The sequence below is a fragment of the Sorex araneus genome, chromosome 5 (genome assembly GCF_027595985.1).
Source record: "Sorex araneus isolate mSorAra2 chromosome 5, mSorAra2.pri, whole genome shotgun sequence".
In the NCBI taxonomy this organism is placed as follows: domain Eukaryota; kingdom Metazoa; phylum Chordata; class Mammalia; order Eulipotyphla; family Soricidae; genus Sorex; species Sorex araneus.
The window spans coordinates 132,931,396-133,071,052 of record NC_073306.1 but is presented as its reverse complement, the minus strand read 5'-3'; the positions used below and the strand labels follow the sequence as shown (position 1 = coordinate 133,071,052).

Sequence of the window (139,657 nt, the reverse complement as noted above, 5' to 3'; positions counted from 1 at the left end):
TTCAGTCTTGCTTCAGCTGCTGGCGCTCCCATCCCCCACACAGAGAACTCTGCCCGCGTTATCTCCGCAACATGAGCTTTGCTTTGTCTAGTAAAAGTTTTTGCCTTCTCTTGATGCTAACGGTGATGTAAAGGTGGTTTCTGAACCACTGACCTTCGGTTCCCTTGGAACATTTAATATAGCATAAAACTCTCTGGGACTGGCTCACAATATAAACGAGTTCACTTTCAGATGCCTTAAAATACCAAATAGCAATATAAAAATTTAAAAATACAGAGGTTTTTTGGTGCCTAAAAATAGCTCAGTATACTAGAATACAAAAAAAAAAAATGTTTTCCCTGCGATCGTTAGCCCCGTTGCTAGGAAACCGCAGCACGAGCCCAGGGCTGGGAAGGGGCGGACAGGTGAGAGCGTTTCTCTGAGCAGGGGAGACGCGCGGAGAGCGTCAGCACCGGAGAGTCAGGGCTGCGGGGAGAGGCGCACTGTGTCCCTCGAGCAGTCGGTGACACCGAGGGTGAGAAACCGTCAGGCGGCTCGTCCTAAGGCCCCGCCTGCTCCCGGCAGCACGGTGACGGCCTTCTCCACAGGACCCTGCGGCTGGTCCCACCCGGTGAAAGCCCCGGTCCTGAGAGGGGCACCTGGAGCGCTGGGTGACAGCACACGTGCCCTCACCTCCACCGCACCCTCACCTCCACCGCACCCTCACCTCCAATGCACCCTCACCTCCACTGCACCCTCACCTCCACTGCACCCTCACCTCCACTGCACCCTCACCTCCAATGCACCCTCACCTCCACTGCACCCTCACCTCCACTGCACACTCACCTCCACTGCACACCCTCACCTCCACTGCACCCTCACCTCCACTGCACACTCACCTCCACTGCACACCCTCACCTCCACTGCACACTCACCTCCACTGCACCCTCACCTCCACTGCATGCTCACCTCCACCGCACTCTCACCTCCACCGCACTCTCACCTCCACTACACACCTCACCTCCACCGCACACTCACCTCCACTGCACACACTCACCTCCACTGCACCCTCACCTCCACTATACCCTCACCTCCACTGTACCCTCATCTAGCACTGCACCCTCACCTCCACTGCACCCTCACCTCCACTGCACCCTCACCTCCACTGCACACCCTCACCTCCACTGCACCCTCATCTAACACTACACCCTCACCTCCACTGCATGCCCTCACCTCCACTGCACCCTCACCTCCACTGCACACCCTCACCTCCACTGCACCCTCCCCTCCACTGCACCCTCATCTAACACTGCACACTCACCTCCACTGCACACACTCACCTCCACTGCACCCTTACCTCCACTATACCCTCACCTCCACTGTACACTCACCTCCACCGCACACTCACCTCCACCGCACACTCACCTCCACTGCGCCCTCACTTCCACTGCACACCCTCACCTCCTCTGCACACTCACCTCCGCTGCACACTCACCTCCACTGCACACTCACCTCCACCGCACGCCCTCACATCCAAAGTACAGCAGGGAAGCCAGGAAACAGGTTCCAGCGGTTCATACCTTTCCACCTAAAGCCACTGTGGGGCTTCACGGTGATACAGACACCAGGGACGACAACCGCAGAGGCCGGGACCCCAAGGCCCCTGAGCAGTGGGGTCTCGAGGGAACTCCTGGGGACAGAGGCAGAGGCAGAGCCCCCCGATTCCCTGAAGACGTTCTACCCAAATCTCCAGCTCCTGAACACAGGGGGAGACCCAAGAAGCCCCGTAAGGGCCCGAGGCGTCAGCTGACACGCAGAGACAGACGTACAGTTTGCATTGAGCCACACCAGCGCCAGAATGAGCGAACACGCGGCAGGCACGCGTCTGCAGCGCCTCCACGCACGGAGAAGGGGAAGCCGGGCCCAGGCTCAAGGCCCTCACCAGGAGTCAGAGCTGCTCAGGAAAACGTGCTCCCAGCAGGGAAAAAGACAGGGGCCTCGGAGGGCAAAGGAAACAGCGAGAGGGGAAGCAGAGTGGCAGGGCCCACAGTGTGTGGAGTTCAGAGGAAGCCCCCCGCAGAGTGGGAACAACAGCGGAAATGACTTATCACACCCTGGCGGCAAATTGCAGAAACCTCCGAGTCAGAAAAAAATGAGCAAAGATGCGCAGAGGCTCCCAAAGCCCAGAACGGTGAGAAGATGCACAGCCCAGCAAAACACCTGGGCACAGGAGGGCATGCTACCCGGCACAGGCAACTCACGCCCGGACATACTCACCAGGCACAGACTCACGCCCGGACACACTCACCAGGCACAGACTCACGCCCAGACACACCAGGGGCACACTCACGCCCGGACACACTCACCAGGGGCACACTCACACCAGGCACACTCACCAGGGGTACACTCACACCAGTACACACTCACCAGGGGCACACTCACGCCTGGACACACTACCAGGGGCACACTCATGTCTGGACATACTCACCAGGGGCACACTCACGCCCGGACACACTCACCAGGCACAGACGCCTGAACACACTCACCAGGGGCACACTCACACCAGGACACACTCACCAGGGGCACACTCACGTCCGGACACACTTACCAGGGGCACAGTCACACCCAGACACATTCACCAAGGGCACACTCACGCCCGGACACACTCACCAGGGGCACACTCACGCCCAGACACACTCACCAGGCACAGATGCCCAAACACATTCACCAGGGGCACACTCACACCCAGACACACTCACCAGAGGCACACTCACGCCCAGACACACCAGGGGCACATTCACACCCAGACACACTCACCAGGGGCACACTCACACCCAGACACTGAATAGAGGGATCTCGCTGGATCCAGCAGCCCCACTCCTGGAAGTCAACCCAGAGAACAGGTAACACCAGCCAGGAAAGCATGTCCCCCCAGCTTACTGCGGCACGAGCCACAACAGCCACTGCGTGGAGACCAACTGCCCGTCCCCAGGTGTCCGGGTGAAGAGGCCGAACACTCACACCAGGGAATGTTGCTAAACTATGAAAATAGATTAAAGTGTGTCGTTTGCAGCAAAATGAAAATCGCTCAGAAGTATTACACAAAATAAAATAAGTCAGAAGCAACAAGACAAGAATTGAATGATTTCACCAATATTTGCAGAATATGGATGTAAAATTGATGATCATGATAAAAAAATAAAAATTAAACCAGTGAATAAGAGATAAGAGTTGGGGCTGGGGTGATAGCACAGCGGGGAGGGCGTTTGCCTTGCACACGGCCGACCTGGGTTCAATTCCCAGCATCCCATATGGTCCCCTGAGCACCGCCAGGGATAATTCCTGAGTGCAGAGCCAGGAGTAACCCCTGTGCAGAGCCAGGTGTGACCCAAATAGCAAAAAAAAAAAAAAAAAAAGAGAGATAAGAGAATGAAGGCCACCTAAGGGAAAGACAGTGGAGGGCGGAAGCAAAATGAGGATGGGAGAAAGGAAATATATAAACTAAAAAGAACATGGGGTAAAGGGTATTCCGTTAAAAAATTAAATACAGAATTTCCATGTGACTGCAAATCCATTCCAAGCTGTTGAAAAGAATGGAAAATGTGTCCATATAAAAGTTGTGCCAATATGCAAATTCACAATACAAGTGAGAACTCATGAGACTGTACCTACACAGGCAAATCACAGTTATAAGTTTATTACAGGTAAATCAGTTATACGTAGACAGCATAGATATACAGATAGGGATATTAAGGATTCAGGAGAACTCGCAAATGCAGAAGAGGGAAAAAGACCCGAAACCTGTAAGAAATTTTAACAAATTAACAGAAAAGATATGTTACTTACAAAAGAAAAAAATACTCAATCTCATTCCTAATGAGAGGTGTCAAACTACACTGAGATGGGATTTCTCCCTCCCGCTGGCAAGGCCCTGGGGAAATCTGCACCTCACATCCAGGATGCAGTGCACAAGGCACAACCTCCCAGGAGGGACACTCGGCAATAGCCAACACAGTTAAATGGACATTTACCCTTTGACCTGTCCAAGCCACTTTTAAGGATTTATCCTGCAGGTAGGGCTGCATAAATGTGGGAAAAGTCAGGTGCACAAGATTTTGCACTGCAGTGAAGGAGGAAGGAGAAGGAGGAGAAGGAGGTGATGGAGGGGGAGGAAGAGGAGGAAGAGGAGGAGGAGGAGAAGGAGGAGGAGGAGGAGGAGGAGGAGGAGGAGGAGGAGGCTGGGGGAAGGTGCTAAGTTGGTATGAAGTAGGGAAAACAAGATGCAAAATAAGCATGTGTGTAGTGTGTGTGTGTGTGTGTTGTGTACAGGCACATGTATAGCTTTTAGAAAAAATTTCAACATGAGTACAGAATGAATAAGATGCACTGTCTGTCTGTACTGTTGTCTCATTGTTCATTGATTTGCTCAAGCAGGCACCAGTAACGTCTCCATTGTGAGACTTGTTACTGTTTTTGGCATACTGAATACGCTACAGGGAGCTTGCCAGGCTCTGCCATGCAGGCGGGATATTCTCGGGGCTCTCTGAGAGGGACAGAGGAATTGAACCCGGGTTCGCTGCGTGCAAGGCAAATGCCCTACCCACCGTGCTATTGCTCTAGGCCGAAAAAGAAGGAAAGAAAGAAAGAAGGAAAGAAAGAAAGAAAGAAAGAAAGAAAGAAAGAAAGAAAGAAAGAAAGAAAGAAAGAAAGAAAGGAAGGAAGGAAGGAAGGAAGGAAGGAAGGAAGGAAGGAAGGAAGGAAGGAAGGAAGGAAGAGTATTGCTTACAGTGCATGGGTAAACACAGGATCCAAGGCGAGAAGACAGGAGTTTCTCTGAATGGAACTTTTATATAGTTCTGTTTTTGAACTAAGCTCAAAGGGAGTGGGCAGAAGCAGAAACAAAAAACTCTCACTATCTAGCAAATAAATAACGCAGCCCATAGAGAAAATGATTCACGTAACTTGTACGCACGTGCTCTGAGTCCCTCGGTGGGTGACACAAAAGAAGCAAAGTAATCCTGCCCGAGGTTTAATAGATTTGTTCTTAGTAGTGATAATAAAAGCATTTTGTGTGTATGTCATGTTGGATGAGAGAACAAATGAATAACAATATTAATTTTAAATAATTATTCCCCCCCCCCGGGAAAGTGAAGATACAGATCTGGAAGGTACGAGATAGGACGAGTCATTGTAGATTAGAACTACTCACTTAACACAGAGGAAGAAGTAACTGAGACAGAGACAGAGAGCACTAGAGTCAGAGAGAGATGAAGGCGAAGACGGAGATGGAGAGAGAGACAGGGACAGAGAGACAGTCAGGGAGAGAGACAGGGAGAGAGGCAGGAATAGGGACAGAGATAGAGACAGAGACAGGGACAGAGAGACAGAGATGGAGATGGAGGTGGAGACGGAGACGGAGATAGAGATAGAGACAGAGACAGGGACAGAGAGACAGGGAGAGAGGCAGGAATAGGGACACAGAGACAGCGCTAGGGTCAGAGACAGAGACAGAGAGATGGAGACTGGAACAGGGACAGAGGCAGAGACAGAGCGGGTGGGGTCCATTCAGAAGATGCAGCAGGGGGGTCCGGGATGTGCCTCAGTGGCACTCCCTGGCCTGGCCTGCTGAGGTCCTTCCAGCCCAAAGACTCGGAAGCACTCCAGGCGTCCAGCCAGGCTTCTGGAATCCCAGGGGACCTGCAGGTCCCACATCAGGGACTCACCTGTGTCAGGACAGGACGTGGGGGTGGGGGGGCCCCAGATGAGGCATGACCCATGGCCCTCGGGGAGCCTGAGGGGGCCCCATGGCCAATCCTGGGAGCACTGGGAGGACTTTGGAGCGGGAGGGGAGCACTGAGGCACCTCCAGGCTCAGATGCCAGCTCCAGGGTCTGGACCAGAGACGGCAGGATCCCAAAACCCTGACTCCGCTCTCGGACCCGGACCATCACTGACGGCGGGTCACGTGGCGGGGGGTGTACGCAGGGCGTCTCAGGGCCTCACGGTTCATTCAGAAAAGGGAGGAGGCAAGACCGCAGACCTCGCCCTACACTGGGGCCGCAGGGCCCCCCTCGGGTGGAGCCAGAGGGAGGAAAGAGCCACCTGCCAGGAGATGCCCGCACGGCGCCGCCCACTGTGCATCCAAGCGGGCCTCTGGCTGGTTCCGCCCAGCGCCTGGGAGAGGGGCGGAGCTACAGCGGGGAGGGGCGCAGGGCACATTCTTGATCTGAGTATCTTGTTTGTTCATTGGGGTCACACCCGGCTGTGCTCGGGAGTTACTCCTGGCAGTGCTCGGGGGAACCTATGGGATGCCAGGGATGGAACTCAGGTCGGCTGTGTGCAAGGCAAACGCCCTCCCCGCTGTCCTATCGCTCCAGCCCTCATCTCAATTTCTTAAACTTCTTCCACTTCAAACCCCTTTTTTGCTGAGGCATTTGCATGTGACCCCAGGGGCTTTCGGGATATCAAATAGGTAGAAAGAGCAAATATCAGTGACAGGGAGAAGACCCAGTTATGCAGCGATCATAAGTCAAAAGGAATCTATTTTAAAACAAATTTTTCACAATCTCCCACAATCTGTTAGTCCAGATGGGCTTCCCGACCCACAATTTAAGAAGCTGAGTCTGAATTCAACACTCCCGAGAGAAAAGACAGCTAAAAGCAGAGAGTGGCCCTCGGCTGGGTCCTGGAGGGGCAGGGGGAGCAAATACAGTTTCAAAAATTGATAATGGACTGAGCTGGAGCGATAGCACAGCGGGGAGGGTGTTTGCCTTGCACATGCCCGACCCAGGTTCAATTCCCAGCATCCTATATGGTGTCCCCCAAGCACCACCAGGAGTAATTCCTGAGTGCATGAGCCAGGAATAACCCCTGTGCATTACCGGGTGCGACCCAAAAAGAAAAAAAAAATGATAATGGAATGATGAGACAATTTGAATATGGCTTCTTCCTTAGAGAAAATTATTTTCTCGTTTAGCAAGGTGATGGCCTTGTGGTAGCAGAATGTTCTTGTCTTTGGAGATGCAAGTGAAACTTTCAGAAGAGGCTCATGGACTATTCACCACATCCAGAATCTGGAAACAACCTGAGTGCCCGAGAACAGATGACCGGGTAAAGAAACGATGGCACGTGTGTGAGGACGAAACTGACGCCATGACAGGCTGCAGCGAACATTAAGTTTTGACTAGGCCTAAGTTTCTGTTTCCCAGAAACTGAACTTGCCATTTCTGGTGAACTCCCAGTTGAGTCACCTGCCCAAGAACTGCTGACTGGTCATCTACTGGTCATGAGGGGCCACTACGTCCCTTTTTTGGAACAGCCACAAACTGACTAACTGTTATCAAATGGTGACAAATCGCTGAGCACTGTTGCTTGATCACTGTTATCCTAGTGCCTGCTCAACCTTGGACCCTATATAAACTGCTTGTGACTTGGAGTCGGGGTCCTTGTCAAGACTCCCCTGCGTTGGATGAGACTTGGACCCTAGCTCGAGCAAGCGATAAAGTCCCTTTGCTTTTGCGTTATCGTGTGTGAAACTGGGTCTCTCCGCAACTGGGGATCTGAAATTCGGGCACCACACATCTACACAATGGAATACTATGCAGCTGTCAGGAAGAATGAAGTCCTGAAATTTGCCTCTACACGGATGAACGTGGAGAGTGTCATGCTGAGTGACGTGAGTCAAAAGGAGAGGGACAGATCGAGAATGACCGCATTCATTTGTGGGATATAAAAATATATATAGTAGAAGACTAATATCCATGGTCAGGGGAAACAGGGGTTAGGAGGACTGGTCAGTGGTTGGAACTAACAACAAGTGTGTGTAGGGCAGAGGGTAGGTGAGATAGAGAAGAGACCACTATGACAGTAATAGCTGGAAATGATCACGCTGGGCAAGATCCAAAGGTTAAAAACAGGTAAGGGATATTTTGGATAACCATTCAGTATCTATATTGCAAACCACAGTGCCCAAGAAGAGAGCGAGAGAGAGAGAGAGAGAGAGAGAGAGAGAGAGAGAGAGAGAGAGAGAGAGAGAGAAGTGCAGGCAGGGGGTAGGGGGTGAGGGGTGATGGGAGGGAACCTGGGGACGTTGGTGCTGGGAAACGTACAATGGTGGAGAAATGGGTGTTAGAATACTGCATGACTGAAATCCAATCATGAGCAGCTTTGTAAAAAAAAATATTTTTTTTAAAAAAAAGATGAGGCTTATGTGGAATATAATATAGCTGAGAAGTACAAGTTTGCAATGATGCAATTTCTGGCAGATATTTCTCTGGACTTAGTTACTAAAATACTAAAATACAGAAATCCAAAACCGTGCGGCCACTAGTGCGGCCACTCGACCTCATATCTCTTCATTCCCAGCAATGGAAAACAAATTATCAAATACTTCCTTTTCAGCAGGTCTGACTTTAAGGGGGAGAAACTCCAAACAATAATAGTGAGTTTTGTGTTGAAATATTGAATGTAATCAAAGTAAAGAGAAAGTAAAGTGAAATTTATCAGTTACACAGGCGGGATGGGGAGCTGGGGAGCTGGGGGGTGGGGGGTAGGTATACTGTGATTCTTGGTGGTGGAATATGGGCACTGGTGAAGGGATGGGTGTTCGAGCATTGTATAACTGAGACTTAAACCTGAAAGCTTTGTAACTTTCCACATGGTGATTCAATAAAAGAAAAAAATATGAGGCTTATAGTGTCTGAAATCCACTCTCCAGTTCTTTGGAAAGGAAAAGGAACAACGTGTCGAAAATGTCAAATGCCCACAGTTGGTGAGCACAAAGGAAGATGCTGATTACTCCGTTCTTACGCCTTGTATCTAGATTTGAAATGTTTCCAAGTGATGAATTGAGCATGAAACCTAATCAGGCATGTGGATACATGAACCTCCACCATCAGTGTGTGAACCGTGTTAGAATCAAAACCAGAAAGAAAGAAAAACGAGAGTAACAACAGGTGAGTCTCCCGTCTAGCTGGTGAAACACTGTTGTTTCCCACCAACTTCAATGGGAAATGTCCTATTTCTTTATTTATGGGTTAAAGAAAAAAAAAAGCAAGAAAGAAAACAGTTTCTAGCCAAGCCATGCAGATGAATGAAATGCCGGCTGCCCCTGCTCAGACAGAAAGTGAAAATTAGATCTTACTGATGTTTGATTTCTGTAATACCACTTGGCAGAACTTTTCAAAGCCTGTCTCTGGTAATCTGCACTTCCCTTGGCTCCCGACGCATACCTAGCATGCTCAGGGCTGTCAAATCCAGCATGCGGATGCTCTCTGTGTGTCTTTCAAGTATTTTTAAAGACCTAGGCACAAAATAATTTCCTGGCAATTCTTCATGCAGATATGGTGATACACGCACAAAATATTTCTGCAGGAATAAAAAGAAACTAGTGGGGCTGGAGCAATAGTACAGCGGGGAGGGCATTTGCCTTGCACGCGGCCGACCCGGGTTCGATTCCCAGCATCCCGTATGGTCCCCTAAGCACCACCAGGGATGGTTCCTGAGTGCAGAGCCAGGAGTGATCCCTGTGCATCGCTGGGTGTGATCCAAAAAAATAAATAAATAAAAGGAAACTAGTGGCTTTTTTTCTTAGGAAGGAAAAACAAATTCTTTATTTTATTTTATTTATTTGTTTTTGGTAGACCTTTCTTTTTATATCTATCTATATATATATATTTTATATATATATGCCCAAAACAGTACCAACAAGTCTCACAATGGAGACGTTCCTGGTGCCCGCTCAAGCAAATCAATAAACAACGGGATGACAGTGCTACAGTGTTATATATTTTTTAATGAATCACCGTGAGTTACAGACTTATAAACTTTTGCGATTCTGTTTCAGTCATACAATGATCAAGTACCCATCCCTCGACCAGTGCCCTTCTCCACCACCAATGTTCCCAGTATCCCTCCCAACATCCCCACCATCTTCCTAGCCCCCCCACCACCTCTGTGGCAGGCACATTCCCTTTAATCTCTCTCTCTCCTTTTGGGTGCTATGGTTCGCAATACAGTAAGAGGCCATCACGTTTGGCCCATAGAGGAAGACCAAATTCCCGAGTACAAACTCTAAGTTCTTGATCTTATTCCCTGTAAACTTTCAAACATTTTTAGTAATGCCAAGAAATGAATGACGGGGGCCAGACTGACAGCACAGCGGGGAGGGCGTTTGCCTTGCACGCGGCCGACCCGGGTTCGATTTCCAGCATCCCATAGGGTCCCCCGAGCACCGCCAGGAGTAATTCCTGAGTGCAGAGCCAGGAGTAACCCCTGAGCATCGCTGGGTGTGACCCAAAAAGAAAAAAAAAAAGAAATGAATGATGTAGATTAACGGGCTCCACAAGAGGTGATTCAAAGGGTTATCTCTGTTACCAGCCCCAAAGCAGGCCATCTCAGACCCACTGGGAGGACGCAGAGAGCGAGTCCTGACCAGGGCCAGCCGGTGCCCGGGGAAGCCTCGGCAGGAACAAGAGGCCGGGCCGGAGCCGGAAGGGACAGCCCCAGCCCCAAGTGCTCTCCGACAACAGCCCGGCACCGGACTCTTATTTTTTTTTCTAATTTTTTTTTATTTTATAAAGTAGTTCACAATATTTGATTACATTTAATATTCAAACATCAATCCCACCACCATATTTCAGGTGTTTCCATCCCAAACCCCAACCCCTGCCCCAAGGCAGAACTGAAATAATATACTATTTCCCTCTAAGGTCGGCTGCTTCCTATTTTGAGTCCCATCCAAGGTGGTGCCAAATTCTTGGAGTATGTATGGGTCGGGCGTGTCCTATGAAGTGTCACAGGGCCGCACGTGGTCCAGGGACAGGTTCACTCGTGGCTGAGGCTCAGCCGGGCATGTGCAGAGCGGCCGTGAGCATGGCGGTGGTTGAGTTTGAGAGTTTTTCGGGTGCTGGGGCTGGGTCCCTTGGGCCAGGGAGGGGGTCTCACCCACCCCCCTCTGGGGCGCCCCGAGTATAGCAGCCTGGCGCGGGTCCGGCGGCATGGTTATGGCGAGCGTCACTTATGCTCCCTTCCGGGAGAGAAGGACATGCCATCTGGGTGGTGGCCGATGACAAGATTCGGGCACCAGACTCTAATCTACACAGAAGGACCCGAGTGGGGGCCGCTGGGGCGGGGGGAGCTATGAAGCCGACTCTGAAAGGGCAGGTGACACACTTGCCCAAGCTGGGGCCACCCACAGGGCCAGGTGGGACGTCTGTCTCTCCTTCTGTGGCCTGATGGGACGCCCTTGGCTCTGCCCCCGCCACTCACGGTCTCTCTGCGGCTGACCCCAAGGGACACCCCACCAAATAGCCACAGGACACCCGGGATCTGCGTGGGTGGACAGGACCACCGTGCAGAAGGCACTGGACAGCCATCTGGCCATGGCGCGGGACCCCTGGCCGCCCAGCCCGGGCAGAGCTGTAGAGACTCACTGAGTCTATTTCCCTAGGAACAGGGGGCCCGTGTGCCAGGCGGGCCCTGTTCCTGCAAGGTCACCGTGGATGCCTCCCTCCTCGCCAGAGATAACGTGGACCTTTAATTAACAGTGTGGGGCGGGCGCCCAGCAAGCTACTTCCCTTCACTATTGTCTCGAGGAAATGAAAGGTCTCCGCTGGCTGGCCGCAGGCCGCCTTCCGGATTCTAGCAGGATCCCTGGGGACGGGGGCGGAGGGGACCTCACTGCTGGGAGAGAGGCTGCGTCCAGAGCCGCCGGTCCAGGCTGAGCTCACGCAAGGTGACCCCCGGGCCTCTGCCCCCCCTCCGCCTGGCGCCCCCCGTCTGGCCACGTGTGCACCCCTCTGGACGCTCAGGCTTCTTCAGAGAGCAGGTGGCTCCGAGCTCAGGCTGTACACACAGGAGACCCGGGTTCCATCCAGCCCTGCCAGGAGTGACCCCTGAGCACTGAGCCAGGAGCAGCCCCTGAGCACCACCAGGTGTGGCCCGCCTTCCTCCCTTCCCCTCCCCCTCCCCCACAAATAGTAAATAAATGAATAAAATGGGAAAAGAGGCCAACCAGAAAGCCACGATGGAAAAGAAAGCGGGACGGTGGGGCTGGAGCGATAGCACAGCGGGGAGGGCATTTGCCTTGCACGCAGCCAACCCGGGTTCAATTCCCAGCATCCCATAGGGTCCCCTGAGCACGGCCAGGAGTAATTCCTGAGTGCAGAGCCAGGAGTGACCCCTGTGCATTGCTGGGTGTGACCCAAAAAGGAAAAAAAAAAGAAAGCGGGACGGGTTTAGCTCAGTCTCCTGCACTCAACACAGCTCCTGAGCACCCCAAGACCGTCCCAGGATGACCCCGGGGCTGCCGGGCCTGTCCCCACCCCGCTGTGCCACCCCTGGCCAGTTCCAGACACGCAGCTCACGAAGACAGTTTCTCCTTCTCCCACACCATCACCCCAGACCTTCCCGGTTCCCCATCGCCCTCACGAAGGGGGTCCAGTTCCCCACATTGAGCGTGGGAGAGCCTGAGACTTGGGGGCTCAGAGGCAGGAGGCAAAGGGAGCAGCCCACCGGTCAGCCCACCGGTCTGGGCTCCTCGCTGTGTGACCCTGGACAAGTGTCTTTACCTCTCTGAGCCTCTTGCTGCATTGAGAAGCCCGGAGCACTGGTTTTGCATGCGGGAGGCCCGAGTTTGATCCCCAACAGTGCATGGTGCCCCGAACACCCCTGGGAGTGCCAGCAGTGAGGGTCCTTCAGGGTGTCCGAGAGGCATCTGGCTCCTGGTCCTCCAGTGGAACCACGGCTGCACAGAGGGGCCTGGAACGCACCTTCCCCGTGAGACCGCCTCTCCTGAGGGCTGCCTGGAAGAGGGGCCACTTTGGCTTCATCAGTCACTGAACCCTGTCACCACCACAGGCCCTGGGGCCAACCAGCTCCTTTGGGAAGGCTGCCGGGGATCACTTAGCCGGGAACACACGGGCAGACTCACAGCTGGGAGCATGAGGCACGCAGACGCACACAGCTGGGCACACGCAGACACACAAGCACACGCAACAGGGCACACGCAACAGTGCAGTGGATGAGCCTTGCACACAACTGACCTGGGCTTGATCCCCGCATCCCATGGAGCCCCCAAGCAAGTGAGTCCTGAGTGCAGAGCCAGGAGCCATCATGAACACCGCCGGGTGTTCCCCAAAACAAAACTAACAAACAAACAGAACCGTGATTTCTCAGACCAAAAAAAGAGCCGAAATTAGTCCCTGCAGAGCAAACAGCGACTGTCTAGAATTACCGGATTTCTACATTCCCAGGGAAATGTCTCAGGGCTTCTGATGGAGAAATGTTTCATGAGCTTAATAAGAGGGGAAACTCGGTTACCCAGAAAGCTACTCTATATTTCATAGTAATTTTCCTCTAAGTATGATGAATTACCGAGGAATAATTAGATACAATAATCATATTATTTATGTCAAGACACATGGCTCTGTGGATGTATCTCGGGCTATTTTTAAACTCAGATTCCTTTCTTATTAAATCTCATCATCCCTCTAGCAGTCTGCTAAGTACAGTGGGGCTGCACCTGGAATTTTAGGTGGACACAAGTAAGTATTCTACTTTAATTGAAAAAAATATTACTGTATGTATGCTTTAGGTACTTTTGTTTTTGCCTAGATACATTGGTTTTCCACTTAAAATGATACAAAAATTCTTTTCCAAATAAATGTACTTACTCAAAAGGAGTACATTGACATAAAGAAAAACTGTCAAAAGTCAATGATGTGACTTGAAGTTATATCAATCACTCGATAATGGTACGGGTACTGTCCAATGGCTTCGAGATCGTTGATGGATATGCTAAATGTAAAGAGGAATGTGGAAAACGAAAGGTTTCTGAATTCTTCAGTGGAGAGGATTTCTCAATGGAATCTTACATCTTGCTTTCCTCTAATTGAATTCTGTTACAATAATTTCAGGTCATTTCCAGTATCTTAGTCTGACATGTCTTAATATGTATTTATCAGATAACCTAACAATCAATCAGTAAGAAAAACTTCCTGTAAGTCCCACGACAGCATCTCTAATTCAGCCCAGGGGACAATGATAAATAAATACGTGACAAAGAAAAATGCAACAATGACAAAAATGCACTGAAATATATCACAGTTTAGGCACCTCATGGAGGTTTCATAAACAGTATCCGTCAAAGCGGCAATAATGCCCCACAATATTCTTCCCTTGCACATCTCAGAGAGGGAGAGAGAGAGAGAGAGAGAGAGAGAGAGAGAGAGAGAGAGGTTCAATCATCACCCGGGTGTCTCAACTTCGGTCTAAACTCTAAGGATATTTGTGACTTGTTTAATAAGAGGTCTGCGGGTGAACATTTCCCGGGTCATTCCGTGGCACATCAGAATCAAGCATCTGAGTCTCCCAACTTACCTCCTGGGCACAGAATGGCTGCCACAGCCCCACACGTCACAGTCTCACTCGAGCATTCCAGGCAGAGGGCCCCCGGACCGGTGAGGGCGGCCAGTTCTCTCCAGGCAGCCCTAGTCAAGTCCACTGTGGGACTCAGTACAGCCAGGGGCATCTTCATGTCCGTGTTTGGGTCACTCAGCTGCTCCCACGGTCTCCTTTGCAGCCTCAGGAGAGTGAGGGAGCTGGCAGGCTTTGTGGGGGTCCCCCGAAGGCAGGCAGGGTGCATCCCCTTCCCTGAGCCAGCGGGGACCCAGCCCGGCAGCCAGGGTCAGTCTCCAGGGGCCAGCCAAGGAGACGGGAGATTCTCAGAGGGGCTTCAGCCTGAGGTCCTGGTGGGCCTCCAATAAGGATTTGCACCGAGAGCAGCAAAGGAAACAGCTGGTCCTGCAGGGCGATCTGGAGGGTAGGGGGGGAGTCCCTGGGAGCCCAAAGGGGTTACCTGTAACACAGGTGAGCGCACAGGTGAGCAGCACGGGACATGCCTCTTTACTTGTTTGGGGGTTTCCTTTGGTTTGGTTTGGAGGCTACACTCAGGGCTTACTCCTGGCTCTGTGCTCAAAAATTACTCCTGGCAGGCTCGGGGCACCAGATGGGGCACCGGGGATCGAACCCACGTTGTCCACGTGCGTGGCAAGTGCCCTCCCTGCTGTGCTATGGCTCTGCCTGCCTCCTTTACGTCCGGTCTCCGCAGCCCTCCAGCCAGGGCCACTGCGCATGCGCCGTCTCCCTCCCGCCTCTCCTGCACCGGGAGACCCAGATGGGGTCACTGCCCAGGCTCCCGCGAGGGGCACCGGAGGGGTGTGAGAGCCCAGCAGCCCCGCGCCGCCCTGGACAGGCTGACGCTTCACAAACCACACCCACATCTGTTGGACCACCCTGGCGGTGCTCGGGGTGGACTTCCAGCTCAGTGCCCGGAGCCCACTGCAGGCGTTGTTTGGGGGCTGCACCTCCCGCCTGTGAGGCTGTGCCCAGTCCTCTGCGTACCGCTAACGGAAGGAGCCCACGCGAGGGCTTCCTGGAGGAGGCCTGAGCGTCCTCTTTCTCCTGGAAGCCAGAGACAGAATAGCTGGAGCACTGGCCTCAGAGCCTGGAGCAGAGCCAGGAGGCACCCCCAGGATTTCCCCGGCTTGGCCGGCTTATCTCAGCGGTGCACCTCTCAGCCCTTCTCCTTCCCGCTGTGTCCCGGGCGCAAAGGGCTGATCTGATCGTGAGAGCAGCGGCTCTGGGAGGGGCGGGCAGCGGGCACAGGAATCTCACTGCAGCCCGAGTGGGGGGGACATGTCACCCCAGTCCTGCCCACTGCCCACTGCCCAGCTCCAGACCCCACCACCTCCCAGGGACCTGTCCAGCTTCCCCCTCTCGGGGGGTGTCCTCCTCGGAAATTAAAGCAATTTGGTCTCAACATGGGAAGTACCAGGCTAAGTGAAATGGGTCAGAGAGAGGGGGATGGACAGGGAAGGACTGCACTCATCTGTGGGATTTAAAGTACCGGAATGGGAGACTAACGCCCAAGGAGAGTAGAGATAAGGGCCGGGAGAATGGCTCCACGGCGTGGAAGCCGCCTCACGTGCTGGGGGGAAAGGCAGCTGGGACAGAGAAGGGACCACCAAGCAAAGGATGCTTGGCGGGCTCAGGATGGGAGATGCGAGCTGAAAGCAGACTATGGACCGAACACGATGGCCTCTTGGTACCCGTATTGCAAACCATGACACCCAAAAGGAGGGGCGGGAGGTGGTGGCAGGAGGGGTACTGGGGACATTGGTGGTGGAGAATGGGCACGGGTGGGGGATGGGTACTCATCATTGTATGACTGAAACATAATCACGGAAGTTTGTAAGTCTGTAACTATCTCACAGTGATTCATTAAAAAAAAAAAATTTAAATAAATGACTAACGGGAAGGAGGCAGCTCAACCTAGATGCAGGTGCCTATTAGCAGACAAAGAGCTGCTCGCCCGCTCAGAACAAGAAAAATGCAAATGAAAGCCACAGCGCGGCCCCCGCGGCCCTACAGAGCGACTCCACCCAGTCCTTTGACAAATTCAGGACAACCTGCTCTGGCATACATTGTCAATGTTGCCAAGTTCTGAGCCCTCTGTGAGCGCCCTGGGGGTCTCTGCAGAGCACATGTGCAGGGGTCCTAGGTCCAGCCACGCCCCCCGCCCCCGCCCCCCGGAAATCTGTCCCCAAAAGGCACCGACAGGGGAGAAACACCTACAGCAGCCTCGGGGCAAAGCGAAGGACCAGAAATAAGGCTGGGGGGAGGAGAGGGAGCTGGTCATGTCGTCCTTGCAGGGGGGCGTGTGGGGGAGAAGCTGTCCTGGGGACACTCGAGGCCCCGGAATCTGTGGCTCACTGCAGAAGGCAAAGAGCACAGACAGCCAGAGTGATGGGACGGGGGCGAGGGCACTTGCCCAGGTCGATCCTCAGCACCCACAGGGTCCCCCAAGCCTGCCAGGAGTAATTCCTGAAGAAAGAGCCAGGAGTAACCCCGGGGCGCCTCTGGAGATGGCCCAAAAATGGAGGAGGAGGAAGAGGAAGAAGAGAAGAAGAAAGAGGAGGAGGAGAAAGAAGAGGAGAAGGAAGAGGAGGAGGAGAAAGAAGAGGAGGAGAAAGAGGAGAAGGAGGAGGAAGAGGACAAGGAGGAGGAAGAGGAGGAGGAGGAAGAGGAGGAGGAGGAAGAAGAAGAGAAGGAGGAAGAGGAGGAGGAGGAAGAGGAGAAGGAAGAGGAGGAGGAGAAAGAAGAGGAGGAGGACGAGAAGAGGAGGAGGAAGAAGAGGAGGAGGAAGAAGAAGAAAAGGAGGAGGAAGAAGAAGAGGAGGAGGAAAAGGAGAAGAAGAAAGAGAAGGCTATACATGCAGGGGTGCATGGTTAGAGCTGGCAGGGACGCGGCCGGCCCTGCTGCGCCTCAGCCCTCACCCCCTGCTCTCGTCAGCCTGATGAGACAGGCGGCCAGGGCTGGACCGAGTGGCGCCAGTCAAGCCCGGCTCACTTTCCCGTCACCTGATAAAGTGACAGCCCCCGCAGAGCCTGTCCCTGAGGCCTTGCTGTGCCGGGTTGCAGTCTCACGAGAGGGGCAGGCACAGAGCGGGGGCAGGAGTCCTGGGAGAGCGGGGGTGGCGGGACGCGCTACTCGGAGCGCTTCGAGGGGGACGGGGCTGCCGAGCTCGCCGGGTTCCTAGGACAGACATCGGCACGGTTACTGACAGCACAAATTCCTTTTCTTCCAGTTCTGGGAGCCACAGCCCTTAAAAGGCCCGACTGGGCTCCCCCAGGTGCTGGCAGACTCTGCTCCCGACAGGCCTGGGCTGGCCGGGTCCCAGCTGTCACGCGGCCTCTTCTCTTCTTCCTTCTGGAACATTCCCTCCAGCCCGGACAGGCCTGCCTCCCTCCTCTGGTGGCAGCCCAGACCGCTCCAGCCCGGGCTCACGAGGGTGGCTCAAAGGGCTGCACAGTGCCTGGCACACAGAGCCCCGGGTTCGATTCCTGGCATCTCGAAGTCCCCTGAGCAATGGGTGTGGCCCCACTGGCCCCCCGCACTGCTGGACCAAGTGGATTGTCCCCAGGAGTAATTCTCAGCCTTCCCAGTGTTGCTTGGGATACTGACACCCCCCCAGCCCCCCAAATTCCCTGAGTCTGTGTGCAGTGTCCCTTCTGCCACAGAGAGAAGCACATTCCCAGGTCCCGGGCGGGCCGCGGGCGTAGTGGGAGGGTGGCGGGCAGGGTCAAGGTGTTACCAACAAGCAAAACCTTTCGCCACGGACGAACAAGTCCCAGAAGAGCCGGGTCAGCAGGGGGAGGGGGTCTCGCACAGAGGAAGGACAGCGAGAGAGTGAGTGAGGGCACCCGCTCCTCTGACCCAGAGGACAAAGCCCATGTGTCCTTAGTGTATTCTAGTCCATTGCCGGCTGCAGTGCTATGGTTGCTATTTTGAGATGTGTGTGTGTGTGTGTGTTGGTGTCACTGGGTGTCTGTGTGGCTGAGTGTGCCTCTGCGTATCTATGTGTGTCATTGTGTGTCCGTCTGTGTCGATGTGTGTCACTGTGTGTCTCTGTGTGTGTCCATGCATGTCTAAGTGTGTTGCTGTATGTCTGTGTATGTCTCTGGATGTCTATTTGCATGTGTCTATGTGCATCTATGTGTGTCACGGGCTGTCTGTGTCTGTCGGTCTGTGTCTATGTGTGTCATTGGGTGTCTCTGTGTCTAAGTGTGTTGTGTGTCTGTGTGTTTCTATGTGTGTTGCTGTGTGTCTGTGTGTGTGACTGCATGTGTCTCTCTGTGTGTCTCTATGTATGTTTCTGTGTGTGTCTTGTGTGTGTGTGTTGGAGTGAAGACAAGAGTTTGTGTTCATGAGACTGAGGTGTTTGGCTCTGGGGAAATGGACACATTATAAAATTGACAAAGTTAAATAAAGACTAGCCCTGAATGTGACATGGAAAATCGGGTTTATTTCACTCTTTGAGAGCACTGCTCTCCTAGCTTGGTCCTCTGAGTGGACGGAGAAACACAGACCCGCCTAGAAGCAACGACACCCTCGTGCCGCGACCGTGACCCCTGTGGCCCCTTCCTAGGCCGGGGGCCAGAATCCCTCAGGAAAGGGCAGGACCCTGCAGTGAGTCTGGAGAGCCGGGCCTCATCCTGCTAACCTTCTGCGGGGGGAGACGCTGGTCAGCCCAAACCCCGGGACTGAAGAAGCAGCCACGGAAACATCTAGAGGAAACGGAGCTCCGGGGAGGAAGGAGGAGCCCAGGGGCTGTTGGGCGAGGAAGAGAGAGACGCTGAGCGTGTTTGTGGGTGGGATTCAGGCAGGTTTGATGGGTCAGTTTCTGCTGGAAGAATCAGACTCAAGGCAGAGAGAACATGCAGAGACCCATGACCACGGAGAACACGCAGAGAGACCCGTGACTGTGGAGGACAGGCAGAGAGACCCATGGCTAGGAAGAACACGTGGAGAGACCCGTGAGTGGGAAGAACACGCAGAGAGACCTGTGACCAGGGAGAACATGCGGAGAGACCCTTGACCACAGAGAACATGCAGAGAGACCCGTGACTGGGGAGAACACGCGGAGAGACCCATGACCAGGAGAACACGCGGAGAGACCTATAACCATGACACTTGGATTTCAGGTGAAATTCCCGACTTCTCTTCCATGTTTGCACCAGAATGGGTCCGGGTGCTCCCAGCTGACCCCAAAGGCAGCGGGACTCGGTGCCACCTCCCTGGGCCACCACAGTCACCAGACGTGGCTTCCATCAGAGCTCAGCTGTGCTGAACCCGACGCCCTCCTACGCCCTCGGGCGGGAGAGAGGCAGCGGGAAGGTGCTCGCCTTGCGTGCGGCTGCCCTGAGCTGCCCCGTCGGGTCCACATACGGTCTCCTGAGCCCCACAGGAGTGATGGCTAAGCACGGAGCCCAGAGTAGGCCCTGAGCACCATCAGATGTGACCCCCAAGCAAACCGAAACCAACCCCACCTCCCTGCCCATCGCCTTGGCTGGAAATGGGCACTTGCAGGGGTGGCAGTGATGTAATGAGTCGCGCTAGGATGAGTGGGCCCTAACTCTCGCGCCTTTGTGAGAGAAGGGGGAGGAGACTCAGACACCAGAGGGGAAGGAGCAGGGAAGGACAGAGGCAGGGGCTGGAGGGATGAGGCCACAAGCCAAGGGAAGCCGGGAGCCACGGGCCAGAGGAAGAAACCAGTGTCTCAGCTGGGGACCCTGGAGGCCAAGAGCCCTCTGAGACCGGGAATCTGAGCTTCTGGCCTCCAGAGAGTGAGCAACATTTCACGTCACTTGTTTGTGGTGCTTTGCTACCACAGACACGGAGACTAAGCCAGCCTCCAGTGAGATGGCTTGGCTCCCAGAAACTATCACGAAGCCTAAGAATTCCAGGTGTTTTTCCGGTCTAGCAGATATTCTGCAGCAGGGTGGGAGGGGCCTTCTGGCTACTCTCTAGAGGTGTTGCTTAAAACCTTGGGACTTAGGGGGCCACGTGGAGTGCCGGGGGGTCGAACCCAGACCCAGCACGTGCAAGCCTTCCCCGTTGTGCCATAGCTCTAGCCCTCTCTTGTTCCAGTTCCTGTCGCTAGCATCAATATGGCTCATCCTCAGAATCACTTCTCACTGGGGTGAGCCGGACGCTGATGTGATACATGTGCTATTATACAGACAGTTATCGTGTATGTATAGTATCTAATAATGGTGGGGCCGGAGCGATAGTACAGCGGGGAGGGCGCTTGCCTTGCACGTGGCCGACCCGAGTTTGATTCCCAGCATCCCATATGGTACCCCGAGCAATGCCAGGGGAAGTTCCTGAGTGTAGAGCCAGGAGCAATCACTGAGCATCGCTGAATGTGGCCCAAAAAGCAATATATATATATATATATATATATATATATATGTATATATATATATATATATAAATGGTGATGGCATCCTTGAGAGTCATCCCCAGGGAAAATGCTTCCTTCAAGTCCTTCCGAACGTGCAGTATCTCCAGCCTTCACCTCGGCAAGGCTGAGAATTAGTAGTTCTCAACCTGGCATGTTCCGCTCCCAAGGGGGTTTTTTTGAGGGGGGCATTTACTCAGGAGCAGTCTCCCAGGCCACCAGGCAGTGCTCAGGGGGCCCGAGGGTCCTTCCTGGCATGGCACACCAACCGGCCGGACCTTTCAGTGACCATTAAACCGTGCAGGTACCCGGGAAGAACCCTCCAGATGCCTGGTAGTCAGAGCTGTGGTCAAGGCCGCAACAGCCAAGGGCAAGGGCAGGTCCAGGGCACAGAGGCTGGAGGGGCCTGGTCATGGGCTAGGCTTGGGAGAGGGGTAGGGACCAGGTGCAGGTGACCACTGGGCCGCGCACTCAGAGAGCACCCAGGAGCACCCGACACCCCGACCGAGAGTCCTTGCCCACCGTCCCACCAACCAGCACGGGGCACATCTCCACTGCACTGATGCTCACCCACAGCATTCGCCATCACGGACGACCCCCCCATCACACGTGGGTTCCTCCATTCACATCCTCGCTCAACCACGAGGGGGCCAAGGCCACGCCCCAGGAGGCCAATGCCCCGCCCCCATGAGGCCAAAGCCACGCCCCCAGGATCCCGTTGAAGGCCTAGGGCACAGCAGGGGCTCAGAAGATGCTTAAAGATGCAGGAATGAGTAGGTCTAGGGATGCACGAGCTTCTCCTCTCCCCGCTGCCGTCACTACCGCTGCTCTGCTACTCCCACTTGTGCTACTGCTTTACTGCCACTGCTAAGGCTGTTTCTGCTGCCGTCCTACTGCTGCTGCTAATACTCCTGTTACTATCCCTGTTCCTGCTGCAACTACTACTGATACAGTTGCTACCGGGGCTGCTGATGCTGTGGATACTATTAATTCTGCTCCTGCGTCTGCTCCAACAGCGACTCTTAAATCTCCTGCTTTCACTATGTCGTCGCTGCTGCTACTACAGCCTCTACACTGCTACTCCAACTGAGGGCTAGTATTTCCTTTCCTCTGAAGCTATTTTCTGCCGCTTCCATGAAAGGAAATGCCAGAGTCACAGTTTGGCCATGGAAATAACACGTTGTGCGGCCAGAGCCATAGTACAGTGAGTAGGACATTTGCCTTGTGTGTGGCTGATTCGGGTTTGATCCCCGGCATCCCATAGGGTCCCCAGAGCACCACCAGGAGTGATTCCTGAGCACAGAGCCAGGAGTAGCCCCTGAGCATCGCCAGGTGTGGCCCCAAAAATAAGAAGGAAGGAAGGAAGGAAGGAAGGAAGGAAGGAAGGAAGGAAGGAAGGAAGGAAGGAAGGAAAGAAGGAAGGAAGGAAGGAAGGTTAGAAGGAAGGAGGGAGGGAGGGAGGGAGGGAGGGAGGAAGGAAGGAAGGAAGGAAGGAAGGAAGGAAGGAAGGAAGGAAGGAAGGAAGGAAGGAGGGAGGGAGGGAGGGAGGGAGGGAGGGAGGGAGGGAGGAAGGAAGGAAGGAAGGAAGGAAAGAAGGAAGGAAGGAAGGAAGGAAGGAAGGAAGGAAGGAAGGAAGGAAGGAAGGAAGGAAGGAAGGAAGGAAGGAAGGAAGGAGGGAGGGAGGGAGGGAGGGAGGGGGGAGGGAGGGAGGGAGGGAGGGAGGGAGGAAGGAAGGAAGGGAGGAAGGAAGGAAGGAAGGAAGGAAGGAAGGAAGGAAGGAAGGAAGGAAGGAAGGAAGGAAGGAAGGAAGGAAGGAAGGAAGAACACATTGCAATGAGCCCACCAAGCACCCCTCCACCCCTGGCATCCAGATGGTCTCCAGAACCCCACCAGGAGTAATTTCTGAGCACAGCGCCAGGAGTAACCCCTGAGCATCACAGAGTGGGTGACCCAAGCAACCTGCCCCTCTACTTATCCATCTGCACCATTCAAACCCACGTGCTGCTGTGTGCCCTCCTGCCATCCTGATTCTCCTTTAGTCACCAAAGGACCCAGAGCTGCCATGCAGGAAGACCAAGTGCCAATGGCAGGGAGAATGTGGGACTCTCACCATGAGACTGAGCTCCAGTGACAGGCAACGGACACTCGTACCTGAGGGCCACTCAGGAAGGGTCAAGAAGGATCTGGAATTTGACTCACAACTAGAAACACCCCAAAAGTCTGCTATCAATAGACACACAAAGAAGCAATTTAATCTCTACTTTCTGTTGGCATCCATCAAGAAACAAGAAAAATCAGGGGCTGGTAATACAGTGGGGAGGGCATTTGCCTTGCACACGGCTGACTGGTTTTGATCCCATACGGTCCCCTGAGCACCACCAGGAGTTATCTCTGAGTGCAGAGCCAAGAGTAAGCCCTGAGCACCACCGGGTATGGCTCAAAAACAAAAATAGAAACAAACAAATCCAAGAAAAAAAAAAATCACAGTTTAACCTTAGGGCTAGTGCACCTATAAAAATATCAACAAATAAATCCAATAGTTAATGGAAGAATGAAAATCAAAATCAGAGTGGAAATAAATAAAATGAAAACAAAAATTTATATGCACACCTTCAATGAAACTAAGTGCTATTATTTTTCAAAGATAAACCTTAAAGCTAAAGTTATCAAGGTGAGAAAAAATTCTAATAAACAGAATCAAAAGGAAAAATTACAACAGACACGAAAAAATGTAAAGAATTCTAAGACACTAACAGGAACAGCTATATATCAAAAGCATTAATGACTTGGAAGACATGTTTAGATAAACACAGCCTACTGAGGCTGAAGTAAGAAACAACACCCAAATTGACTGATCAAAGTATGAAAACAGAATAGTCATGAAACAAAGAAATTCAGTAGGCAAAAATCATGGATTGGGCCATTTTATTTATGAATTTTAGCATTCATCTATTTTCCTCAGTTTCTTCAAAAACACCAGAGAAAAGAAAACATACTTCCAAATCTATTTTAAGAGGTCTATATTACCCTGAGCCCAAAACCTGATAAAAGCATCACAAAAGAAAAAAAAAAGAAAAACACAGATCTGTGTCCCTGATAAACCTAGATGGAAAAATTCTCAACGAAGAACTAGAAAATCAAATTTGCCAATGTATCAAAAGTCTTGTAATATCATGTTCAAACAGGATTTATTATAGGAACACAGGCATGGATCAACATGCATAAATCAAACAATGTAATACAGCACGTCAATTAAAAAAGGACAAAATTTAATAGTAATATAACATATGTAAAGAAAGTATTTGACAAATTTCAGTATCCATTTATGATAATGATTCTCAATAAAACAAAGATTGGAGAAACATAGCTCAACATATACAGGCCATATACAAAAAAAAAAAAAAACAGCAAATGGAATACTCAATGGTCACTGTCACTGTCACTGTCATCCTGTTGCTCATCTATTTGCTCAAGCAGGCACCAGTAATGTTTCCATTGTGAAACTCGTTGTTACTGTTTTTTGGCATATCGAATATGCCACAGGTAGCTTGCCAGGCTCTGCTGTGCGGGCGAAATACTCTTGGTAGCTTGCTGGGCTCTCCGAGAGGGGCAGAGGAATCAAAACCGGGTTGGCCGCATGCAAGGCAAACGCCCTACCCGCTGTGCTATCACTCAAAACTGAAATCTTTTTCTTAAAAATTAGGAACAAGACAAAGCTGTCTACTATCGCCACTATTTAATTTAGTATTAAAGATCTTAGCCAGAGACAGACAACAAGAAATCAAAGGAATCTAGATCACAAAAGAAGTGAAACTATAGGGGCTAGAGTGATAGCACAGCAGGTAGGGCGTTTGCCTTGCACTCGGCCAATCCAGGTTCGATTCCCAGCATCCCATATGGTCCCCTGAGCACCGCCAGGAGTAATTCCTGAGTGCAAAGCCAGAAGTAACTCCTGAGCATCGCCGGGTGTGACCCAAAAAAGAAAAAGAAAAAAAAAGTGAAACTACAGTTATTTGCAGGTGATGTGATAGTAGATCTTGAAAGCAAGTTAGTGAGCATTGCAATGCAGGGTGCAAAATCAATAAACAAAAATAGTTGCATTCTTATACGCAAATAACAAATGAGAAGAATAAATTAAAAGAGCAATCCCATTATCAACTTCAACCAGAAGAAAAACGAACCTTGTTTGTACTTTATTATTTTTTTAAATTGTATTGAATCACTGTGAGATACTTACAAGCTTTCATGTTTGGGTTACAATCACACCATGATCAAATGCCCATCCCTCCACCTGTGCAGAAAGGAGCTGAAATATCTATATCATCAAAACTATGTAACCGTTTTAAAAAGCACAAAACAAGACATAGAGAGATGAAAGACATTCCCATGTACACTCTAGGAATATTCATATAGTGACATTCTACAAAAAGGAATTTACTAATTCAGTGCAATACAATCAAAATTCCAATGGCACTTTTAAGGAAATGTAATTAAAAAATAAGGTTTGGGACCCAGAGCAATAATACCGCAGATAGACACTTGCCTTACACACCACCAACCCAGGTTTGATTCCTGGCATCCCATATGGTCTCCATGGTCTCCTGTGTACTGCCAGTAGTGATCCCTGACAGCAGAGCCAGGAGTAACCCCTGAATACCTGCCGTGTGTGTGAGTTGAGGGGGCGGGAAGAAGGTATCATGTTACCTAAACTATACTACAAGGCGACAGTAATTAAAACTGCACGGTAGTAAAATAAAATTAGACACAGCATCAATGGCCTAGAATTGAAAGCTCAGGAATAAATTTGCATATGCCTCAATCTTTCATCTATAATAAAGGATCTTATACCGTACAACGGGGAAAGAACCATTGCTTCTGTTGTGTTCTGAAGACTGGACAGCCACATTCTAAAGAATAAAACAGGATTGGGTGCTAACCCCAATACAGAAAAGGAGTTAAAGATTTCAGTGTAAGGCCTTAACAACAAAGGACTAATGAAATGGTCCGTAACATCAGCGATCGAGGTATCTGGGGACACACGGCCCCAGCGGGGACACAAATAAGGATACATGGGCAGGGCTGAGATTTGGGAACCCTGTCCGGTGCAGGAGAGGGATAGAGACAAATAAAGTGAAGGAAATAGGAGAAACATACTGGGGTGCACTCCCGGAGGAAACTCTAGGAACCTCGGGTGAGGCTGGGGTAAGCCACGCCCTGGGAGAGACCAAGGGGGCTTCTAAGTTGTCTTGGGCAGGAGGATGGGGGAAGGGAGCAGAGGCCAGTGGCTCCGTGGCTGGGTCTGGCCTGTGATCTGCAGGGAAGGGTGTGAGGAGGCCGGGATGTAGCCTGGGGACTTCTATCTTCTGCTCTGGGGAACAGGGTGATCTCTGATTCTGGGAATGTCACTATTTCCCCCACTGGCCGCCATTCGGTCCTGAGCCCACCTTACAAGGACTATATTCTTGGAAAAGTTTTACCACGGGAGGAAATATAAACCAAATACAAAGACAGCTGATGGGAGAAGAGACAGCCATGCACATCGTACGTCTTAGGAGAGCTAATATTCAAGGTATCCAATGAGAGCACACACACAAACACATGCATACACACACACACACACACACACACACACACACACACACACACACACACTCTGCTCCAGATAAGGACAGGGCAGAGCCTTCAAGCGCTAGAACAGTGCAGAATAGTGTTGAACCTGCCTGAGTCTCTCTGAGCTCTGGGCTCTGCCTTCCCACCCAACCCTGCGCTGCTGGGTGTGGCTGGGGGGCCCCTGGGCCCCACCAGGCTGAGCACTGCACTGCTCAGGTCCCCAGACAAAGAATCTGGGGGATTCAAGCCATGCCCACCCCCCACCCCAAACACTCACACATCACCACTGTGAATGGCCCTTTAAAAAAAAAAACACTGAGCAGGAGATTAGAAGGTGATGGACAGGCATGGGGGGAAGCTCATTATCACCTCAGGGATATGCAAATGAAGGCCACTGTGTGAGGTGACACCTCCGACCTGCCAGAAGGCTTAGTCACAAGCAGGGCAGTGAGGGGCAGGCAGCTGTGGGCACCATCTGTGGCCACATAAGCTAAAACTCTTCAGGAAAATCTCAGTGCATCCCGGTATCACCGTCATCCCGTTGCTCATCGATTTGCTCGAACGGGCACCAGTAATGTCTCCATTGTGAGTCTTGTTGTTACTGGTTTTGGCATATCGAATACACCACGGGGAGCTTGCCAGGCTCTGCCATGCGGGCAAAATACTCTCGGTAGCTTGCCAGGCTCTCTGAAAGGGGAGGAGGAATTGAACCCCGGTCAGCCACGTGCAAGGCAAACGCCCTCCCCGCTGTGCTATCGCTCCAGCCCAGTGCTTCCCTAAGAAGCTAAATACAGGGTCGCCATGGGACCAGCGGCCCACTCGGAGTGTCTACGGAGAGTGGGGGACCCCCACAAAGGCCGCCCCACCACAGTCCTGCAGCTGAGTGTGGGACGACGGGCGAATAGAGAAGTGGGGCACATTTAAGCAGAATGCTACTACTCCCGTGTTTTGGCTGTCTGTTTGGGGGGCACACCCAGGGGTGCTCAGGGCTTTCTCCGGGCTCTGCACCCAGAGATCTCTCCTGGCAGGGCTCAGGGGACCCTATGGGGTGCCCAGGATTAGCCCGGTCAGCCCTGTGCAAGGCAAACACCCTCCCCACTGTCCTATCACTCTGGCCCCTACTGTTCCTCGATTAAAAAAGAAAAGAAAATGTTTGCCAGTCCCAGCGAAAGGCAGGATTCCCTGGACAAGGCCCAGGGCAATATGGTTAGGGACGGGAGAGGGGGAAGAAAGCTGACAAATGCTGGGATTTCAGCCCTGGGGCCGAGGAGGAGAAAGATGCCAGGAGCAAGACGCCAGGAGCAGAAGGAAGCAAACTTGGACTGGGGGACAGTAGGGGCCTGAGGAGCCGGCTGGAAGGGGCTGGAGGCAGGGAATGTGGGCGGGTGAGAGTGGTGGGGGGTGGGGGTGAGGCACTGGGGGTCTCTGAGGAGGAAGCATCTGAGCCTAGACTGAAGGGAGAAGAGGAGCCCCCCTGCCCCCCCACCAGGGGCTGGCAGAGAAGCTGGGAGTGGTTGGTGGCCAGAAAGGGCCCCCCTGGGGAGTGGCCTCCTGGTGCTGAGAGCATGCCTGGAGCTCCCTTGGGATGCATCTCCCCCCCCCACCCTCTCACCACCCCCACCACTACCACCACACACACACACACACACACACACACACACACACACACACACACACAAACCAGTCTCCTGCCCTCTCTGGGTTTGTATTTTTTTTTCTTTTTGAGTCACACCTTACTCAGGGGTTACTTCTGGCTCTGCACTCAGGAATCACTCCTGGCATGGGGTTGGGGGAGGGGGGAATATGGGATGCTGGGAATCGAACCCAGGTCGGTCCATGCAAGGCAGACACTTTGTACTGCTGTACTATAGTTTTCCTGTTGTACTGTAGTTCCCCCACCCCCATCCCAGAGCCGAGAGCTCAGGCACTCCGGGGATGCACTCCCAGGGCGCGCTTGACTGGACACGAGTGAGGCGTGACTGTGCACCCTCGGGGTTTCAGGCCAAAAGGCTGGGAGGTTGCAGGGGGGAGGGAGGCTGTGCGCACAAAGTGCTCCAAAGTCCCCAAGCGTGCCGGCTGTCGACTCCTGCTGCAGAACCCGGATGTGTCCCCCCTTGCAGTCTCCTCTGGGGAACAAAGCAAAGCAGCAGAAACCCAGAGCCGCAGGCAGCCTGGGAAATAAATGGTCCCGTCAAGGGTGGCGGAGGGCGAGCTCGGATGTCAGATGAAAATGAAATGCGAGGGAGGCAGAAAGAATGCAGGGGCTGAGGGCAGCAAGCCGGGGTTCAGGCGCGGGGAGGGGGAGCTGCCTTTGACCAGGGGGACCCCCAGGGCTGGCTCTGTGTTTCTGTGACCCCAGGGCCAGTGGTGGGGGTCCTGTGGTCACTGCTTCCTTGACCCCCTTTCCCCCCTTCCCTCCGCCCCCTTCCCAGCATCTCCAACTCCTTAGCTCTGCAGGGCTGGCCAGCTCTGACCAGCAGAGAGAAGGAAAACCAGCCCCTGGCGATGGCCCCGGGCAGTCAGGCTGACGGATGTCCCGACCTCCTCTACTCCAGGGCCACTGTGCCGTCCTGGGCCAATCTCTCACTGGGCTCTGGACCCCCAAACAGGGAAATCTCAGGCTGAAGGTGCAGGCTACAAATTCACTCTAAGAACCTGAGAACAGCCCCCCTGCACCCCCCCAACCTCCCGGAAGTGACAGTGATTTCTAAGGCCTGAAGACAGACCAAATGGGGGTTGGAGCCCCCAGCCCCCCAACTCTGAACACCTCTGGAGAGACGCCCCTAGAAAGCAGCCTTGTTCACCTTTATCAATTTATTATTTTATGCTCATTAAAGAGTTCCTGTTTTGTGAGACTTGTTGTTACTGGTTTTGGCATATCGAATACACCACGGGGAGCTTGCCAGGCTCTGCCATGGGGGCGGGATACTCTTGGTAGCTTGCCGGGCTCTTTGAGAGGGGTGGAAGAACCAAACTGAGGTCGGCTGCATTTGCAAATCCATTATCTACTTTTGGCACACATCTCCCATCCTGACGGATTCCTCCAGCCATCATTTTCTTAGTGATCCCTTCTCTATTCCATCTGCCTTCTCCGCTCTGCTCATGAAGCAGGCTTCCAGCTCTGGGGCAATCCCCCTGGCCCTTGTATCTACTGTCCTTGGGTGTCAGCCTCATGTGATGTTGTTTTACGCTCCACAAATGAGTGCAGTCCCTCTATGTCTGTCCCTCGGAGGTATATTTAATGAGTATCACTGTAGCAGTGTATCACTGTTATCCCGTTGCTCATCGAATTGCTTGAGTGGGCACCAGTAACATCTCCATTGTGAGAGTTGTTGTTACTGTTTTTGGCATATCGAATACACCATGGGGAGCTTGCCAGGCTCTGCCGTGTGGGCGGTATACTCTTGGTAGCTTGCCGGCTCTCCGAGAGGGGTGGAAGAACCAAACTGAGGTCGGCTGCATTTGGGGGCCGGGGCACTCTGACAGATTGACAAAGGCCCCGCAAAGGGGTAGGGGTGAGAGAGCCGAGGAAGTGGGGCGGGGAAGACAGCAGGTGGAAGGAGGCTTTGAAAGGGGATCCGGGGTCACCAGGTCCAGGAACGAGGGGACACGAGCACAGCCCAGTGGAGGGCTCAGCAGCCAGGGAGCTGCGTGCCCTGAGCTTCGTCTGCTCATGGGCGGATCCCAAGGACTCAGCCGCAAGTGTTCCGGAGAGCAGTGTCTTGGCAGGGGAGAGAGCAGAGGGGGCGTCACCCGGGGGGGAAAGGTCAGGGCACTGCTCCCCGGCTTGGCCAAAGCACCCCAGCCCGACAAGCTCCCCCCGTCCTGCCCGCTCACCCTCGTGTGGCTCGGGATCTTCTGTCTCCCCAGTGCTCGCCCGGATGGAAGAACGTGTGTGCCCGGTGCCCAAGAGTAAGAGGCGGGACCTGGCAGGGCAGATGTGCAAGGCCCTTCCAAGCCGAAAGCCTGCGGGGAAGGACCTGGTGCCCGCCACACACAGGGGCCTCAAGACAGGACGCCTTGCATCATGGAGGGTGGTCCTGGTGACCCCAGCATCTCCAGGGCTGTCCTCAGCCCCTTGCACTGAGCCACCCGGCCCATGGGCCAGAGAGATGGCACAGCAGGCAAGGCACCTGCCCTAGAGCAGCCGGCCCCAGGTTGATCCCTGGCACCACAAAAGTCCCTGAGCACAGAGCCAGAGGAAGCCCTGAGCACATCCAGGAGTGGTCCAGAAACAAAACACAAAATAAGAAAAGAAAAAGAATGAGGGGTCGGAGTGATAACACAGTGGGGAGGGTGTCTGCCTTGCATGCAACCAACCTGAGTTCGATCCCCCAGCATCCCATATGGTTCCCTGAGCACTGCCAGGAGTAATTCCTGAGTGCAGAGCCAGGAGTAACTCCTGAACATTGCCGGGTGTGATGCAAAAAGAAAGAAAGAAAGAAATAAAGAAAGAAATAAAGAAAGAAAGAAAGAAAGAAAGAAAGAAAGAAAGAAAGAAAGAAAGAAAGAAAGAAAGAAAGAAAGAAAGAAAGAAAGAAAGAAAGAAAGAAAGAAAGAAAGAAAGAAAGAAAGAGAAAGGAAGTAAGGAAGGGAAAGGAAGTAAGGAAGGGAAAGAAGGAAGAAAGGAGGGAGGGAGGGAGGGAGGGAGGGAGGGAGAGAGGGAGGGAGGGAGGGAGGGAGCGAAGGAAGGAAGGAAGGAAGGAAGGAAGGAAGGAAGGAAGGAAGGAAGGAAGGAAGGAAGGAAGGAAGGAAGGAAGGAAGGAAGGAAGGAAGAACCATTAGGTCCAATGAGCCCAAAATTGGCAGAAGTGGCCCTGGGGTCCCCTGAGCTCTGTGTAAGAGCAAGCCCTCCCCCTAAAAATCCAGTGGCCTGAGGCTGGAGTGATAGCATAGCAGGGAGGGCGTTTGCCTTGCACACCACCGACCCGGGTTCGATTCCCAGCATCCCATAGGGTCCCCTGAGCACCGCCAGAAAGAATTCCTGAGTGCAGAGCCAGGAGTAACCCCTGTGTATCGCCGGGTGTGACCCAAATGGAAAACTACAGTAGCCTCGGAGAGTGGTCAGAGCTCTGGAACCGCTGCAAACAGTCGTGACTCACAGCCTGGTGGCATCCCTGGTCTTCAGGACTGGAGGCAGGTCCGGCCCCTTCCCAGGCTGCATGAAGCAGCCGGGAGGCTCAGAGCGCCCAGGGGACCGGTGCCCACTCACGCAATGGGTCAAGGGACTAGGGTCAAGGGACTAGGGGGAGGCAGGAGGGGGCGCTGCCCTGGAGAGCAAAACCCGGGAGGTGTGGAAAGGAAAGAGAGAGGAAGGCAGGGCAGGTGCTCGCCGGGGCTCCAAACCCGCACCCATACGGTCCCCCCTACCCCCAGCTCTCCAAGAGTGACCCCTGAGTGCAGAGCCAGGAGTAACCACAGAGCTGACAAGTGTGCCCGCTTCCCCTCCTCCCCACCAAAAAAAAAAAGATAAGCAAGGTAGGAGACAAGCATGGAACATCTTCAGACCTCGAGGTCAATAATTGGGAAGGAGCAAATGTCCAGTTTTAAAGGACTTGGAAGAGGTGGCAGGGGAAGGGCTTTTCCCACAAGGGGTCCCCAGCCCGCCTGAGCCAGGAGGAGCCGGGAGAAAACCCCACCCTGCCGCTCGCTCGGGAACCGAAGCCGCTGTCCAGCGCCGGGTCCTGAGAGCACGGACAGAGAGGCCAGCCTGCGTGGAAAAACATCCGGAGCCCTCGGCGGGTGACAGGGGGTTATGAATGGGGAGGCGGGCGGATGCTGAGGCAGGACGGGCGGACAGGCGCGCCCTTGTAAGGCGTTTCCTCGTGCCGAGGCCCCGCCCCTGCCCCAGCGCTCATCACTCATCACTTGTTTTCCGTCTCGGCCGCACAGCCGTGGACTCCGGTCCACTTTGCCTCTTTGCCGTTGACTCTGTGACCCCAGCCCCGACAACTGACCCAGCCGAGAGGTCGGCACCCAAGCATCCAGAAGGCCCCGTGGCCTCCTCCGAGGCCGAAAGTGGGCAGAGGGGAAAGCGGCAGGGTGGACCCAAGGGGGCCATCCCGGCCCTCAGCGCCCCACAGTGCTGGCGTGAGGGATGTCAGCGGCAGCCCCCAGCCCAGCCAAGGGGAAAATGCACGTGGAATTGTCTGATTCTTAAAGGTTGGCAACTAGTTCCAAAATGAGTTCTTGGGGTTTTGGCTTTCATGGGGGGTGGAGGTGGGGTTGCCTGGTGGGGTCTTTGGTTGCTTGGTTTGTTTGTTTGGGGATTTGTTTGTTTCGGTGTCGGGGGTCACACCCTGCAGTGCCGAGGGCCTCCTTCTGGCTCTGCACACGGGGATTGCTCCCATGGTGGCCGCGTGTGGGGCATGCGCCCAACCTGCTGTACTGTCATCCTCCCTCCAGCACCCAACAAGGGGTTTTTTGAGTGTTTGTCTGGGGGGGCTGAGGTCCAGCAATGCTGGCCAGGGAGGGGAGTCCACCCGCCCGCACACTGGCCCTGGGCCGACATCCGGCCAGTCACCCACCCCGGAGGACACACAGCAAGCCCGGGGCCTTCTCCTCTTTCCAGAACACTCCCCCGGGCGTCATCAGCACCCCTGAGCGCATGGCTCAGGAGAGAGTGCTCCTCGGAGGGAAATGAAGTTCTGAGGAGAAGAGCAGGAAATCTGGAAGGCTCCAGGGGGAGGGAGGAACGGCAGAGAGGGAATTCCTTAAAAGGATTTAAAAGGCTCTTATTGGACCTAGTTTCACCGAAGTCAGGGATAAGATCAGGCTGCAATTTGACTCCTGGGCTGAGGGGGTGAGCCTGAAACTAAGGGGTGAGGGGGGCGGGCAGGAGGGAGAGGAGCCTGGGTGCCCCGCCCCAAGGTCTCTGGGGTCAGCCCTGCCTCAAACACAGTTGCGGAAGTGTTCTTTCTAAGGGGACGTCCCTCCCCCTGTCCCTGCCGGTCTCCGTGGTCTCGGTCTCAAGGGAGAGAAGGGAGATGAGGTCTGAGCAACAGCCCCCTGGTAGCGCAGGTGGCTGGGCAGTGGGGAATGGGCTTTCTCTGGGGAGCAGCCCACACCCCCTTGTCAGGGTCTTGGACAAAACAGAACCCTGACTCAGCACTCAGGGTAAGAGGGGCCCATCCTGGGGGGCTCACCAGACCCCCAGGACGCTTATAATCACGTGAGGAAAGAAACACTCTGCAGGGGGCAGGTGTTCCCCCAGATAATGGACCGAGGACTGGCCTCAGGGTCTCCCCCACAATTGTCAGCAGCTGGCAGAGGGGGCCAGGGGAGAGGGTGGGCGCGGCAGGGTGGGGCTACCATCTCTCCAGGAGACAGGAAGCAGGATGGCAGACCGCAGAGGCAACAGTCAGGACCAGACACACCCCTCCCAGAGCCAGGTCAGGCCAGAGCCTCCAACCCTGCTAGCTCCCCCCTGCTGCCCCCACCCTGCCTTCGGCGCTGCTCTGGTCAGCAGACGCAGAATCTTCCAGAACCTTGCTAAGGGCAGCCTTTGGCAGTCCCAGGCTCTGTGAATGCCGCCTCCCCAGCACAGGGTCTTCCTGAGTCTGCTCTCACCGCGGACCCCTGGGAAACTGAGTTTGCGTGGGAGGGGATCGGATCGCTGGCACAGAAGCCGCCCACCTAATCCCGGGCCTCCTACCACTTCCCGGGGTAGCGCCGCGCACGGCCCGCGGGGCTGGGCTGGGCCGGGCCTCGAGACCTGGAGCACACCGGGATGTTGGGGCGCCCGCACGACAAGAAACGCCCAGACCGGACGCCTGCGGCGCCGGCGAGGCTAAGGCGCGAGGATCGCCGGGTCGCAGGGTCCTGGGGCAGCCGAGCGCGGGGACTCTAGGCGGCACGTGGAGCGCCCCGGGCCGCGGTGCGCTGGGTCCCGGCCGGCCCGGGAAAGCTGGGTGCCGGGACGCGACTCCAGAGCGTGGCACGTCGCGTGGCGCGTGAAGCCCCACGGCGCAGGAGCGAGGAACCTGCAGGGCGCGGGGCGGAGCGAGCAGGAGACGGTGCGGGTCGAGGTCCCGGGCGGACGCGGGGACCGACGCGGCGGGGCTGCGGGGGCGAGGCCCGGCACCCCGCGCCTGTCCCTCCCGGCTCCCCGCGCCTGCCCCTAGCCAGTGTCAGTCCGGCTCCCCACGCCTCGCTCCCGGGGCCCCGCGCCCATCCGAGCTCCGCGCCCGCCCCTCTCCCGCGACCCCGCGCCTGCCCCGAACCTCGCGTCTCCCAGCGCCCCGCTCCCCGCTCCCCGCGGCCGTCCGACCCCCAGGCCCCGCACGCGCGCTATCCCCTCCTCGCGCGCTATCCCCTCCTCGCGCCCAGCGCCCCGTGCCCGGCTCCCCGCACCCCGCGCCCTGCGTCTCGCTCCCCGCGCCCCGTGCCCCGCGCCCGGCTCCCCGCACCCCGCGCCCCGCGTCTCGCTCCCCGCGCCCGGTGCCCCGCGCCCGGCTCCTCGCACCCCGCGCCCCGCGTCCAGCTCCCCGCACCCCGCGCCCGGCTCCCCGCATCCCGGCCGCGCCCTGCGCCCAGCGCCCCTCGACCGTCCGGTCCCCAGCGCCCCACACCCCGCTCCCAACGCCCCGCGCCCGGGCGGCGCCCCGCGCCCCGCGCCCGCCGGTGTCCCCGCCCCGCGCGCTGTCCCCTCCCCGCGGCCCGCCCCCGGGCCCGCGCCCTCCCTCGGCGGCAGCCGCGCGCCGCGCCCCGCGCACTCGGAGCCCGGCGGGGACCGGCGGCAGAGGCGGGGCGGCCGGGGGCTCCGCGGGCCCAAGCCGAGCCGGGTCCCGGGGGCCCAAGGTGGCCTGCGACCGCGGGGGACACAGCGCGGGCGGCTCCCCGCGCGCCCCCGCCTCGGGCCTCCTGCTCGCCCGGAGCCCACCGGCCGCCCGGGACCTGCGCCGCCGCCTTCGGCCAACTCCGCGGCGGGGACACGGCGACGGGAACTTGAGGTGGGAACTTCGCGCGCCGCAGCCGCCCCGCGCCTGCCAACTCGGCCCCGGGGGAGCCGCATGTGTCGGGACCCGGGGCGAGCCGGGCGCGAGTGTCCCCGCGCGTGTCGGTCCCCAGGGGTTCCCGGGCTGCCCCGCGCGGCTCGGGCGGGGGCGCATCTGCCGGCCCTGGGCCCGCCTCGCCGCCTGGCGGGGTCCGGGGAGCGCGGAGTGGGGAGTGTGGACACGGGGCACCGGGAGCATCCCGGCCCTACGCGGCGTTTCTCAGGATCCGACTCGCTCCGCGCCGCGCCGGCCCCCTGCAGCTCTGCTCCCGCGAGGCCCAGTCCTATTTGGTAGGGAAGGTGGATGGTCACCTCCTCGGCCTCTGGGAGCGCCCTAAGGGACTCGCCCTCATGGACTGGAGTGTTAGCGTGAGGAAGGAAGGGACAGACGCTCCTTCACGCGTCTGCCCCTCCCTGGGCCCGCGGTAGATCCGCCGAGCACCTGCTAGCGAAGCTCACCAAGTGAGAGCCGTTGGGGGAGTCGGGGCTGGGGGCCACACCCCGTGGTGCTCAGGCCTTACTCCTGGCTTCGCGCCCAGGGATGACTCCTGACAGTGCTCAGGGGACCATAGTGGGTGCCAGCGATGGAGCCCAGCTCAGTGGCCAGCGTCCAAGCCCAGTGCTACCTCTCCAGCCCAGCTGGACTCATTTTCAAAGCCGGTGTCCAGCGAGAGGAGAGGCAAGAAGCGCTGAGAAGGGCGTCCGGGCAGATGCAGGGGGACGCAGGGGGACACAGGGGGGTAGGACCGGTGGGGGCCAGGGTGGTGTCCAGTGGTGCTGAGGTGAAGACCCAGCCTCTCCCCAGGAGTCCTGCCTGCCAGGCCTCGGGCACCCATGGCAGCAGCCCCCCCCCCCCCCCCCGCCATGCCAGAATGTCCCTAGAGAGGTCTCAGACATTCCCCTCCCCCGCCCCAGCCATGGGTCTCCTGCAGGGGAAGGAGAGGCTGCAGGAACGTCCAGAAACGGGAGCAGCAGCGGCTGGGGTGGGGCTGATCTAACCCTCCTGATGGGGGCAGCGCCCACTGTGTTAGTCACTGTCTTAAACTCTGGCAGCCTTAAAGGATGAGGGCGCCCAGGTTTCGAGAGTGGCTGAGACAGAGACCCTGTTGTGACTCAGGGAGGTGAGGGCAGGGGGAGGTGAGGAGGACAGCAGGGCAAGGGAGGTGAGGGCAGGGGAAGGTGGGGGGGGAGGTGAGCAGGGAGAGGGGATGAGAGCAGGGGGAAGAGGTGAAGGCAGGGGAAGGGGGTGAGGGGGGTGAGCAGGGGGAGAAGGTGAGGGCAGGGGAAGGTGGGTGAGAAAAGTGAGCAGGGGGAGGAGGTGAAGCCAGGAGAGGTGAGGGCAGGGAAAGGTGGGTGAGGGAGGTGAGCAGGGGGGAGGAGATAAGAGCAGGGGAGGTGAGGGCAGGGGGAGGTGGGTAAGGGAGGTGAGCAGGGGGGAGGAGATAAGAGCAGGGGAGGTGAGGGCAGGGAAAGGTGGGCGAGGGAGGTGAGCAGGGGAGGAGGTGACGGCACGGGAGGTGAGGGCAAGTAAAGGTGGGCAAGGGAGGTGAGTGGGGGGAGGATGTGAGGGCAGGGGAGGTGAGAGCAGGGGGAGGTGGGTGAGGGAGGTGAACAGGGGGTAGGAGATAAGAGCAGGGGAGGTGAGGGCAGGGGAAGGTGGGTGAGGGTGAGGGAGGTGAGCATGGGAGGAGGTGAGGTCAGGGGAAGGTGGGTGAGGGTGAGGAAGGTGAGCACGGGAGGAGGGGAGGGGAGGGAAGGTGAGTGCAGGGGGAGGTGGCGAGGACCGTGCGTGGGGAGGAGGTGAGGCAGGGCCTGTGGGAGCAGGACTGGCTCTGACCGGGAGGGGGCCTGCCCAGAGGCTCCTCCTGTGGGGTGTGTCGGACCCTCTCACCGCTGCCCACCAGTCACTGTGGGGCAGCCCCCCCCCCCGCCCCAGCTGTCTCCAAGGGACGCACGTGCTGCCAGGGTGAGGGTTTGTCCCTTGGGGCCTGGACTCGCCCCCCTGCCCCTGCGGGCAGCTGAGCAGCTCCCTGGAGCACAGGGGGCTCGGGGGGTCAGAGGGGTGTCAGGGCCCGGGGTCTGCCCTGGGCGGTGGTTTTCAGGCTTTCCGGGGACAGGAAGGACGTGTCTGGGGTCTCGGAGGCCCGGGGAAACCACCCCCTCGGCCCTTCCCAGGCTGGAACCCACGCCAGAGTCCCGCTGCCCCCGGAAGTCTCGGGTCCGGCCACACGCTGGCCTCCGGCCGGGCAGAGAAGGGCAGGGGCACCCGCAGAGGTGGCGGCAGGATGACCCCGAAGGAAGCTCGCCTGGCTCGGCCTTGCCCAGGTCTCCTGGTCCGGGAGGAAGCCAGACGCGGGGGTCCGGAACCCCTCGGGGTTGACTCCTGCACCTGAACCGGCCCTGGGTGGTGTGTGGCCACCGGGCAGGAGGGCCAAGGCTCAGCCCCCAGGCCTGTTTCTGCTCGCTGGCAGCTCCTAGCCAGCAAACCCAGACACCTGCACAAGGGGCACTCGGTCCCGCGGGTGGTCCCCGGGGGCTGCACAAGGGGCACTCGGTCCCTCGGGTGGTCCCCGAGCTGCGGGGACCTCGGCTGTGGTCTCCGTCCTGCCCCCTCTCCCTCGCACTCACAGCTCACCCCCGAGTCTGCACCCCCCCACCCGATGCCGACCAGGAGAGTGGTTGGGGTTCAGGTCAGCTCGCCGCGTCTCTGCCCCCCCCGCCCCGCTCCCCACTGTCCCCACTGCTGCTCTGCTGATGCCGCACCCCCAGCTCCAGGCTGCCAAGATGCCGCCTGGCTCCACCCCAAAGCTCGTCCTGGCAGGAGGCACTTTTCGGTGAGATTTTGCCAGCAGGACCGCCTCTGTCCTCTTCCCTGGTGGCGGAGGCAGAGGAAGGTTCTGGCACCTTCTCTCACTGGGGACAGAGGAAGGTTCTGGCACCTTCTCTCGCTGAGGATAGGAAGGTTCTGGCACCTTCTCTCGCTGGGGACAGAGGAAGATTCTGGCACCTTCTCTCGCTGGGGACAGAGGAAGGTTCTGGCACCTTCTCTCACTGGGGGCAGGCGGAGGGTGAAGATGGGCCCCCGGGAAGCAGGCTGGGTCCCCCAGAGAGAGCTCCCCGTTCTGCCCTGGGCTGGACAGGGGCCGGGGCAGCACACGTGTTCCGACAAAGTCTTGATCAGGGGTTGAGCAGCGCAGTCAGGACCCCAAACCAACGGACCCCACGGGCAGTGGCATGGAGTGGGCCTCGCAGCACCACCAGGAGTGATCCGTGAGCACAGAGCCGGGAGTCAGCCCTGGGAACAGCCGGGTGTGGCTCCGATCTCCCCCATGGCCCCCGAAAATGCTCCTCAGGGAGCCTGTGAGAATGTGTGTCCCTGAGCCCCGCCCAAGCCCCCCCCCCCCCGCCCCGCGAGAAGTCTGAGGAGGGGCCGGGCAGTCCCTCCCCTTCCTCCTCTCCACCCTGCCTGGCCCCAGCTCCGGCTGCTCTCGGCTCTCTCCGTCACCCTGTGCTCCCGGAAGCCGAGTCTGGGAAACGTGTGAGGCCGAGGGAGTGGCCGTGAGCACAGTGCTCTGCGCGCTGTCCCCTCTCCGCATGCCACCGGCATCCCAGACCCAAGTGTGGCTCGGCCAGTGCGTCGTCGCGTCTGACCCTTCTGCGGGCACCGCGGCTCGCTTGTCCACTCCCGGATGGGCCTCCCAGCACCGCCAGCAACTCGGGGGTGCAATCCTGAACCCCATCCCTTTAAACCGTCCCCCAGAAGAGCGCACCCAGCCCAGGCTCTGAGGGCGCGTGGTTACGCACGCACGCACGGTGCGCGCCCGGGAGGGGAACCGGAACCGCACTGCAGCCAGAGCCCGCGGGACCAGGTCAAGAAAGGGGTGTGTGTGGCTGGTGGCGGGGCGGGGCCAGGGGAAAGGCCCCACGTCCCTGATGACAGGGCAGCAGGCTCGGGGACGCCGCTTTAGAGGTCAGAGCAGGCGAGCACATGCCCGTTTCCCAGGACGCTGGCCGAGGGAGGCCGCTGATTGGCCCAAAGTCGCGGCGCTGCCGGCCTGGAACCCAGGCCCCTGACTTCACAGCCTGGGGACTCTGATTTCCCCAGCTCGGGGTTGTTGGCGGGTTGCCCCCGTTTGGGGACGCCTGCGGTGAGCAGGATGGATGCCAGGACCAGCCCTTGCCGCCTGCCCACGCCCCAGCCTCCTGTCCTGCGCTCTGGGCAGCTTCGGACACGCCGGGGCTGGGGTCTCTGAGGCTTTTCCAGGACAGCCTCAAAGGCGCGGGCGGAGGGGAGGGTGGGAGTCGGTTCTCTGCCGTCTGGAGTCCGGCCTTGGCTTGTGACCTTCCACCTTCAGAGCAGCACTGGCCACGCCAGGCCACCGCGGGCTCCTGCCTGGCTCACAGGAGCAGGTCACTCTGGCCTCTGTACGCCCCCCCCCCCCCCGCCCACACATGAGCATTCCTGTCCCACTCGCTTCCTTTTAAAAACAAATTTTTTTTCTTTTTTTTGGACCACACAAGGTGATTTTGCAGCTGTGCACTCCGAGGTCACTCCCAGGGGTGGTCCGGGGGACCCTCTGGGGTGCTGGGACTGAACGTGGGCCGGCTGTGTGCCCGGCGCGTGCCCTCCCCGCTGTGCTGGGCTCCGGCCCCTCCCGCCATCTCAGCTCAGTCTCGTCCTTTCTCCTCGGCTCCCCACAGCCAGGGACTGTCACCTTCTAGCACTGGTGACATTTGTCCTCCTGGAGCCGCTGCCGCCCCAGGAACCGCCCTCCTCTCCTCGCTCATCCCTCAGGGGTCCTGTCACTCACTCCCAGCGCCCTCCCCCAGCCGCCTCTGCCATCCCTCTCAGGCCTGCAGCGCCCCCCTCCCCCCCTCCCTAGCACCCACTTCCCCAAGCTCCTCTCCTCCCACCTTCCCCACACTCAGCACTTTCTTGGCTCTTTGACCCTCAGAGACACCCTCCCTGACCCTCTCCAGAAAGGATAGAACCCCAGGTCTCCTCCTCCAAGAAGTCCTCCCGGATGCTACCTGCAAAGGTTGCCCTCAATCCCAGTCATTTTCTGTCACCTGGGTCTGTGTCCTGAGACGATTTGTGTCTTTTGAGGCTTATTCTCCCTGGGAGCTCAGCTCAGCTCAGCTCAGCAAAGTGAGAACGGGGTAGGTTGAGAGGTGTCCACCTCTGGCGCTGACACAGGCCTAAGGTGTGGCACATGCTCCACGGAAGAAGTGGAAGGATGGATGGATGAATGAAAGGGTGGAAGGATGGATGGATGGATGGATGGATGGACGGAAGATGAATGGATGGAAGGTGGAAGGATGGATGGATGAAAGAAGAATGGATGGAAGGGTGGATGGATGGAAGAAGGATGGATGGATGGATGGATGGATGGATGGATGGATGGATGGATGGCAGCACCCTTGGACCTGCTCTATCATGGCTCCCTTCCTCAACTGCAGCCTCTTCCCTTGAACAGTCCACTAAACCCACCTGCTATACAACAGAGCCAGCACTGGAGAGAAGAGGACTAAATGTTGCCTTGGGTGCGGGAATTGGCTGACTGCAAAGATGCCAGAAGCAGGGCTTTTGCCGGAAGCAGTACCTGTGTGATGTGTGAAACACCCGCCCTGGCCCCCAGACCTGAGAATCCAGCACACAGACACTCCAAAGGCAGCAGGGTGGGCCCCAAGACAGAGCAGGTTTGGGGGGCGGGGCCAGTGGCAGCTTCGGGGAGCAGGAAGCTTCTCCCTCACTGTCAGATCCCAGCTGGAGAGCCAGGGGAAGGCGCTGGCCCTGCATGCAGTTAACCTGGCACTGCAAGGGTCCCCGAACCCTGCCAGGAGTCGGCCCCGAGCATAGAGCCAGGAGTCAGCCCTGAGCACAGAGCCAAGAGTCAGCCCTGAACACAGAGCCAGGAGTTAGCCCTGAGCATAGAACCAGGAGTCAGCCCTGAGCACAGAGCCAGGAGTCAGTCCTGAGCATAGAGCCAGGAGTCAGCCCTGAGCACAGAGCCAGGAGTCAGCCCTGAGCACAGAGCCAGGAGTCAGTCCTGAGCACAGAGCCAGGAGTCAGTCCTGAGCACAGAGCCAGGAGTCAGTCCTGAGCATAGAGCCAGGAGTCAGCCCTGAGCATAGAGCCAGGAGTCAGCCCTGAGCACAGAGACAGGAGTCAGCCCTGAGTACTACCAGCTGTGGCCCAAAACCAAAACAGACCAGAACAAAACAACCCCCAGGGCCCGCCTCCCTTTTCAGTAGCACGACCGCCCGCTGCCCCCAGCTCTCCACAGTGGACGGGCCCCGCCCCTGAGCCCCCTCCCCATTCCCCAGGGCTCCTGAGGCTGTGACCTGTGCTGTGCACGGGGCCTGAGAGAAAGGCAGGGACGGGGAGGCAGAGAGAAGAAACCCCCAAGGAAGGAGGCGACGGCAGCAGGTCTGGCTCTCGGGGCCCAGCGTGCAGGGCGGAGACGCACCCTTGCTCCATCCTGGCCGATGGCCTTTTTCTTCGTCTTGCCGAGAGGCTGGAGCGTGGGACAGAGAAGCAGGGAGGGAGTATCCAGGCCTGAAAGAAACGTTTCTCTCTCCCGGGAAGATGGTCCCAGTTCCAGGTGACGGGACGCACGCGCCCAGCCCCGGGGCTCACCCGGCTCCCAGGGCAAACAGGCGGTGTCCATTCCCGGGCCCGTCTCTCACCGGCTTCCTGGACAGACGGTCAGCGAGGCCGGGACGGTTGGCTCTGTTGGGAGAATCGGTGCCGAGCTTGGGCCCCTTTGCGGGCTTTTCGGGAACCTTTCCGACCCTCTGAGACCTGTTTCTCACCCGTCAGGGCGTGCCTGCAGCGTCACGCCCCGCTGGACGCACCTGCAGCAACGCAGCCAGACTGCATGATGGCGATGGGCATCACAGCGCCACTCCGGGGCCCCTGGGCCAGGCTGCAGGGGCGATTTTAAGAGAGAGAAAGAACGGATGGGGCTGGAGCGATAGCACAGAAAGAACGGATGGGGCTGGAGCGATAGCACAGCGGGGAGGGCGTTTGCCTTGCACGCGGCCGACCCGGGTTCGATTCCCAGCATCCCATAGGGTCCCCTGAGCACCGCCAGGAATAATTCCTGAGTGCAGAGCCAGGAGTAACCCGTGAGCATCGCCGGGTGTGACCCAAAAAGCAAATAAATAAATAAATAAATAAATAAATAAATAAATAAATAAATAAATAAATAAAAGAGAGAGCAGAGCGATAGTCCAGCAGGGAGCATGTTTGCCTTGCAACTAGCCGACCTGGGTTTGAGCCCCTGGCATCCCCTGTGGTCCCCCGAGCACCACCAGGGGTGATTTCTGAATGCAGAGCCAGGAGGAACCCCTGAGCATCGCCGGGTGTGAGCCAAAAGTCAAAATAAAAATAAATGCGAGAGATTTTCTCTTGGGGACCAGAGCGATGGTACAGTGGGCCGGGCACTTGCCTTGCATGTTGCCAAGCCGGGTTCAATCCCCAGCACCCACATGGTGGTCCTCCGAGCACCCGAGCCAGGAGTGATCCCTGAGCAGGCCTGGGAGTCAGCCCTGAGCACTGCCCGGAGTGACCAGAGTAACAGGGAGGCACCAGCCAGCACTTTCCTGTGGGTCAGCTACTCCTTGGGAGGCTCTGTGGCTCTCTGCCCGCGCCTCGAATGCGAAGGCCAAGATGAGCCAGGAAGGAAAGCTCCCGCGTGAGGCCCGGGCGGCTTTGGGAGGCCAGCAGGGCGGCCGGCCAAGGAAGCCCAGCCTCGGGGTAAAGCCGCTGCCAGCGGGAATTTGGACCAAGAAAGTGCAAGATCAGCTGATTTCTTTTTTCAAGAATCTGAATTTTCGCATTTCTCCATTTTCAAAATCTCCAAGCCCAGCCACAAACGGGCGAACCGCATCCAGCCGTGAACCACGAGAGATGAGCAGCCTCGCCCGAGACCTCAGACGGCTGGGCCAGAAGGAGTCGGGCAGATGGAGGCCGTGGGCTCGGGTGCTCGCTGGCCTCGTGTCCAGCAAAGGAGCACGGTCCATGGGCACTCGGGCAGAGCTCCCGGGGCTGAGTAAAGCTACTGAGGGCCAGCGAAGATAAACACACCTGCAGGGGGTGGGGAGAGAGAGAGAGGGAGGAGAGAGGGAGGAGGGTGAGAAGGAGGGAGGGAAAGAGGGAGAGAGGGAGGAAGGGAGGGAGGGGAGAGGGAGAGAAGGAGGGAGGGAGAGAGGGAGGGAGGGAGGGAGGGGGAGTGGGAGAGAGGGAGAGAGGGAGGGAGGGGGGTGAAAAGGAGGGAGGGAGGAGGGAGAGAGAGATGGAAGAGAGGGAGGGAGGGAAGAAGGGCACTTCTGTACCCTCTCATCTCCCAGACACCTGCCTCTGCGTTGTGCGTTTCTCAGGATGTTGTATCCTTGGTGAGCTCAGTTTTCCACCATGGCTGTAATAACGACGCCCCTTTTTTGAGAAACACTCGCCATGACAATAGGCATCTTTGCCTGAGCGTGTGTGCCAGGCTCTGCTCATGTCCAGCATTCACTGTCCCTCCTCCGTAATCTGATCCACCAGGTCCTGCAATTGTACCCATTTTGCAGACAGGGAATCTGGAGAGCCACATGCCTGGGTCACGGACTGGTGGCTGCACCCCCCACCTTCCTCCACCTGGTGCTCTGGCTGTTTGGGCCGAATAACTTGGGGTCTGGCCGTACATGGCGGGCGTGAGCGGCTTCCTGGGTCCCTTTCCACCAGATGCCGGTGGCAGACCTGGGTCAGGACAGTGCAGAGGCCCCGCACGTGGCCATGGAGATCCCAGGGGCAGCGGGGCTGGACACCAGCGGCTTGTACTAAACTTCCTTTCCAAAGTAAATAACTCCCAAGTTGGATCAGCTCACAGAGAGTGTCTGGGGGGTACAGGGTGGGGGCTGCTTGGCTCCGTGAGGAGTCAGGGACCATGTCTGGGTCACGGTCGGCCGGGAACCCCCAGTTGGGGGTACAGTCACGCCCGGTAAATGCAACACGGGGGGTTAACCAGCCAGTGGTCGTGGCAAGCCCAAGATCCAGGTGCCTGCAGGGTGTGTGTGAGTGGGGGGGGTTGCAGGGGTGAGGGTGGGGGGCGGCCTTGCTGGCTCTTCCTCCCACGGTCCAGAGGAAGAGCTGGGTTCCCCTGACCAGGGGGCAAATGCCACCCTGGGGGCCCCACCTCCCTGAGACCGTTCCCCACGCCCTGAGGAGGGGTCGACACCACCGCTCCCGTCTCCGCGCTCACGCCCTCCTCCGCCTCTCCCTGCCAGGCCCGCCCGGGGTTGCCAAGGCCCAAAATGACCCTGTTACCGGGAGACAACTCGGACTTCGACTACAGCGCACTGAGCTGCGCCTCGGACGCCTCCCTGCACCCCGCCGCCTTCCTGGCGCCGGCGCGCACGGCCCCCAAGGGCGCCTTCTACGGGCGCGCGCAGCGGCTGCGGGCGCAGGACGCGCCGGGCGCGCCGCCCCCCGACGGCCGGCGGCCGGTCATCGTCAACGTGGGCGGCAGCCGCTACTCGCTGCCCTGGGCCACGCTGGAGCAGTTCCCGCGCACGCGGCTGGGCCAGCTGGGCGCCTGCACCAGCTTCGACGACCTCCTGGCCGTGTGCGACGACTACGACGTCACCTGCAACGAGTTCTTCTTCGACCGGCACCCGGGCGCGTTCGGCAGCGTGCTGACCTTCCTGCGCGCCGGCAAGCTGCGCCTGCTGCGCCAGATGTGCGCGCGCGCCTTCCGCGACGAGCTGCGCTACTGGGGCGTGCCCGCCGAGCACCTGGACCCCTGCTGCCGCCGCCACTTCCTGCAGCGGCTGGACGAGCTGGCGCAGCACGAGGACGAGGAGGAGGACGAGGACGACGAGGACGAGGAGGAGGACGAGGACGACAGCGGCCTGCTGGACGGCCCCGCCGACGGCCGCCTGGGCCGCTGCATGCGCCGGCTGCGGGACATGGTGGAGCGGCCGCACTCGGGGCTGCCCGGGAAGGTCTTCGCCTGCCTCTCCGTGCTCTTCGTCACCGTCACCGCCGTCAACCTGTCCGTCAGCACCTTGCCCAGCCTCCGGGAGGAGGAGGAGCAGGTAAGAGCCCGCGGCGGCGGCGGCGGCCGGCAGGATGGGAGCATGGCCCCTCCTGCCACGAGCCTCCGTCTCCAGGGAGCCTTCTTGGAGCTCCTGGGCCAAGTAAGGCTTCCCGGCGCTGGCGATGTCCACCTCCCCCGGCCGGCCAGGCCTCCAGGAGCTTGGCCCGGTCTCGGCCGTGCACCCCAGGCCGCCCCCACCCGCCAGGTCCAGAACGGGCTGACCCTGGGCCAAGCTCGCTTGGTCACCTCGGTCCTCCTCAGAGTCCATCTCGGTTTGCACGGGGGCGGGGGGGGGGGGGAGCTGCAGGCTCGGCCCCAGGAGCCGCCGGGAACCAACAAGATTTTATTTCAGCAACTTGAGCCCCTGGGCAACTTTATCACTTGTAATAAAAAATATTCCAGACGCCAGCGCATGCCCAGGGGTCATTCAGTTTGATCAGCGATCAGTTTCCTAAGGGGGAAGAAAGAAGTCCAGAGACTTGAATTTTCTGGGACCTGGATTAGATTTTCTTGGTTTCCCCGGGCCTGGCCCGGAGGGACGAGCTGGTTCTGGGGCCCGTCCCTGAGGCTCCTGCTGCTTTCCGTCTGCCCATCCCAGCCCCCGTCACCCTGCAGGGTGGGGGGGAGCCTGTTCTCACACCCACGCAGCAGACGGGGACCCGGCGCAGCAGCTTGCCCAGCCAGGCCCGTCCGCATCCCCGTTCTGTGTGCTGGAGCTCAGAAGCGCGGGTCCGCCTGCTAGCGGGACCTCAGACGCCCCAGTGATGCGCGTGGGTGGACCAGCCTGGGAGGGCCCCGGGCTTGCCTTGGCTGCCAACACTCAAAGGAAGATGTTGCTTCATCAGAAACTCGTCTTAAAATGCCGAGGGCCGGGGGCTGGAGCGATAGCACAGTGGGGAGGGCGTTTACCTTGCATGCAGCCAACCCGGGTTCGATTCCCAGCATCCCATATAGTCCCCCGAGCACCGCCAGGAGTAATTCCTGAGTGCAGAGCCAGGAGTGACCCCTGTGCATCGCAGGGTGTGACCCAAAAAGGGAAAAAAATGTGGAGGGCCTTGCCTGAGAGATACTGTAGTGGGGCACAGGATAAAGGCAGGGACACAGGGGTGACCCCAAGGCCTCCCTGGTGATATGGAAGCCAGCAGTGGCCCTGCCAGGGGGGAATTAGTGTGGGTGCCAGCTGGTCAGGGGGGGTGCCGTGCCTGTGGTGGCGGGGAGCAGGGGACAGTGAGGAAGCCCCTGGGGCTGGGGCAAAGGGGGGAAGAAGAGGCATCGGAGGGGTGGGGACAGGCCCTGTGTGACCCTGCAGGACCTGGGCTGCCCCCTCTGCCCGGTGGGAGGGGCCCGGGGAGACCCGGTCTGCTGTCTTGGGAAGGTGGTGACATTGCCACCCCCGAGAAGGCAGAGACACAGAGACAGACAGACAGACAGACAGACGAGTACAGTCACACCCCAGCCCCGCGTTCAGTGCTCGGTCATCCCAACCCTAACAAACGTGTAGTGTGACATTTCCCACCCTGCATGGTGCAGGAGAGGGCGCTGCGGTCAGCGGAAATGGGCCAGATGACCGGCCGGCCCACAGTGCACAGGGCGGGCGAGGGCCAGACAGCGGGGCTGGGTCTGAGCACCCCAGATGGAGCCCTGAGCCCACCAGGAGCGACCCCTGAGCACTGCCGTGTGGCCCAGAATGAGTACACAAGGGCTGACCCTGCAGGGGGCTGGCCGGGGTTTGAGCCCCCGTAGGGTCCCCTGATCCTCCAGGAGTGGCCCTGAGCCCCTCATGGCTCTCCTCAAGGAAGCAGCTTCTGGGGAGAGCTGGGCTGAGGCGGGGGCGGAGGACGTGGGTGCTTGTCTCAAGGGGCCAGGGAGAGGAGACCCCCACAGCCCAGGGGAGGTCTGGAGAGCCCGTGCAGGGTAGAGCCCTGCTCCGTGGCTGGTGGCACCCTATGACCCCTAAGGCTGTGTCATGGCTGCCCTGTCCCCAGTCACCCCTGGCCTGTCCCCCCATCCCTGACCCGTCCCCCCGCACCCCGAACCTGTTCCCCTGCACCCCTAACCCATCACCACGTCCCTGACCCATCCCCCCACACCCCTGACTTGTCTCCCCATCCCTGACTGGTTGCCCTGCACCCCTGACTTGTCTCCCCATCCCGGACCCATCCCCCTGCACCCCTGCCCCGTCCCCCTGCACCCCTGCCCTGTCCCCCTGCACCCCTGCCCCGTCCCCCTGCACCCCTGCCCTGTCTCCCATCCCTGATGTGTCCCCCCACACCCCTGTCCTATCCCCCATCCCTGCCCTGTCCCCCTGCACCCCTGACTTGTCTCCCCAACCCTGACTCGTCCCCCTGCACTCCTGACTTGTCTCCCCATCCCGGACCCGTCCCCCCGCACCCCTGCCCCGTCCCCCCACACCCCTGCCCCGTCCCCCTGCACCCCTGCCCTGTCCCCCATCCCTGATGCGTCCCCCCACACCCCTCTCCTGTCCCCCATCCCTGCCCTGTCCCCCCACACCCCTGATTTGTCTCTCCATCCTGAGCCCATCCCCCCGCACCCCTGCCCTGTCCCCCATCCCTGCCCTGTCCCCCATCCCTGATGTGTCCCCCCACACCCCTGCCCCATCCCCCATCCCTGACGCGTGCCCCGTCCCCCCCCCCCCCGACCCAGGGCCGGTGCTCGCAGATGTGCCACAACGTGTTCATCGTGGAGTCGGTGTGCGTGGGCTGGTTCTCCCTGGAGTTCCTGCTGCGGCTGGTGCAGGCGCCCAGCAAGCTGAGCTTCCTGCGCCGCCCGCTGACGCTCATCGACCTGGTGGCCATCCTGCCCTACTACATCACGCTGCTGGTGGACGGCGCGGCCTCCAGCCGCCGCAAGCCAGGCGCGGCCAACAGCTACCTGGACAAGGTGGGGCTGGTGCTGCGCGTGCTGCGGGCGCTGCGCATCCTGTACGTCATGCGGCTGGCGCGGCACTCGCTGGGGCTGCAGACGCTGGGGCTGACGGCGCGGCGCTGCACGCGCGAGTTCGGGCTGCTGCTGCTCTTCCTCTGCGTGGCCGTGGCGCTCTTCGCCCCGCTGCTGTACGTGGTGGAGAACGAGATGGCCGAGAGCCCCGAGTTCACCAGCATCCCCGCCTGCTACTGGTGGGCGGTGATCACCATGACCACGGTGGGCTACGGCGACATGGTGCCGCGCAGCACGCCGGGCCAGGTGGTGGCGCTCAGCAGCATCCTCAGCGGCATCCTGCTCATGGCCTTCCCGGTCACCTCCATCTTCCACACCTTCTCCCGCTCCTACCTGGAGCTCAAGCAGGCGCAGGAGCGGCTCCTGTTCCGCCGGGCCCCGCTGCTGCTGGGCACGCGCTCGCAGCTCAGCCTGTCCCGGGACAGCGAGCGCCTGTTCGACAGCGCCTCCTCCGACGCCCGCGACCACAACTGAGCCGGGAGACGGGGCGCGGCCCCCTCCTGCCCCTGGGGAAGGGGAAGCCGGGCCAGCCGGGGGCCAGGCCCCCCCCCCGGAGGGAGGCGGCTGTTCCCCGTAGACTCCCTCTGGGGCAGGCTGGGCGCAGAGGCACAGCGGCCGCCCTGGGCTGTGGGGGGGTCCAGGTGTGTGAGGTGGGTCTGTCTGGGGCTGTGGGGGATGTGTCTGTGCAGGGGTGTGTGTGGGGAGGCTGTCTGTATCCAGGAGTGTATGTGTGTGTCTACCTGTCTGGGTGTGTCTCTGTCTGTCTCTCTGGGTGCATTGTGTCTGTCTGTCCCGGCTTGTGTGTCTGTCTGTCTGTCTGTCTGGGTATGTCTGTCTGTCCATGTATATGTGTGTGTGTGTGTGTGTGTGTGTGTGTATGTGCCTGTCTGTCCGTGTGTATCTCTCTGCCCGTGTGTGTGTGTCTGTCTCTGTCCGTGTGTGTCTCTGTCTGTCTGTCTGTCCATGTGTGTGTGTGTGTGTGTGTGTGTGTGTGTCTGTCCCTGTGTGTCTCTATGTCCATGTGTGTGTGTCCGTCTGTGCCTGTTCGTGCGTGTGTGTCTCTGTCTGTTCACGTGTGTCTGTCTGCCTGTGTCTGTCTGTGTGTATGTGGCTGTCTGCCTAGGTGTGTCTGTCTGTCCGTGTGTCTGTCTGTGTCTGTCTGTCTGTCCCTGTGTGTCTGTGTCTGTCTGTCCGTGTGTGTGTCTGTCTGTCTAGCAGGAGTATCCAACTAGGCTCTTTGTAGTGTGAGGACCCTGGACTCCAAGGCCCACGTTCCCCACGGGCCCCATAAGGAGAGGACAGAGGGGGGCCTCTCCTCCGGGCGGGTGGTCTTGGGGACCCCACCACCGGGCTCACAAACAACTGTCCCCTTGGGGCACTGTGGGGAAGTGTGCCCACCCCTCCGAGCCTCCCCACCGCCTGCCTTTCTCAGAGGCCCGGAACACCGTGGTGGCACAGCGCCCCCCACAGGCCTGGCGAGCGTGGCCCAGGGCACAAGAAATCGCTTCATTGCACCTCGGAAAAAACGTCCCATGGATGGTTTAGCCTGCCCCACGCTTATTTCGTGTCTGAAGAAAATGCTTTCTGTCCTCTACCTGAGCTGAAGTCTACCCTGGGGGTGGTGCTCGCTGGGCCGTGAGAAGCAGCCCAGAGCCCTGGGGTCTCCGTGTGCCCCCAAAGACCTCCAGACCATCCCACAATGAAGAGCAGGGAGGGGTAAGGCAACATCCCAGCCAAGGGGACAGTCGGTGCAAAGGCCCTGCGGTGAGCTGACGCCCCTTCTCCAAGGGAGACTGAACCGGCCTCTGCAGAAACCTTCCAGAAATCTTTCTCCCTCCCCGCCCCCCAACTTCTAACAGAGTGTCCGGGAGGAGGTGCAGAAAGGAGTAGTGGGGCCAGCGTCTGGCCTGGAGGCGCCCATGGTCCAGCTGGGGCCAGGCCGGGTGGAAGGACCCCCGACAGCTGAAGGAGGCCGGGCCGGGGAAGCACAGACATCGCTAGCCAGGCCTCCCCGGGACAGACCTCACGTGGGTGAATCCTGGTGCCACCCAGCACCACCCCCTCCCCGGGGGCCGCCGGGGGCCGTGTCCACCATCACCACAAAGACGTCGTGGAAAGGAAGGAGGGGCCGTGGGGGACGACCGGGCTCTGCCATCCAGCCTGAGAACCCCATGAGCACGGCCCTCGGTGAGCGGACGCCAACCCACACGCCGGGAGTGCCCGAGCCCCCGCCAGCAATGAGGGAGGGAAGGGGGAGAGCAGCAGAGTGTGACCCATGGAATCACAAATAAAGAAGTAGCGTCCTCCCCGCCGCGTCCTCTCCGGGCCCTGCTTGCTCTGTGTCCACCCACGCACCGCGGTCAGCCAGCTCCCCTCGGGCCTGTGTCCCTGCCCTCTGACCTCACCTCCCGTCCCTTCCCTGCCGGGCGCAACACATTCAGCTGGAACCCAGCCGGGGCACACACGCTCTCTGCCACACCCGTCTCTCCCTCCGTGTCCCCGTAGTTGGGTGAAATGGGTGAAAGGGGCAGAGGGACTCGAAAGTCCGGTGGGAGGATTTTTTTCCCGTGTTCCTTTTGCTTGCGAACGGTCTTTGAGAAAAAATAAAAGGCCCAGGGGTGGAGCAATAGCACAGCGGGGAGGGCGTCTGCCTTGCATGCAGCTGACCCGGGTTCCATCCCCGACATCCCATAGGGTCCCCTGAGCACCGCCAGGAGCAATTCCTGGGTGCAGAGCCAGGAGTTTCGTTGCACCCTGCGGCCTTCTCCGACCGGAAGGACCGAGGTTCTGTCCCTGTCTGGATCCCGAGGCCTTTGTTAGAGCTGCGTGGACTGTGTGACGACACCTTCCTGTCCCGAAAGGAAACGCCCCCACCTCGCTCTCAGCATTTCCCAGCGGGGCCCCGGGGGACATTCCAAGGGAACCACAGGGCCATGAGGCAGAGGAGGGCCTGCGGCACAAGACTGGGGGCAGGTGTGACTCGTAGGAGGGGGGACCAGAGGAAGGAAACAGGGTCAGGAGGGGCCCGGGTGGGAGAGGCTGCAGAGTGCTGGGTCAGAGATGGTCCAGGGATGGGGCCTGGCTGGTGGCTGAGCCGCCGTCTCTGCAGGAGGGGGCGTCCGTGGGAAAGTGTCCCCCTGGCAGGAGCTCAGGGCTTTGGGCAGTTGGCACACAGGTCACTAAGCACTGCCGTCAGCCGCGGGGACAGGGCCGCTGGCAGCCCACCTGCTGCCCGCCGGCCCCTTCTTCCTTCCTCAAGGGCCCCAGTCTTACAGGGGCAGCTAGCGGCAGCCCCGTGGACGCCGGGCCACGGGGCGAGCCACGCCGCGGAGGGAAGGTTGGAAAGACTCCTCAGAGGACACGATGCTCCTTCTTCTGCTCTTTCTGTTCCTGGAGCCTGGACGTGATTGCTGGATCTCCAACACCCCACTGGGCTGTGAGGCCACAAAACTCCACTCTGCGGAAGCCACGAGCCTAAAGCAGGGGCTCGAGCCCTGGGGTGCTCTGGATCCGAGCCTCTTGATCGAGCACTGCTGTGGGGAGAGAGGCAGCTGGGCTGCAGGAGGGGTGAAGTCCCGGGACAGAGAGTCTGAGGGGCCAAAGCATCTCAGGTATGAGCTCCCGGGAGGCCCCGGCCTGGCCGTGAGCCCGAACAAGGTCTGAGACATCGACTTGATCCTCTGTACAAGAGCAATGACCAGGGCTGGAGCGATAGTCCAGTGCAGGAGGGCGTTTGCTTTGCACTAGGCTGACCTGGGTTCGAGCCCTGGCATCCCATAGGGTCCCTCAAGCACTGCCAGGAATGATTCCTGAGTGCAGAGCCAAGAGTGACCCCTGAGCATCACCAGATGTGACTCAAAAAGAACAAACAAATAAAAGGGACAATACCCCCCCAACACGTACACACGCATGCACACACACATGCATGCACAGTGTACACACCATACACACATGCACACATTCATGCACACCACACATGCACACATATGTGTATGTACACACGCACAAACACAGGGAGGAACGGTGAGACTCACTGAAATAAAGGTCAAAGGCTGGGGAGATGCCTAACAGGTCAAGGCAGGGTTTGCATGCAGGAGCCCCAGGTTCGATCCCCGGCCTCGCATGGCGAGGAGTGACCCCCACACACAGAGCTAGGAGTCGCCCCTGAGCACAGCTGGTTGGGATAAAATTAAAGCAGGAAAGAAACCAAAGGGTCTCCAGCACCACAGGGTCGCACAAGGGGACTCAGCTAAGGCAGCTGCCGCCGTCACAGTCTATCCCCCGAGCCCCCAAACTCGCTGGGCGGCCACGGGAAGGGGGGCGGCGCCTGCTGCTCCCGAACCCCCCCAGGACCCTTCACGCGTCTCCCACCTGCCCAAAGGGCCCCTTGCAAACGCGGGTTCGCACCTAGCGCACCCCGAGAGAGTCCTAAAGGGCAGCCACCCCGGGCGACCACAACTCAGGCCTCCAGGGTTTGCACCTGGACGCCCCCAGCAGCGTGTGCCCCCTGCTGCCAGGGCCAGCAGCCTCCGCCCCCGCAGCCAGGACTGTGCTGACCTCACTTCCCCGAGCACCCGCACCTCATCTGGACCGGGGTGGGTGGGGGGCGGCAGGCAGCGAGGGCTCCTCCCCCAGGGGCGGGCGAGGCTGGGGCGCGGAGCGTTCCCCGAGACGGGGGCGGCAAAGCGTCTGGCACAGAGCCAAGGTTTTTGTAATTATCTTCCCCTGTTTTGCTGAAATTGGGATGGGTCTGAGAGCAAGGTGGGTCTCTGTGTCCCCAGAGGGCGGCAGAAAACCCGGCTTACACTGACTCCAGGCGTGGGGGGAGAGGGCACAGCTGAGTCCAGGCGCACTAGGGAGGGGACAGCAGGTGACTACAGCCTCACAGGGGTCCACCAGGGTCCAGCCCCCTGCTCCACAGTCCTAGAGGCCCCCAGACGTGCCCAGATGGCCTCTGGCACCGTCCACCCCAGGCGTTCTCGGGCCTCATGTGGAAGCACCAGCCGCTGTCTGAGAGTCACCAGGAGAGACCCCTCGGGGTCCTGAGCATCACTTGGAAGATGCCCCCAAAACTCCCCAGGTCATGCCGGCTGCAGGGGCCTGACAGAGTCAGCACCTGACAGAGTCCTGGGGCAGCACCTGACAGAGTCCTGGGAGCCCCTGTGACAGGAGACGCCCCGACCACGTGTACATGGTGCCAAGCACTACCAAGCCTCCAGCAGTGCTCTGGGAGACCAGCCCTGGGAACCTGCTCCTGCATCAGGACCAGGACCGGCAGTAGGTGATGGAGGAAAACGGCAGAGCCGCGCTTCCCCCTGCTGGGAAAGCTCAGCACTGCACCCACTGTAAAGATGCTTTACACTCACAACTCACAGCTCACACACTCATTCACACACACCCACACACCCACACATTCACACAGACTCACACCCACACATTCACACAGACTCACATACATTCACCCACACACACCACATTCACACACTCACATACATTAACATACACTCACACACTCATACACACTCACACACATTCACTCAGACACACATTCACACCCACACACACTCACACATATACACACACACATCCAACACACACACACTCACACACACATCCACACCCACACACACCCACACCCACACCTCTAGAGGCATCTGCTTGGCGGGAGCCCCAGTCAGAAGGGGACCCCCAGAACAGGGACAGACAACACGAGTCAACAAGCCTCGGTCCCGCTCTTCTGCCCAGCCCGTCAGAAGCCTGCACACAGGACAGGGGGCCTTGTGGTCCGCTCGGCCCCCGGGACAGAGGCCTGGAGAGCAGACGGCCCCGGCATGTGGGCCGCCCTTACCGCATTTTGCCCTCGAGAATTGGCTGGGGACAGAGCCTGGAGGTGGGGAGGCGCTTGCCTCGGTGGGGTGAAAAACAAGTGAGAGGAAAGAGAGGAGACAGACACAAAGCAGGCAGAGTTGGAAGGAGGAGGAGGAAGAGGAGGAGGAGGAGGAGGAGAAAGAGAAAGAGGAGGACAAGGAGGAGGAGTAAGAAGAGGAGGAGGAGGGGGAGGAGGAGGAGAAGGAAGAGGAGGACAAGGAGGAGGAGGAGGAAGAGGAGAGGAGGAGGAGGAAGAGGAGGATGAGGAGGAGGGAGAGGAGGAGGAGGAGGAGTGGAGAAGGAGGAATCCCTGGGATTCGTGGGGGTCATCACTTGTATCACCTGTCACTTGTTATCCCGTTGCTCACCGATTTGCTCGAGCGGGCTCCAGTAACGTCTCCATTCGTCCGTGTCGCATGCTAGTGTAGCCCAACGGCATCTGCTCGCTCCAGGAATACGAAGAGCCTCAAACTCAAGTCTGACCATCTTGTAGGTCGGCGGCCATGTGTTCTTTTGACATACCATGGAATCCAGTCGGTAACAGCTCTAGTCCAGCAGTCGTCTCCAAATCGCATTACGTGTTCAGCCCATCTGATTTTTGACACCTTGGCAAACAGGACAATCCCTGATTCTCGATTGTCGACAGAGGTTGGAACTCCGAATTCCTTCTCTCACTTGGGTGAGACATGATACTCCCAGCATAGTTCTTTCGATTCCTCTTTGGGATTCCCGAATAGCGTTCTCATCCTGTTTGCGTAGGGCCCAGGTCTCTGAGGCACATGTTAGTGCAGGAAGAATGGTGGAGTCAAAAAGATGTGCCCTGGAGCCAGAGGTTCTTTGTCCTCTTAACCACTTCTTCGACACTCTTGAAGGTGTTCCACGCTGCTCTCTTCCTCCTGCGCAGTTCTGGCACCAGGCCGTTCTCATGTTGAGTTCTCGACCCAGGTACACGTAACTCCTGCCTTCGGAGATGTTCGTTCCATTGAGAGCAAATGGAGCGTCAGGAGCTAGTCTGTGGGGGCATAGATGGGGAATTCCCTTCCTCCAACAGCCTAGGTTCTGAGCAGGGCGGCCACACCAGGAGGAAGCAGGCAGACGGACCGAACCCGAGTGTGGCGGGAGCGGGGAGGACCCTGCCAGGGGCCGCAGCACACAGCGGGGAGGGCGTTTGTCTTGCACACGACCCACCCGGCTCAATCCCAGCCTCCCATAGGGTGCCCTAGCGCTGCTGCAAGTAATCCCTGAGCACAGAGCCAGGAGTAAGCCCCGAGCGCCGCTGGCTGTGGCCCCCCAAAAAAATCAAGACAGAAGCACAGACTGTCAATCTGCCAGAAGCGGGTCCACCCACCCAGAGCTTGGCCCCTGGGAGCCCCCGCCTCACCCTGAATCGCGATGCGCTGGATCTTCCTGTTCCTTGTCTCTCACTTCCACCTACTGGTCATTCCCAGAACTGCAACTGGGCCCTGCTCGCTGACCCCACTGCCCCCGGGGTCCCCATCGGGCACAGAGGACCCTCAACCCCCGCGTCCCGACAAAGGCTCGCCAGGCCGCCCGTCACGGCTCGTCTTCATCCACGGCCCCTCCACTGCGCGAGCCAGGGCGGGCTCTGGCTTCTGCTCGTCAGGGCCCTGGCTGGGGCAGCCTCGGCCAGCGGGGTGGGAGATTGGGTTCCCCTTCTGGAAACTTCCGGTACTTCCAGAGCCCAGCAGAGATTTTCTCACCTCCTGGTCAGCCCTGAACTCTTGGGGAAGTGCCCACCTCCCTTCTCTACCCATCCATGGTCCAATCCGCTAGTCTGGGTGGGTGGAGGGGCTCCAGTTCACCAGTCTGAGATAGGGGGCCCCGGTGTGCTAGTCTGAGAGAGGGGCCCCTGGCGTGCTAGTCTGAGAGAGGGGGCCCCAGCCTGCTAGTCTGAGAGAGGGGGCCCCAGCCTGCTAGTCTGAGAGAGGGGCCCCGGAGTGCTAGTCTGAGAGAGGGGGCCCCAGCCTGCTAGTCTGAGAGAGGGGGCCCCAGCCTGCTAGTCTGAGAGAGGGGCCCCGGAGTGCTAGTCTGAGAGAGGGGCCCTGGCGTGCTAGTCTGAGAGAGGGGGCCCTGGCCTGCTAGTCTGAGAGAGGGGCCCTGGCGTGTTAGTCTGAGAGAGGGGCCCTGGCGTGCTAGTCTGAGAGAAGGGGTCCCGGCCCACTAGTCTAAGAGAGGAGGCCCCAGCCTGCTAGTCTGAAAGAGGGGGCCCTGGCGCGCTAGTCTGAGAGAGGGGGCCCTGGCGTGCTAGTCTGAGAGAGGGGGCCCCAGCCTGCTAGTCTGAGAGAGGGGCCCCTGGTGTGCTAGTCTGAGAGAGGGGCCCCGGTCTGCTAGTCTGAGAGAGGGGGCCCTAGCGTGCTAGTCTGAGAGAGGGAGCCCTGGCGTGCTAGTCTGAGAGAGGGGTCTAAGTCTGAGAGAGCAGGCCCTGGTCTGCTAGTCTGAGAGCAGGGACTCTGGTTCTGCTAGTCTGAGAGAGGGGCCCTGGCATGCTAGTCTGAGAGAGGGGCCCCGGCCTGCTAGTCTGAGAGAGGGGACCCTGGCGTGCTAGTCTGAGAGAGGGGTCCAAATCTGCTAGTCTGAGAGAGCGGGCCCTGGTCTGCTAGTCTGAGAAAGGGGACTCTGGTTCTGCTAGTCTGAGAGAGGGGGCCCTGGTGTGCTAGTCTGAGGGAGGGGGCCCTGGTGTGCTAGTCTGAGAGAGGGGCCCTGGCGTGCTAGTCTGAGATCGGGGGCTCCAGCCTCCCTGCCCCTCACGGCAAGCAGCCACACCTGAGCAGCCGGTGCGCAACCCGGCTTTATGAGGCTGGTTGCACATGGGGGACACCCCCCAGCCCAGCCCGCCTTGCTCCCCAGCCCCCACAGAGGCTGCAACCCCAGGGAGAGCCTGGCTTCAGCCTGCCTCCCCAGCTCCCCAGGGGCCAGGCGGTCACCTCCGCCCCGACTCTTGCCCTGGAAGGCGTGGCCGTGGTGCTCAGCGCCCCAGTGAGCTGCGCAGGGAGCAGCTCTGGAACTGCGGGATGGGGGCCGGCCAGGAGAGGGGTTGGGGGGAGGGATGCGTGTGTGGAGGGGGATTTGCTTGTGCTTAAATTCACCCTATCCCCCAAATAGTATGGAGATGCATTTGTGCGCTTCCCAGCAAAAATTGTAGGATTTTTTTTTTCATTAGTGAATCACTGTGGGATAAGTTACAGATTTACAAATTTTCGTGCCTGCATTTCAGTCATATAATGATCGAGTACCCATCCCTCCACCAGTGCCCATTCTCCACCACCAGTGATCCCAGTCTCCCTCCCACCCCACCCCACCCCCACCCCACCCCGCCTCTGTGGCAGGGCATTCCCTTTTGTTCTCTCTCTTCTTTTGGGTGTTGTGGTTTGCATTAGAGGCATTGAGTGGCCATTGTGTTTGATCTGTAGTCTACTTTCAGCATGCATTTCCCAACCCGAGCCAGTCCTCCAAACACCCTTTACTTGGTGTTCCCTTCTCTATCTGAGCTGCCCTTTCCCCCAGCATGTGAGGCCGGCTTCCAAGTCATGGAGTAAACCTCCTGGTCCTTATCTCTACCATTCTTGGGTGTTAGTCTCCTACTCTGTTATTTTATATTCCACAGATGAGTGCAATCTTTCTGTGTCTCTCCCTCTCTTTATGACTCATTTCACTTAACATGATAGTTTCCATTTTTATCCATTTATATGAAAATTTCATGACTTCATCTTTCCTAATAGCTGCATAGTATTCCATTGTGTAGCTGTACCAAAGTTTCTTTAACCAGTCATTTGTTCTCCGGCACTCGGGTTTGTTCCAGATTTTGGCATTGTAAACAGTGCAGCAATGAACATGTAAGTGCAGATGTCATTTCTACTATACCTTTTTGCATCTCCAGGACATATTCACAAAAGTGGTATAGCTGGGTCAAATGGGAGCTCAATTTCTAATTTTTTGAGAATCACCCATATTGTTTTCCAAAAGGGCTGAACCAGTCGACATTCCCACCAGCAGTGAAGGAGAGTCCCTTTCTCCCCACATCTGTGCCAACACTGGTTGCTTTTGTTCTTTTGGATGTGGGCCAGTCTCCGTGGTGTGAGGTTGTATCTCATTGTTGTTTTGATCTACATCTTCCTGATGATTAGTGATGAAGAGCATTTTTTCATGTGCCTTTTGGCCATCTGAATATTTTTTTAAATTTGGATTTTTTAAATGCTACTTTTCTTTCAAAAACAAGAATGCTTCGTTTAGAGTGCACATGGGAAGGTTCTAAAAGTGATCTTGCAGGGCTGGAGCGATAGCACAGCGGGGAGGGCGTTTGCCTTGCACGCGGCCGACCCGGGTTCGATTTCCAGCATCCCATAGGGTCCCCTGAGCACCTCCAGGAATAATTCCTGAGTGCATGAGCCAGGAGTAACCCCTGTGCATCGCTGGGTGTGACCCAAAAAAACAAAAAAATTAAAAATAAATAAAAGTGATCTTGCGCCCCCTCCTGGTGTAAAGACTGAAGCGCATGACCGGGCCTTTCAGACTGCCCCAAAGAACAGAAAGGCTGGGGGTCATCTCCAAGGGCAGGGAGCTGCCCAGGCCCTGCAGGGCGCGGGGGGGGGGGGGGCCGGGGGGGAGAGTTCCCAGGGTCTTTGGGGGCCATGGTTCACACTGGTCAGGGGCAATCTGGTGCTGGTGATTGAACACAGGTGAGGCACATGTGTGCCCCAATACCTGGCTCCCCAATCACTGAAAATGTTGGACTCTTTAAGCCAGGGCCCCTGCGTAGGGACCCCCCTTATACCAGGGGGCTTCTGGCCCTGTTCCCCTTCCTTCTAATCTCTTCCAAGACTGGAGTCTAGGACAGCAGCTAAGGCTGCACTTGCCTTGCACACAGTCAACCTGGGTTCAATCCCGGTACCCCCTATGGTCTCCTGAGCCCACCAGGAGTGATCCCTGAGCACAGAGTCAGGAGTCAGCCCTGCACTACTGGTGTGGCTTCCCGCCCCCAATAAATAAAGTTTAAAAATCTCTTCTGAATTCAGCAGAAAATCATCATAATAATAAATAACGGAAATAAATGATACCATCAGGTGGGTCTCCCTGAGAATAAGACACTCAGGGCAACTCAGGAGGCAGAAGGTGCCTCCGTGCAAAGGCCCTGAGGTGCTTGTCAAGTTGCAGAGCAGGGAGGGACCGGCTGGAGACGCGGGCTCAGGCCTCTGGGTGATTCGGCTCTGAGGGACATGAGAGCCAGGGGAAGGCTGAGAGCAGGGGAGGGGACTGGACCCTGAACCTTACACTGAGGGGGTGACGGGACCCCCACACCCTAAGCTGAGGCAGGTGACGGGACCCACCCCCACCCTGAGGTGTCACAGATCCCCTCCGGCTGCTGTGAGCACTGAGGCTGAGGGGGGCACAGGAGCCCGGGTGAGCACTGACCCAGGCTGGATGGGCTGGGCCAGGGCCAGCAGAGGAAGGAAGACAAGGAGGCCCGGAAGCAGGACGGGACAGCGCTGACCAGCGGCACGTGGAGGCTGAAGAGAGGCTGAGGGGTCTGGGTGGGGCTCGCGGCCTCGGCCCCTGGAAGGCTGGAAGGAGGGACGCCCCCCCCTTCCCACGAGGGCAGAGCGGGGCCGGGTGGGAAGGTGTGTCTGGGAAAGAGGGGTGACGGCTGGAGAGCATCACAGGACTGAGGGAGCTTCGCGTGTGGGAAGACGGGGTGGGTCCCGCTGGGCACCGCCAACACAGAGCCAGGAGTCGCCCCCAAATGTATGACCCAAACCCCCCTTTAAAAAATCCAGAAGGGGGAGCTGGAGCAATAGCACAGCGGGGAGGGCGTTTGTTTTGCACGCGACCAACCCGGGTTCGATTCCCAGCATCCCATATGGTCCCCTGAGCACCGCCAGGAGTAATTCCTGAGTGCAGTGCCAGGAGTGACCCCTGTGCATCACCAGGTGTGACCCAAAAAGAAAAAAAAATCCAGAAGGGGCTGGAGCAATAGCACAGCGGGTAGGGCGTGTGCCTTGCATGTTGTCGATCCGGGTTCAGTTCCCAGCATCCCAGAGGGTCCCCTGAGCACCGCCAGGGGTGATTCCTGAGTGCAGAGCCAGGAGTAACCCCTGAGTATCGCCAGGTGTGACCCAAAAAGCAAAAAAAAAAAAAAATCCAGAGAGCTGGAGCGATAGTCCAGCAGGGAGGGCATTTGCCTTGCACGCAGCTGACCTGGGTTCAATCCCCGGCATCCCATAGGGTCCTCCGAGCAGTGCCAGGAGTAATTCATGAGTGCAGAGCCAGGAGGAACCCCTGAGTATCGCCAGGTGTAACCCCTCCACCCCCAAAAAAGTTAAAAAGTACAGAGTGTGGGGGCAAGTGAACCCGAGGGCACTGATGACGGGATGTTTATGCCTGAATCTCGACTACACTTAACCTTGAAAACCGCGGGGTCTTCAGAAAAAGTTGCAATGTTTAGAAGGTCAAGATGACCCCAGACAAGCCTTGGCAGGAAACCTCTCAGGTCAGTGCCAGAAAACCGGCTCAGGGGCTGGAGCGATAGCACAGTGGGTAGGGAGTTTGCCTTGCATGCGGCTGACCCGGGTTTGATTCCCAGCATCCCATAGGGTCCCCCGAGCACTGCCAGGAGTAGTAGGAGTAGTTCCTGAGTGCATGAGCCAGGGGTAACCCCTGTGCATCGCTGGGTATGACCCAAAAACAAAAAAAAAGAAAAGAAAAGAAAGACTTACTCCTGAATAATTAATTAATTAATTAATTAATTAATTAAAAAATAAAATTAAAAAAAGACTTACTCCTGGCTCTGTGCTCAGGGTCACTCCTGGCAGGTGGAAAGCCAGGTTGGCCGGGACAAAGAAAGAAAGAAAGAAAGAAAGAAAGAAAGAAAGAAAGAAAGAAAGAAAGAAAGAAAGAAAGAAAGAAAGAAAGAAAGAAAGAAGAAGGAAGGAAGGAAGGAAGGAAGGAAGGAAGGAAGGAAGGAAGGAAGGAAGGAAGGAAGGAAGGAAGAAAGAAAGAGAAAGAGAGAAAGAAAAGAAAACTGGCTCAGCTCAAACTGCTTCAGAACCTCGGAGCAAAGGGGACAGGCGCGTGAGCTGGTGAGCAACAAGGCCAGCTGTGGCCCAGAGAAACCCGCATCCCCCCCCTCAGGGATGGCCCGCAGCCCCTAATGACCAGAGCCAACTGCAAAGCCACCAAGAGGTGCCTTTGAGGGGCCTGGAGATGCTCAGGGGGTCCAAAGGCCCCGTGTTTCGTTCCTGGCACCACTTGGCTGCCCAGGGCACCCTGTCCCTCTGCAAAGCCCTGCCAGGGTGGCCTGGTGGCCCCCTGAGCATCACCAGGAGTGACCCCTGGCGTCCCTGAACACTGCTGGGGGTGTCCCACCCCCCCCCCAAAAAAAGGAGGCAGCTTCTAATCTGCGCCTTCTAACTTGCTAGGGAAGGAACTGGGTGGGAAGCAACGGGCCCCAGGGAGGGTCCAGGTGGCGACTGTCTCACACTCTGCCAGCCCTCGCACCCTGCCAGGTGATAACAACCCTCCAACAGCGCCAGGGAGGCCCCACCCTCCCAGAGGCGCCCCCACAGCAGGCTCTGCTTCTGGGCCTCCGAGAGCAAACCGAAGCCTTCTGGCCTGGTGCCAGGGGAAGTGAGAACTGCAGCTCCTCTCCCCGAACCCCCGGGGAGCCGGGGTGCATGGCCCCGGACAGATGCCGCTTCCCCGGCCCGCTTGTCACGGAGGATGGGGGCAGGGTACACCTGGGGACAGGAAGGGAGAAGGGAGGAGCCAGAGAGAGATCGGGCAGCGGGAGGCCTCTTGCCTTGCACACAGCCCATCTGGGTTCCACCCTGGGCACCCCCGCAGGGTCCCCGAGTCCACCAGGTTGTAACGAGGGTTGGCCCTGGCTGGGGTCGCCCTGGCTGAGCGCTGTGTCTGCTTCTGCTCTGGTTGGTATTTGGGTTTTTTGTTTTTTTTTCCTGGCTCTGCACTCAGGAATTACTCCTGGCAGTGCTCAGGGGACCCTATAGGATGCTAGGAATCGAACCCGGGTCAGCTGTGTGCAAGGCAAACGCCCTACCCACTGTGCTATCGCTCCGGCCCCCTGGTTGGTATTTGGAAAGCAATCGTGGGGCTTTATTTTATTTCAAGTTTGCAATGCTTTGACATTGGGGGGGGTCTCTGACCCAGCCCCTCCCCGAGAGAGCTGGCAGACCCTGAAGATGGTTTTCTAGGAGGAGCTAACCCCTTGGCACCCACATGCCAACCACCTCCTTTTTCAGAGTCCCATGCTCTGTCCTGTTCGCCAGGACCCCTCTCCTAGCCCGCAGGGGTGGGCTGAGTCACTCAGACCCGCCAGTCCTGAGCCTGCCTCCCCCCTACCCTCGCCTTCTCACAGAGTCAGAACGAAGACTCGCTCACCGTCCTCCCCTGCCCCCAGGCCCACCCCACTCCCCCAGGGACACACCCGCCCCCCATATCAAGCCTCCTCCTCTTGGCATCTGTCTGCACGAAGCATCTCTAACACTCATCTCTGGATGCGGTAGTCTCATTTTTTTCTGAATAATGATGATGATGATGATGATGATGATGATGATGATGATGATGATGATGATGATGATGATGATGATGATGATGATGATAAAGCCTGCCTTTCACCCAAGAAACACCTCTCCCTCCCCGTTGGTATGACGAAATGGCATTAACCCGGCCCAAGCTAGTTAGTTCCAGGGGCAGCCGTGTAGCCCCAGATTGGCCAATCAGAGTGGCCCATCCCTTCTGGCCGGCGTCAGCGGGCCAATGAGAGTCAGCCCTGGGACTTTAGCTGGAACCTCTGGGACCACGTGGCCGCGGGAACGGCCTCTTGTCTCTGCCCTCCCCCTGGGCAGACGGGGACCCAGTGGATTGGAACTCAGTCTTCATCAGCTGGTGGTGTTCTCTCCTGCTGGGCGGAGCCGCACTGGGGCAGGGGTGGGCCAGAGGGCTGTGCTTGACGGGGTCTGGGATGGCGCCACCAGGGAGTGTAAGCCAGCGAGAGACCGAGGGATGCCGAGGTTGGAAAGGGAGAGTGATGGGCGGTGGGATCAAATAGGAGTGAGACGTGAAAATATGGAGGGGGTCAGGCACACCAGGAGGGTGCAGGAGCACAGAATCACAGGCTCTGGCTCTGCACTCAGGAATTACTCCCTGCCGGTGCTCAGGGAACCCTATGGGATGCTGGGAATCTAACCCGGATTGGCCGCGTGGAGGCATTGTGGACTGAGGGACAAGGAAGTGTGGGCTCGAAGGCTAAGCACAGAATTAACCCTTAAACTCCCGTAATTCAGTCACTCGGGCAGAGGAAGAGTGACAGGATGAGGATTCTCCCGGGGGTCTGGGACAGGCCGGCAGAGGCTAGCGTGTAAGACCCTTTTTCACAGGCTGAAATTTGCTGACGGGGAGACTCAGAGGATCTCTGGTTGGTCGTGATCGGCTCCGGGCGAGGCTCGTGAGTGACCACCGTTTGCTCCAGCGAAGTCTCCCCTCTGAGACACCCTCTGATTCCAGTGCTCGTTCCTCTGACAGTCCCCTGCACCAGCTCTGTGGGTGGGCCTCTTTCTGCTTCCCCAGAGATCACTGTCACTGTCATCCCATTGCTCATCGATTTGCTCGAGCGGGCACCAGTAATGTCTCCATTGTGAGACTTGTTGTTACTGTTTTTGGCGTATCAATTACACCACGGGTAGCTTGCAGGCTCTGCCATGCGGGTGGGATACTCTCGGTAGCTTGCCGGGCTCTCCAAGAGGGGCGGAGGAATCGAATACACAGGTCAGCCGCGTGAAAGGCAAACGCCCTACTGCTGTGCTATTGCCCACCCCCCCATCAGATTTCCCAAATCAGCTTCCTATTTTCTTCTTTTTTTTTGCTTTTTGGGTCACACCCGGCGATGCTCAGGGGTTACTCCTGGCTCTGCACTCAGGAATTACTCCCTGGCGGTGCTCAGGGGACCCTATGGGATGCTGGGAATCCAACCCAGGTCAGCCGTGTGCAAGGCAAATGCCCTACCTGCTGTGCTATCGCTCCAGCCCCATCTGCTTCCTATTTTTTGAGGGATTTTTTTGTTGACTGGGACTGAAGAAAGAAACTTCCGGAATCCTGGGTCCCAGGCTCCGGTTGGGACGAGCCTGTGTGTCTCCTGGATTTGTTCATGCCGGGGGAATGAACTACTGTGATTTCTGTTATCCCAAATAGGGTTCCATGAGGGGAAGGCGGAGGATGGGGTGCCTTGGCATGCAGGGACCCCATGTCTCCTGTCAGCGGGGGGTCGTGAGGAACCCACTAAGCCTGGAGATAGGGCTGGAGTAATTCCTGAGCGTAGAGCCAGGAGTAACCCCTGTGCATCGCTGCTGTGACTCAAAAAGAAAAAAAAAAAAAGCTCATCTTATAGTATGGGACTGCAGCTGAAACACCATCAGATTCCAGCATCACAGATGGTCCCAGCACCCTGGGACAGGTGATTCCCAAGCATCTACAGGTGTTCACCCTCCCCGCCCCCCGCAAAAAAAAAAAAAGATAGCATTTAAGGGACTGGAGAGACAGTACAGCAGGTAGGGCACTTGCCTTGCATGTGGCCAAGCTGAGTTCAATCCCTGGTATCCCCTCTGGTCCCCTGAGCCCCATCAGAAGTGATCCCTGAACGGAAGTAATCTCAAGCATTGCCAGGTGTGGCTCCAAAACCAAATAAGTAAATAAAAAGTAAAAGTAGCACTTTAGGACTGGGTCAGAGAGATCGCACAGGGGTGAGGGACTTGTTTTACACTCGGCCTGTCCCGGTTCCGTCCCTGGACATGTGGTCCCTGAGAACAGCCAGCGGGCACTCCTGAGCACAGAGCCGGGAGCAGCCTCTGAGCACCACCAGGCGTGTCCCCAAAATCCAAAACCAAAAAGAAAAACTTGTATTGGCCTAAAGGACTGTCCACCCCCTTGCTTGTCCCCGAGCTTAATGGCTGGACTTAATGGGCCACGAGAGCCAGCGGGAGGGGTGAGGACACCCACTCCAGGCTCCGGGGTCCTTGGTTCTGGGGCGTTCAGCCTTGCTCAGGCCGGAGGGAGCTGGGGCAAGGGGTTGTCAGGTTTCGCAAATAAAAACAGAAGATGCCAGATTAACTCTGGATTGACAACTGGCAAAAGACACTTTCTGAATCATCAGTGCATCCTGGGCAACCTGGGACGTGTGCAGATAAGAGAGAGAGAAAGAGGAGAGAGAGAGAGAGAGAGAGAGAGAGAGAGAGAGAGAGGTGGGGGTGGGAGGGAGAGGGAGGGAGTGAGGCAGGGAGAGGGTGGGGGAGAGAGAGGGAGGGAGAGAGGGAGAAGGGAGGGGGAGAGAGAGGGGGGGAGGCAGCGAGAGAGAGGGAGGGAGACACAGAAAGAGGGAAAGAGAGGGAGAGAGAAGGAGGGAGAGAGAAGGAGAGAGGGAGAGGGAGAAAGAGGGAGAGAGAGGGAGAGGGAGAGAGAGGGGGAGAGAGAGAGGGAGAGAGAAAGAGGGAGGGAGAGAGGGAGAGAGAGAGGGAGAGAGGGAGAGGGAGGAGAGAGAGGGAGAGGAAGAGAGAGAGGGAAAGAGAGCGGGAGAGAGGGAGAGAGAGAGGGAGAGGGAGGAGAGGGAGGGAGAGACAGAGAGAGAGAGAGGGAGAGGGAGAGAGATGCTGTCGGTCTGAAATGCTGAGGTGCTCAGACTGCAGCCCTGGGGAGGAGCTGTCCCGGCAGAGCCATCCCGTGTCGCCTTCCCTCGTCCTGCCCGCCGTGCCCACCTGCCGGGCGCAGGGTGATCTATCCTGCTGCCTGGGCTGTGAGTCTCGGCCCCTCCCTCGCCTCTTCTGGAGACTGGTGCCACCCGAACCCTGAGCCCGCCAGCCACTTGGCCCCTGGGGAGGGTGTCCAGAGGCGGCAGTGTCCAGCAGGCTGGTCCCTCAGCTCCGCCCTGCTGGGCTCCTCTGTAGGGGGATGTCGCCGGGGCCCACGGCTCACCGTGTCTGTTTTGGGGCCGCACACAGCAATGCTGAGAGGCCGCTCCCGACTCTGCTCGCGGGAGTCCCTCCTGGTGGTGAGGGTCCGTACGGCGTGCCGGGGTCCCGCTGGTCAGCTGTGAGCCAGGCAGGTGCCCTCTCGCCGAGCTCTCCTCCAGCCACTCTCACCGGCCTTACTGGATCCCAACAGGGCAAAGCGTGTGAAGAGCCAGCATCAGCCTCAGCCTAGAGCCTTTGTCCGCCCCCCCCCACCACCCCGGGGTGAGGCCAGGGTGGGCAACCCGCCCCCCACCCCGCCGGACATGCAAATTCAAAACCTGATCCCCTGGGGCCCGGGATAAGGCTGAAGGGCGCAGCATTTTCCTCCCCTAGGTTAGGCCCTGAGTTCAACCCCCAGCACCACAGGGTGCCCGGGCACCTCTGGGAGTGCTCCCCTTCATAAAAAAAAAAAAGAGCTGATCCCCTGAGAATCCCCGACATCTGCCACCCCGCCCCTCCTCCTGAGCCCAGTGTTCTTCGTGTGTGTGTCCGTCCTCAGGAAGTGTGTCCGGGTCTAGGTGCCCCTGAGCCCCTCACAATATCTGACTTTCTGCCCAGATCGTGCGGACGAAAGCCGGCTCTCTCCACCCGCCACGCCACGGCAACGGGGGGCAGGGGAAGCCACGGGAAGGGGGGGGGGGCGGAAATAAAACCGTCCTGTGTCCGGAGGGCATGTAACTGCACCCTCGCCCCCACCTACCCGCCATCTCTCATTTCACCCCCTCCTGCTTGGTGGCACCTCGGATTTCTGCAGCAAGGCTGTTTTTATTTAATTTTAATTTTTTTTAGTTTTATTTATTTATTTTATTTTTTTATTGAATCACCACGTGGAAAGTTACAAAGCTTTCAGGTTGAAGTCTCAGTCATACCATGCTCGAACACCCATCCCTTCACCAGTGCACATATTCCACCACCAAGAGTCACAGTAACCCTCCCCCATCCCCCCACCTCCCCAGCCCCCCACCCCACCTGTGTAACTGGTAAATTTCACTGTACTTTCACTTTACTTTGATTACCTTCAATATTTCAACAAAAAACTCACTATAATTGATTTGGAGTTTCTCCCCCCTAAAGTCGATTTGCAAAAAAGAAAGCATTTGATAATTAGTTTTCCATTGCCGAGAATGAAGAGATAAGAGATATGCGAGGCTGCTTTTAGGGGCGGGGGGTGAGGGGGTGGTGCGGGGGGGGGGGGGGCACAGATACCCAGGGCCTCCGAGGGTCGGAAGCTCAGCTCCAGCCCCAGGAAACCCTGCATGGATTTCGGCGTGCTTTCTGCTTTTAGCAGCTGACTCTGCTGCCAGCCCCTCGCTTTCCCCGGCTGCCCATTCACTAGGTACCGGGTGCGGAGGCCAAGGGCGTGTGCCCAGACTGACGGCCGCGTCGCGTCCGGGCACAGGGAGAAGGGGAGAAGGGGGGGCAGGGAGCACTGTGCTGGGGCCCTGTGGCACCCCAGGTGAGGAACAGAAGGGAAACGCCACCTCGGCCCCCCCACATCCCCCGCAGCTGACACCTCCCTCCCGCGGCTGCGAGAACATTCTTCCAAGCCCCTCATGCGTGCATCCCGTGAGCATGGTGGGGTCTGCGGGCCTCCAGCTGGCCTCCGTCTGCCGGTCAGCTGACCAGGCAGCCACGCCCAGGAGAGGGGGACAGGACGGGCAGCGTCTGGGCTCAGCCCACTCACAGGCCTTGGCTTTGCATAATCCCGCCCTGTTCCTCTGTCCCCGCACCCCGGCAGCAGAATGGGCAGGAGCAGTGCTCAAGGGACCACCAGGAGCGGCCCAGGGACCCAAGGAGGCAAGTCCCAAGTGGCCCTAGCAAAAGAGCGAGCCCACCTACACTGCAGCCCGCTCGCAGAGGACGGGGTGGGCGACGGGAGATATAAACCCCTCTTTTATTATTATTATTATTTTTTTCCTTTTGGGTCACACCCGGCGATGCACAGGGGTCACTCCTGGCTCATGCACTCAGGAATCACCTCTGGCGGTGCTGGGGGGACCTTATGGGATGCTGGGAATCGAACCCGGGTCGGCCACGTGCAAGGGAAACGCCCTCCCCGCTGTGCTATTGCTCCAGCCCCTATAAACCCCTTTTTTATATCTTAGCTGTCGTGGGGTTGCCAGGGCCAGAGGGTGGCTGGCACGTGGCATCTGGGGTCAACCCCCGAAGGCACGTTTCCACCCCTTGTACCATGTCTCTGACCCTGACGGATTTTATAAGCTTGTAAAGACCAAAATGAGATGTATTTTTCAAAATAACAGGGTTGTTTTGGGTTTTTTTCTGGGTCATACCTGGCTATGCTCAGGGATCACTCCTGGCAGTGCTCAGGGGACTATATAGGATGCCGGGGCTCGAACCCGGTTGGTCATGTGCAAAGCAAGCAACATCCCCGCTGGATTCTCCCCGCGGCCCCCAAAATAGACACATCTGTGCTCATTGCAGGTTTCTCCCTGACCCCCCGAAACTGGAGATGACCCAAATGGCCCCTCCACGGGCAGATGGTCCAACAAGCCACATGGTGCTCCGGGCCTGGGAAGGACTCCGCGGTCATGGTCCAGTGACAGTCACCTTGACAGACCAGTTTCCCGGTGGGGTGCTGGGAGGCTGGGAGGCAGCAGCGATCTACCCTCACGTCCTGTCCTGAGCACTCGGCTGAGAGCAGTGAACACTTCACCGAGAGGGGAGAAGCCCCACAGGAAGACGGGGTGAAGGCAGACGCCAAGTGGACGTGAGGGGCTGGCTTCCCCCCAGAGGGGGAGACTGAGACAAGGGCTGCAGGTGGGTGTTCCCCCTTTTCGTTCTCTTGCAGTTACCCCGAAAGCATCATGGTGGTCCCGAAGTGACATAGCTCAGGGGGAAGCCCCTCGTTTGAACGGGGGCTACTGGCTTCATGGGGTTATCCGCTTGTTTCTTTGGCTCGGGGGCCACACCCAGCGGTGCTCAGGGCTTACTCCCGGCTCTGCACTCAGGGACCACCCCTAGCAGCGTTCAGGGGACCCAGGGTTCAGCGGTGCCAGGGATCAAACCTGGGTTGGGTGCATGCAAGGCAAGTGCCCGACCTTCTGTACTATCTCTCCAGCTGTTGTCGCTGGGGTTTTATCAAATTGTACTTTTGGGGGCTTGGACCATACCCTGCAATATTCAGGGCCTGTCAGCTTCTCGAAGGAGAGAACTTGAGGGTCCTCTGGGGGTTGGCTGGAGACAGAGGTCAGCCCCTTCCTGCCTGGGTCCTGCTGCGGGTAGCAGGATGGAGCCTGGTTGTTTCCTTTCTTTCTGGCACTTTCCACTACTTACTGCATCTCTGCATTTCCAGATCAACCCCATGACAATGAGCATCTCCTGCTCACGCTCACCCCGGCGCTGAGAAAGGCAACTGGATGTTCATGAACTCACAGGGACAAAAGCAATCAAGTTCAAGTCCCACCTTAAAGTCTAAACCTAGCCACGATCCCAAGAGAAGACTTAGCCGAATAAAACCTGGGGGGCTGCTGTCCTCTGAGCAGTCCTCTCCCCAAAGGCCCGTCACCCACTGGGGAACCGAGCGCGATGAGCTCTGCCTCCCTCCTGGGGCACCAGAACTCACCCCTGCAGCTCTTACAGAGCTACCTACCAGACACACCCTCCTGAGGCTGACTCGGAAGAAATGGAGCAATAGAACAGCGGGCAGGGCACTTGCTCTGCACGCAGCAACCTGGGCTTGCTCCCCGGCACCCCGTATGGTCACCAAGCTCACCACGAGTGATCCCCGAGTGCAGGCGGGAGTCAGCCCTGAGCACCACAGGGTTTTCGGTGCCCTAATCCCCAAGAAAAGAACTCCACTTCCTGCCCAGAGAACGGGGGTTGGGTCACGTGACACAGATGAGGCTGCGCCTCCTGTAGGGGGGGCAGCCTGGAGGGCCAGGCCTTGCAGGGCCTGGGGCACTGTCCTTAGAAGCAGAGCGTCAGGTCTCTTCCAGACTTCTCCAAAGCACCGCTGGACCAGAGGTTTGCAGGAACTGGCCGAACCGCCCAGCTCCAGGCACCCGCGTGGAACGGCTCCTCGCTGGCGCCTATTTCCTTGTTTGTGCGAGAACCAGCTGGGTCCCAAGGGAATCAACTACCCACCTGCTCTCCTCTTCGAGTACAGCACTGATTTCTACCACCCTCTGGAGTCTTAGAAACAAGTCCTGCACTTCCACGGAAGAGGTACTTGAAACATTCCTAAACAAAAAGTCACAGTATCTCAAGGCTGGAAGTGATGGTTCCGCTTCTTTAGGGCCTGACTGTTCAGCAACGCCACCTTTTAATAATAAAAGGAGGGCCGGAGTCATAACACAGCAGGGAGGGCGGTTGCCTTGCATGTGGCAGACCTGGGTTCAAATCCCTGGCATCCCATATGGTCACCCAAGCACCAGGAGTAATTCCTGAGTGCAGAGCCAAGCTAACCCCTGAAACATCACAGGAGTAACCCTTGAGCATTGCTGGGTGAGACCCAAAAAAGCAAAATAATAATTAAAGGAGGGGGTCGGGGGTGTATTGCCGCTAGCACGTCAACACATACCTGTGGGGTGAGTGCATCAGCAGCCCATGGTGCCTTCAGGCTTCCTGATACCCCAAAACTGCCGCTGTGCCTCTGACCAGACCCCAACAACTCGGTACCAAGTTCCCCGAGAAATTAAACAGCCAGAAGTTAGGTATGTGGAAGCCATGCTCATTTAACAGCCTCGTTTCAGAGAGGCATATACAAATCCCGAAACAGCAGCAGTTAATCTCAGACCGCAAGAGGCTGAACAGACCAGGGTAAACTGGGCTGGGGTGGGCCAGCCTGGCGGCCGCCCAATCACAGCCCCTGGCGGCCACCCCACGCCCAGCTGGACTCCACCGTCTCAGGACAGACCTCACTGCAATGCAATCTCCTGAAAATTCAGTTACTCGGGTTTTGTGACTGAAATCTCCAGGCTTTCTTGGGGTGGGTGGGACGGGCTACCTCCCCCCACCCCCCTGTATTTCCAGAAGCCTCAGCAGTCATGTCCACACCCCAAAGCTGCCACCAAGTTAAAAAAGCTGCTCCAGCCTTCCAAACCGTAGTGCACAAAAGGAAAAGGAGAGAGAGACAGAAAGAAAAGTGCCTGCCATAGAGAGAGGCTGAGGGCGGGGTGCTGAAGGTGGTGGGAGGGAAACGGGGGACATTGGTGGTGAGAAATGTACACTGGTGGAGGGATGAACATTGGGTCACTGTACGACTGAAACCCAACCATGAAGTTTTGTAATGGTCTATCTCACAGATATTCAATAAAAAAAATTTAAATAAATAAATAAAAGGAGGCAACTGGAGTGAAAGTACAGCAGGAAGGGCGTTTGCCTAGAACACAGCAAACCGGGGTCTGATCCCTGGCACTCCATGTGGACCCCCAAGCACGCCAGGAGTAACCACTGAGCACTGACAGGTGTGGCCCCAAAGCTAAAAAATGTAAAAGGAGATTATATTAGGGAGTACAAGACAGTGACTAAATATGACCCACAGAGGTTTGTCTGGCCCACCATGCTTTTGAAAAAAAAAAAAAAATCCCATAGCTGTAATTTGTGAGCACAGAGCCAGCAGCAAACCGAAGCCAGAAGTAAACAGAGCCAGCAGAAACGCCAGGTGTGGCCCCAAAACAAACAAAATGCCAGAAGAAAATGGAAATAGGAAAAGCAAATTATAGGGTGAGGAGGGGCACTGGTGGGCGTCAGGTCATCACGGGGCAGCGGATGTGGCCAGAGGCGGCAGAGACGACGCTACTGGACGCCTGGGATCTGCTGGCAGGGCCAGCATTCCCTCTGCTGGTCTGCACTGTTCTTGTGTCTGGCCACTCCCACAGCTCAAAGCAATTCACTACACTACGGAAGAGCAAAAATGCACATCATCTTCGTTTACCTGTTTTTAGGCCACACCAGGCAGTGCTCAAGGCTTGTTCCTGGTTCTGCACTGAGGGGTCACTCCTGGCGGGGCTTGGGAACCAATAGCAAAGCCCCACTCACTGCTCTATTGCTCTGCCCACCCCCCACCCAAAATGCACGTAATCTTAATGCAATCAAAGCACCTGAATTCTATAAAAGCTCCAAGTAAACTATAAACAGGACATTTTTTGGGGGGGCGGGGGGGCTCCTGGGCAGTGCTCAAGGGCCCTATGGGGGAGCACGAGAGAATTCTATACGACCTGTCCTGCTGAGGGTCACTCCCAGGACACCCTGGGTGCTAGGGTATCTCCAGGGACTCTCCTGGCAGCATTCCAGGGTCCAAGGATACACCTAGTGACGCTCAGAGTGCACCTCATACAGTACCGAGGATCAAACTGAGGTGGGCCACATGCAAGACATGCACCTTGTACTATTTCTCTGGCCCTACACAAGAAATCATGAAAATTAATCTGTCATAAAGCAACAAATACTGATCAAACATGTTGTTTTCCATCCAGGTTTGTGAAGGAAATAAGAAAATTGTCCAGCCCATGTTAATTTAATCCAGTATCCAGGGACTGTTAACCATACAGTGAAAAACGAAGAGGCTGATTCGGAGACAGAAGTGGGGCATAAGAGAGGAGGCAGGTTTAGTGCCCGGACCTGCACTTGGAGACTGACAAGCAAGTCAAACCCCTGCACACCATTTAGAAATTGTTCCAAATGTAGAGTCTGGTAGACACTGAAAGCAACTTAACCTGAAAGCAACTTCTTTTCCAAGATGGAGCAATTTATGAGCCACGGGGCAGATTGCAGACTACATAGGTGGTTTCCCATATTGTCACTGTCATCCCATTGCTCATCGATTTGCTCAAGCGGGCACCAGTAATGTTCCCATACTGATACGGTAGGAAATATTCTACTTCATCGCCAGATGAAGCAAAACCTGTAAACTGGTCTTTGTCTTGGCCACCAATAAAGTGACCATCAATCCCTGTGACTGATTCAGTCAGACCTTGTTTATTGCACCACCCCGGGGCATAAAAAAAACATAAGGAGCAATTTAGAAAGCTTTAGATTAGAGGAGGCGGGAGAAAAGCAGGATGGGCCAATGATCTCCAGTTCAAAGCCCAAAACTCTGTCACACTGCATTTCACCCTTCCCGACTGGAACAGTTCCCAGAACCAGTCCCACAACCCGTGGCTACAGACCACACGGCAAGTTACAGCTTACAGACCCTTGTTAAAAAAAAAAAAAAAAAAAAAAAAAGTCCCAGTATACAGAGATCACAGACCCCTAGATATTCCTGGGCAGAGCAATCTTTGAGGTGCTGCGCCAAGTTCCCGGGCTGGCCGGCGGCCTCTGAGCGTCCTGGCGTCCTTATTCAGTACTCGGGAAACGAGGTGTCCACTTTGGCCGCCCAGGCCATGAGGCCTCCCGCCACGTCCTGCACGGGGTGCGCGTCCAGCTCCCCGGCTGCACTCCAGGCCTGTAGGATCTGCACGGCTTTCTGGGAGTCGTTGCCCAGCTTGCAGATCACGTAAACCGGGAGGCCGGTCCCGTCCTGCGCGCCCGGCCGTGCTTCCCGGATGGCCTCTCCCAGGAGCTGCAAGCTGGCTGCGTCCCTCCGTTCCAGGTGTTTCAGGGGGATGTGCAGGGCATGCGGCAGCCGGCAGATGTCCACCTCCACCTGCGGCCTCACGTCCAGCAGCACGTGGGGCACCCCGGCGTCCAGCAGCTGCTTGTAGTCGGTGACGGAGACGCGCTGGTCGGGGCGCAGCAGCTGCAGGGGGCGGCACTTGTCGGTGGCCGCCGCGCCGCAGAAGGCCTCGTAGTCCTGCAGGGCCGTCACCGTGGGCCGCTCGCCGCACGCCGCGCAGTCGGGGCTGCGGCCACGGAGCCGGATGGCGCGGAACTGGCCGCCCAGCGCGTCGAAGAGCAGCAGGCGGCCGCTGTAGGACGGGCCGAGCCCCGCGGCGATCTTGAGCACCTCCAGCGCCTGCAGGCAGCCCAGGACGCCCGTGACCACGCCGAGCACGCCGCCGTCGGCGCAGCTGGTCACCGTGTGCGCGGGCGGCGGCGCGGGGAACACGCAGCGGTAGCAGGGGCCGCCGGCGTGGTGGTACACCGTGAGCTGGCCCTCGAAGCGCAGGGCGCTGGCCGACACCAGCGGCCGGCCGGCCAGCACGCACGCGTCGCTCACCAGGTAGCGCGTGGGCACGTTGTCCGAGCAGTCGGCCACGACGTCGTAGCGGCGGACCAGGTCCAGCGCGGTGGCCGGCGTCAGCGCCTGCGCGTAGGGCACGCACTCCACGGCCGAATTGAGGCGGCGCAGCGAGGCGGCGGCCGAGAAGGCCTTGGCCTGGCCGGCCAGGTCCTCGCCGTGCAGCACCTGGCGCGCCAGGTTGCTCACCTCCACGACGTCGTAGTCCACCAGGCCCAGGCGGCCCACGCCGGCCGCGGCCAGGTACTGCGCCAGCGGGCAGCCCAGCCCCCCGCAGCCCACCACCAGCACGGACGCGGCGGCCAGGCGCAGCTGGCCGGCCACGCCGAGCTCGGGCAGCACGAGCTGCCGGCTGTAGCGCAGAATCTCTTCCCGGGACAGGGCGGCCTTGGGGGGCAGCGGCGACACGGGCACCGGCCGCTCCGGCCCCTGCTCCGCCGACAGCGCCGTCGCCAGCCTCTGCCGCAGCGAGCTCAGCTCCTCTTCGCGCCGGGCCACTTCGGCCTGCAGCGCCAGGACCTCGGCGCGAGCAGCCATGGCGGCCTCCCCCGGAAGTGGCCGCCGAGGGCAGTTCCGCTTCCGGTCGTCCGGTTTCCGGAGGGCGGTCTCCTAGCAACCGGGATAAACCAAAGGGATTCCCTGTCCGCCCCGGAAGTGGTGCTGCCTGTGCCTAGATCCCCCGAGGCCGCCTCCAGGCTCCCGAAGAAAGAGGAAAGGGTCCTGAAGGCTTCCAGAGAGAGCCACCGGGGAAGAGCAGCCCAAGCGCGGACCCACTCCCCCCGCGACCTCGCGTTGGTACCGCCCGACCCGCCCACTTCCCATCGCCGGCTTACGTACTTCCGCTTCCGGCGGCTCGCGCAGTTCCGCCATGGCCTCCGAGGGAGCTCGGCGCCCCGCTCCTAAGGCTCGCGGTGCGGGGCCGGACAAGTACTCGGTGCTGCTGCCCACCTACAACGAGCGCGAGAACCTGCCGCTCATCGTGTGGCTGCTGGTGAAGAGCTTCTCCGAGAGGTAGCGGCCCCGCGCGAGCGCCCCGCCGGCGTCCCGGCCCGGGGGGCGGCAGTTGGCGGCGCGCGGCGGCTCTGCGGGGGCCGCCGGGTCTCGGGGGGCCTCCTGCGGGCCGCCTGGGGGAGCAGCCGGGGGTCCCGGGGGTCCCGCCCCGGCTCGGGCGCTCGTCCCCGCCCCTGGGGAGGTTGAGTCCTGCGTTCGCCCACCCCGCTGGTTTTATTTGTTGTCTGTTTGGGGGGCTGACCCCCTGGCGCGTCTCGGTCGCCGAGGCTCCGAGTCCCACCCGGCCGGGCCGTCGCGATCGGCGGCGGGAGCCGGGCGGAGCGAGCGCCGCCTCCCCGCCCCCGGCCGCGGCTTATGTAAGCCCGAGGGAGGCGGCCGGGCCGGGCGAGCCGCGCCGGGCCGTGGGGACGCAGCCAGCGTCGGAAGGGGGTCGCGTCGCCTGCCCTCCCACCCGGCTGCAGGAAGCCCCGCTCCTCGGACGCAGCGTCTTGCCCCCTGGGTGCCCGGGTTGGGGTCGTGCCTTTTCCCCCCTCCTCCTTCTCGGGCCCTGGATGCCCCGGGATGACGCGTGGCTCCGCGCTTGGGAATTCCTCCCGTGCAGTGCTCCCGGGAGCCCGTGCGAGGCCGGTGCCCTGCCCGCTGCGGCGCGGCTCCGGCCCCCGACGTGTCCGTAGCTCATTCCGGGCCCGCCCCAGGCTCGGAAGGTCGTTTCCGAAACCTCGGCCGGCCGGTGGTTGGGTTGGGGTTTGTTGTTTTGGTTGGTTGGTTTTGGGTTCTTGTCACGCTTGGCGGTGCCCAGGGTTTGCTCCTGGCTCTGTGCTCAGTGTGGGCGGGGCTCAGGGGACCCTAGTGGGGTGCCGGGGATCGAAGCCGGGTCGTGCGGGGCGGTTATTAGTCTAGCTGGGGCGAACTCGTGCTTTTTGTTGATGTGTGTATGTGTGTTTCCGATATTCTTTGACCTTCCTAAATGGGATGTGAGGCTTTTGGGGTCAAGCCTCTGGCTCCGCGCGCCCCCCGGCCCCGGGAAAGGCTTCTTGGGGTGAGCGTTGAAACGCGGTGACTGTAGGAAGTAGAGCTCGGCGGTGCAGTTGCGGGCGGCGGGGCTGGGGTGAGGACCCGGCTTGCCTGGCGGAGGGAGAGTTGGGGGCCGCATCCCGGCTTGCTAGTGGCCCTTTGAAGGAGCTGGTGTCTGTCTGCGCGTCCAGCGGGTCCCCGGTGTTTTCTTTTTATCGTTCGTGCTTCCTGCCTCCCCCCATCTGTTAGCCTGGTATTCCTTTAAGCTCCTTCCAGGCCCGAGAAATACTTGCCCGTCTTGTTCCTTCCTCTTCCCAGCATCTCTGGTGTTTAGGTTTCTAAGTCGTGCAGCGTGGTTTCTGCAGAGAATCTTTTGGTTTTGAATGGACCGGAGCACAGTGCAGAGAGCAGCTAATTCTCCTGCAGATGCGATGGGATTCCTTCGCTCCCCCCTCCCCCCCCGGGAGGCGGCCCCAGGTGGGTGGGTGTCGGAGGTGGGCGAGGGAGTGGGTGTGCTTATGAATGACTCCCGCTGCCTTTGAAGAGCGTCCTGAAGTCTGACAGGTCTTGACTTGTAGAATCCAAGGCCCTGGGAAACTGCAGTCTGCGCCGCTGGCGGGCTACTTTCACTTTTATCCCAGGGAGCTGGCTCTGGCCTCTTTTTTTTTTTTTTAAGTGCACTTTCTGATTCACTTCCTTGCTTAAGGCAGCTCCAAGAGGAATCAGAACGCCTGGTTTTGTGTGGACTCTGCCCCTGTTTCTTAAGGCTCCCAGTGAAATTAATAAGGACGTCCTTTAGGAGAGGTGGTTGGGGGATGCGAGTGGGAGTGAGCGGAGATTGAAGGAAACTGCGTGCACATACATGGTTGACTGATCATTTTGAGCAGTGTTGGAAGTATTTGGGGGGTGGAGGTCATGCCTGGCCCGTGGTAGGGCTTACTCCTGGTTTTGTGCTCAGGAATCACCTTACAGCTGTTCTAGGAGCCACCATATGCGGTGAGTGAAATGGGTGGCCTCGAGCAAGGGGAGCGTCCTGCCCCTGGGCTCTCCAGCCCAGTGGAAGTCTTTCGACACTAGTTCACCTTGAAGGGTATGATAAAGTTTATGACTAAAATAGGGGCAGAGCAGATTGTGTCACCACGCTAAATTGTTTTTTAAGGTTGAAATCAAATCAGATTTCCTCCTTTGTTGCTTAAATTGGTTATAAATTAAATGAGACAGACTAACCAGATGTTCAGCCTGTTTTAATTGCCTTTTAAACATACTTTTGAAATCTATGCTATTTTATATGAAGGTTGCACCATTTTATTATCAGAGAGAAATAAAATTTGGCTTGTTCTTCAAAGAGCCCATGTTGTTCCTTGAAAGTATACTTTCTCTCTTTCCCCTCACATCTAAGTTTCAATAAAAGTTTCCTTGTTTCTCTCACACACACACACACACACACACACACACACACACCACCCTACAAAAGCAAAGTAGGTAAATGAAATTTAATGAGTGCTGTTTACATATATATTTTTCTATGTTGTGGGGGTTTTTTTATACTAATATTTGTACTTTATTTATTTCTTTATTTTGGTCACACCCAGCGATGCTCAGAGGTTGCTCCTGGCTTTGCACTCAGGAATTACTCCTGGCAGTGCCTGGGGGACCTTATGGGATGCCAGGGATCGAACGAGGGTCGGCTGCGTACAAGGCAAACGCCCTCCCCGCTGTGCTATCGCTCCAGCCCCCATGTTGTGGGGATATTTTTAAGAGCATCTATTCTGTGGGGGAAAAACACCAGAACCCGGTGGGGCTTCCTGCAGGCTGTGCACCAGGAGAGCAGGGCGTGAGGGAGTGGGTGGGGGCTGGGGCTGGCGCGAGCCCTGCGGAGATGCACCTGCCGATGCCTCGGGGTCAGAGCGTTTCCAGCAGCGTGCCAGTGTGGAGGTGAGGCGCTAATGAGCTTAATAATTGATGCTTTTCTTGGTGATTGAATAAGGCAGTATATTTCTACTTCATTAGTGGGGAGTTGGTTATTTTCAAAAGCCTGAAGTTTAAGATGTGAGAAAACATTTAAGAATACTGTTGAATATTTAAGAAAATATTTGTTACTCGGAAATAGTGTTAACGCTTTAAAAAACATGGATGTAAATTTAGTTTGTTTTTTTGTTTTCTGTTTTTTAGTTCAATCAACTATGAAATTATAATCATAGATGACGGGAGCCCAGATGGAACAAGGGAAGTTGCTGAGCAGCTGGAGAAGATCTACGGCTCTGACAAAATTGTGAGTCCCACAGCTTTGCCGTGTCTGTCCCTGTCTTTCTGTGGGGAAGGCGAGTGGCGAGCAGTGATGGTGCTCGTGCCTGAACCCGGGACCAAGCCGTGACTTGTACATCGGCGTTCAGATGGGTTTTTCATTGCGCTTGTGGCTTCACATACTTCTGACCACTGCATTGATTGTTTTACATCACAATTGTGAGCAAGTTGATGAGCTGGGTTTTGTGTTTGGGGGGGGGGGCACACCCAGAGTGCTCATGGCTGAGGGACCTGAGGCTGGCAGTGGGGACCATATGTGGTGCCACAGATTGACCTGGGGTCTCCAACACATATGAAGCAAGTGCTTTAACCACTGTACTCTTTATTCAATTATTTATTTATTTTATTTAATAAATTGGACCCCTGGTGCCCATCGGTTATTTATAGCCAAATGTACTCTTTTTTTTTTCCCCAGCCTTGTTTTATTGTCCTTTGTTTTTTGTCTATATCTTGTGCTCTGGGCAACTTCCAGCTTGGCGCTTAGAAGACCCTGGGTGCCCAGGACCAAACCCAGGGCTTCCACTGACAAAAGTTTGCCCGGCACCTTGTGAGCCATCCCCTTACACCTGAATGATTTGGTTTATACAAAAGATTCTGCCAGTTACTTTTCTTAAGGGCAAAGATTAAAGCTCGATAGTGAATTCACAGGCCATTACAGTGTTAGGCAGCTATGAGAAATACGTCTCAGGGGCTGGAGCTATAGCACAGCGGGGAGGGCGTTTGCCTTGCACATGGCCGACCCAGGTTGATTCCCAGCATCCCATGTGGTCCCCTGAGCACCGCCAGGAATAATTCCCGAGTGCATGAGCCAGGAGTAACCCTCGTGCATTGCCAGGTGTGACCCAAAAAGCAAAAAAGAAAAAAAGAAATAATTCTCAATCTTTTTTTCTTCTTTAGCAAGGAATTCTCTATTAGCAGAGAATACTACTTATAGCCAGGAGAGGCTGCTATTTTCACGTGAAGCCCCGATGACTTTCCAGCGCCCCTAGCATCTTGTTTTTGCCTGTAGAATAGTCTGTCGGAATAGAATGAGCCTGAATCTCCAGAGCTCTCGCAGCCTCCTGCCCCCACTTTTTGCCGGGTCAGTGTAGAGTTCATTGTGTATACATAATGGCTACATACATTTTATTACATTTTTGACAGATTTCTGCTTTGTTCATTGCTTTGGATTTATAAGTCCAAACTTGAGAGCTCCACTTCGGATAATTCTTGGTGTGAATCATACAGATCTAAGCTGAAAACTTACTCTAGGGGCTGGAGTGATAGCACAGCAGGGAGGGTGTTTGCCTTGCACGCGGCTGACCCAGGTTCAATTCCCAGCCCCCCATATGGTCCCCTGAGCACCGCCAGGAATAATTCCTGAGTGCAGAGCTAGGAGTAACCCCTGTGCATTGCTGGGTATGACCCAAAAAGAAAAAAAAAAGACGTATTCTAAGCATTAAGTATTTTTTCGTTTATTCAGATTAATTTATTCAGTCTCTTGGCATCAGAACCCCATGATCCCTTGATCCGGGGAGCCGGCTCTAGTCTGGGATGTCTAGAAACAGTTCAGAATTTGACCAGTGAGGTGCTAAGAGGAAGGTACCCCACCCCCAAGTGGCAACCAAAAGCGACTCTGGTTCTTGTTCAGTGTCCTTCTGTGGACATTTGCCTCTTCCCCTGAAACAGGTCTGGTTATGAGTAAGCCTCCGGTAGTCTGCATTTCACAGAAGTGTCAGTTACGCACTGTCAGAAATAGCCACCCAGTAAGCTGGTCTGTCCCAGTAAGCTCCATGCAGGTGGCGGAGACGTTGGTAGGTGGGCAGAGTTGAGGCTGTGCTCTCTGTACGTGGTGAATGTCACCTGTGCTAGACGTCCCCCTGCCTGGCTCAGGGCGGTGAGCTACCTCGAGCGCTCCTGCTGCCGCTCCTCGAAGGCCCGCCGAGCCCTTTGCTGCCCCTGGCAGCCATCCATTATGATGCCTCATCGGCAGTGCCTTGGTACTGCCCATGGAAATTGCCAGACCAAGGCCCCTGGTACCCATCGGTTATTTATAGCCAACTGGGAGAGGCCTTGGTGTGCAGTCTGGAAACTTCCATCTGACGCTCTTTTGAATGCTTGTCTCAGAGCAGCCCCACCTCAAACTGACTGACCTTAGAGGGGTGCCTACTGAGTTGACCCTTTCAGCTCCTTTTTTCCATTAACCAGTAAAATCAAGATGAGAAAATTAATGCTATCCTGGGTTTCCTGTAGTGAGAGCATTTCTTCATTATTTTGAATCTTTGAAATAGAGGCATCTTTTTTTAAAATAGGCCAGGTCGGGAGTAACACTGGCTTTTAAGTAACAGGTGTTAAGCGGGAGGGGGTGGGGGAAGGAAGAGGGAAAAAACCACTGTTGCAGCCTCTGTTGAAACCACTGGTTTCTACTTTGCAGGTAAAGTCCTGTGCTTTGCCAGCCAGCGTTCTAGGCTGCCTGAGTGTCTCCCCCAGCCCCCCCCCCAAAAAAAAAACAGGCTAAAACTTGGAGTTTCACTGGCAAAACGTGAAGTCATGGGCCTGAAAGATAGTTCGTGACAGGGCGTGTGCTGTGCACATGTCGGTCTGGGTTCCGTCCCCCGCACCTCGTGGTTCCCCGAGCCTGCTGGGGGTGACAGTGCAGACAGGGCCAGGAGCAAGCCCTGAGCACGGCGGGGCCTCCCCCTCTCGCCCTCCCAAAGAGAGAATGAGAAGGCAGAGGCACTGTCTGAGGCCTCTGGCTAGTCACGAATGACAGGGCCAGCCTCAGGAGCACTGAGAGGAGGCGCTTGCGCACACACTTTCTTTTCTTTTCATGGTTCTCCTTCCCCCACCCCCGTCTGAGATCAGATCAGTTCCGCTCTACTTTGTGGTGGTTCCGTAGTGGGGTGCAAACAGGTGTTCTTCCTCCCAGAGCCCCCCAGAGCGTTGGATCCTTTGACATTGTGATTTATCCAAAGTCTGACAGTTGGGACTGCGGTCACATTGGTCTGCCGCACTCGAGCTGAGATTTCTGCCCTTGAGCATCTGCGGAGTCTCTGTCCCTCACTCACCTCCCCGGAAGCAGAAGCCACCGGCATTCAGCATCTCCAAACCCTCCCTCAGATTGGCTGAGACTCCTCCCGCTGGGATCCTGTGGGATTCCGTCTCGTGTTCTCTGCTTCCTGCCCAGCCCTCCCGCAGCGCCTTCCGAGTGTCGGGGTTCCCACCGGCACTTGCTCGAGGCACTGTCGCTTTCTCTCTCTGACTCCTCAGGGGCCTTCAGCCTCTGTCCACTGGCCAGTTCCAGAACCCCTCACATTTCCGGTGTTGGCTCTGCCCAGCCTGCCCTCTCCACGGCATATTGGTCACAGTTCCACCGACAATAAACCCTTGGCCACTTAGGGTCACTGTTTCTGGAGGACAGGACTAGGCAGAGGACACAGCTGGACACAGGGTTTTCTACTCGGTCTGACTCTGACTGGGGCTGACCCTCGTCTGAGACATGGGGCCTCGTCCACACTTGCTGCCGGTCGACAGTTTGTATTATTTGCACCTGATGCCAGTTGATTTAATAGTTTTGGTGCTTGAAACTCATTCTTGATTTTTTTTCCATTGCCTTTTTGCACTCATGACAAAGGTCTGAGAAATTCTGGTTTAGCATTTCATTTTAGACACTTCTGACAGTTGTTTGTAACTCATCAAAAATCAACTGTTGGGGCTGGAGCGATAGCACAGCGGATACCGCCAGGAGTAATTCCTGAGTGCAAAGCCAGGAGTAACCCCTGTGCATCGCCAGGTGTGACCCAAAAAGAAAAAATCATCTGTTGGTTCTGGCTGTGCTGGTTGTGATCCCTGTTTAATTTTTTAAAAATCCAGAAGAAAGGGCAAGGCTGAACAATAGAGCTGTGGTTTAAGATTTTATAAAAACAAAACTATAAAAAGGCAGTTTTGACAGGAAGGAAAGGGAAAGACGAAACCTTTGTACTGCTAGACAACCCTCCCGTCTTCTGGGCTGGCGAGAATGAGGCGAGGCCATCCGGGCAGAGGGACAGGCTCGGGCCAGCAAGCTCTCACCAAGGGACTGAGGAACAGGCGTGCCTCTCAGGTTTCACGAAAGGGTAGAGCGCGTGCACTGTCCTGTTTTTCTAGGAAGGAGTCAGTAGGTCACCTTTCAAATGATAAACACAATCATAGAAATCCATCATTTCCACGCAGGTCTCTGACGGGGGGCCAGGGGGCAGCGGGGAGACGCAACCTGTGGGGTCAGGAAGTGGGAGAGGTCAGAGCATCCGACTTGCAAGCCGCTGGCCCCCCTTCCCAGACCTTTGCCCAGAGTATCCCTGAGCACAAGGTCCGGAGCAAACCCTGAGCCCTGTAAATGTCTTTTTTACTTAGAAAAACAGATGCTCGGCATTCTCTGCTTTAAGATCGGAGTTGAAGGCAGCCATAGGCCTACCGGCATTTGTGTGAATAAATAGTAAAACAGTAACCCACCATTTTTTAGGTTACTTGTGTTTGAAATGTCATTTCTTTTTTACAGCTTTTAAGACCACGGGAGAAGAAGTTGGGCCTCGGTGAGTGGAGCCCCTCTCCCCACCCCCATCCCTGACGTGCTCCTGATGTAGGATGGTTCCCCGAGTGCAGTCACCCGTGGGCCTTCCGTAGGGCCTTGGTGGTAGCCAGTGGTTTAATGTGAGTTGTCGGAGCCGCCATGAGCCTGAGAGAGGAAACGTGGGCCGGGCCTCTGCTGCGGGTGGAGGGAGCACCAGGGAGGCCTCGCAGATGCGGAGCTGCCGGAAGCTGCTTTTGCCCGAGGGATGCTGGGGTTGGGGTTGCCCAAGGGCCCCGGAAGCGGCGATGGGGGAGCAGTCAGGACTGGAGCCCGCAGGGCTGGAAGGTGCCCTGCGTTGGGAGCAGAGAAGGGAGCGGCCGGAGGGACCCAGGAGGGTGTCTCGTGCAGGGCGAGTCCCTGCTCCCGCCAGAGTGCTCAGGATACGTCTTGACAGTGGTTCGGTTTGAAAAAGCTTTCTCCCCTGAAGCAGAGGGGTGATCTGGGAGTCTCCCGTGAGCGGGGTCTCCTGACGAGCAGTCGGGGCGCCTGTTTCTGCTGCCCTTGGGGGCAGGGAGCAGTGTGTGGACGCTGAGCATCAGCTGTTGGGCGGACCCTCGGGTCCTTCGCAGTATCGGATTCTGAATGAATGAATCGCAGTTTCTTGGAGTCGAAATAACCTGGAGACCAGGAAGACCAGCCGAGGGTCCAGGGGCTGCGGAGTCCCTTTTCTGACAGCCAAGTGCTGGGTTCAGCCCAGGGCCCGTACCCGGGCCTTCCCAGCACACCCACCTGGATAGTCGCACGCCCCCGCGCAGGCCAGAAGACTCGGCGGCCTGGTTTGTGCGCTCTGGAGGGTTGCACGAGACAGTGCAGGGGTCTCCAGGCCCGCGCTGGCCGCTGTCTTCCCGTCCAGGTCCTAAGCATTTCTGAGCAGGAAGTGACCGGAGCTGTGCTTCCGGCCCCCAGTACGGAACATGGTGCTGAAGCCGAGCCCGGGGGTTCCCAGCCGTGCCAGCCTGCAAGGGGACAGGGCTGAGGCTTGAGCACACGTTGTGGAGACACTGGCCGCTGTTTCCTGTGGAAACAGGCCAGAGGAGAAAGCGGTGCCTGGGGCCTAGAGATTGGGTGGGAAACAGTGAGGGATGTTTTTGATCCCAGTTGGGTGTCGTTACACAGAAGTGTTTCTCAGCCTTCTCTTCCGAGTGAGGCCCCTTGGGCCTTGCTTCCCTTGTGACTCCTGGCCCACTTGCTGGCCCCTTGGGCTTGTCCTGTGATTCCCCCATTTATGCAGTTTGGATCTGTCATACCTTACAATATAGGGGTCCATGAGGGGCCCCACGTCTGTTGAGAAGTGTTGTTTTTGTTTTTAGGAGGCCGTTCCCAGCAGTGCTCAGAGCTTATTTTTAGCTCTGTGCTCAGGAGTCCCTCCTGGCGGAGGAGCAGAGCTGGGTTAGCCACATTCGGAGCAAGCACCCTCCTCACGGTGCCTGTCGCGTGTCGTAATGGGCATCATTTTCTCTCTAGGAACTGCCTATATTCATGGAATGAAACATGCTACAGGGAACTACATCATCATCATGGATGCTGACCTCTCACACCACGTAAGGGGGCTATTTCTTTATGGCGTTTCGTGGTCCACATGTGCCTACCTTACTGACTTTGTTTTTTTTCTAAATTTCAGCCAAAGTTTATTCCTGAATTCATTAGGTGCGTATTTGTAATCTTTGAAAGAATTATGAGTAGTTTATTTTGATTTTGGACAAATTTTTGCATTTTACATTTAATGCAAAGGACACATGCTATTCTAATTGTGCTACTAAAAATAAAGCCACCATCAGGACCAGGAGACACCTTGGGGCTGGTGCTCCTATCTGGCCTGGGGGAGACCGGGGTTAATCTCTGGCACCCATGGTCCCCTCGGCACACCAGGTGTGGCCCAAAGCAATGAGTAAAACCACTGTATGATAAGACACGTAGTTCATATAGACACTGTAGTTTATGTAGTTTTTATCTACATAGTGGTTTATCATTTCTATAGTTTGGTAATTATAGTCCAGTGTAGAATAGATATGTTACTGGAATTAGAGTGTAGATATGGAATAAGTGTTTCAGGAACCCCAAGGAAGTAAGCAACACACAATTTCTTCAATTTTGTTTTGGGAGAGCTACACCCTGTGGTGCTCAGGGTTATTCCTGGCTCTCCGCTTAGGGATCACTCCTGATCATACATGTACTGGGGGATTTGAATCTGGGACATTCCTGTGCAAGAGAAGCGACTTAATCCGTCTGTCTCTGTCTGTCTTTTACTAATTTCAGACCACAAACCCCATGACCTCACAACTTCCCCGTGACTTGGAAGTACATTCTCTGTCTGCAATCCCATAGACCACACAGAGCACAGTTTTCCCGTGTCCTGGAAGTCCATTCTCTATCATGTATAATTCCACAGGGTGCAGCTTCCCTGTGACATGGAAATGCCTTCTCCATCATACAGCCCAATAAACAGCAAGGATCTCTTCTAGAAAGCCAGAGGGCCCATTTTCAGAGATTTGCCAACCTAATTCATTTGTATTAAAGTGTGGTCAATGGGGCTGGAGTGATAGCACAGCGGGGAGGGCATTTGCCTTGCACGTGGCCGACCTGGGTTCGATTCCCAGCATCCCATATAGTGCCCTGAGCACCGCCAGGAGTAATTCCTGAGTGCAGAGCCAGAAGTGACCCCTGTGCATCGCCGGGTGTGACCCAAAAAGCAAAAATAAAGTGTGGTCCAGTTTATAGGTACTAAAACTAGTATTAGTAAGGCCAGAGAGACAGCACAGTGGCTAGTATGCTTGCAGTGATGCAGCCGGCCCAGGTAGGCTCCCCGGCACCCCACATGGTCTCCGCACATCACCAAGAGTGATCCTTAGCACAGAGCCAAGAGCAAGCTGAGTACTGCTGGGGTGTGTCCCCCGCCAGTGTATTTGATAGGATTCACTGCCTGTTTCAAGGAGACTTTGAAATTGAACTTTTGTAGATATGGATGATCTGGTCCTAACAAAGGCATCTTAATGAGCAATGAAAAGAATGTAGTGTAAGTGTTGGTGGAGAGTATAAAATTATATTTGCAGGTTTACGTGATTCTTAGAAAACCCAGTTAATCTCAGGTTACCCATAACACCACTCAGAAAATGAGCTCCCAAACTGTCGTGACTGTGAATGCCGACAGGACAACATAAACGCCGGGTGGGAGGGAGCAGGAGAGCACAGCGGGCAGCGCCATGCCTTGCAGCTGCTGACCATGTGCCCTGAGCACAGAGCCAGGAGTCTGAACACAGCTGAGCGTGTCCCCAAAAACGTAACAAGCAGGTGAACTCAGCTCGGGGGCAATAGTCCCACCTCTGCCCGCCCTTCGGACTCTGTGGTCTCTCCCCTCAGCCTGGGCCCCTCCACTCGACTCTGGCCAACACAGGAGCACGCCTGTTGTTCCCCGGTCACACAGAACGCTCTCCCTTTCTCTGGACCCATTCGTGTCTGACTGTCTCATTACCCATTTGTCAGAATTTTAAAATGTTGGGAGCCGTATGTCCAGCACTAGTCACAGGGCAGGAAATGGCCACGCTGAGTATTGCCGGAGGAAGAGTGATGGCTACAGTCTCCTCGGAAAACATTTTTCATGGTTCCTGCTGGAGTTCAGGGTGTTTGTTTGGGCATTTCCCTTCCTTTAGGAAGAGCCCTAAGCACCAGGCCACACTCTGGACTCCTGCTGGGAGCAGAGATACCCGAAGTGGACACCCCATAAGAGCATCTGGGCTCGGTCAGGGGCACGGTTCCGCAGCTCTGGAGAAATCTCTGGCCTTTGGGATGCTCACAGCCTCTGACGCATGTTTCACTGACTATACGCAAGTGGCTGAGCGTAGCATGTGGACTTCCAGTTTTGTCCAGGTCAGAAGAGCTGTGTATGGCTTCTTTTTGTGTCTATGTGGATTCTTTATGTGAACGACGAAGAAAAGCGTTTGAAGGGTTACCTTTTGGCCATGCTGTCTCCTCCAGGGGCTAGAGCAGGATGGACGGGAATTAGCACAATTCATGCTTCTATTATCTGCATTGCAGATATTTGCAGGATGGTTTCACAGAATGCAGAGTCAGTAAAATAGCACTTGTCTGAAGCTTAAGGATCCAAAGATGAGATGTTAAACTCTCCTGAAAGTGAAAAATCTTTAGTAGTATGAATCATCTGTGTTCTTGGCATTCCGTGCATCAGCGAGTTTGAGGAGCTCATGAAACAGACTTGTGAAAGCTTGATCGCTTTTCCTAATTGACAGCTTTTTTTTTTTTCCCCACAGGAAGCAAAAGGAGGGTAATTTTGACATTGTCTCTGGAACTCGCTACAAGGGAAATGGAGGTGTATATGGCTGGGACTTGAAAAGAAAAATAATCAGGTACATACATGTTGTAAAGCAGCCTTTTGGTCTAATGGTTGGAAATACATTTATAACAGGCATTGGGATGAAATTACCATGCTGTCTTGGGATCTGTGGTATGTCAGATTGTAGCCCGAAAGAAATATTACCTGATTCTGATGAGAGTATATTGTCTATTTTTCATTAAGGTTGAAACACTATAAACCTTTGAACCTTGGCAGGAAAGGCAGTTCAGCTAAATACATTCTATTGGACTTCCCCTCTTTTTCGGGGAGGTGCCGGGAGGGGGGGGGGGAATGGGGACAAGTTAGTCTCCCAGGCGGTGCTCAGAAACCCCAGGAACCCTCCCAGTAATTCTCAGCCAACCAGGCCCGGGATCTCCTGGGCCTCGAACCTTCAGGGCCACACCAGTCAGTGCTCAGGGGATCATGTAGGACCAGGGATCAAACCTGGGTCAGCTAGAGGCAGGGGATGTACCATAGCCTCCTACTGTCTCTCTCTGCTGAAAGGCTCAAGATTTTGTCCAGTAGTTGGTTATTGGCTAGGCTGGGGCGTCTTGTTTCTCCTGCCTCTGGCCTCTCGCCTTTGGCGAAGCTGGACAAGCTTGCTTTCTTGGCTTTTTTTTTTTTTCCTTTTTATTGAATCACCATGAAAAATGTTACAGAGCTTTCAGGTTTCAGTCTCAGTCATACAGTGATCAAACCCCCATCCTTTCACCAGTGCCCATGTTCCACCACCAAGAACCCCAGTATACTTCCCATCCCACCCCCCACCTGTGTGGCTGATGATCTTCACTTTATTCTCTCTATACTTTGAATACATTCAGTATTTCAACAGAAAACTCATTACTTGGAATTTTCCCCAACAATCAAACCTGTGCGCCCCGTCACTGCAAGCTCATACCTCTGGCTAGTGGGCTCTATAAGATGGCGGCCGCCACGTGGCCACTACGTGGCCGCCACCGCCAACATGGAAAGAAAAGGCCGAGGGAGAAAAGCCTCTCCCCTCCCGGGCAGCATGGGGTCATAGCTCAGTTCACAGTCTAGATGCATTTCTGTAAGAAGCCGCCGGGTGCCAAAAGCGGTTGGTAGGCCGCCGGGATCATAGTCTTTCAGGAGCAGAGGAGCCGTTCCGTGTGCGGCCGCTCTGGGTCTCGTCTGGGCAGAGAGCACCGCTTTCTTGGCATTTGAAGGGCAGCGTCCCATGGTATCAGGGAACAGTTGTAAGGCCTCCTGAGGCTAACAAGGAATTGATGTTTCTATTAAAGGGAAATAGAAACTGCCTCTCGGAGGGAAGACCTGACCCACAAAGGACTTAAGATGACCATGACCGTATTATTTGATCTGTGTCACCTGCTTTTCCGGGTGGCTGGAATTCTTAGGTGTCTATAGCTCTGTCTGCAAAGGATCTGTCTGGGTTACTGCTTTTTAGAAAACAGCACAGGCAGGTTCTTGGTTTGCCTCAGTTATGGAACCTTGGGCAAGTTATTTGAAGCCTGGGTGATGTCCAGTCTTCAGTGAAATGAAGAGATTGGGTCAAGTTGCTTCCCGGCTCTGCACCGGGAGAGGCCTGCACTTGCTCCGGAGGACTGCTTAGCCCACCCGGCACAGCCAGGATCACCCCCAGCACCAAGCGCAGGGTAGCATCTGAGCACTGCTGGACTTGACCCCACCCAAGCCCCAGGCAATGGGCTTGCAATCTGGCCGTGCCATCTCCATTGCAAAGCCTTTCTAGGGAACTCGGAAGTGAGGCCAGCGCTTCAGGATCCTGTCTGCAGCAAGGACAGAGACTGACAGGCCAATGGGTTTGTCCATTGCAGCTCTTGTTTCAGTGACACAGGCCGCACTGCGGTTGAATCCCATCCTTGTTCTGTTGCATTCCTGGGCACTGCAGGGTTTAGGTTTTGTTTACAAACTGAAGATTTGTGGCAACCTCAAGTCCGTGTTATTTACCTACCCACAGGTGTTCATTGTTTCTTTTACTTTTTTTTTTTTTTTTTTTTGGTTTTTTGCTTTTTGGGTCACACCCAGCAATGCTCAGGGGTTGCTCCTGGCTTTGCACTCAGGAATTACTCCTGGCAGTCCTTGGGGGACCATATGGGATGCTGGGGATCGAACCCGGGTCTGCCGCATGCAAAGCAAATGCCCTACCCGCTGTGCTATCACTCCGGCCCTGTTTCTTTTACTTTTTCTGTTGCTTTGGTTCGGGTTTTTGTTTTGTTTTGACACATCTGCTAGTGCTCAGGACTTATTCCAGTCCTCTGTGCTCAGGGTCACACCTAGTGCTTGGAACATAAGTAGCACCGGGGTCAACTGGGCCTGTCATGCACCTTCATTCTCTATTATCGCTTGGGTCCTGTGTGCCTGTCAGTCTAATTAAGACATGCTGTACTGTTTAGACACAGTTGCACACCTAGCGATTCCCTTGAGCCACATTGACGCAACTCTGTGTTGGGACCCACACACCCTTGCTGAGAGCTGCAATCTCTGAGGGGCACCAGGCTGTGTCATGCCTTGGAGGGTAAGCCCCAAGGAACCGTGGAGGCGGTCGGCAGTTTCACTTGTATGACCCAGAAGCAAAGTTGAAATCCAAGTTGACTCCTGCTGTGTTTTTATTAAAAGACCCCAAATAAACTGTAAAAGAGAACTCAAAGGGCTGAAACGCGTGGCGGGTGGGAGGCTTGGATTCAATGCCTGATCCCTGCGCACCCTTTGTAGTCGCCCCCTAGCAACACGGGGTGTGATTCCTCAGAGACAACAAAAATGTGATAACCTTGAGTAGTGTCTAGATGGACACAGATATAGTTTAGTGGTTTTTTTTTGGGGGGGGTCACACCCAGCAATGCACAGGGGTCACTCCTGGCTCATGCACTCAGGAATTACTCCTGGCGGTGCTCAAGGGACCATATGGAATGCTGGGATTCGAACCCGGGTCGGCCACGTGCAAGGCAAACGCCCTTCCTACTGTGCTATCTCTCCAGCCCGGACACAGATATAGTTTAGAAATTCTTCACAACTTAAAAGATCTCATTGATTTTATTATTAGAGGATCCATTAGAAAGCATCCTTGTGTGAGGGAGAAAGGAGCGTGTTCAAGTACCCCATCGAGTAAGAGAAAGGCATTCTGCACCCCCGGTTCAGTGGGGATGATCCCCAGAATGGGGACGCGCACCGCTTGTCTCTATGTTGGTGGTTTTGGCTTGTGCTCGGGCTTAACTGTGCTCAGGGATCACTTTTGACGGTGCTTGAGGGGTCCGCGTCGTGCACTGCCTGGGCTCACAGACCACCTTGAGGTGTTTCCACCCTCAAAGTTAGTTTGTAAACTTTTCCCTTGGGAAAAGTGTCCTCACTTGGGTCCTTCTGTGTAGATCAGAGTCCGGTGCCGGGCTGTTGGGAGAGCGCTTGGGGCTGGGGCTGGTGCTGGGGCTGTCCCTTCCGGCTCCAGCCCGGCCTCTTGTTCCTGCCGCGGCTTCCCCGGGCACCCGCTGGCCCTGATTGGGACTCGCTCTCTGCGTCCTCCCAGTGGGTCTGGAGCTAGGCAGGGTTCATTGTTCATCGCATCCCAGTTGGGTGCTTCCCAAGAGCGTGTTCCCAGCAGCCCCACCTGCCTGCTTCTGAAGGCTTCAGCAGGCCAGGGGCAGATGAGGGAGAGGGAGTATCTGGGGCAAGGTCCTGTCTGCCGGATCACCAACCCCTAACATGCCGCACTCACTGCTTAAGATGTTCCTCTGGGGCTGGAGCAATAGCACAGCGGGGAGGGTGTTTGCCTTGCATGCAGCGACCCAGGTTCAAATCCCAGCATCCCATATGGTCCCCTGAGCACTGCCAGGAGTAATTCCTGAGTGCAGAGCCAGAAATAACCCCTGTGCATCACCGGGTGTGACCCCAAAAAAGCAAAAAAAAAAAAAAAAAAAGCTGTTCCTCAGAGGGGTGGAAATATCATCACGTTGGGCATTGTCTTTTTTGTTCTTGCAGGGCTTAGTCCAGGGCCTACGTCTATTATAAATCCACATAGGTTCACACTTGTCTTTGATTAGGATCATTAATTATACGAATTAAAAGCTAAATTTTTTTTTGTTTGCCATTATCCCAGTGGTGTATCTGTTCCCATGTTCTCTGTATGGGAGCAGTTGTTCAGTGTGGGAGAAACAGCACAGGGATCAGGCATTCGCCTTGCATGTGGATGGCCAGGCGTGCGCCATCCACCAGTTCAGTACCCATCACCCTGTTTCCCAGCACAGCCAGGTGTGACCCAAGTCATCAGCTTCAAAATAAAAATAATCCCTGCTCTGAGGGCGGCCTTTAGGGTACCCTAGCACTGGAGGAACCCCCTCTAGATTGTCCTGGATGAAAGAGCTGCAATACAAAAGTCACAATTCTAGGGCCTTTTTGAAATGTTAACATCTTTTGAGATGTTAATCACCCTAGGCCACTAGCGGCTTTTTAATTGATTGATACTAAGTTGTGTTTGAAGCACCGACCCCCAAAGACATTGTTATGGACGGAGAGTTTGCCTGGGAATTCATGTGTTAAATAACCTCACTCCCAGAGTGGTGGGGGAAACCTGGGGATGTAATTAGGCTTAGAGGAGTGGTCGAGCTGCCCGCGGCCCCTCGATGGCAGCCTCCTGTCTGAGCCTGGGAGGGGGCTGCAGCGACTGGGCCCCACGCACCCGCATCCTGCGCTTCCGGCCCGCAGAACTGCGAGAAATAAATATTTATTTGATGTTTTAGCCACATAGCCTAGTGTTTAGTGTAATAGTGGCTGGGGCCAGGATAGACTGGCATAGCCTGAAACCAGAGATGACTGAAAGCCAGAGCCCTCTCCCAGCCATAGAAGCCAGTGTCCAGCAGACTGTCGCCGAGGGGAGCGGCAGCACATCTGTGCTCTTGAGGTGCAGGGAAGCACCGGCACTCCCGGCTGGCCTTGGTGTCCCGCGGGTGTTCTTAATTCTAACCACAACTACGGCAGCTACCCTGGACCCGGGGAATAGGGTGCAGTGCCCTGAGCTCGGCCCCGGCTCTGTGCCAGCCCCTGTCCCTGTACCCCAGCTATGGTGCCGCTTGGACATTTTAATCTGTTCTTCTTATCTGAAGTCTGGGCAGATGGTTTCTTAGAAAAAGGGTTCTTGTGTGTGAATAGTAACGTTGCACGTAGGAAACTATTGTCATCGTGTTAACCTTTCCGCTCAGATTTGTTTCTCTCGTTTCACTTGACAGCCGCGGGGCCAACTTTATAACTCAGATGTTGCTGAGACCAGGAGCATCTGACCTGACAGGCAGCTTCAGGTACAGTGAACACGAGTCATTTCGTGTTTTAAGATTTTCATTTGCAGGGCTGGAAGAATAGGAAGAGTGTTCGCCTTGCACGCGGCCGACCCGAATTCAATTCCCAGCATCCCATATGGTCCCCCAAGCACCGCCAGGGGTAATTCCGAGCACAGACCCAGGAGTAACGCTGAGCATTACTGGGTGTGACCCAAAAAAGCTTTTCATTTGCAAGGTCTGAGTGATAGTGCACTGGCAGGACTCTTGTCTTGCACACAGCTAAGCCGGGTTTAATCTCCAGCGCCCTGGAGGGGCCCTCACCCTGCCAAGACTGATCCCTGAGGATTCCCAGGGATGTCCTTTCTTCACCCCCCCAAAAAAACCTTCAGTTGCCCTCTAGGAACATGGTCAAGAGTCGCGGCATGCACAGAGCTTCCCGCAAAGGGGGTGGCCCCTGGAAGCTTCCCGGGCCGGCAGCGGGGATGGTGAAGAGCGGGGCGTGGGGAAGGGGTCGTCGTAGTTCAGGTTTGGGGTTTGTTCCTTTTTCAAGCCCGGGACCGTAGTGTCGCAGGAGTGCTCCGGCTCCAGCCCGGCCCAGCGTGCAGGCAGGCACTCGGCTTCCTCACCTGCCCTGCGCCACGCTAGCAAAGGGCCCTTTGGCCCCTCAAGCCCGCCACGTCCCCCGCACAGGCAGCTCCGTGGGGAGGAAGGAGTGAGGGAGCAGGCCGGCACGCACATCCTCGAGAGTGGACCCCAAACTCTGCGGCTGGCCAGAGCTACCTGGGACAGAGCGGGGAGAGTCTGGGTTCCAGTAAAGCGACTCTGGTGAGGAGTCACAGCCAGGCCCCCTCCCCAGTGGGGTCTCCCACTGCGGGGACTCCAAAGCTCGAAAAGGTGAAGCAAACGGTTGCTATTTCACCGACTCTGGTGTCCCGACCCTCCTCGCTTAGATTAACGCCCCCAGGAGCCACTTGGGTAGAGGGGCATCCCCGCTCGGCCCATCAGGGTCCCTCGGGCTCTGCCTTCTGTGTTGCACACCTACCTAAAGGCAAAAGAGGGAGAAATTTAGCGAACTGTGGGGTCCAGGTCGTGCGGCCTTAGCTGGGGAGAAAGCAAAGTGGCATCACGTGGCCTCGCCTGGTTTACTGCAGCCCGGGGTGGAGTGTGCGGGCAGGGCTGCTGGCTTGGGCCCCTTAGGAGAGCCGCCCCACCAGGTGGGCTCCAGGCTGCCAGGGGATCTGACACGCTACCCTCAGATCCGAGACGGTTAGGAGGAAACGATCTTTCTGGGATTTTCCTCCCTGGGTTGTTTTGTTCCCTCATGGTCCACTGTTGTTCCAAACTATGAAAGTTTATCTCTCTTTGAAGTCTAAAAAGAAATTTTAAGAAAATTTAAGCACTAGAAATAATGGGAGGTTCTGCTTCGAATTACCCAGTTTTTAAACATAAGAATTCATTTTTCCAAATTAATTATAAATTACAAAGCACAGTTTCATGGCCTTTCCACTTGAGGGTAAATGTACTATAACTGCCAGCTCCAAGGGCTATCTATGTTTTATATAGTTGGCAAGGGAAAATTTAAGGTGTTTACAACCGGTGGTTTGAGTTTTGCTCTGTTTTGTTTTTTTGAAAAGTAGAGATTCAGGGGCTAAAGCTATAGCACAGCAGGGAGGGCGTTTGCCTTGCACGCGGCCAACTTGGGTTCAATTCCCAGCATCCCATAGGGTCCCCTGAGCACCGCCAGGGGTAATTCCTGAGTGCAGAGCCAGGAGTAACCCCTGTGCATCGCCAGGTGTGACCCAGAAAGCAAAAAAAAAAAGAAGAAAAGTAGAGATTCGTGATGGCAAGTGTATATGTCCTTAAGATGTTTCAATTTCTTCCAGGTTATACCGAAAAGAAGTACTACAGAAGCTAATCGAGAAATGTGTCTCTAAAGGCTATGTCTTCCAGATGGAAATGATCGTCCGAGCAAGACAGCTGAATTACACTATCGGCGAGGTATGCTGCAGATGGTAGTGTTCCCCACAAAGAAACAATAAGCTCAGACTCGATGCAAAGTTTCAGGTTTCCTGCTACTGAGGTGCACTGCAGGGTGAATGTTTGTGTTTCTGGATATGCCGAGCAGTAGAGCCCTTTCCTCACAGGTTCCCTCCTCAGCTAAATTCAGCCATGCGGCTCTGGCACTGTCAGGCACACCCCAGTTCTTTAACAGGTGAATCCCAGTTGCTCGATTTCCGAGTGTTGCATAGGCCAAGTTTGTGGCCCCCAGGCATCTGATACTTACAGCCAGCTTAGAAGCTCTCAGGGAAGACTCGCTCCTTCTGCATAATATTCCCATTCAGAGTGAAATCCAGCATCACTTCCAGACATTACAAAATTCAGAACTTAATATTAAAACATAGAGCTAAACCTGATTGCTGCTGAAAACATTTGAGTGCGACTTTTACTTCTGGGATATTTTTTCTAGAAATACCTGGTAAATCCTGGAGGAATAGCAAGAGCCAGCTCTGTATTCACAGTCAGTGCTTTCCCAGCGGTAGTCGTAGTTCCTAGGACCTATTTTTTTGTAATACAATATATGTTTTAATTTTGAGGTTGAATACAGTTTAAGAAGCCCAAACTTCCAAATCTATTCCAAGAACTGCTTATTGGGGAACTTGTTTCTCTTGCATTATCCTTGTTCTGTGCCTGCTTGCTGCTTGCTGATTTTTCTTTTTTCTTTTTTTTTTTTTAACTAGGTTCCGATATCATTTGTGGATCGAGTTTATGGTGAATCCAAGTTGGGAGGAAATGAAATAGTCTCTTTCTTGAAAGGATTATTGACTCTTTTTGCTACTACATAAATGAAAGTTGTTCATTTGTATTTATGTTCATTTCAATTTAAACAAAAGAAGCCTGGTTGCTGATTTTTTTAAAATGTGCTCTTAAAGCGTATATCAAAAGGTAAGGTAAATTTCATGCAAATCTTTTTCCTGAAGAAACTCTTAATGTATGTGTCAAATTAGAAAACTAAGCAATGTTCTCAGATTTGTTTTCATATTTTGCTGTATCTTAATATAAGTGCATATGTGGGTTTTTGTTGTTGTTTTGTTTGTTTTGTTTAAAATACTGCAGAAGCTCTTAAATGAGGAAGACTCGGATGTTCTGTACAAGAACTGGTTTGATTGCTATTTGTACCTAATCGCTATCAATTACTTTTAAAATACATTTGACTTTTTGTATGAATTGGGGGGAGGGGGACTGCCCTTTCTTTAAAAATACATTAAGTATTTTAAACCCGATAAAGCCGTATATTAGGCACAATTTGGAGCTTGGTTCTTTGCAGCTGTTGAGCTGTTAGAGTTTTTCCTCTGTCACGTGGAGTCTCTGAAGTGAATGCGCTGGGAGGGGTGGCGTTGCCCAGGTGCCGCCCGCGCGCCCGTGAGGCGTGGGCTCCTTCCCTGGCATCTCTGGATGTGGCCCCACAAGCAGCAACAAAAATAAAATCAATTTTGTGCATTGGAAACAGCTTGACCAGCAGTTGGTTGCATAGAGGTTTTTTTTCTTTACTAAATAATGATTTCTATCAGTACTATTGATATTAAGTATAAACTTGGCTTCTATAATTTTTGTAACATCTTACTATATTATATAAAACTTTTCAACGAACATTTATTTTCCTATTATTTCAGGCTCAACAAAACTTACCAGTAAGACAGAAAATCCCTTCCCTCCCACCCGTGTCTCCCGTCAGGAAAGTGTCTGCCAGTTCAGATGCAAGTTAAGTCGCCCAGTAAAGCAGGTGCAAATATACTGTTTGCCTGCTTTGACTTAGTATTTGAGAAATCATTTTTAATTGTAGCATAGCTTTAGGGTCAGACAGTAGCTCTTAAAGTTTGGGGTAAGACAAATTTTGAACACATAGCCGAAGGGCGCGTTACAAGTTAGAGTTGCCACAGATTAGTTAATAAGCATACGGGTGACTAGTGTTCCTTATTACACGTGTGTGAGTTACTTTGGCCACAAAGAAATTTACAGTTTGACTTTCCATTTGCGTTTTTCTCTGACAGAATTTTGTGCCAGGAGTTAAAGCCAGAGAATGAAAGTGGAGTCATTTTGAAGGATCCCTGTTCCCATGGCTGAACCCATAGGACACTTCTAATAAAGGCCTCTGGTCCCTTTGCCCAGTGCAGCTGCTCCCCAGGGACTCCCCCTCCTCGGGGAAGTGACTTCTCACTTACCCACGGTAGAAGACACATCACGGGTGTCGAGTGAGACCTAAGCTAGGGGGACAGAAAGGGGGTATGTGGAGGCGGGTGGCTCTCCTCCATCCCATCTAGACCCAGGTTCAGTTCTCGTTGACTCTTTGGAATAGCGACTCGGGGACCTCAGGGAGACGCACTATCAAGCTTTGCCTCACAGACCACACTGGAATTCGGAGTTTCTGCTCTTCCTCTTTGCAGTGCTTACTCCCGCAGACATTACGCATTATCACAGCCGGAGTTCACAGGGAAGTGTTTGAGCAGTCAGGAGAGTCACCGTTTGGAAGTTATTGAGAAAAGACTGGGCTCTTTGGATGCATTTTTATAGTAAATCTCGTGACTTTATACACTGCAAAATCTTTTTAAGCATTTACATATGAATCTAGCATCCCATTTTTGCTTTGTAAATGAGGCCAAGAATGAAATCCAGATGTTCTCCCATTGTATTTGTATTATCACTGTATGAAATCTATCTAAGGAAAACTAAACCTGGTCACTGTGCTTATTTCATACTAGCTTTTTGCCTGTCTTATGCAACACGTAGGTTCTTGATCTTCTAAGTCTGTTCCTTGGTCCCATCTCCCACTTCCATCTTTTTTCTAAGTGCCTTTTGCAACTGTTGTTTGACCTTAAATATATCACTGAAATAATGTACTTCGAAGGGTTTTGCCTGTTTGTCTATAGTTTGTATTCTTGGTGGATGTCACCGTTTCAGAGGCTGACAACTGTGTTGGATGACGCAGCCTGAGGCCCGCTGGAGCCTGGGCCATTGAACTGTGTAGCCACGGTTGTGCTCTTTGCAGTTGTCGAGTTCTGCGGGGATGTTTCCTATGGTTTAAGTGTGCTAAGCTCGGAATCCGGAGAGCCTGCGGAAGATGAGTGTTGACGGCACGTGGGTGGACCAAGGATGCCCACGGGCCGGATGCCCCAGCCCGTGTCGCTGGTGTTGCGAGGACACGCGGGTGGGCGCCCCCCGCCCGCTGGAGACCACCAGGCCGCGCGCGGGAAGGGCCAGGCCTCCGCGCCGCCACAGGTGTGCGGAGCACGAGGCCCTCACACCTCGCCCGGGGCGGCGGGGCCTGGGCCCGGCCGCAGACGCCGCCCCGCGCCCGCGCCGCAGCCCCGCAGCCCGGCACGTGGGGCGCCCGCGGCCCGCGCGACCCCTCCCACCATGTAGTCCGGGCCCAGCTGGGCGCGCACGGATCCCCGGCGCGGCCACCTGACTGAGTGCAGGGCGTGCTGCGGCCCGCGCCGGGTGCCTCCGCCGCGGGCGGCGCGGCCAGGGGAAGGCGCCCGCCGCGCACACGGGCCTGCAAGCGCACTGCGGCCATTATCCACGGCGCCTCCTAGTGGGTCAATGGCGAATGCGCTGGGTTCTCGCGAGAGCTCCCCCTCGGTGGGGATTATATAATTTCCCCGAGGTGGGGGCGGGGGTGCTGGGCCCCTCCTCCCCCCCCACCGTCCGGGAAATCGGGGTGCCGGCACAGGTGAGAGGAGCGGGGTCCTGGGGGGCCCGGGGCCCTGTCCCCCACTGCCCCCCTACTTAGCTGGACAATGAGTCCTCTTATGCTAATGAGCCCTGACGTCACTTCCGCTCTTTCTCGGCCGCCATTTTGGCCAGGGCAGGTTCGGGGACTCGCTCCGAGGCGCTTGTATTGTCTGCCGAGGGGAGACGCGGAGCCAGCCCCCTCCCCCGGCCGCCGCCGCCGCCGCCGCCGCCGGGCCGGTCTCCCCTCCGCCGCCCGCCGGGATCCATGAGCTGAACCCCCGCCCCCCGGCCGCCGCCATCTTGTGCCCCCTCCCCCGCCCGCGGCAGCGCCGAGGGGGCTCTCGGCGTCTCCTCAGACACAGCTCCCTCTCTCGGTCCCCGCCGCCGCGGAGCCGGAGCCGCGCGGCCGCCGCCCGCGCCCGCCGAGCCGCCGCTCCCACGCCCGCGTCTCCGCCCTCCGCCCCTCCTTTGTCTGCACCGCTCGACGCCGCCGCCGCCGCCCGCGCGGGGACTGGAGGGAGCCGCTCGCGCCGCCGCCGCCCGCCGCCCGCCGCTCTGCTGCGCCCGCCGCGCCCCCCGGCAGCAGCCGCGGCCGCGGCGCGAGCCGGAGCCGGAGCCCGCCGAGGCCCCGGGCGCGCCCTCCCCGCCCGCGCCGCCGCCGCCGCCGCCTCCGCCGTGCCGCCCGCCGCCCGCCGCCGCCCGGCCCCCCGGCACGCCGGCCCCGCGCGCGCCTCGAGGCCGACTCAAGGTAAGCCCGGCCGCAGCGTCGCGGGGCCCCGGCGCGCCCCCCGCCGCGCCCCGCCGCCCGCTCGGCGCGGCCGGGGGGCGGGGAGCGCCGGCGCGGGGCGGGAGCCGCGGGGGCCCGGGCGGCCCGCGCCCCCCGCCGCCCCCCGCGCCGCCCGGCCGCCCCTCCCCCACCGGGCGCCGCGGCCGCGGGAAAAGGCGCGATCGCGTCCCGGGGCCGCCTCCCGTCTCCCGCGCCCCGCGCCCGCCGGCCCCCCGCCGCCCAGACAAAGGCGTCGCGGGGACAGGCCCCGGGCGCCTCCCGTGTGTGCCACTTGGAGGGGGCTGCGGCCCCGCGCGCCCCGGGCCCCGGTCCCGGCCGCGGGGCGACCCGCCGCGGTGCCGGCGGGGGCGGGGGCGGGGGCCCGGCGGGCCCGACTCGGTTTCCCTTCGGAACCCGCATTGTTGCTCCCGGTGTAGGGCCGGGGAAAGGACTACCAGCCCCCACCCAAGATGCACCGCAGCCAAGTCGGCGAAAGGCGATGAGTGTGGGAGTCAGTAGGGGGCGCATTCCCGGCGCCGGGTGCCGCGGGCGGGGGGGAGGGGACGGGCCCCGGGTCCGGAGCGGGCGGTGCCGCACAGCGCCTTCTACAGACCGCGCGGGCGCGGGCCGGCCGGCGGCAGCGGGGCCAGGGCCCGGGCTGGGGGTCAGGGAGTGGGGCGCAGTGATTTCCTCCCTCCCCCCCAATGCCCCCCGCGCCCCGGGGCGCCCCCGTGGTGCTCTCCAAAGCCGTGGGCCGGGAGGACGGTGCACATGGTCTCGGCGTCTGCCCCCGGCGCATCTCTGGCACACGGATCGCCCCGTCCCTGGACTCCTCCCACGTCAAGTTGCCAGCAGGTCACCATCGTCCGGTGGCCGCTGGGAAAGTTGGAACCCCCCGCCCCCTCAGAGGAACGAGTCTGGGGTCTGCCCGGTTGATTAACCTCTTCGTGGCCCGCATCCGGCCTTAGGGCGCGAGGCTCTCCGCTGGGTTTCAGTGGGGTGGGCATCAGCACTCGCGGGGCCTTGCTGGGGAACCTCAAGGCCGCGTGGACTTCTTCCTTGGCAAACTCGACGCCGTCGGTCATGACCATTGTCTCCTTCCCACCCTGGACTCGGGGGTTCACCGTTCGTGTCTCGGTAGCAGACCCCGGCCGCGTGCGGGTTTCTGTAGACTTCACTGCTCTCGTTGCTTCCATAGGTGTGAGATGCACAGTGTGAAACCTAGCCCCAGCTTTTGCGCCAGGGCGCACAGGGTTGTACCTCTCATACTGAACTGATAGGTGGCCTAGTGGTTAGGCCCCATACTGCCACTTTGAGCATCTGGACTCCTGTTCCTGCCTTGCTCTTTGGACCACATTGTCAGTTCACACCGGTGGGTATATGTACCTTGGAGGGTGGGAACTGCTGCCCTGGGGAGGCCAGAGGCTGCTTCTTCCTTGGTCACCACCAAAGGCAGCAGTTCCAAAATTTCAGCCTGGCCGCATTCCTCAAGGAACCGGTTAAAGCTGGTTGCAGTTGCGGGTTCTGAGCAGAGAAAGGCCTTCGTGGCTCATGAGAAAAGTTCAAAGTGGGCTAATACTGTTTGAATTAATTCGCATTCTGCACTCTACTTAGGAATCCCTATCACTGTTATTTTGGTGTTGGAATCTCATGGGTTCCTAAACTTCTAAAATCCTTCCAAGTTTCTCTGATCAGAACAGGCCTTTCCAAGAAACTGCTTGTTACCATTGATTGACAGCGGTGGTTGGTACTGGAATTGCACTGATAGGGATCCCTGAGTGGGTAGATTCATGGGTGCACAGTTAACCATTTGGTGCTTAGGGGAGAATGTTTATTGGTCATTTCCTACCAGCTAATGTCTTGGTGAGTGAAAAGGCGCCTCCTCTTCATTCACCAAGGAGTGACGAGATTTCAGGTGTGAAAGAGAGGTTCAGGCATCCATTAGGCTATATTTCCTTTATCATTTTCTTAATCAGTTACCAAATTCAGATACTAAATCTAATACAGCTTTTAGTTTGGGGTTAATGATTTGTTAAAAGATGTGATTTTGACCAGTAGTTATCAGAACTTTTAAAATGCAACATTTTTTTAGGATATTGTAGGTGGCATTTGTTAAGGGGTTTTGTTTTTCATTCTAATTATGGTTTTGGGTTTTTGAATTAGCAAATTGCTCACGCTAACATACTAACTGCTGATGTCCTTGGTGGTAGTAGTACTGGTGAGTTTGCTGTGGCCACTTAGTCTGTATTCTGTAGTTTCAAAGATTTACAGTTCACACACACACAGTGAAACAGCTGGACTAGAGCTAGGGTGAGCTGTGAGGTTCATTTGCCATGTAATAAAAAGCCTCAATTAGAAGGTGAGGAATAGGTAGCCTGCCCAACTTCAGTGAGGCAGAATTCTTTGCTTCGGGGTGGCTTCTGTTGAAAAGATACAAAGTTTGTCTTGCTGGAGGCTGTATACTGAACCAGCTGATCTCTGGTGTTGTTTTAGTCTGTTTCAGGCTACATGTATACGAAATAAAGGCTATTGGACTGAGCTCTGACCTGTGCGATTCTAGATTGGCTCAAACACACGCACCACTGAGGCCAGCGAGCTGGTACAGCTGGTGAGGCGCTTGCACGCTGCTGGCTTGGGTTGGGGCCCCAGCACGCTGTGTGGTAAATGCATCTGCTGTGAATGTTTCTTCCTTACATCTTTCTTTTCCACTAGAGTGCAGGAAGAGTTCTGACACATTTTTGTTTAAAACATCTTCAAGTTCCCCGTTACTGTTACTTTAGGACCCAATCTCAAGAGTCGCTAAGCTTCTAAACTTAAAGATCTCTTCTTAATGAGGACAGCAGACCTCTCGAGTAAAATGAACTGGCTACCAAATGATCGATCAGTAGATTATTTCCCCAAGCAAAAATGGTTTTTGGTTCTCGTTTTTGTATACATGCATAGATTTGTGTGATTACTAACAGCATAATTACGTCCTATGCACTGTTAAATTGTGGCTTATTAACTAAATTTTGGAGACATTATTAACATTGAAAATTAAAATATCCAGCAGCGTGGTCATTGGTATATTTAAGGTGTGGCCATTACACATACTAGCTACACAATTAATTGTGAATGTTATAGTTTAAAGATGGTCCTGTATGAGGGGTCAGTATTGGGTAGAGAAGAGAGAAGAGGAAAACCTAAGGGTTTAAGTATTTTTTTCTTTTGACAACCGTTTGTAAGTAACAAAATTGCCTAAGTTGTAATAGTTCTTGGCAGATTGCTTCTATTATTTGGTGTTTATGTCTGTTCATAAACTATAATATACTTCTGTAGAGTTGAAAATGACTCATTGAGCACAAGTTTTTTTAAGTGTAAGGAAATACAACAGTTGAGCACATTTCAGTTTTCTTAATAGTCCGTTACAAACTAAAAATGACTCACTATAATGCAAAAGTATCACAGCGTAGTGATTTTATTTAACAAAATAAAGTTTTACTTAAACAGTAACAATTTAATAAAATGACCTTCTGAAATTTATGTCAAGATGCACATCGCTTCTTTGTGATCAGCTTGTGCACCTGGATTTCTAAAGGACTTTTTTTTTTTTTTAATGTATTTATTTATTTATTTAGGGTCACACCTGGTGATGCACAGGGGTTATTCCTGGCTCTACACTCAGGAATGACCCCTGGCGGTGCTCAGGGGTCCATATGGGATGCTGGGAATCGAACCCGGGTTGGCCGCGTGCAAGGCAAACGCCCTACCCGCTGTGCTGTTGCTCCAGCCCCTCTAAAGGACTTTTTGCTTTTAAAGATTGGCATAAGTCTATTGACTTCTCCATAAGGTAAATAATGTAATTACAGAGTCACAGATACTACCTGTTAGTATCATGTAAGCATACAGATTAGTTTTGAAAGAAATCGCAGTATTAAGACTGGAGCAGCTGCCATATATTTTCTATTGTCTGGAAATTTGGCATTTGAATCTGATGAAAACTAAGCCCCAATACCCCTTTAACTGAATTGCTACTTTGAATGTAGAAGATGTTTACTGTTTACCATGAGTATTTTCTGCCTTGATGATTGAGGCAGTTTTGTAAGAGGAGCCTCATGTGAATGACCATATTGGCCACTCTCTGTCTACGTGGTTGCTATATGGGGCCCATACCCAGTGATGCTCAGGCCTTCCCCCTGGCTCTGCTCAGGGTTGCTGGGGGGTGGTCAGATGTGGGGGTCATAAGTGGTGCCAGGAATTAAACCCAGGTTGTCCACGTACAAGACAACTGACCTACCTGTTGGACTCTCTGGCCCTATGTGGTTTTTCCATTGTTTCCTGATTTCTATTTAGAAAGGAAGGGGGAAGGATGGCAGTGCTCTTTCAGTGTCTGCCTTGGTGACACATGTGTTTTGTGATTTGATCATGGCCTACCTTCTATACCTGCCGTTATGGGTCAGCTTAGGTGAGAATCCATGTTGTGTTCGCTGGAAGAATGGCTCTTACTAATGGGCTGCTGAGTTATGATCTTGAGAAGATCAAGTTCCTATTAATATGGAGATATGTGTGGTTGTGTAAGTAGGAAAGTCAAAATGTGAGCAACTCTAGTGAGAATTTTGATTTTTCTGTGCATACTTGGACTCTAGTATAAATTGTAAAATTCCTTTTACCACAGTTTGCCCTTCCCCATGCATATATTGGCTGTTCCTTGCCTTTAGTAATTTATTGCCTGTTATTTTTAACTTCTAAGATGGCAATTTTTAAATCCTGAAATTTTAAGAATTTCATCAGTACTCAAAAAATACGTTGATTTGGAGGGCCAGGGAGATGGCTCACAGACCTGGAGCACATGTTTCTCAGGCAGGAGCCCCGTGATCATTCCTGACACTGCATGAGCACTGCCAGGTATGACCCAAAAACAAAACAAGACCCCCAAAAATTGAGGAACACATGAACAATTCTGATACTTTAAATAAAGGAAGGCTGCCTTAAACACATTTTGGAGTTTAAAGCGTAATGCAGAAACTGCAGATAACAGAAGACCCGGGTGTTCCGACTGCCCTCAGACATGAAAATACAAACCCCTGTACACCCTAATTTCTTCTCCAGTATGTCTGTATATAGATTTGTGATTGAGTCGTTCAACTTCGAGTTGTGTGTGTTGCTCCTCATAAGACGTGACTGGGGCTTTAAGACGATTTCCCATCCCTTCTCGGGCTGTTCTGGGTTTCAGGCAGGGAAATGAAGGCGACACTGACGAAGTGAGCCCCGGGATGTGTCTGGGTTGGTCCCCAGGTCTGTGCTAGAACATAGCGTTTTGAGTGCTCTTTGAGCTGTCTGCTGAGGCCTCAAATGAAAGCTTCAGGGCTTTGTAGTGATGTCTGTGCATCTGTCTAACGCCCAGAGTTCCAAATGACGTCCACAGTGAAAGAAGCTCACCACACCGAGAGGAGTATGGTTAGAAATCACGCTGGTGGCTGCTGGTAGTATATTTGTCTGGGATTTGAAGCTGACTCTACAGACATGTAAACAGAAAAATCTGCATGTGCCTTTGCCTTTCCCAGGGTTTTGGGTTAGAGCATTCATACTCCCTCCCTCTGATCAGTTATTTTTACTTAGAGAAACGCTGGCTTTTACCCTTCTGCCTTTTCCTTTTGTTCTTTATGTTCCTTTTAAGAACTCGTGGAAACCTGTGCTTCCCTTGAAAATGTGTAAGGTTACTTTTTCTGATGAGAGCTAATGACAGTTGTGGACGTATTTTCAAAGATCACACCTTTTTGTATATAATTACAAGTTTATATGTATTTGCATTTATTTTGGGTTCTTGTTGAAGTTCTAGTGCATCAGTTTAAGTGGTACTGAGCTTGGGCAGTTAAGAACATGCTAATATGAACAGTGCACACATGAAAACCCTATGTTTATAATGTGTATAGAACAGATGTCTGGCTACAGCACCTGATTCAAGTCACAAAGCTAATAGGTGGCAGAACAGGGTTGATTTAAAAACAGGTCCAGGGGCCAGAGCAATAGTACAGAGGAGTGTTTTGCCTTGCACGTGACCAGCCTGAGTTCAATCCCCGGCATCCCGTTTGGGCCTTTGAGCACCGCCTGGTGTTGCCCCCACCCCCTGGGGGAAAAAAAGAAACAGAAAAAGAACTGACGCAGTTCCAGGATTGGTTTGGTTTGGGGGCCACACCTGGCAGTGCATGGAATACTACACAGTTCAAGAGATCAAACTTGGGGCTGGAGCGATAGCACAGCGGGGAGGGCGTTTGCCTTGCACACGGCCAACCCAGGTTCGATTCGCGGCATCCCATATGGTCCCCTGAGCATCGCCAGGTGTGACCCAAAAAGAGGGAGGGGGGGAGAGATCAAACTTATTATGTGAGCATTAGATTTCTATCCTTAATAACTGTATCTTGCCCTTTTTTTGTCGATAGACAAAAGCTTTAATGTGTTATTGGAAGCTTGAAGTTGAGGTTAAAAAAATTTTTGCCTCAAACGAGAGAAATATTACAGCAGGTTAGCCATTTAGCCTTGCATGAGGCTGACCTGGGTTCAGTCCCTGGCACCCCGTGTGGTCTCCTGAACACTGCCAGCTATGTGCGCCCCACCCCCCCAAAAAAATTTTTTTAATCTGTGGCAAAACATAAATTTTGATACATACTATAAACTTCACCTTGAACCTTTTTTCACTTTGTCTATCAGTTTAACATTTTAAAACATACCTAAAATTCTGGTGATAGTGCAAATTTGTCTGGAATGTGCGTCAGCTCCCACAGGTGATTTTGATAACTAGCCGAGTCTGTTATTTACTCTTGTACTCAATGAACTGTCTTCAGGCTCCATTGGATTACTCACTAAAGTGTCATTAGCGTACTATTACTTCAGTGCTGTGTCTCTCTGTGGCTGCACGTGGCATCCAAGATCTAGCTGCCCCACTCAGGGCCTCCCGTCTCCAGCTTGCCTTATCAGCCTTGTCTGACATTCCTAATTGCTCCGGCGGTGCCATATCAGCCATTCTGAAACTCGTGGCCGTTCCTCGAACTCCTTGCTCTCTTTAGGATCTGTGCCACCAGGTTTTTTACAGTGAATTTGGATTCCCAACCTAATTTAGTGGTTCCAACTCAATAGCTGCTTTCCACCCTCCCCAGACCTTCCCTGCTGGGAATCACTGCTAGCTCTTCCAAAGCCCTGGAGCCTTCCCTTTGTGGAACATTTGCCACTTTTCCTGTATATATTATACGAGGTGTCGACTCTTTAAGCCATTTCTAGGCAAAGACTGTTAATTTGCACTTAGGAGTGCCTGCTGTGGGCCAGCCACCAGTGTAGAAATTGGGGAGAAAATGGGGGAAAACAAAGGTCACTGTCCCCTTCAATGGACTTCCTTTGCCTGGAATGGTGAGATGACATCCTTGTCCCTCTGCTTGTTGTGTGGGGGATCAGGCCGTATTTAATGTCTCTGAAATTTGAGGAGCTTTTAAGATAAAACTGTCAGGGTGTCATTAGAATTTTGGTGATTGATGATTTCAAATCCGTTTTCAATTTGCTATTACTATCATCATGGTGGGAAATTGTGTTTAAAGTACTAAAGTTTCATCCTCGTTATCTCTGAAAAGATTTCCTGTTTTATTTTCCCTAGAACCTCTTATAGTCCCATTCTTGTAACTTTGAAAGAAACACAGGTGATTTCAAACCCTAACACAGGGAAATGCTGTAGAAGTCGTCTATACTGCCACGTGGGCTAGCTCAAACAGCCTTGGCCACCTCTCTCAGACCCCTACCCCCCACCCTCTTTTCTGTTGTCCCCTAGTCTCCTGCTGTGGCTTTTTGCCGGGTTAGGGAGGGCGGGGGTTACACATCTAGCAGTGCTCAAGGCTCACTCCTGGCTCTGCACACAGATCGAGCCCCAGGTCGGCAACCCCCAGACCTGCCGTTTCACCAGTCTTTATCTAGAGCCCCACAGGAAGGCCATACGGCTCCTTCCTGAGAAATGCTGCTCTAGAGCAATTCCAGTTTTGCAAAATAGAAATTAGTTGGGCTTGTTAAAGTTACCCCAGCAGGATTAAATCTGTTAAATCGGTGTGAATTAGGGTTTATGACATTGACGAACGTAGTCTTTTACACACTTCTGGCTTCATAAGTGGAGCAGATACACCAGGGAAGTGAGCTCTTTGGAAGATTGCTTTAAATCTTTAAAGGAGTTTGGGAGCCGTTAACATATTCCCAGGGAGTGGCTCACTTAATGTCCAAATAATAAGGCAATTTATTCATACTCTGTGAGGTCCGATACTAAATCTAGAACTTGCTCTAGAAAGTCCCAAACTTACTTGACCTACTGTTCCCTTTTCAGAAGAATAATGCTCCCTCCCCCTCGAAATTCACCTTTAAGCCAACAGACTAGCGCCCCCTCCGTTGCTCCTGAAACAACTGCTGCCCCACCACCAACCAGTCTTCCGGCATGGGTTGGCATGGGGGTGGTATCACCCACTTTGAGAGATACTTGGATTCCTCAGGCCCTTGCTTACTGTGACCCCCTCCTCCCCTAGCCCTGTCCCTGGCCTCCTGCCGTGATGCCTGCCTCCATTTACATAGTAATCCTCTGCCGCCATTGGATTATCCTTGGGGCCCCTCAGAAGAGAGTCCATCTGTTCTTGTGGGAGAAACCTTTTGATTTTGGTCACACCCTTTCTGGTGCTAGGGGCTGTTTGTGCCCATCCTCTGGAATTGAACCGGGGACTCCCACCTGGAAAGCCTGTCCTGGGACCATTTGGGCTGTCTCCCGGGCCCCTAGAGGAAGGAATCTTAATACATGCTAAATAATCAGTTTGGGCAGACTCGACAATGTAGAGTGTACCAGTTGTGAACCCAGATTATCCTGCTTGGTAAAATTGTAACTAAACCTTGTCTAGTTCCATGTTTGCAACTGTTGACCTTTAATTTTTGAGGCTTCATAATCTTAAAAATTTTATTGGGGGTTGGGCGGGCTCAGGGGCTTCTCCCAGCCCAGTGCTTAGGGGTTGTACTTAAGGGACCTGGTAGTATTTAAATCCTGGTAGTATTTAAGGGACCATAAGGTGTCCGTGGTTGAACCAAGGGTTCCTGCATGGGGATCGTGTGCACTAGCCACTGAACAAAATATTCAGCCCCTCGATGCTTCTTTTGAGGGGTCACACCCAGTGGTGCTCAAGAGCTTTCCTTTGCTCACAAGTGACCTCTGGTAGTGCTTGAAAGAATCATATTCATTTTCACGATCAAACGTGCACCCTCCTTCTAGGCAAGCACCTGTCCTAAAATACTGTCATCTTAGGGGCTGGAGCCATAGCACAGCGGGGAGGGCGTTTGCCTTGCATGCAGCCGACCCGGGTTCAATTCCCAGCATCCCATATGGTTCCCCCAAACAACACCAGGAGTAATGCCTAAGTGCAAAGCCAGGAGTAACCCTGATAATCACCGGGTCTGACCCCCCCCCCCCGAAAGAAAAAGGAAGGGAAAAAAAATATTGTCATTTAACTACACATCTCCAGGACTTTGAAAACAGAAACTGCCATTTGCTCGAATCAGTCCTCCTTCCGCTCTCCCGACCCCGACCGTGCCTTGGCAGTCGGTCTGCTACTTTGTGACTAGCTGAGTTTGACTGTTCTTTGTATGGCCAGTGAAATGAATCCCAGTGTCTTACCAGGAGGTGAGCAGATCTGCACATTGTTTTCTCTGCCTTATGTTATATTGGAATATCATGCAATATTCAGCCTTAAGCCAGGAATTTTGACATAGCCTACAACATGGGTTATTTTCAGGAAAGGAAGCTGCTGTAGAAGCCAGTCACAAGAAGACAAGGTAAACTTTTTAGGTAGGGGTGCTTACCTTGCAGCCTGCCCCAGCTTAGATCCCTGGCTCTCCCACGTGGTCTCCCAAGCCTGCCAGAAATAAGCCCTAAGCACAGTCAAGTGTGTCCCTCAAATCCATTCGCACCACACACACACACCACCACCCCCCAAGAACATCGTTAGTCAAAATCGTAGGCCAGAAAAGGCAGTTCATGGGGCTGGAGCCATAGCACAGCAGGTAGGGCATTTGCCTTGCAAGCGGCCGACCCGGGTTCGATTCCCAGCATTTCGTATGGTCCCCCGAGCACTGCCAGGAGTAATTCCTGAGTGCATGAGCCATGAGTAACCCCTGAGCATCGCCGGGTGTGACCCAAAAAGCAAAAAAAAAAAAAATACCAGAAAAGGCAGTTCAAAGAGCTCAGTGTTTTGCCTTGCATGACAGAGGCCCGAGTTCTGTACCTGGCTCTGTATGTTACTCTAGCCACACCTGGACTAACCCACCAGCCCCGAGCAGGACTCCAGACCCAGCTGACCTCCAAAAGTAATGATCAGAGACCAAAGATTCTAGTTGCCAGGCACAGAGGGAAAGGGGTGAAATGCTGTTGAGGGTTTTTAAGATTTTATAAAATGTCTTCATTGTACTAGATGTTAACTGTGCTGTATTTAAGCAGAGATAACAAAAATGTTTGAAGTATCAGTTCAGACTTAACCACATTCAATGCTGTGTTGTCATTGGTGGTAGGGTTTACCTTTTTGGAAAGGACGGTTCTATAAAACTTTCCGGTAGTATTGCTTTTCTTGTTGCATATAAAAGTTGAAATATATAGGCTATTTCTTTTATAAGAAAGGCTATTTTTTAAAAGTAGAGTTAAATCTACCTCTTTATTATTACCTGTGGGTAAAATTGCTAGATGTGTTCTTTGCCTTATCTATATATATATATTAATTGGGGGCCACACCCAGTAGTGTTCGAGAGCATTCCTGGCATTGTTTTGGGAAATCACATGTGCTGGGGATTGAACCGCCTGTGTTGTCTCTCAGGCCCTCATCTGTATTTTATAATTCCGTATTAGATGCTTATGGGCAGGAGGTTATTAACTGCAAGTTGAGATGGAATTCATACCTACTGTTCTCGTCCCCATTGAAAGTTCACAGTCTTAAAGTTGAATAAAGTTCAGTGTTTTCAGAGTTTCGTGACTGTCATGAGGCTGAGTCTTAGACTGTTTCCATCGCACAAGGAGCCCTTATTGTGGTGACATTCTTCCCTGGCCTGGGCAGCTCAGTACTTTCTAGTCGCCTTTCAGGTCAACTTACCTTATCTAGTCAGAAGGGGCCTACCATGAGTGATCTTCTGAACTGAAAGGTATTCCAGGATGGACTTGTGTTGGGCTTATCTCAGTACTTCATTCTTCTTATGGCTAAATCATACTGGGTGTGCCGTATTTTAATCCATTTATCAGTTGATGGAATATGGAAATTTGGATGGTTTCTCTTTCTGGGTATTCTTTGGTAAGAACATTTTCTGTCTGTGCTTTTTTTGTGTATATCGATGCTTTTTAAAAAAGTGGTTTTGTTACAGAAACAGTTTTTTAGGAAAGGGAGTAGACTAGCCACCCCTCCAGAAAAAAAAAAAATGAAAAGATCACCAAGATCACTGCTTTTCCAAACAGTATTCGATAGTGCTTCACTTAGTTGCTGATGAAGAGGGTGTATTGGGTTCGCCCCTGGGTTCTCTCTGGTTCAGAGCACTGCTTTTCCAGGACAGATGGCAGCTGCTGTGGTCTGGAGTATGAACCTCTGTCTCTTGTGTACCCTAAGACCTGTGCTGTGTGTTTGCTTGCTGTGTATTTATTTGCTCTTTTTCACTTTGGAATCAGATTACTCATCCCTTATGCTCCCCCAGCACTGCCAGGAGTAATTCCTGAGTGCAGAGCCAGGAGTAACCCCTGTGCATCGCTGGGTGTGACCCGAAAAGCAAAAAAAAAAAACAAATGCACCTTTCAGGAGCTTTTGTTTTTACTGGGGGGGGAGTACACCCACCAGTGTGGGTGGATTGAACCTGGGTTGGTGTCATGCGAGGCAAGTGCCCTGCCCACTATACTATCTCCCTGACCCAAGGAACATTTATTTTAAAATAATATTTACAGGGGGCCAGAGCGATAGCACAGCGGGTAGGGCGTTTGCCTTGCACGCGGCCGACCCGGGTTCGATCCCCGGCATCCCATATGGTCCCCCAAGCACTGCCAAGAGCAATTCCTGAGTGCAAAGCCAGGAGTAACCCCTGAGCATCGCTGGGTGTGACCCAAAAAGCAAATAATAATAATAATAATAATATTTACAGTTGAAGAAGTGTCCTCTCACTTTGTCCCGGTTTTGATGAGGCACATCTGGAAAAGCAGTTTATTCAAGGTACCAAAGAGGTTGTCAGATCCATGTTGACTTAGTTGTCAACAAGGGCGATGGTGCTTTTAGTTGGGTGAGTCGTCATCTTTGCCCCCACCGGTGGTGCTGAGTCTGCCGGTGTGTGTCACTCCTGGCAGGGCTCTGTCGAGGTGTTGCGCTATCCTGAGCAGGGACCGGGCAAAGTGTCTCACTTACAAAGGCAGTCAGATGTCTGTAGCTGATGAAAGTTGAGGACGAGTCACATGAGATGCTGTCGAGAGGAAGCTGTTCACTGTGGGATGAACAGTCTCACGAGCAGGGTTTGGGCTCTGCTGACTATATAGACCAGGTTGTAGAGGAATTCACGCACCCTTTCTAAAGAAGGCACAAAAGTATTCCTCTAGCCAGAGGATTCGTGCTTTATTATTGTTTGCCTTATATAGTATATCTATCAAAGCAATAGTTATGAAAGAATTCAGTCATTGATTTAGTTGAAACTAGAAGAAAGTAATTCTTCAGGTGTAGAAGTTATTTTGTATTTGACAAGTCATTCAGCAGAGGTTCTTTAGCAAATGACAAGAATAGTAAAGAGTAATTCAGCTATGGAAGTTAAAATAAAAATTATACTACCCCTGTCGGCTTATTTTATTAGGTATTGTGTTACTGTTTGAGCAATATAATTGGTGTTCATTATTCAAATTTAGCTTTGAATACAAGTGTGTCTTCATTTGAAAGCAGTTTCCCTCCTGCACTTTCCAAAAATCTCTTTTTAGCCTTCATGCTGCTACATGTTCCCCTTTAGATTTCAAGAGGGGGCTAAACTTTCTTGTCTTACCTCAGTCAGGCTGCAATGCAGTTTTTATTTGCTGGTCCGTTCTGTAACCGTTCTGTGGCTAGAGACTTGTGCTGGGATTGAAGAGGAAAGTGCGGGGGGGGGGGGGGGGGGAGTGGCTGGCCCTGGCTCTGGCACATGGAAGAGAAAACTGAAAGCTGCTTTGGCTCAGTGCTGTGAGTTAGAAAAATACTGAGTTGGGGGCTGGTGCGATAGCACAGCGGGTAGGGCGTTTGCCTTGCCCAAGGCCGACCCGGATTCGAATCCCAGAATCCCATATGGTCCCCTAAGCACCAGGGGTGATTCCTGAGTGCATGAGCCAGGAGTGACCCCTGTGCATCGCTGGATGTGACCCAAAAAAAAAAAATAGAAAAATACTGAGTTGGGCAGGGTGATGGCTTCAACTGTATGTATACTACAGTCCAGACTCTCGATGTACTCAGCCATTGGAGAGTTTTCCTAAGAGGGCGTTGCAGAATTCATTTCCTAAAATACAAATACCTTTTACAGCTAGTTTATAAATAAGCCTTTTTGATGCTCTTTTTTTTTCTTTTTTTTTTTTTTCCTTTTTGGGTCACACCCAGTGATGCTCAGGGGTTACTCCTGGCAGTGCTTGGGGGACCATATGGGATGCCGGGGATCGAACCCGGGTCGGCTGCGAGCAAGGCAAATGCGCTCCCGGCTGTGCTATCGCTCCGGCCCCTGGTGATGCTCTTAAAAGCAGATACGGTACCTGTGTTCTCAGTGATGGTAAAGAGCATGTGGGGAGACTAGCATTGCCTGGGCCAGTGAGAAAAGGTGTTTGTAAGTGACCACTCTTTGACTCAGTGGCAATAAACACAGATTTGCTGCTGGGGGGAAGGGGTGGGAGGGGGGAGGAAGAGTGCATAAACAAGGGAGTGTTTTCTTTCTTTTTGAGGGGGTCTCTTTCATATGTCTGGGCTTGGGGCCACACGATAGTGCTCAGGACTCACTCTTGGGGGGGGCTAAGGGACCGTCTGGGATGGTGGAGGTTGAGCCTGGGTCAGCCGCATGCACGGCCTAGGGCCTGCTCGATGTCCTCTCTCCGAACCTTTCTTCTAGTTCTCCCCTTGGGCATGGGCATGTGTTTCCAGAGACGGCCATTGCTGCTTTGGTAAGAAGTGCTGCCCCTGGGCCTGGAGCCATAGCACAGCGGGGAGGGCGTTTGCCTTGCATGCAGACAACCCGGGTTCGATTCCCAGCATCCCATATGGTCCCCTGAGCACTGCCAGGGGTAATTCCTGAGTGCAGAGCCAGGAGTGACCCCTGTGCCTCGCCGGATGTGACCCAAAAATTAAAAAAAAGTTCTGTCCCTGTTGCCAACAAAGTGACTTTACGTTTATGAGACAGTTAGAATAGGGCTGGAGCACTGGTACAGGGAGGAGGACACTTGCCTTGCAGGCAGCCCACCAGGAGTAAGCCCTGAGCACCACCAGTGTGGCTCAAAAATCAAGGGGGGGACTGTAACAGAGCTTAAAAGTACATTGTAAAAATTTGACCCTAAAACTTGTATAGCGTATAAGGTATTGATTATAAATACTCAAATCTGCGTTGACTGGAGTGCTTTTAAGTGTCGAAGGTCTGGTTTGTCTGGCCTTGTGGTTTCTTGTGGGGAGGACGGTCACGCTCATTTAGTTGTGGTGCCTGCCTGCCAGAGGTGGAAGTGTTTGTGCATCTTTTAGTTGTGGGTGTGGTGCACACACCTTGGTTGCAAAGCCCTGGAAATGAGTTTGTTGTGCGGCTGGAGGCTGATTGCAAAGGCAGAGCCAGACTTTTGGCCTCATGCTTGCAATGCCAAGGCTTTGCCGTGAACTCTCCTTGGTCTCAGACTGTCATTTTGTTCCTGGGAGTATCCCTACAAACTCAGGATTCTGCTGTAGCATCAGACTCTGCTGTGATTGATCACCAGCTCTAGATTCTGTTTCAATAAACTGCCGCTTTTACATAAATTTGCCTTACAGGCTTAGCTTCGGCTAATAACTTTTCTAGGAGATAATTCCTGAGTAGAACTTTTTTTCCCTTCTGCTCTCTATTCCAACTGGCTTTTCATTTCAACGCTTCTGCTGAGAGAGAGAGAGAGAGAGAGGGAGGGGGAGGGAGGGAGAGAGAGAGACTTAAAACTTATTTAGAAAGATGAGGGGGGAGTTTATGTTCAGATTCTCCAGAGTGGAAGTAAGCAAAGAAAGAAGTATAGCCATGAGCATGTGGGGTGCATGTTCAGGGGAGAACAAAGGCTTGAAGGCTTTTTTTTTTTTTTTTTAATTTCTTTTTGTTTGTTGTTTTTTGGAGTCACACCTGGCAGAGCTCCGGCGCTGTTCCTGGCTGTGTGCTGGAGAATGAAGGGGCCAGAGCTGTAGTGCAGTGGGTGGGGCACTTACACACCGCTGACCCGAGTAAAGCCCCACCACACAGACCCTTGGGGTTGCCCCTCGCCCCCCACAAAAGGACAGGTGCCGGCGAAGGGGCGGAGAGGTTGGTGGCCAGGCTGGAAGTTGCCGCCGGCACTGGGGAAAGCAGCATGGAAATTGCTCTAAAGAAGGCTGACCCCTGGCGCTGGGGTGGGGGGGGTGGGGGCAGAGGGACCTGCCCTACTCAAGGCCAGCGCCCTCCCGCTGGCCCTGCCCTAGGCCCTCAGCTAGGGTTTCTTTAGAAATAAAGCAGGAGTGAAAACTACTGGTTATGCTAAGCTGCTACCGGGAGAAAGTGACAGTCCTTGTCTTGGAGGTGTTTTGAGGTGTTAGAGGTATTTTCTTGTGACTTGATAGGTACTTCTAGTCACTGGTATAAATGGTATAGTGTAAATTGACAGTCACTAGGGTAATGGTAAGTGACCAGTGCTCCAGTGTAATGGTATTCACAAGTCTGTATTCTGATACTAGAGGGGAGCAGCTTACTAGCAGGTCATGGGAACTAACTGCATAGTGTACGTTTGGGTTTTCTGTCATGTTGAGTTGCATCTTAGGTTCTTATTAGGATTGGGGGGATAGAGTTATATTCTAGGAAATGCCAGACTAGATTGATACTTGGCGGTAGTTTGGGTTTTGTTGGGGCCTCCCGGCAGTGTCTAGTGGACTGTGGAGCCACTTCACCCCGGGTGGGTCCGTGCTCGTGCCCAAGGTGGTGCAGCTCCAGGGGCCAAGTTTGTTTGGTCACAGTTTCTGGTGGCATGGAAGTGGATACTTTTTTGCTTTTCTTCTTCCCCTATAAAAAAGAAATTATTTTGTTCCTAGTATGATGGCTTTGCAAAGGATTATAATTAACATTTCTCAGTTCATGACCCCTTTGCAATCATTGATATTGTGTCCTCATCCTTCTCCTGGATAAAAGCAACCTACAGTGAACTAGGCCCTGACTGCCTTCATTTGTCCTCCTGGTCCTTGAAATTGGATTATTACTTTTAGTATGTGGATGAAAGAGATGTATGTATTGTATGGGACTTGTTTTAATTCATATAATTCTCTATGGATCAGATTCTTACTTTCTAAAAACTGCGCTTGAGGGGCTGGAGCAATAGCACAGCGGGTAGGGCGTTTGCCTTGCACGCGGCCGACCCGGGTTCGATTCCCAGCATCCCATATGGTCCCCTGAGCACCGCCAGGGGTAATTCCTGAGTGCAGAGCCAGGAGTAACCCCTGTGCAGAGCCAGGTGTGACCCAAAAAGAAAAAAAAAAACTGCGCTTGAGTAGGCAGGAGTTTGGCCAGGTAAAAAGCCTTGTGTCCCAGTCACTGAATGTGGTCATAAATTTACAAAGATTGATGGGAAAGGGTTTGCGTAAATTATTCAGCAATGAATTTAAATTGCCTTCAATTGGTAATAAAACACTTGTAATGTTAATGCTGTTATTAAGTCATCTCATCGCATTTAACTCTTTCCGTGGGTGACTATTCCACACAGTGTTTGGACATGTTTTTGTGTTTCTTAATTAAACCAGGAACCGCAGCATTTTTCAGGGTAACTACATCGTCCTGGCAAAACTCTTCCCACTCCTGCTAGTTCCAGTTCAAAAGAATCATGAATTGACAGACACTCCTCATCTTACCTGGAGCTAACGACTCACTTCCTCCCCCTGTGGGTCTCCCCAGACTTGGTTACAAGTGACAGGAGCTACACCCAGGTTGCCTGTGTTTACTCTTGAGACAGTTGGTTGAAGCACCTCGAGCATTCCCTCCCCTGCTGCGCCAGTTCGGTGACAGTTTTGACTCGATCTAAGACACGCGCCCAGGTCTGCACTGGTCGTTCAGTGCTAGACCTCCCAAGCAGGACCCGGGGCCCGTGTGATGCCTGCCAGGGGTTGAACCAGGATTTGCTGTGCATGCGCCTTAGCCCCCTTATTCTCTCTCTGATATCTAGACCTGATACTCTTGGAAAGCATCTGTGCGCCACCATACCACCCACCCACCACCGCCGGCCCCATCAGGCCCTCTCATGGGACTTCCATCAGGTCAGTCCTGACTCCTGTGCATTGATGGCAGAGGGACTTCATAACTGCAGCTCATCAGTCGAGGAAGGGGTAGCTCCAGGAGGTTGTTAAACAAAGCTTGGGAAAAAACAGATCTCTACCTCAGTGACTCCAGTGTCAGCTCTAGGCACTTGCTTCCATCCCCTGCAAATACGCCAAGAAGAGGTGCCCGTGTCTATTGTATTAGTAAGACGTGGGTGCTTCAAAAGTGATCGGTGACTGTTGGTACTGTAACTTTCATTACATTGGTTATTTCCCCCTTTTCACTGACTATCTCTCCCGTTAGCTGGAAGGCTTACAGGAGTGGGCTAGCATTGACCATCTTGATAGCAAAGGAGACGCAAAGGAAAGGATTAGCCCTCAGGAAATAAGCCCGTTCCTCTTCATTTCTTTCAAAGTCCATCTCGATAGAGAACATCTGGCACTATTCTAAAGTCTCTTCTTCCCTAAAAATAGTGATTATATTCTGTTTATAACCCTATTCAAAAGTGAAGAAAACGACCATAATCTCAGTTAGTTTCCATTTTGTTCCTGTGCCTCAGCCACTAAAGATATGGGCCTCTCCTTTTCCAAATTTCAAATTCCAGAAACCTTTGAGAGGAGTAAAGAGATTATCAGGAGTGATGACTGTGAAGGGTTTTTATTATCTCTGTCACTCCCAGCTGTGCTTGTGGTACAAAGGATCAAACCCAGAGCCTTGGTCTACAATCTTGGTCACATTTCCCAGCCCTGTATAAAGTCTCAAGCAAGGGGGCCCAGAGGGAGTGTGGGGGTAAGGCATTCTCCCTGCTGGTGGCAGACCTGAGTTTGATCCCTGGCACTGTATATGATCCTCGAGCACAGCCAGGTGTGGCCCAAAGACCAAAATAATAGTAACCCTAGCAGAAACTGATTGGAGACATTCGTATGTATCGTGATTGGCCAGGGCCACATCTAGCAGCGCTCAGGTACTATTGCTGGCTCTGGTCAGAAGTGGCCCGGGCGGCTTGGAGTACCATGTGTGGGGATTGAGCCAGAGGGGCAGCACGGAAGGCTAGTTTGCCTTACCCCCATTTACTCTCTCTGGCCCTTGGGGACATTCTTTCAAGGAACTGTGGCTTAGTCTTAGTCTAGGCTTACCCAAACATTGTGTGCGTCACAACAGCTCTGGGACGAGGAGCTACAACTCGAGGGTCAGGGGAGGGAACTTGAGCTTTACTGTAGTGTTGGTGTGCTGTATCTTCAGAGATCCTGGGGAGGCTGCTAAGGCATGAACATGCTCCAGACGTTGGGAATAGCTCTGACGACAAATTGGGGGGTGGGGGAGTCCTGCCTGTGGAATGAGCAGATTTCAAAAATTAACATCATTAGTACTATCAGAAATCTGCTTTTGTGAAAACAATAATAGACTTAACTCAGAATGTTCTGTATATTTAGTGTAGATTTTAATTTGGGTTTTCCCAACTTAATAAGCTTAAAACAATCTTTTTTTTTTCTAGTAGCAGTGTCACTATTTTATTTACATGGCTCAGTTTTCACTTTTTATAGGTTGTAAATTTCTTTTGTTTGGGGGGCCACACCCAGAAGTGCTCAGGCTTACTCGGGAATCTCTCCTGGTTAGACTCTGATGACTGTGTGTAGTACCAGGGATTGGACCCAGGTCCCGCAGCGAGACAACCCCATGGTGCTATATTATCTCTCTCCGGCCCCTAGTTGATGTTAAGCTTTCTTATGTCCATACTTAATTTTGCACGCCCTGTAGATAAGTAAATTGGGTACCTACCATGCCGTGCGGTGATTCATTTAGAGGATTTAAAATTGCATTTTAGCAGCGGCTGGACACTTAGAATTTCTGTTCCATAGGAGAAGGCTTTTTCTTTTATTCTGAGCTGCAGTTTTGTCTGTTGGGTTTTTTGTTTTTCCATATAGATGTGTAGGGACAGTGGTGGCAGCATTTTTAAATCCTTTGTTTTTTTCTTGAAATGTTGATCTACTATCTTTAAGGCAGGGAAAGCCAGTAATGACTGCCCTGTGAGTACATCTTTGCTCCTAAGTCTCGTAAATTAACTTGGAAAGCTCCAGAAGAAGGAGCTTCTAGATTTGGGCCCACGAGTTGATAAGGAGAAAGAAGCAAGGTGTTTCATTGTAAGCTTGGGTGTCTTGTCATTCATGCTGATGCCTTGGCTTCAAAATCAGCCTGGTAACAAACATTCCTATTTCTGGGATTTTTCTGTTGGGTGACTTCTAAATGACATAGTTCATGAGAACTTTGGTCATTGAGCAATTAATTTTTTTTTCTCTTTGGGTCACACCTAACGATGCTCAGGAGTTAATCCTGGCTCTGCACACAGGAATTACTCCTGGCGGTGCTTGGGGGACCATGTGGGGTGCCGGGGATTGAACCTGGTTGGCTGTGTAAAAGGCAAACTCCCTTCCCCCCTGGACTACCGCTCCAGCCCAGCAATTGATTTTTCAAAACTTGGAAGTGTAAACTGTCAAAAGATGGTTCTGAATTACTTCATCATAAAATTCAGAGTGGGTTTGCCCTTAATGCCTGTTCCTTTGTAGTAGAAGGGATTTTCAGGCCTGCAGTTAGCAGGACAGTGCGCAGACTATTGGACACATTGAACTGAGCTTGCTGTAGTCTGTCTCAAGCTAGCAGGGAGTTCTCACAGTGGGAAGCTAATTTGTGTTCTCCAGTGAAACGCATTTCTCTTTCTGCTTCATGCTTTGGTGGGTGCTTCATATGGACTATTAATTGCTAAGAGGTTGTTGCTTGTTTACATAGGTTTCACTTTTTTTCCCCCCTTTGGGCAGTAGGGGATGGATGGGGCCACACCTAGACATACTGAGGGGACATACAGTACAGGTCATTGAACAGAGGTTGGCCACAGGCATGGCAGGTGCCTTACTTGCTGTATTATCTCTCTGGCCCCTCTTAGATTTTTCATAGTTAAGATTGATTTGGAGATCTTAAGAACATAAGCTGATAGGCTCTCGTGGCATTTGGATTAGTTGACTTAATTGTGGTTTGCAGCTGGAAGTGGGCTTAGAGTCTCAGGCGTTACTTAATTAGAAACCCAGATTTGCAGATAGTCAAGCTGCCTGATGATTTGGCTTTTGCTTACTGTAACCTTTTCGGGTTTAGACATACCTTCCACCCTGCAAGTATTGGTTTGGAATAGGAAACATAGGTCACTTTCAGGACCATAAAAATTCTCAACTGCCCGAGTTTCATTGGTTTTAATTAATCTTTATTTTTGCTTTTGCATTATAGGGACCACCTGCAGCAAAGCTTGGGGGTCCCAGGGCTGCTCTCACTGATGCTCACCTGGTGGTAGTTCTCTCTCTCCCTGGCCCCCTTAATCTTTGTTCTTAAACAACTTAGGAAAATGATCTAAATGTCTGTCTTGATATATCAGGTGTCTTCATTTTTCATTTCCTTACGCACACAGGCTTTTCATTTGTCAAATGATCCCCCAGATTCTCTAACTAGTTCTCTTTCGCTCTGGTGCTGAGTGCCCGGCTTTTCCCTTCTCAGCCTCATCTCACGGCCTTGAGGGACGCCCTTCTGGGTGTGCAGTTGGCTGGGGGCAGCTACTCAGCCAGTAGTGTCTTGAGTTGTGTAGAATGCAGAACCCTTCAGGACTCTTTCTTTAGAAATGCCATTATAATGTGCAGGTTAATTGTACGACAACAGAAAGTTACTTTCCTGACCTTCAGAATTACGTGGTACTGGTGCTAAAATGGTCTACAGTTTTCAGAGGTTCAACATCAACAAGGAGAAAAGCACTTGTGCTTGATTTTTAAGTCATTGGTGTTACTAAGTAGTTCTTTAAGTTCATCAACAAACTTTTTTTTTTAAGTCTAATCAGAATTGTGCCAGATTAGACTAAAACTCTACAATAAAGTATCCGTTTAATAGATAAAAAGACCAGAGCACTTATTTTTCTTGTTTACTTTTAAGTATTCAGAATGTACTAGATAAGATATACCTACTCACCTTTTCTGTCAGACTGGGCCAGGGTTTGTGATCTACCATCAGTGGAATTAGTAAATATTACAAGTTGTACATGTTTTGACTTGACTTAAATTTTTTTTTCCAATAGAAACTATGTTCCAACTTCCTGTCAACAATCTTGGCAGTTTAAGAAAAGCCCGGAAAACTGTGAAAAAAATTCTTAGTGACATTGGGTTGGAATACTGTAAAGAACACATAGAAGTAAGTAGCATGTCATTTTTTAATTTTAACATGACTCAGCTTCTAAACAATTACTTTGTGTCAGCAGTCAGGACGGTTCATTCTTAGATGTGTGATTCGCAGTTTTTAAACTCGGCATTAGCTTCACCAGAGCTTTCTCAGTTAGCCTAACTTGCTCCCTTCTCCCTAAAATGGGCTTTTTCATCTTTGCTTCCCAAAGCAAAAGCAGCTACCCTTGAGGACATGCATATATCAGACATTTACTAGGGGGCCTGGGGGAGGGGGTGGTCTCTAAATGCACAAATTTTCAACATAGGGGTGGAGGAGAGTTGTAGAATTTCTTGCCACCGATTTTACAGATGAATCAGTGAAGAAATACAGCTGCCTCACCACCCAGTGTGCGGCAGGGTCCATCTGTGAAGCTTCAGAGAGTATTCTCATTCTCATACACCTGAATGTTCCGGTTGAACTGATACTAGACGTGGTCGTTTGGGTGCTTGTCTCTTTCCTGAGGGGTTGGAGTGTGAGCCCTTTTGACCCATCATAAATGGTTATCTTCTCCTTGTACACAGTTACAAACTGTCTAGTCTTTTTACTCTGTGAGCCTTATGACAGCCCTGAGGGTCAGCCTGTGCAGTGGTTTCCTTGTCCAGATCACATTGCTCTGGGTCTTATGGCTGGTTGTTCAGTGTCTCTGAATTGAAATGTTTAAATTTATTTTTCTCATTAGCCTGTAGCTCCCAGCTGGTCAGGTACCATAATTACTTGTCCGTCTGTGTGTTCCTAGCGCCAGTGCAGTGCCAGGCACACAGAGGAGGCTCAGGCAACTTTCAGGAGGAAGTGGATGTGGAAAAGGCAGTTCCTCTCTGCAAAGGTTTCTTTTCCTGAGGCCCACTGCCAGGATTCTAGGCATGTCTCTTAGGAAGACTGGAGGCTTCTCTAGCTAAGTGTCCTCGGTGTGGGGGGTCACTCCGTTCCCTCTTCAGCCTTCAGACTCAGGAGGATCAGCCCATGTTATTAAAACAGTCTGTTCACTCAGCCCTCTGCATAATCTTGCCAAGAGTACATAATGCAAATGTCAAGGTACCTTTTTTCTAACCTGCATTTGAGTTGTCCCATCCATTACATATTCTGGAATTTACCACCAATGCTGGTTTCCCTGCATTGAACTGTGTCTTTGAGGGGCAAGAGGAATTTTACCCTATAAGACTTTGTATCGTTCTAGCCTGATAGGAAGTAGTCTGTTAAATTTTTATATAGGCAAAAAATTAACATAGTACTGCTTATCGTCTTTAAATTGCTCTCTTTTTGAGTTTAGAAATAATGTTTTCTTCTCAGTTCAATCTCTACCCACCCCGTGGGGGTCCCTCCCCCCTCCCCCCAGTCTTCCTCCTCTCTCCCTCCCATGGAACCAGAATGCCGTGTCTGTGGTAGGAAGTGAACATTGCTGTTTTACACTGTATTCTAAAATTGCAGTTGAAGAGCTATAGTGCTCCAAATGAAAACTTCTTTGGCATTAATATGTGGCAGAATTTTTTTTAGCTTCCAGTGGTTTCCTTGGAAACATGACTGACCATTAGGGGAGTGTCTGGTCGTGTGAAATGTTCAGCGCAGCTTCCACGTGCCTTTCGTGTTCCCTGCACCCCTTGCCCCTCCTAATTGGCTTCTTGGTGAGGCTGGCTTTCCTGTGCATCCCCTAGTTAAAAGATAGGGTGTTCACGTGTCAGCTTGAACTAGAGCTGATACCACTATGCTCTTGTAAACTTCTCTCACTGTTTTCTAGGACTTTAAACAGTTTGAACCTAATGACTTTTATTTGAAAAACACCACGTGGGAGGATGTAGGACTGTGGGACCCTTCACTTACAAAGAACCAGGTAAGTGGACCAGAAACTCCACATGGTAACATCCTTTCTGCTCATGACCTTTCAGCTTTCGGGGCAGCATGGGGGAGGGGGGTTGGCGGGGAATAGTTCTAACATGGAAAACAGTAGGGTTGCCTATTTCTTTTGCTTTTTGGCTTTTTGGGTCACACTTGGCTATGCTCAGAGGTTCCTCCTGGCTCTGCACTCAGGAATTACTCCTGGCAGTGCTCAGGGGACCATATGGGATGCTGGGATGCTGAACCCAGGTCGGCCGTGTGCAAGACATACGCCCTACCCGCTGTGCTATCACTCCAGCCCCGGGTTGCCTATTTCTTAAAGAGGTTGGGGAATGTAGGAAGAATTATTTAGTGCTTTTTTTTTTCCCCTCTCTTTGGATTAAACAAAGAGGAAACTGGGTTATGTAAGAATTTTGAAAACTATTGCATGTATCAGCCTTTTACTGTTTTGTTTTGTTTTTTGCTTTTTGGGTCACACCCGGCGATGCACAGGGGTTACTCCTAACTCTGCACTCAGGAATTACTCCTGGCAGTGCTCAGGGGACCATATGGGATGCTGGGAATCAAACCTGGGTCAGCCGCGTGCAAGGCAAACGCCCTACCCGCTGTGCTGTCGCTCCAGCCCCAGCATTTTACTCTTAACAAAATCTTCTAATGCTTTTTACAACTAAATTATGTCTCTCTTTTTTTTTTTAAGGTTTTCACTTGCTTGTTTTTTGATTTTTGTTTTTGTTTGGGAGTGGAGGGGGCACACCCAGCAGTAGGGGCTTACACCTGACTCTGCTTAGGGGTAACTCTGGCAGGATTCAGGAACCGTGTGGTGTGTGCCGGGGATCCAGGCCAGGCCGGCCTCATGAGGCGAAGGTCTTGCTGTCTCTTCAGCTTCACAAACGGGAGTTTAAAATCTGTAGTTCAGATACCAGTGATGCCCACAAATATAGTGAAGGTAGGGAAAGAACGGAATGGTAGGATAGTAGTCTTCACTAAAGTCCACATTGGGTGCTTGATCTGGTTACCTGGTTCTAACAATAAATAACCACAGGGAAAGATGCTAACACCAGTTATAGGATTTCAAGGCTTTCTGGTGTAACACTCTTTCTACTGGTTTTGTTTTCTATTTTGAGCCACACCCAGCAGTGCTCAGGGCTTATTCTTGGCTCTGCACTCAGAGATTGAATCCTGGTTGGCCACATGCATGGCAGGTCCCTAAGTGCTATAATATCCCTCCACCCCCTAGGATCAATTTTTAGTTTCTTTTTTTCCCTTGCCACACCTGGTGCTCAGGGATCAGCACCAGGACTTTGAGACACATGGGGTGCTGGGTATTGAACCCAGGTCTGTCGTGTGCAGGGCAAATGCCCTAACCCCCTGTGCTAATCATTTTGGACTTTAATTCACCTTTTGAAATTCCATTGTGTAGTCTCACACTAGAGAGGATTAAGGTTTTTCTTACTTAATTTTTTGTTTGTTTTGTTTTCTATTTGGGGTCACACCCAGCAATGCTAAGGGGTTACTCCTGGCTCTGCGCTCAGGAATTACTCCTTAGAGTGTTCGGGGCACCAAATCGGATGTCGGTGATCGAACCTGGGTCAGCCACTTGCAGGACAAGTACCCGCTGTACTATATCACTCCAGCCCGAGATTTTTCCCTTTCTTTAAGGAGTATTTTATTTCCTTTCCAATTTTTATCTGCAGCAAGATAAGTATTAGGAAGAAAAGCGCTCTCACCAAGCCTGTGTTTTACCTGTCTTCGTCCAAAGGCCAACTGCACAAGTGTTAATGAGCGTGGTTGTTCTTTGATGCCAGTATAGTCTGCGGTGTCTGTTTGCTTTTTTAACACCATACGCTACTCACAGACTGTAAGGAATTTTTATTTAACTTCCTCATTTGAATCGAGCAGCTGTCACTTCGTTGCTTTTGAAGCTGCTCTAGCCCGAGTAGCGCGGTTTGTGGAAGAGAGCTGCTTGTCAGCTCTGTTTCTGATGGGCAGTGAACCCTGAATGCTCTGCCAGGCTTTGAGCAGATGGGGGAGTGTTAAGTTGTGCTGTTTGTTTGGTAAGTGAATCTACCTGTACTTCCCCCCTTCCCTTCGCACTGTGTTGTTGCATTGACGGGGGTGCACACCTTGGGTTGTGGTGCAGGGCAGGCTGCCCACCCAGCTGCGTTGGGAGCACACTGCAGCCCCGCGCTGCCAGGGCAGGTGCATTGCCACCGGCCGCTCCCTCAGGCCCTGAGTGCTTTCACATGTGCCGGCTCCTTCCCTTCCCCGGTGCCGGGGCTCACAGCAGGACTACCCGAGGTGCCTGACGGATGCACCAGTGCAGCTGCACCCCAGCCCGAGAAGGACCCTTTTTCTTTGTGTGTGTGTTTGAGGGTCACTCTTGGGGGTGCTGGAGGGACAGAGGGGGATGCATGTAGGATCTAGCGAAAGCCTCCCGCAAGCCAAGCGTACACTCAGCCTGTTGGGTCATCTTCGACCCTGTGTTTATCCTTTGAAATTTTTTCCATGTTGGGAAGTATAAAAGTTGTATTTTTGGGGGGGCTGGAGTGATAGCACAGAGGGAGTTTGCCTTGCGTGTGGCCGACCTGGGTTCGATTCCCAGCATCCCATATGGTCCCCTGAATATTGCCGGGTGTGACCCAAAAAAAAAAAAAAAAAGTTGTATCTTTTCAGCTCATTGCCTAATTGCACTAGTATTTCCTGTACTCTGAATTTTAATGTAAATCTGAAGCCTTTAGCAGGTTCTTTTTTGATGAAGAGAAAGCAACATTATATAGCAGTTTATTCTGTTTGTTTTTTATTATAAAATAAGCGTTTTATAAGCTTGAGACTGGAGCAATAATACCGTGGGTAGGGCACTTGCCTTGCTTATGGCCTAACTTGGGTTTGATCCTCGGAACCTCATGTGGTCCCCCGAGCCCCTCCAGGAATAAAGCCCTGAGCACTACTTTGTGTGATCAAAAAATGAATAAACTTTAAGCCTTTGGTTTAATTGTCTTTAGTTTGTCTAAGGCCTGTCAGCAAATGAAACTTTTTTTCCCTAAATTTGGAGGAAGATCTTATAATTAAGTGCTTAAATAACATTGTGGGACCCAAATAAAATATTTTAAAATGACTCTCACTTGCGTTTTTATAGATGTATTTTTTAAAAAGAAAAAAGCATGCTCGATAATAAAAAATGCATTACAGACTTTCTGTTCTAAAAATAGCATTGTGTCTCTATTAAAAATAGAGACTGTCTGGGAAGAAAACCTAGAACCTGTTATTGCCTGTCTGAAGTGACGTCTGATTACATTTTTTTGTCTTTTCTCTAGGATTACCGGACAAAACCTTTCTGCTGCAGTGCTTGTCCATTTTCTTCAAAATTCTTCTCTGCCTACAAAAGTCATTTTCGGAATGTTCATAGTGAAGACTTTGAAAATAGGATTCTCCTTAATTGCCCCTACTGTACCTTCAATGCAGACAAAAAGACTCTGGAAACACACATTAAGATATTTCATGCTCCAAACGCCATCGCGCCAAGTAGCAGCCTCAGCACTTTCAAAGATAAAAGCAAAAATGATGGCCTTAAACCCAAGCAGGCTGAGAGTGTAGAGCAAGCTGTTTATTACTGTAAGAAGTGCACTTACCGAGATCCTCTTTACGAAATAGTTAGGAAGCACATTTACAGGGAACATTTTCAGCATGTCGCAGCACCTTACATAGCAAAGGCAGGTGAAAAGTCACTCAACGGTGCAGTCCCCCTGGGCTCCAGTGCCCGGGAAGAGGGTAGTATTCACTGCAAGCGATGCCTTTTCATGCCAAAGTCCTATGAAGCTTTGGTTCAGCATGTCATCGAAGACCACGAGCGCATAGGCTATCAGGTCACTGCCATGATCGGGCACACAAATGTGGTAGTTCCCCGAGCCAAACCTCTGATGCTCATTGCTCCCAAACCTCAAGAGAAGAAGGGCCTGGGACTGCAGTCACGAATCGGTCCTCTTGCTTCCGGAAGTGTTAGATCGTTGCCATCCCAGCAGATGGTGAATCGACTCTCAATACCAAAGCCTAACTTGAATTCTACAGGCGTCAACATGATGTCCAATGTGCACCTCCAGCAGAACAACTATGGGGTCAAATCTGTAGGGCAGGGCTATGGCGTCGGTCAGTCGATGCGGTTGGGCCTGGGTGGCAACGCCCCCGTTTCCATCCCTCAGCAGTCGCAGTCTGTGAAACAGTTGCTGCCAAGTGGAAACGGAAGGTCCTACGGGCTTGGGGCGGAGCAGAGGTCCCAGGCCCCGGCCAGATACTCCCTGCAGTCGGCCAACGCCTCTTCGCTCCCGTCGGGCCAGCTAAAGTCCCCTTCCCTCTCCCAGTCCCAGGCCTCCCGAGTGCTGGGTCAGTCCAGTTCCAAACCAGCCGTGGCTGCCACGGGGCCGCCTCCGGGCAACACTTCCTCGACTCAGAAGTGGAAAATCTGTACAATCTGTAACGAGCTTTTTCCAGAAAATGTCTATAGCGTGCACTTCGAGAAAGAACACAAGGCAGAGAAAGTCCCGGCGGTCGCAAACTACATTATGAAAATACACAATTTCACTAGCAAATGCCTGTACTGCAACCGCTACTTGCCCACCGATACCCTGCTCAACCACATGCTGATTCACGGGCTGTCCTGCCCCTACTGCCGCTCGACCTTCAACGACGTGGAGAAGATGGCCGCCCACATGCGGATGGTTCACATTGACGAGGAGATGGGCCCGAAGACGGATTCCACCCTGAGCTTCGACCTGACGCTGCAGCAGGGCAGTCACACCAACATCCATCTCCTGGTGACCACGTACAACCTGAGGGATGCCCCCGCCGAGTCCGTTGCCTACCATGCCCAGAACAACCCACCCGTCCCTCCCAAGCCACAGCCCAAAGTACAGGAAAAGGCAGACATCCCCGTCAAAAGTTCGCCTCAAGCTGCAGTGCCCTATAAGAAGGATGTGGGGAAAACCCTCTGCCCGCTCTGCTTTTCGATCCTGAAAGGACCCATCTCTGATGCACTTGCCCACCACCTGCGAGAGAGGCACCAAGTGATCCAGACAGTCCACCCGGTGGAGAAGAAGCTCACCTACAAGTGCATCCATTGCCTTGGTGTGTATACCAGCAACATGACGGCCTCCACCATCACCCTGCATCTGGTGCACTGCAGGGGTGTGGGAAAGACCCAGAACGGCCAAGACAAGGCGGCCGCCCCCTCTCGGCTTAATCAGTCGCCAGGCCTGGCACCCGTGAAGCGCACTTACGAGCAGATGGAGTTTCCCTTGCTGAAGAAGCGAAAGTTAGATGATGATCGCGACTCCCCCAGCTTCTTTGAAGAGAAGCCCGAGGAGCCTGTTGTGTTAGCTTTAGACCCTAAGGGTCACGAGGATGATTCCTACGAGGCCAGGAAAAGCTTCCTCACTAAGTATTTCAACAAGCAGCCCTATCCCACCCGGAGAGAAATTGAGAAACTGGCAGCCAGCTTATGGCTGTGGAAGAGTGACATTGCCTCCCACTTCAGCAACAAGAGGAAGAAGTGTGTCCGAGACTGTGAAAAGTACAAGCCCGGGGTCCTGCTGGGCTTCAACATGAAAGAGTTAAACAAAGTCAAGCACGAGATGGATTTTGATGCCGAGTGGCTCTTTGAGAACCATGATGAGAAGGACTCCAGGGTCACGGCTAGTAAAACCGCTGACAAAAAGCTCAACCTTGGGAAGGAAGAGGACAGTTCCTCAGACAGCTTTGAAAACTTAGAAGAAGAATCCAATGAGAGTGGTAGCCCCTTTGACTCTGTTTTTGAAGTTGAGCCTAAGATCCCCAGTGATAACCCGGAGGAGCACATGCCGAAGGTCATTGCCGAGGATGCGTTGGAGGCTGAGGAGAAGCTAGACCAAAAAGAGGAGGAGGAGGGCTCCAAGTACGAAGCGATCCACTTGGCTGAGGAACCTGCCAAGCCAGTGCGCGACGCATCCGACAGCGAGGTCGACCAGGATGACATGGAGTGGAAGGATGGTGCCTCCCCACTGGAGAGCGGGCCTGGGTCCCAGCAGGCCTCAGACTTTGAGGACAATGCGTGTGAGATGAAACCAGATACCTGGTCCGATGACTCTTCCCAGAGCGAGGACGCCAGGAGCAGTAAGCCGGCTGCCCAAAAAAAGGCTCCCCTGCAGGGCGACGGAGAGCAGCTGAAATGGAAGAATAGTTCCTATGGAAAAGTCGAGGGCTTTTGGTCCAAGGACCAGTCACAGTGGAAGACGGCGTCCGAGAATGAGGAGCGCTTGTCCAGCCCCCAGATCGAGTGGCAGAACAGCACCATCGACAGCGAGGACGGAGAGCAGTTCGACAGCATGCCGGACGGGGTGGCCGAGCCCATGCACGGCGGCCTAGCCGGGGTCAAGCTCAGTAGCCAGCAGGCATAAGCGGCGGCCCCCCGGCGCCGGAACCCTGTCCTCTCGGTGTGACTGCACAGCTCTGGTCATGCTGGTACTGCCTTCTGAATGCTAGGTCATTGGGCTGGTGGGACACGCGGCCACTTCAGTCCCAGTGCTTGACTAAGTCTTTGACACATGGTTGGCTGATCTTGCCTCAGTACTTATCGTGACCGATAACAGTAACTAAATGTGAAAAAAAACAAAAACAGAAAAAAAAAAAACGTTAAGCTGGTGGCTCATGAACGCACACAAGAAAAGCAGAGGTTTATTTTATCTGCCTTTTCAAAAAACATTTCTTCCCTCTGTAAAATGTTCGGTTGAATGTTCTTGCGAAGCGTTACTCTGATTCACACGGTAGTGTAGGGCCAACATTCAAGCTACCAGTCTAATGTGTATAGTAGACTTTGGGGAAATCAATTTTTTTTTTCATGTATTCATTCTGAATAGTTGAAATGTATATTTGTACAGTCTTTTAGACCTATTCAAGTGATGCTTATGATATTGTTACTGTGTACCCATCATAGATTTCTTTTTTTAGTGATGCCCTTGCTATGTAATAAACGCTGTATCTAGTTTACCTAGCAAAAAGCTTGAAACTGCGCTAGTATGGACTTTTGAACAGACTTAGTTTTTGCACATAACCTTGTACAATCTTGCAACAGAGGCCAGCCACATAAGATATATATATATATATATCTGGACTCTCTTGTATTATAGACTTTTTCTTGTTCGGAATATCCTTGACATTACAGCTGATAAACAAAAACTGGTATATCAGATCTGTTTTCTGAAACCTTTTAAGCTAAAAAAAAAAAAAACATTCGAGAATTGACTAATTTTGACACCTTTTAGATCTGTATGAAAGTGTGTTGTGTTGACGCAGCAAACCAATGACTGCTGCACTTTGGATATTGAGTTTTTTCTTTAGTTACACACCACCCTGGTGTATTCATTTATACCATCTAATATATGACACACTGTTGTAGTATGTATAATTTTGTGATCTTTATTTCCCTTTGTATTCATTTTAAGCATCTAAATAAATTGCTGTATTGTGCTTAATGTAAATATTTGCTTTATTACACATTACAGTTCTGTGTGTCCATCCCGTCTGGTGCAGCGGACGCCAGGGCGCTCCTCAGCGGAGATGGACGGACGCCGTCGCCGAGGAGCCTTGGGCGTGGCCCGGATCTCTGCTGGCGTGAGGGGCGCTCGCTCTCAAGGCACCTGTTACGGATCCTTTGTTTTGTTTTCCTTCTGCTAAAATAAACATCCTTGAGTTTTTGGTTTTTTTTTTTTTTTTTTCACCGTTTGTTAAGGAGCAGAGCCTGCTTATATCTGTAAATGTCTTGATGATAAAAGGATGTAAACATAAATTGGCATTGATTTGCAAGCGGAATCTCAGTGCCCCGGTGTTCTTTTTTATAATGAAGTGAATGTTAGTTTTCACCTCACATGGGAACAGTTGTACAAAACAGAGGCAACTACTCTGCTTTTGTTCAGACACTCTGGACCACCTTGCCGTAAGGAAAAAGGCCTTGGCGATCACGGCGTAGTGAGCCGGGGGCTGTGGAGGTGGCAGGAGCTCGTGTGTTCACCGCGCAGAGGCCGGCTGCTGACGGTGGACATGCCAGAGGCAGCGCGAGGTGGCTTGCGGCAGTCACGGTGACGGGGCGCCCCTCTGCAGAGGGTGGGAGCCGGTCGGTCATTTCTGAGGGATTTGGGCCTAAAGAGTTCAGTGGCCACTTGCTCTGATTTCCAAGAGACTTGTCTTTTTGTCACCTTGGTAGATTGGACCAGCCACCCCCGAACATGAAGCCACACTAAACGCAAGAGAAAGCCCAAGAAGAGAATCTTTAGAGTGTTTGGAGCGTGGCGCTAGTTTAAATTTACAGGTAAATTATTGTTATAAATTCTGTGGGTTCCAGGTCATGTTTGGGCAGAATGTATCCAAATTAGGAAGCTGCGGGTTACCAAACTAGAAAACACTGGCGCTAGGAAAGTGCATCTCTGGTTTGGAGAGGGGAGTGGCAGCCGGGTTTGCACGGCTGTCTCTGTTACGCTGGCTCCTGGCTGGCCTGGGTCAGCTGCCAGTGGACGTACGTGTGTTCCTTGGTCGGATGGTAGACCGGGTCATCTCTGGCGTTGGGAAACAAGTTCAGCTACCTGGTGTTGGAAGCAGAGCCCTGGCTGGAAATGTCGCAGAAGCCCTAAGTGTCTCAATAAAAGCCATTTTCAAAGAACGTCGTCGTGTTGCTTCTTTTGGAATCATCCACAAATAACAGCTGTGGCAGTTGACCTAGAGATGGCAGGCAGACATTTTGCCCTTCCTGTGCTTATAGCTACGAGGACCGGGCTCTGGCGTTTGGGTTTTCTCTCCTGTCCGCACAGTGAGCATGTCTTGTCCTGTCCCTGGCTTTTGGCGTGGGGCCATTCAGGATCTCTCACTGGACAGCCCTTTGTTCCCCCTTAGCTTTTTTTATTTCCCCATATTTGGGTCACACCCAGTGATGCACAGGGGTCACTCCTGGCTCTGCACTCAGGAATTACTCCTGGCCGGTGCTCAGGGGATCCTATGGGATGCCGGGGATCGAACCTGGGTTAGCCGCATGCAAGGCAAACGCCCTACCCGCTGGATTATCATTCCAGCCCCCTCTTGTTTTTGAGCCACACCCAGGGATGTTCAGGGCTTCCTCCTGACTGTGCACTCAGAACTGTCACTCCTAGCAGTGCTTGGGCGACCATATTGGATGCCAGACATTGAGCCCAAGGGGCTCGAGCAATAGCACAGCGGGGAGGGCATTTGCCTTGCACGCGGCTGACCTGGGTTTGAATCCCAGCATCCCATAGGGTCCCCTGAGCACCACCAGGGATAATTCTTGACTGCATGAGCCAGGAGTGACCCCTGTGCATCGCCGTGTGTGACCCAAAAAGCAAAAACAGACATTGAGCCCAGGTTAGTGCTCGAGGCAAGCACGCTCCCTGTGGACCTGTCCAGCCAAGCCCTTGGCTCCCTCTTAACACCTAGGCGCGAGTCCACTCTTCTCGAGTTGTGTATTGTCGGTCCAGACAGTCTTCTATAAAGTGCTCACTCTACACGCCCCAGTTTTGCACAGCTTCTGTCAAGGCCGGGAACGTGGATGCAGGAATGTGTTAGGTCTCAACTCGCCTCTCCCCTAAGAAGAATGGGGAGTGGATTACTCCCGTCTTCTGGAATGGTGTCCACCACGTGGTGACCATGGGCAGGTCCAGAAGGCTCAGCTGACATAAGCATTTCTGCCTGCTGCTGCCGGCTGGTCAGTTTGAAAGCAACCAAGCCAACTAGGAAACCATGATCTGGTGTATTTTTTGCATCAGTTTAACCCAAATCAGGACTAAAGCGGGGTGCAATGGGTAAGGCGTTTGCCTTGAACACTGCCAACCCACGTTCAATCCCTGGCATCCCATGTGATCCCTCGAGCCCTGCCAGGAGGATGGCTGAGTGCAGTCAGGAGTACACCCTGAGTGCCACCAGCTGTAGCCCCCCCACCCCGAGAAATTAGCCCACATTGCAAACACCCACTACAACAAATGTAGTTGAGTTGCAGTGTGCTTCGTTGTGTTGAAAAAATTAAGCCTAGGGGCTGGAGCAATAGCACAGCGGGGAGAGCGTTTGCCTTGCACGCAGCCAACCCGGGTTCGATTCCCAGCATCCCATATGGTCCCCTGAGCACAGCCAGGAGTAATTCCTGAGTGCAGAGCCAGGAGTGACCCCTGTGCATCGCCGGGTGTGACCCATAAAGCAAAAAGAAGAAAATTAAGCCTAGGGGTTTGCTTTTCAAGAATACTTACCTAAAAGGTTTTTGTTTTGTTTCTTTTGCTTTTTGGGTCACTCCTGGCTCTGCACTCAGGAATTACCCCTGGCGGTGCTCAGGGGATCATATGGGATGCTGGGAATCGAACCCTGGTTGGCCACGTGCAAGGCAAATGCCCTCCCCACTGTACTATTGCTCCAGCCCCACTTACCTAAAAGTTTTGATAAAACTTGCTTCACCATTAAAAAGCTAGCCCGGGGGGCTGGAGTGATAGCACAGTGGGGAGGGCGTTTGCCTTGCATGAGGCCAACCCGGGTTCGATTCCCAGCATCCCATATGGTCCCCTGAGCACCACCAGGGGTAATTCCTGAGCGCAGAGCCAGGAGTGACCCAAAAAGCAAAAAAAAAGTTAGCCCGGGCCTAAACGATAGCAAGGCAGTAGGGTGTTTGCTTTGCAACTGGCCAACCCAGGTTCGATCCCCAGGATCCCATATGGTCCACCCAAAGCACTGCCAGGAGTAATCCCCCCACCCACCCCCTCAGGAAAATAAAATCTGGGCCAAGGGCCCAAGGAGTGCAGAGGTTAAGGCACTTGCAAATGGCAGCCCTTGCCCCTGCACACAGCGATTTGAGCACTGCCAGATAAAGTCCAAAACAGGGACCAAGGAGGCAGAGAAGGTTATGGGTGATTCAAGGCTGTTTGGTTCCTGGTGTCTCAGCTCCCCAAGGGCGACTGGGTGTAGCCCGGAGGCCCCCTAAGCAGCACCGGGTAGCTCTGAGAGCCCCTAACCTGCCGAGTGTCGGGGCACCTGGTCTTACTGGCCGAGTAGTAGAAATGGCCCTTGGATCCCCCGATTCCTGCTGGGAGGAGCCCCGCCCCCGCACAAATAAAAGGGGAGAAAGATGTGTATCTTGAAAACCCCTAAACCGTCCTTTTATTTTAGGGTCACACCTGACAGTGCGCAGGGGTTACTCCTGACTCAGGAATTCCTCCTGGCTGTGCTCAAGGAGCCATACAGGATGCTGGGGAATGAACCCGGGTCAGCTGTGTGCAATGCAAACGCCCTCCCCCTCTACTATCACCCCGGGCCCCTGAACCATCCTTTTTTTTTTAATTTTTATTATATCACCATGTGGAAAGTTACAAAGTTTTCAGGTTTATGTCTCAGTTATACAATATTCAAACACCACCTCTTCACCAGTGACCATATTCCACCACCAAAATCCCCAGTATATCCCCCGCCCACGCCCCCCACCCCCAACTATAACTGATGAATTTCACTTCATTTTCTCCTTACCTTGATTACGTTCCATATTGCAAAACAAAACTCACTATAGTTGTTGGAGTTTCCCCCCAAGAAAGACAGCCCTACTAAGGAAGCATTTGATAATTGGTTTTCCATTAGAAGATTGTATGTTTTCAGTTTTTAGAAAAGATCGCGCGGCCGCGTTAGCCTAAACCATACTTTTAAGGTGCTCCAACTCAGAACATGGAAAGGAAAGGTCAGTCCCTCATGAATGGAATAGAGGTGCACGCCACTGAAGCCGCTGCAAAGGTGCCCTCCGCTGTGGGTGACGTCCAGAGACTCAGGCTGCAGACGGAAGACTCTCCACCTCACGTCTGGCCATACGAATCATACTCCATTGTTTCACTAAAGTGAAGCATCCTAGACAACCGTTCAGGGGCTGGAGCAATAGCACAGCGGGGAGGGCGTTAGCCTTGCATGCGGCCGACCCGGGTTCGATTCCCAGCATCCCATAGGGTCCCCTGAGCACCGCCAGGAGTAATTCCTGAGTGCAGAGCCAGGAGTAACCCCTGTGCATCGCTGGGTATGACCCAAAAACCAAAAATAAAACCGTTCAGATTTTGGAAGAGAGTGGAGCTAACGGGCTTTTCCAGGGTACTGGCTGGACAAAGTGACTGGGAAAAAGCCGACAGCGATGGGTCAGGATGAAAAGGCAAGTCCAGGCCGTGGAGCTGAATGGGAGAGCCGCCCAGACAGACAAACAGACAGACAGACAAACTGATCTCCGGAGGGAGGTGGGCGCTGGCAGACGCCTGTCCAAGGAGTGCCGCTAAGCCCTGGGGGCCACACCAAGAACTTCCTGCACAGCCCTGAAGCTTCCTGGGGCTGAGCTCAGCGCCCACCGGCACCCGAGATCACTCGCGTTCTCAGAGCAGCCCCAGCCTCCGCGACCCAGCGACAGCTCCCGCGAGGAGCCACCGTGCCCCGTCAGGGCGCGAAGCTTCGACCTTCCCAGGATGCAGAGCAGAGATGCAGGTCTCACCCTCAGCCGGATATCCCCGACCCGCTGCGTGGCCCCGGCTGGGGCTGGCAAGGAGTGACACGGGCCCCCGGGGCCGCCTGCGTCCCACCACGCGCTGCCGAAGCTTGGCAGCTGATGAGGAACTGCGCGGGATGGTTCCGCTTCCCTCTGCTGTGGGTCTCTCCTGAGCCGGGCGTCAGGGGGCCCTGTGATCGAGAGTCACCAAACGGAAGGAGTCACACCACTCAGGTGCTGTGGTGCTGGGGACCCCAGGGTCACCCCGGTGGTCCAGGTTCCCCGGGACACACCCAGTGATGCTTGAGGGGCCGTATGGTGTTGAAGATTGGACCAGGGTCACCTGCGTGCAAAGCATGTTCCCTGACTCCTGTCCCCCCCGCCCACCACTCTTTTTTTTAAATTATGTTTTGTTTTTTGTTTTTGGGTCACAGCTGGCGATGCACGGGAGTTCCTCCTGGCTCATGCACTCAGGAATTACTCCTGGCCGTGCTCAGGGGACCCTATGGGATACTGGGAATCGAACCCTGGTCAGCCGCGTGCAAGGCAAACACTCTACCCACTGTGCTATTGCTCCAGCCCCTCTTTTTTTTTAAAAAAAAAAAATGATCATTTGAAATTGTTTTATTTTTCTTTCTTAATTGAAAGGGATCTTTCCAGGGCTGAGCGATAGCACAGCCGGGAGGGCGTTTGTCTTGCACGCGGCCAACCCAGGTTCGATTCCCAGCATCCCATAGGGTCCCCCGAGCACCGCCAGGAGTAATTCCTGAGTGCAGAGCCAGGAGTAACCCCTGTGCATTGCTGGGTGTGACCCAAAAAGAAAAAAAAAATCTTTCCTTGCGTGTTTTAACATTGTCGGTTTGCCGTGTAGGCGATGGGGCAGAACCTAAAATCCTGCACCTGGATTGTAGGCCAAGCCCCGTGCTCCCCGCTGAGGAACCTTCAAGGTCCCCCTGAGCCCCACCAGCAGTGCTCCCTGAGTACAGAGCCGGGAGGATGCCCTGAGCACAGCCAGGTGTGGTCCCCGAACCAAAATTAAGTTTCGCAAACGAAATGCCAAAGTATCCGAAAGGAAAACCTTGGGGCTGGAGCGATAGCCCAGCTGGGAGGGCGTTTGCCTTGCACACGCGATCAGGGTTCAATCCCCAGCATCCCATAGGGTCCCCCAAGCAGGGCCGGGAATAACCCCTGAGTGCAGAGCCAGGAATAACCCCTGAGCATCGCTGGGTGTGACCCCCCCCCAAAAAAAAAGGAAAACCAGGAAGCAGTGGAAAGCCCCCTTGGGACCCCCGACGGTCCCCTCCGTGCACCAGTGTTTACTCTGCTGGGCTGTAACCCGGCGAGCACTTGCCTTGGAGGTGTCAGGCCTTAGGGTCGGGCCCCAGCAAGGCGGAGAGTGGGAAGGTGCCTCCACAGGTAACCCAGGTCGTAGTGTCCACCCGTCTCTACCTCAGTGGCATTTTCCTAGCGATCTATGAAGAGCTGGTCTGTTTCCGCGGTGTCACGAGAGCCTGTCACTGACAACAGCCCTCCCTGGACTCAGGCTGTCCCCAGGCCTCCGGTTCCGATGCTTGGAGAATGGCCCTGCACGTTTGTCACCTCTCCCCAGGGTGTTGGACAGGGAGGCTTTGTTCCCGAGTGCAGAGACGGCTCTCCAGGGCCCACCGTGTCTGACCTGGACAGGCCACCCCCGCCCAGCCCTCGGAGAGGAGTGTCTGGTCGTGGAGATGCCGTCTACACATCTCTGCCAAATGTCACCAAGAGTGTCAACGCAAATTTTTGGTGGCACCAGCCTGAACTAAGGAAAGGGAGCGTTTCACTCTGTCATAGCTGCCTGTATGGGTTCAAGCCGAGAATCTTTCCATGTGTTTAAAAGTTGCTTTCTCCCCCCCCACCCCCGCCCCAGGAATTCCTGTTTCCAGCAGCTTTCTCTTACTTAGTTGTCAGAGCTGTGTTGGGTGATGACCTTTTCTTGTTTGTTTGTTTGTTTGTTTGTTTGGGTCACACCCAGCGATGCTCAGGGGTTACTCTTGGCGGTGCTCAGGGACCATATGGGATGCCCGGGTCAGCCGCGTGCAAGGCAGACACCCGCTGTACTATCACTCTGGCCCCGATTACCCCTTTTTCTTTTTCTTTTTCTTTCTTTTTTTTTTCTTTTTGGGTCACACCTGGCAATGCACAGGGGTCACTCCTGGCTCTGCACTCAGCAATTACTCCTTGTGGTGCTCAGGGGACCATATGGGATGCTGGGAATCGAACCCGGGTCGGCCGCATGCAAGGCAAACACCCTCCCCGCTGTGCTATCACTCCAGCCCCCCCCCACTACCCGTTTCATCTGAGCGGTAAACACATTTTCCAAGGCTGTAATTTGTCTTGCTGGCTTTTTTTTTTTTCTTTCTTCTTCCTTTTTTGATTTCTTTGCTTGCTTGACTTGCTTCGGGTTTTGGTTTTTGGGCCACACCTGGCAGTGCTCAGAGGTTCCTCCCAGTTCTGAGCTTAGGAATCACTGCAGGTGGTTCATCTGGGGTGCCAGGGCTTGAACCCTGGTCCGCTGCATCAAGGCATGTGCCCCACCTGCAGTACTAGCTCTCTGGCCTTGGCCATTTGTCTTTTGAATTTGCTTAGGATTTCATTATTTTTGTTTTGGGATTTCGGGGGAGGGAATGATATGATTCTTTGCAGGGCAGATAACTTTAAACGTTGGGTAAAAATCAAATTACCCATATTCGGCTGCTCGGTTCCCTAGACGCTCCATTCTCTCCTTCCATAAATTCATTTTATAGATTTGGCTCCTCCTCATCCCCGTGGAATTCTGGAGCAGTTCCTGGTGTCGGCGTGAGAGATGGAACTCCCTTTATTCTCTCCAGATGGTTTCCCAGTTGTCTCAACATGAAAACATTTCAGAACAGCCCCGGCAAACCCCGCATCTCTGCCAGGCAGCCCCCGGGGACCACCGGCCCCAGACCTCTCGCTCAGGCAGGTGGGGAGCTGCGCCTGGGACGCTTCGCAGTGTCTCCCCAGGGGCTCCTCCCACCCGCAGCCCCAGAGAAAGACAAAGAAACGAGGGCACTGGTCCTTCCCTGGGCCAGGCCAGCGTCTCCTGGTCCAGCTGCCCTGGGCCCCCCCTTGTGGGACACATTAACAGCCAACCCTGTGGGGAGGGGCTGGAGCGGTAGCATAGCGGGGAGGGTGTTTGCCTTGCATGCAGCTGACCCAGGTTCGATTCCCAGCATCCCATAGAGTCCCCTGAGCACCGCCAGGAGTAATTCCTGAGTGCAGAGCCAGGAGTAACCCCTGTGCATCGCCGGGTGTGACCCAAAAAGCAAAAAGAAAAGAAAGGGACGGAGAGTGAGCTGAGCTTAGGGCCCAGGGGACAGGCGGCTCCCCCCCCCTGCCCCCCAGCCAGGCCCCCGACCTCAGGCACCGCAGCTCAGCTCTGCCTGGAGCCAGCCCTGCAGGCCTCGGGCGCTGGGCTCAGAGACAGGAAGCAAGTAGCCCGGGGTCACACCGGAAAGGAGCAGAATCTGAAGGCCAGCGGGCGGGCTGACCTCAGGCAGGTCTCTGAGACCAAGTCTGCACCAAGATCCCAGGTTTCTGTCATACATGCACACACACACACACACACACACACACACACATGCACACACACACACACACACACACACACATACACACACACCCTCCTCCAAGTCTGCACCATGATCCCAGGTTTCTGACACACATGCACACACACACATGCACACACGCACACGCACACACACACATGCACACACACACATGCACACACGCACACACGCACACATACACACCCTCCTCCGGTTCTAGAAGGAAGAAGGAGCCAGGGAAGTTCCAGCAATCAACCTCCATACACCTGATTTTCAGAAACCGGAGATGCCCCCACTAGCGCCACCCCCCCACCCCCCATAAAAAGGAAGCGGGATGGGAGCTGGCACCCTCACAGCTGACTTCTCTCCCTACACCCTGTCCTGAGCGCTGTGACTTTGTGATCTGCACCCACTTCTGTTCTGGGTTTGGCGTATTTTTTAAAGATTTTTGAGGGTTGTTTTTTATTTTTCTTTTTGGGTCA

At 54.3% G+C, this 139,657-nt stretch overlaps 4 protein-coding genes across 8 annotated transcripts; 3 read left to right on the top strand and 1 right to left on the bottom strand.

Moving 5' to 3' along the window:
- Nucleotides 1–35,122: 35,122 nt before the first annotated feature.
- On the top strand, nucleotides 35,123–50,740 carry KCNG1 (potassium voltage-gated channel modifier subfamily G member 1). Its single transcript, XM_055139739.1, has 3 exons — nucleotides 35,123–35,342; nucleotides 44,660–45,469; nucleotides 48,136–50,740. The coding sequence occupies exons 2-3, from the start codon at nucleotides 44,687–44,689 to the stop codon at nucleotides 48,901–48,903; spliced, it is 1,551 nt and encodes a 516-aa protein (XP_054995714.1). The 5' UTR covers nucleotides 35,123–35,342; nucleotides 44,660–44,686; the 3' UTR covers nucleotides 48,904–50,740.
- A 22,048-nt stretch (nucleotides 50,741–72,788) lies between these two features.
- MOCS3 (molybdenum cofactor synthesis 3) lies at nucleotides 72,789–75,088 on the bottom strand. Its single transcript, XM_004618761.2, has one exon. It carries the CDS (start codon nucleotides 75,007–75,009, stop codon nucleotides 73,633–73,635), a length of 1,377 nt encoding a protein of 458 aa, XP_004618818.1. The 5' UTR covers nucleotides 75,010–75,088; the 3' UTR covers nucleotides 72,789–73,632.
- A 224-nt stretch (nucleotides 75,089–75,312) lies between these two features.
- DPM1 (dolichyl-phosphate mannosyltransferase subunit 1, catalytic) lies at nucleotides 75,313–121,195 on the top strand. Of its 3 annotated transcripts, none has more exons than XR_008630227.1 (10): nucleotides 75,313–75,483; nucleotides 78,670–78,769; nucleotides 83,318–83,351; nucleotides 84,854–84,930; nucleotides 85,011–85,036; nucleotides 87,655–87,750; nucleotides 92,951–93,019; nucleotides 94,882–94,996; nucleotides 95,737–95,941; nucleotides 121,084–121,195. XR_008630227.1 is itself a non-coding variant. In XM_004618808.3 (9 exons), exons 1-9 carry the CDS (start codon nucleotides 75,341–75,343, stop codon nucleotides 95,839–95,841), a joined length of 765 nt encoding a protein of 254 aa, XP_004618865.3. In that variant the 5' UTR covers nucleotides 75,313–75,340; the 3' UTR covers nucleotides 95,842–97,893. The 3 variants fall into 3 exon arrangements, 1 of the variants encoding a protein (XP_004618865.3); XR_008630228.1 differs by lacking the exon at nucleotides 121,084–121,195 and adding an exon at nucleotides 97,048–97,893; XM_004618808.3 differs by lacking the exon at nucleotides 121,084–121,195 and having other exon boundaries at nucleotides 95,737–97,893.
- On the top strand, nucleotides 95,802–130,777 carry ADNP (activity dependent neuroprotector homeobox). 3 transcript variants are annotated; one of them, XM_055138802.1, is made up of 4 exons: nucleotides 95,802–95,941; nucleotides 121,084–121,196; nucleotides 122,959–123,051; nucleotides 126,371–130,777. In XM_055138802.1, exons 2-4 carry the CDS (start codon nucleotides 121,089–121,091, stop codon nucleotides 129,479–129,481), a joined length of 3,312 nt encoding a protein of 1,103 aa, XP_054994777.1. In that variant the 5' UTR covers nucleotides 95,802–95,941; nucleotides 121,084–121,088; the 3' UTR covers nucleotides 129,482–130,777. The 3 variants fall into 3 exon arrangements, with proteins under 3 accessions (XP_054994777.1, XP_054994778.1, XP_054994776.1); XM_055138803.1 differs by lacking the exon at nucleotides 95,802–95,941 and adding an exon at nucleotides 99,389–99,476; XM_055138801.1 differs by lacking the exon at nucleotides 95,802–95,941 and adding an exon at nucleotides 116,960–116,977.
- The last annotated feature ends 8,880 nt before the right edge of the window (nucleotides 130,778–139,657 follow it).

Excerpts from the sequence above, each read along its gene's own strand:
- ADNP (XM_055138801.1), top strand. Across the intron at positions 121,197-122,958 it reads ACTGTAAAGAACACATAGAA|GACTTTAAACAGTTTGAACC; the intron begins GTAAGTAGCATG and ends ACTGTTTTCTAG. Across the intron at positions 123,052-126,370 it reads CTTCACTTACAAAGAACCAG|GATTACCGGACAAAACCTTT; the intron begins GTAAGTGGACCA and ends TCTTTTCTCTAG.
- MOCS3 (XM_004618761.2), bottom strand. The coding sequence starts at position 75,009 with ATGGCTGCTCGCGCCGAGGTCCTGGCGCTGCAGGCCGAAGTGGCCCGG.
- DPM1 (XM_004618808.3), top strand. The coding sequence starts at position 75,341 with ATGGCCTCCGAGGGAGCTCGGCGCCCCGCTCCTAAGGCTCGCGGTGCG. Across the intron at positions 78,770-83,317 it reads TCTACGGCTCTGACAAAATT|CTTTTAAGACCACGGGAGAA; the intron begins GTGAGTCCCACA and ends TCTTTTTTACAG. Across the intron at positions 83,352-84,853 it reads GGAGAAGAAGTTGGGCCTCG|GAACTGCCTATATTCATGGA; the intron begins GTGAGTGGAGCC and ends TTTTCTCTCTAG.
- KCNG1 (XM_055139739.1), top strand. The coding sequence starts at position 44,687 with ATGACCCTGTTACCGGGAGACAACTCGGACTTCGACTACAGCGCACTG. Across the intron at positions 45,470-48,135 it reads TCCGGGAGGAGGAGGAGCAG|GGCCGGTGCTCGCAGATGTG; the intron begins GTAAGAGCCCGC and ends CCCCCGACCCAG.